General features: G+C 37.1%; 3 protein-coding genes across 3 annotated transcripts; 2 read left to right on the forward strand and 1 right to left on the reverse strand.

The window, feature by feature from the left end:
* Positions 1 to 13,481: 13,481 nt before the first annotated feature.
* LOC132546363 (uncharacterized) lies at positions 13,482 to 93,763 on the reverse strand. Its single transcript, XM_060210076.1, has 21 exons — positions 93,522 to 93,763; positions 92,208 to 93,127; positions 91,895 to 92,091; positions 91,389 to 91,495; positions 90,497 to 90,593; positions 90,191 to 90,257; positions 87,918 to 88,052; positions 87,620 to 87,664; positions 83,093 to 83,185; positions 80,625 to 80,801; positions 79,955 to 80,129; positions 79,188 to 79,296; positions 78,681 to 78,839; positions 73,080 to 73,208; positions 72,430 to 72,498; positions 70,500 to 70,588; positions 69,903 to 70,043; positions 53,309 to 53,390; positions 42,603 to 42,754; positions 40,909 to 40,996; positions 13,482 to 13,589 (listed from the first exon to the last, which is right to left on the reverse strand). The coding sequence occupies exons 1-21, from the start codon at positions 93,761 to 93,763 to the stop codon at positions 13,482 to 13,484; spliced, it is 3,381 nt and encodes a 1,126-aa protein (XP_060066059.1).
* LOC132546359 (uncharacterized) lies at positions 50,060 to 53,291 on the forward strand (the record flags this gene model as incomplete). Its single annotated transcript, XM_060210073.1, has 4 exons — positions 50,060 to 50,122; positions 52,699 to 52,863; positions 52,985 to 53,065; positions 53,271 to 53,291. Coding segments are annotated over 4 exons (330 nt in total), but the record flags the coding sequence as incomplete, so codon positions are not given.
* Positions 93,764 to 95,059: 1,296 nt separating the features above from the next.
* LOC132546362 (cyclin-dependent kinase inhibitor 3-like) lies at positions 95,060 to 100,195 on the forward strand. The gene is made up of 7 exons (XM_060210075.1): positions 95,060 to 95,157; positions 96,583 to 96,638; positions 97,098 to 97,142; positions 97,362 to 97,584; positions 98,245 to 98,276; positions 98,909 to 99,012; positions 99,796 to 100,195. Exons 1-7 carry the CDS (start codon positions 95,060 to 95,062, stop codon positions 99,880 to 99,882), a joined length of 645 nt encoding a protein of 214 aa, XP_060066058.1. The 3' UTR covers positions 99,883 to 100,195.
* Positions 100,196 to 144,179: the final 43,984 nt, after the last annotated feature.

Consider the following 144,179-nt stretch of genomic DNA (forward strand, 5'->3'; position numbering starts at 1 on the left):
TACCCGTCACTGTTAACACATCGGGGTGTGTTACCCGTCACTGTTAACACATCGGGGTGTGTTACCCTTCACTGTTAACACATCTGTTAACACGTTACCCGTCACTGTTAACACATCAGGGTGTGTTACCCTTCACTGTTAACACATCTGTTAACACGTTACCCGTCACTGTTAACACATCGGGGTGTGTTACCCGTCACTGTTAACACATTGGGGTGTGTTACCCTTCACTGTTAACACATCTGATAACACGTTACCCTGTGATAAACAATGTGACATGTGTTGATTTTGATTACTCCTGCTATAACTTCCTTAGTATGACGTTTTTTTCTATTTTCGGTAGGGATGATCTACCTGTAGAAAATACTAAGGTTACTTTGGTGAGAGTTAATGTTTTCAGTGAATAATGAATAAATGTTTTGTTTGACTTCAGTCAACAAAATTGCTATTGACCAGTAAATGTCATACGTTGGTAAAAAGTGTTTGTTTCCAGTGTTTTTTATGGAGAAAATGCTCGTAACATAAGGAAAGAAGGACAAAGTATTCGTCTATGTAGTCATGCAATAACTATGAAAAAGTAATGAGATGGCTGATGACAAACCCAGCACGACACCATACTTATACTTCATAATATACCGGGAAAGTGGCCCTTACTGGTGCCACAAGGGGGAGAACACATCAGTCAGCCAACAGGACAAAGCTATTCTTATATCACTGTTGGGTTTATTCAGGATGAATGTGTAAATCAAATACAAAGTACAGCAGAGGACGTACGTCGACCTGTTTTCCCCTGTTTTTTATGATACCGTTTCGCACTCAAACTTATGACCAACGTCAAAATGACGGACCCAACGTTATAACGCCGAGAACAACCTTAGAGTTCAGTAGCGCTCATAACAATATTTGTTGTAAAAATACGGACTTCCAATAAATGTGTACGTATTTTAAACACGTAAGAAAGTGATGGAACCAGATAAAACAAAGATGGCGTAGATTATAACGTCATTATCACATGGTACACTGTAATTATAGCGAGTTCCGATAAGGCTGATACAACATGGGGATTTTTTTTATAATAAGTATAACGTTAAATTATGTTTTTTTGGTGAATTATGAATAAAACAGTTTATCATCATTAGCCAAATATTTGGCGGAGATAAAAGTTAATCAATTGATTTATTAAAAAAAATGAACAAACACAATTTCACTGACGTTATCTTTGAAAACAAATGCACGAGGGAATGAGAGAAACCAATACACGTTGCGGAAGCTGTTTACGTTTATCTTATTTTAAATACTTTACTTGTCGATGGAGATAGATCCATGTGCTTTCTGTGGTCTTATTTATTTATTTGATTCTTGTTTATTTCTTTTGTTTGTTTCTTTGGATTTGATTTTTTTGGCGAGGAGTGTTTTTTTTCTCTTGAAGAATGTGGCCAATTACATTTCTCTTTGAGAGCACGTGTAGCTAATGTTCCCTTCATTAACACGATTTATTTCATAATAAAGCCTTCTTTTCACATAAAAACATTTTATAAGAATAAACAATAATGGTCCTAATGTGCATTCAAGTGTGTTAATAATTTATCATTGAAAAATAAAAGCGAGTTCACACAGCAGTATGATGGTAAGATATATAGTATGAAACACATCAAGGTCAGCAATTCGCTGGTATATGTTAGGGTGAAGGATAATCTTCTCTACATTTGAAATAGTGATGTATTTGACTGATCTACAAAGAAAAGAAATAATTTAGGATATCGTCGAAATGATATAATTACCAATAAGACGTTGTTATGGACTGGTAGAAAGAATGACATTTTAATAGTAGCAACTATCTAGTGTTTTATGATGATGCATCGGTAAAATTATTCTCACTTAAATGATGGACATATTGAGTTATGGTATTGGAGAGTACACAGGCCCTTGTTTTGGTACGGGCACATTCTCTGAACCTCTCGCTCGTACCATTATACACCACATCATTAGGAGTTCGTTTTTCTGTTGAATATTTTCTGATATTTAATTATAAATTTGCTTGAGTTGTAAATGTACTTCTGATGTGGTACTTTGCTGGTTCTCCAAACCTTTTCAACTTACCATCCTACAAAATATACAATAATATATTCACTTTTGATGTTAAAATACGAGGATATACTGTTCATCTTGGATAAAATACAAGCTTAAGGAACTTCTAGATTTATCAGAATGTAAAGAGTGTCTTACAAACAGCTAGTATTTTTTGAAGTTAAGCTGGTAATACATGACAGTGTGGGAGACCATCACTAGTGTGAGAGTTGTGTGACGGACTGTTCCCTCCCACAGGAATGTCGTCAGCGGTGCGCTCCAATAATGTCGGCGTCGTCACACATCTTAATTGGCGATTAATTAAAACTGAAAAGGGAAGTTTATTTGTGTTTGCTTTTTTAATCTGTCGCATTAGTGCCCTTTAATAGATTAACGATGATTTTATTGGACGGCGGAGACTCGGCTGGATAAGGGAGACGGCCTGTCCTGTAGCGTCATGTGATGGTAGATGTCCGCCATCAGGTAAATAACCGAACGGTTGGTGTGGGAAATTGCACTAAAATGGGGCAACTAAACCAACGTAAGATATCGCGTTGCTATTTCTGAAATTAACTGACGTAGGTACATTTTTTTATGAATAGAAAACAATAACAAGGAAAACGGTAAATAAAACAAAAACACAAACATACAAACAAAACCAAACAATAATCAAGGGAAAAAAGGTAATAATAAAGAAACCCAAAGAAACAAACAATAAACGCAATTTTATTCATGAGACGATAAAAATCTTGAAACTTCTACCAATTTTCATTTTTCATGTTTTAGTTGCAGATATTGATATTGAAGATAGAAATCATTTAATTCGTTCGCATACTCTTGACTGAATCAATGCTGACTTGACTAGACAAAGACAAAAAGAAGCGTGTCCCATGTTCCTACTTTAAGCCACCAAACTGCTGTATAAACTTACTAAAATTCAGTTGTTTATAGGTAGCCTACAAGGTATATAAATTGCTTACTTCATCATTGTCAGCATTACTGCCACGGATGTAAAAATAAGATGCACAAACTAAATGCTATTTTTGGTGAATAATGCGGAAGCATCTGACCAATAACTGTCCAGCTTTGGCGCGGAAACGTCATGTGAGTTTCCGTGACGATGTATCACTGCGCAGGTACACGATCTGCGCGTGTCTGAAAGCGTTAGGTCGATCTGGGACATGCCAAACTGTGTGTGTCTGACAACTCTAGCAGGAAAGTGAGCACGACTGATCACAATTAGGCGGACATGTCACTTGTCATCAGGTGATGGCTTAATAACATATACCAGCATCGAAATGTTATCAATTCATTTGTCACGTATTTACTGTTATCTGTCAAAAATGTGAAGGCGAAATTTCAAGAATCCACGTTTATGTTTTGCATCTTTTTATTTTGTGAAAAAAATATAGATGTAGCTAATATGTCACTGTTGTCAATTCGTTACGCACTATGTAGATTGTGCTGTATCATGAAAACTCACCCTATTGAAACATCATTTTCCGTGTTTGATTCACAGAAAGAGATCATCGAGAACATGGACATGTATTTCGTTTATTGTTCGCCTGTCAGAAATATCGGGAAACCCATGAATTGATTTTTATTGCAACAATAGTTTGACGTGTTCCGGTGTTAACCTCGACTGCCGAGGGGTCAGCGATGACGGCTGACGTTGTAGCGCCCTCTTCAGTTTTTCGTCGAGTGATCTGATATCCCTTCAACCATGATTAAAGACATTGGTCATATTGACAGAATACAAAACTTTCCTACAATGTCATGCAAAATTCAAACTCTTCAGGCTTTCTAGAGTTACTTCAGCATCTACATGACCACATTCACATGCATGTTGTTGATTTTGTTTGAGACACAGTAAGACATCCCATTTACCAGTTATTAACATGATGAACGTACCGAACAAGACATCTCCACTCATTACCCTGTGTACAGTCGTTAACAGGTGAGACTTGGTACCCTTATGAATGTGATTCAAGTTTCCAAACGATAATTCCTCTAATAAAGATGGCGTTACCCTAGTAAGTAGAATATAACACCAGTATGACTTTCCAACGTACTAGTAACAATATTTCAGGGTTCCTTGCCCATTGACAACATGGTATCTGCTAGACGATGGTCCTTAGTATACCGTTTCAAGGATATAGCTGTTTTTCTGCACATTTCGTCGAGCTTTTCGTTGTTTCTTATTCCCAATTGTTTCTCAATAAAATTTTTGATAACAAAATTTTCTTTAACAGGATCATCGACTTTTTACTAGATGATAAATGTTTAGAAGTATTTGACACTCTACCTATTCCTGAGTACTATATCTCTTACAAGACGAATATTGCTTCCTTTCATCTCGGCAATCATTTCTATCTTATAGAATTTTACTTGGTTCTATATAAAAACACATTTCTTAAATAAATAAATAAATAAATAAATATTTGGATTTAGAATTGAGTGATTTGGTGAAAACCTCTAACCCTGCCGAAACTCTGAAACATTAAGTAGAGCAGACGTTTACTATTCCGAAACACAGGGTACAGGAGACGCTTTCTATTCCGAAACACAAGGTACAGGAGACGCTTACTATTCCGAAACACAAGGTACAGGAGACGCTTACTTTTCCAAAACACAAGGTACAGAAGACGCTTACTGTTCCGAAAAATTTGAATTAGGTTCATATTTTTCCTTTAACAATGTTGTTTTTAGATTGGAGCTGTGTTCTTGGAAACTCGTTTACTGAATGACGTAGGCAAGTTGAGAATTGCACAAACAGTCTGCTGTGTAATCATAGTGCAATTATAGAGTTTGTGTTCTACGCATTGCCGTGTAACCATATAACAGGAGTACAATGATATGGGTTTGTGTTGTGCTGATTGCCTTGTAACCATATAACAGGAGTAAAATGATATAGGTTTGTGTTGTGCTGATTGCCGTGTAACCATATAACAGGAGTACAATGATATGGGTTTGTGTTGTGCTGATTGCCGTGTTTTCATAGAACAGGAGTATAATGATATGGGTTTGTGTTGTGCTGATTGGCGTGTTACCATATAACAGGAGTACAATGATATGGGTTTATGTTGTGCTGATTGCCGTGTTTCCATAGAACAGGAGTATAATGATATGGGTTTGTGTTGTGCTGATTGGCGTGTTACCATACAACAGGAGTACAATGATATGGGTTTGTGTTGTGCTGATTGGCGTGTTACCATATAACAGGAGTACAATGATATGGGTTTGTGTTGTGCTGATTGGCGTGTTACCATACAACAGGAGTACAATGATATGGGTTTGTGTTGTGCTGATTGCCGTGTTACCATATAACAGGAGTACAATGATATGGGTTTGTGTTGTGCTGATTGCCGTGTTACCATATAACAGGAGTACAATGATATGGGTTTGTGTTGTGCTGATTGCCGTGTTACCATATAACAGGAGTACAATGATATGGGTTTGTGTTGTGCTGATTGCCGTGTTACCATATAACAGGAGTACAATGATATGGGTTTGTGTTGTGCTGATTGCCGTGTTACCATATAACAGGAGTACAATGATATGGGTTTGTGTTGTGCTGATTGCCGTGTTTCCATATAACAGGAGTACAATGATATAGGTTTGTGTTGTGCTGATTGGCGTGTAACCATATAACAGGAGTACAATGATATGGGTTTGTGTTGTGCTGATTGGCGTGTTACCATATAACAGGAGTACAATGATATGGGTTTGTGTTGTGCTGATTGGCGTGTTACCATATAACAGGGGTACAATGGTATGGGTTTGTGTTGTGCTGATTCAACATAGACGTCTTTTTTTTTCTTTCGAAGACATTATAATTAACAAAAACACATTTCTTAATTAACAGAATGGAGGGGACGGAACCAAATGATATGTGATTTGCACGTGCTGTAGGGCGGAAGAATGACGCAAAAATGTGTTAACAAGATACAGAAACGACGGGACATGCATACGTGAGGACCTAGCACGCACAGACCGCTGATGTCGCGTGCGTATGTATGTTTGTGTTGTAGTAAAGCTAGTGTTTATGTACTACGACACCATGTGTTGAGTGATGAAGTAGTTACTACCACCGATACTCAAGCACGTGCTTTGGCACGTACTACTGTCAACTACGGCCTACTGATAGCATTCTTGTATTGGCCTCCCAAAGACAATCCTCTTGATTCCCAAAGCACGTGTAAAAGATCGCCATCTTTTGTTTTCTCGCCATCAATAAAACTATCAATGGATACTTTGGAATCTCGTTTGTAGCACCGTGCTGACACACCAGTATCGTACAGATGATACTATCAATTTATGTAGCCCACGTGCATTCTCGCATCCTCTGAAAACTCACGCGGCTAACTTAATACACGTCAGACAGCAGCACAAGTAGGTTACTGGTGGGTGTTCCCTACTCATCATCAGCACGTGCAACTAGCAAAATATAGTTAATTTATTAATATCTACACATTTTATTTCCTGAGGCATTTTTCGTTTCTTTTTCAGATATTTATACATACCAAAGTTATATTTAGGGATACATATATTAATGTACTAAGTAATACTAGGCGCGTCATTGACATATAATAAGAAAATAAGAAAGCAACTTCTTGACTCGCCGCCTATAAATCTCGTCTTCAGAACCAGCAACACTAATGGTACCCTGACATAATTATTATTTCTTTAGCATGTCAGTCAATCAGCCACAACCCGAAAACAAATCCAGAACACAAGTTGTTTGCAACACTTTCATTCTAATTGTATGTTGACCAAAGAAAATAGCTATAAAAATGATATATAGATGTGCAGAATTTAAAAAATTCCAAGTGAAACCTATGTGTATTTAGGAGGTAGTCAGAACAGCCATTGCTCCGTCAACTCCATTGGCTCTGCAAGTCTAGGTAGATTTTCAGTTAAGTACCTCCTTGCACCGAAATCGTCGATCTTCAAACTGTTCATCATATTTACCAAATATGGCAACAACCTTAAGAGACCATCCGCTGTCTTTTTCTATCATCTATGCATTTGGAACAACCAAAACATTCGTTGGTTGGCGAAACGAGGTGTTGCCAAGAAGAAATTGGTAGTCGCTAGTAAAAAGATTAACAAAGTTACGATTGTTATACATGTAAGATATAGATTGTGTTTATTGTCAGTAATGTCACTTTGTAAGTAAATATCTGGGCATGTTTCGGATTTAGACAAGACGCTAGCCTTTGAGTGTTTTTGTGTATAGGGGTATAAACGATCGATTATTTTTTTTTTATATTTGTACTAATTTTCGATATTGTACTTGATTTATCACTCAATATGAAAGAAAGTGTCGATAGACTTCGAATTTTTTATCGGCTGTCTACCCTTACTGTCCAACAGTTTTATCCGTGGGTTGTCTACCCTTACTGTCCCACAGATTAAGCCGTAGGTTATCTACCCTCATTGTCCCAAAGTTTTATCCATAGTTTGTCTACCCTTACTGTCTCAAAGTGTAAGCTGCGGGTTATCTACCCTTACTGTCCCAAAGTTTTATCCATGGTTAGTGAACCCTTACTGTCTCAAAGTTTTAACTTTGGGTTATCTACCCTTACTGTCCCAAAGTTTCATCCATGGTTTGTGTATCCTTACTGTCTGAAAGTTTAAGCTGCGAGTTGTTTACCCTTACTGTCCCAAAGTTTTATCCATGGTTAGTGAACCCTTACTGTCTCAAAGTTTTAACTTTGGGTTATCTACCCTTACTGTCCCAAAGTTTCATCCATGGTTTGTGTACCCTTACTGTCTGAAAGTTTAAGCTGCGAGTTGTTTACCCTTACTGTCCCAAAGTTTTATCCATGCGTTGTCTACCCTTACTGTATCAAATGTTTATCCATGGGTTGTCTACCCTTACTGTCTCAAAGTCTTAGTTGTGGGCTATCTACCCTTACTGTCTCAAAGTTTTAACTGTCAGTTATCTACCTTTACTGTCCCAAAGTTTCATCCATGGTTAGTGTACCCTTATTGTCCCAAAGTTTTATCCATGGGTTGTCTACATTTACTGTCTCAAAGTTTTAGCTATGGGCTATCTACCCTTACTGTCCCAAAGTTTTATCCATGGATTGTGTCCCCTCACGTCCCAATGTTTTATCCATGGGTTGTTTACTCTCACGTCCCAAAGTTTTATCCATGGGTTGTTTACCCTCACGTCCCAAAGTATTTTCATAGGTTGTCTGCCCTCACTGTCCCAAAGTTTTATCCATGGGTTGTTTACCCTCACGTCCCAAAGTATTTTCATAGGTTGTCTGCCCTCATTGTCCCAAAGTTTTATCCATGGGTTGTTTACCCTCATGTCCCAAAGTTTTATGCACGGGTTGTTTACCCTCACGTCCCAAAGTTTTATCAATGGGTTGTCTACCCTCACTTCCCAAAGTTTAAGCCATGGGTTGTCTACCCTCACTTCCCAAAGTTTAAGCCATGGGTTGTCTACCCTCACTTCCCAAAGTTTAAGCCATGGGTTGTCTACCCTCACGTCTTACCCTTGGTATCGTTAGGTATGAACATTTGTTTGGTACCCGCCTAGGTCGTCTCTTCTCGATATCCGATGACATAAACACACTCGATCAGACCGGTCGATTTGTTTACTCACTTTTGTATGCTTCCTATTGAGTAAATAATCTCTATAAATCACAACAAAATGGTTGGTATGTAGTTTTAATTTTTATTCAGGTTTAATAGATACTATAGTCATTTTAATATGATCCGTGCATCATTTCTGTGTTAATAAGAATATTACCCTAGAAAGTCTTTCCATGCATCACAGAAATATTTGCTAGAAAAAAAATCTATACCAGTTCAACATCGCTATCTTTCACAAACTTTTAACAGCAGCCCTTGAACGTGATTTACATATCTGTAACAATATCGACATTCTTCGCCAGAGATATGCTTTCACAGTTACATAAAACCTTACAAGTTTCGTTTATCTCTTTAAAGGGCAAGAAAAATGTGGAGATTAAAAAAAAAATTTAAACACGATTTTGATTTTATTTATCTCAGTTGGCAATTGACGTCTTTTTTATTTTAGGTTTGTAATAACAAAACAATTTTCATTAATTTTTTGTAATAATATAGACATGATCTACCGTTAATAGACTATAGATAAAGTGTCAACAGAATAATACCTTTTCAGCAGAGGTATTTGTGTAAACAACAAAACACACACGAGATGTTCGGATAAATACAGTGGAGATTCCGTAAACAGCAACACCAAAAACTGTAATGACAAACCAACAGCAACACTCAAAACACGCCTAATATAAGTTTAATATCAGAGCAGGATACGATGGTCTTCAAAAGTAATACTGGTGACGAGCGATATAATCATTCATCCGTGACAATATTAAGCAATAAACCAATAGTGTCTTCACCAAATGAAACCTATGCAAACTTGTCATACTGCGAATGCCAATAAATAAGAGAAAGGATTTCGAGTCGACGACTTGTGAAGTGAAACTTAAGTCTGGTGCCAAATGACATTCGTATCCAGTGGGAGTATGGAATCATTTGAAATCACAACTTTAAAGTACTTTCATATACACGGTATAATATTTACGGTTACGGATAGTATCGTAGAAAATAATGATGTTTATCAATCAAATGTATCAATATTACCCTCTTAATGCAGTATCACATATATTGAATTGGAATATTAAACGGAATTTAATGAACTCAAATCCATGACCATAGATAAGCATTCAATGAATTTCGTCCCTGGAAGCTTATACTTTTGAGCAGGCCTCAATGAATCCTATGACTTCTCCTGACCATTCGAACGCATGCATAACATGAAACACAGCTAGCGATACAGACTCCAAAGTACAGGTACCTGGACATATTGTAGAGGCAGCTATAAGGCGTTTTAGTCAGTAGCGTTTGTATACCCGTACTGTTGTGAGGTGGAAGTTAGAACTTAACACTGCTGACTAACACAAGTCCTACACAATTTAAACAAACCATACGTTAACACAAGGACAGGACTGAGATAGTTCTTAATTAGGACAGAACGAGCAGAAATTGACATCTTGAATTTCTTAATCAAGTTATGCACAAATAAACTGATTATAAATAGGCTAGATCACAGTATAATTCGTGACGAGTTTTCAAGTCGATCAAGCACTGAATCCAATTGGGTGTTTACGAAAACGCGGCAAAAAGTAACCAAGGGAAACGAGTCTTTAGATAAGCAGGGTCATACACTTTTAGAATCTCAGTTAATCAACTACAAAGGTTTGGCTACAGATATTACAGCTCACAGGATTACATGTCCCGTTGTTCGCACACAGCCATCACTTCAAAACAAAACACACAAACAAAACTGTTCTATGTAATTCAAATTTGTAGATGTAGAATATAAATAAATGATGCGAGACGTGTGTCCTAAATATAAAATTGTGTGATTCAGATTGACATAACAACTTTCAAAAGACATCAGATTCCATGAGTCAATTTACAATAAAGTTGATACAAAATAGATCAATACTTGACGTGTCACAGAGAGATGTTTAAAAACAAAATTTTCCTTACGTCATATATAATTCAATGACGGTATATCACAGGCAAACGAGTGACCTTAACTTATAAAAATGACAAAATACAATATATATGTATATATACACACAGTCTAGTCGCTATAAGACATACCTCGAAAAATATCACAGTTCAAGTAAACACGAATGAAAGATATAAAACACGAGGAAAAAAAATAAAAAAAATATCTGAATTGATAGAGTTAATCATATCACAATATCACAATACATTATATCACAGATAGGACAAGACATGCAGTGATAATAAAACAATAGTTTTACTTCTCATTACAATGTCTTAGCACGTGCAACTAAACTCTAACTACGTATAAACCAACCTTTAACACGTGAAAATATTTGATTTCTTCTTAATGTTTATACGAGAATAAAATACCGTGGAGAACGGTTTAGAAAATAGAGAAATCTCGCTAGAACATTCAAAACATGGTCAAAAGGCACCTGTATGTATTAATATTGATAAATGGTGCGACATCCAGCCATTTATAGATATAATAGGTCACCAAGGCATTCGTACAATGTACTATATTGTATTACACTGTATTAAAAAGTTAAATAAATTATATATGAACAGGATGTCTATACAATGTATTTACTTGCATTACATTGTATGACAAGGCACATACAATGTATTCCGTGTATTAAAGTGTATTTCACTATGTATGAAATAGACAATGTAATAAATTAAACACATTATACATGTATGAGCGAAACAACAATATAATGCACTAATCTGTGTTACAATCTTCAACCTTTCATAATCGTAAGTGTAGAATGTCTGTCTACTGACGTAAAGCACTGCATTCAGAAAATAATGTGTTACTTGTAGTGTAGACACTAAAATACTTTTTTTCAAATTGTCTTTACATTTATTGGAAATAGTAGTGCCTTTCTGTAATCTTATTATGAGTATGCTTTTGGCAGCATGAAATTCTGTAAATTTTAATATCAAACAATCAATGAATTCTAAACATCAGGACTAAACATAATGTTACAAATTTATTATTCAATACGTCATAATGTAACGTACGTGAATGCTTTAGTTAGCTGACTGCTATCTACCTGTAATCAACGCACCTGTGCTACATTATCATAAGTCATATATGTATGTCGATGTGAAAAGTTTAATAATTAAAGCTACATATTTTGAGCGAGACAAGCGTCCATTTCATTGGCAAGGAAACCCTTTAAGAGTTTACAACAATTGGAAATAGATTGAAACAAAACTGAATAATAACAAAAATCACAAGTTAAAATATATAAACCCTTTTAATGGGTTTTAGATTAAAAGTATCCCGATTTGAGATATAGAACAAATTACAAACGAATTTGCCTCCCACAGTAAATTGTTTGAACTAAAAACTAACATTGAAAGCGACAAGTTTTGGAGATGAAACTCTCTACTGATAAGATATGACTAGATAAAATGGAAATGACTTGCGGATACAGTCGTAAATAAGTTCTACAAAGAGACAACAAGCAATGGAAAATATCTTCATGGATTCTTTAACCTGTCAAGAATTAAAATAAAGTGTGCTGGATGCCCGGAGTCGCACTACATTCAAGCGGCAAAATATGTTCCTAATTCCAGAATCCGCGAAAATTGCATTGAAAGGAATTTCTGAGTTAGTTGTTGTCCAATGCACGCAACTGGATTGTAATATACACAGAGCCTTATAGACAAGAGCCGATAGCCTTATCTTTCTGCTCTTCTTCGCAGGTACATCTCAAGTACCCCTGCTAAATGAACGAATTCAAAATTGATAAAAAGTTTAATGCTATCATTGATAATATAAAAAAACTATAATAAAACCAATAGTATGAAGGTAAAATGCTGTTCCAGGAGATAAGAGAACGACGCAGAGGCAGAACATGTTTAAATGGAATTATCATAGCAGACACAATATTACATTGTAATCAACAGGCTTCGAATGAAACATCGACAGGCTAGAAAACAACGTACTGGTGTACATTTCTAATATTGTAAGGCAACGTTCTGATAGGTATTATTGCAGCTATTAACATTTAGGGAGGTGTATGTAGAATTTATAATGTATACAGTTTATCAAAAGATCGCTTTTCTTACACATAACTTCAACAAAACATACACACGTCGGTGTATCCCGTTCTCCAGTACACGATATGCTCATATACAAATATATTCATTATTCCCTTCTTATCCTCACAGACTTGTGTGATAGAGAGGGAACTGTTCATAAACAATACAGGACTAACACTAATGTCAAAGTTATATGGACTGATTCCTAATCACTATCATTGTCTGGGTAAAATGACAATTCAACACCAAACGAACCGTTTATCATGTGTAACATTCATATATAAATATCATATATTGAAGCAAAAATCTATTGCGATTCTGTTGTTATTTCATATCTAACAGAACAGGTAATATCCGCGATATAATTCGCTGAAAAAAAATACGAGATCAAATACACTATTATCTTTAAAATGTTTAAACTATATATAATTTAATCTTTCAGCGTTTGAGTAGTTAGTGAAGAAATGTGTGGAGAGAATTTCTTTCATAAGAATGAATTAAATAAAAGTCCAAGGAAGTTTATCCTGATCGATCTACAGACCAAAGACAAAATCTGTGTATATATGAGACTGTATATAGGTGAGCCAGGTGTGTAGGAGTAAATCCTGGTTAGGGTCCCTATATTGGCAATGATACTATATCGCACCTCAGATCAAAAGAATGGAGAACTATTGCAGAGGCACTTTAGCCCTCAGCACCGCTACTCGGCCAGATTTCAATCTGCTATTGAACACCTGTGCCGATCATGGTTCGTGTGATACAATAGCAGTATTGGTCTGTCAACCATCGCCCATATATCCACCGCCGTTTTGTTTCCGACTGTCGTACAGATCCCAGATCCGAATTGTCCCATCGTCACTGCAGCTGACAATCCGGTCCGAGGATACCTGCAACAATTAAACGTTAAAAATACATTTAATTGAATTTCACATAGATGTGTTTTGAATAATGACTATATCAATGAAATTCAATCAAATTGGATTTAGCCTCTAATCACTACTGTCAATTTCCAAAACAAATTACAAGATCGAATTTCATTTTATTCATTATCAAACAAACTAAACATTTGGAATAAAAATATGAATTTCAATTAACAATGTATAGCTGTCAGCAGAAAAAAAACCTTCTATTTATTGGAGACTATGCAAACCAAAGACGAAACAGTGCATTTTCGTTCAAACACCGCTTTTAGGGAACATTACCCGCCGTGGATTTAGAAGTTTTTAACCCACTTTTATATTATTATAATAAATCATAAAGAAAAGTACAAAGCTGGCAATGACTTGAATGTTTTCTGAGAGACATGAAATGGGACGGGCTTTGGTACGTCTGTTGTCGTGAGTCGGGTTTAAATCTATCAATCATCTTGAAACTCTAGCCGCACCTGTTTCTGTAGGTACACGGCCAGTATTGTGTACGGGGCACCTGATAATCACAAACATGGCCGTATTGTCCCCACCAGATGCAAGGCACCGAGGAATCAAACAGATTTAACACCTGAACATGATTATACCTTGACAACGGTGTCGGCCCAGGTAGAACCCAATGTAATGTCAAACTGTCTTACATCTTGTCATACAGCAATCAACAGGTGTTAGACTACAACATCCTCACCTATCGCCAACAGGTGTAACAACACAAACCACAATCGTTTGATATCTTCTAAGATTAAAACATAAAACCTGAACAAATCATCGAAATAGAAAATTGGTCCACACTAAAATGTTAAGCATCCTTTCGATATTATCACAGTGAATGTAAGCATTTAACAAGCAACCAAGCACAAGTTGCCCTTCAGCCTTCCCATTAAAGTTTGAAGCTGTAAATGTCATTCGGATTGATAAATGCATATCAATACTGGGACAATGTTATCCGATTTTCATTAGTTAATATAGTCTAATTGGGTATCAACTGAATAAGGATACCATCTGCAGCACAACGTCAGTACGCGGATGTGTGAGCACTCCATTCCCACACTTGTCTCATTGAACCTGTCAAACACACATTACACATTGCAATCCACCCTGTCATCAGTTTTCCAAGATGGGCGCTGGTATGTTAAAAATTACACAATCACGTTATAATACATTGGTTTATACAATGACTGAAGTTGTACGTTTAACTAAAAAAGTAAGACCGACTTGCCATACACAGATTACCTTATACATGTAATTAAGATACGAACCATCTTCACAAATAATACGTCATATCATAAATATGTATAATTATAAATGAAATCAGTATTACTACATTTTGTACGTAATGTAATGCCAATTGACGATCATACACATTCGGCCATCGAGTGACTAAATATACAAGTTGCGACTTTTAATTCAAATAAATGACTTATGGTATGTCACGAAATGCGACTAGCGTTCACAATTTTGTATACCGTGTATATGGTACGTGGCGAATTGTAAGAATTGTTTTAATCGTATACACAGCCGTCTGACTGATGGCATGTGACGAATTGTGACAATTGTTTAATCTTATACACAGCCGTCTGACTGATGGCATGTGACGAATTGTGACAATTGTTTAATCTTATACACAGCCGTCTGACTGATGGCATGTGACGAATTGTGACAATTGTTTAATCTTATACACAGCCGTCTGACTGATGGCATGTGACGAATTGTGACAATTGTTTAATCTTATACACAGCCGTCTGACTGATGGCATGTGACGAATTGTGACAATTGTTTAATCTTATACACAGCCGTCTGACTGATGGCATGTGACGAATTGTGACAATTGTTTAATCTTATACACAGCCGTCTGACTGATGGCATGGGACGAATTGTGACAATTGTTTAATCTTATACACAGCCGTCTGGCTGATGGCATGTGACGAATTGTGACAATTGTTTAATCTTATACACAGCCGTCTGACTGATGGCATGTGACGAATTGTGACAATTGTTTAATCTTATACACAGCCGTCTGACTGATGGCATGTGACGAATTGTGACAATTGTTTAATCTTATACACAGCCGTCTGACTGATGGCATGTGACGAATTGTGACAATTGTTTAATCTTATACACAGCCGTCTGACTGATGGCATGGGACGAATTGTGACAATTGTTTAATCTTATACACAGCCGTCTGACTGATGGCATGGGACGAATTGTGACAATTGTTTAATCTTATACACAGCCGTCTGACTGATGGCATGGGACGAATTGTGACAATTGTTTAATCTTATACACAGCCGTCTGACTGATGGCATGGGACGAATTGTGACAATTGTTTAATCTTATACACAGCCGTCTGACTGATGGCATGTGACGAATTGTGACAATTGTTTAATCTTATACACAGCCGTCTGACTGATGGCATGGGACGAATTGTGACAATTGTTTAATCTTATACACAGCTGTCTCGCTGATGGCATGTGACGAATTGTGACAATCTTGCAATCGTTCTTAACTTTATACACAGGTAGCTGCTTTACGGTATGTGCGAATAGCTAAAATCACTTTACTTTATATACAACTAGCTGGCTTATGACTTGTGACGAATTGTGACAATCATTCTTTAAATACAAATTCCTGAATTACGGCATATGACGACATGAGTCAATCGTTCTTAACTTTGTACAAAAATTCCTGGCTTACGACCTGAGGAACTTCGTCAATCGTTCCTAACTTTGTACAGAAATGTCTAGCTTACGAACTGTGGAACTGCGTCAATCGTTCCTAACTTTGTACAGAAATGTCTGGCTTACGACCTGTGGAACTGCGTCAATCGTTCCTAACTTTGTACAGAAATGTCTAGCTTACGACCTGTGGAACTGCGTCAATCGTTCCTAACTTTGTACAGAAATGTCTAGCTTACGACCTGTGGAACAGCGTCAATCGTTCCTAACTTTGTACAGAAATGTCTAGCTTACGACCTAAGGAACTGCGTCAATCGTTCCTAACTTTGTACAGAAATGTCTAGCTTACGACCTGTGGAACTGCGTCAATCGTACTTAACTTTGTACAGAAATGTCTGGCTTACAACCTAAAGGAACTTCGTCAATCGTTCTTAACTTTGTAAAGAAATGGCTGTTTACTACTTGGGGAACTGCTTCAATCGTACTTAACTTTGTGAAGAAATGACTGGCTTATGAGCTGTGATGAAATGCGTCAATCGTTCCTAACTTTGTACAGAAATGTCTAGCTTACAACTTTGTACAGAAATTCCTGGCTTACGACCTGAGGAACTGAGTCAATCGTACTTAACTTTATGAAGAAATGACTAGCTTACAACCTAAAGGAACTTCGTCAATCTTAACTTTGTACAGAAACGTCTGGCTTACAACTTTGTACAGAAATTCCTGGCTTACGACCTGAGGAACTGAGTCAATCGTACTTAACTTTGTGAAGAAATGACTGGCTTATGACATGTGATGAAATGCGTCAATCGTTCTTACTTTTCACATCTATGATATATAACGACAATTATTTACAATTACATAGCAATAGAGTACATGAATTTTTATTAACTTTATTTACAATATATTCTCTATATTACCTCAACTATTAATGCATAATGCATTTTCCTTCCTTGATCTATGTACAATTTCTGACAGTGACTTTACTTTACAATAATGATTTCGAGCGTGTGGTATCGGAGGAATGTCAGACATGACACTTCACGACCTTTAAAGTTGTCCGTAAACTGATTTATGGCTCGATCGGAAATATTAATTAAGACATCATCTGATCAATTACCTCATGTAACAGGTAATTCTCGTCATCTTTAAAGTTTAACCCATGTTTTACAACGGATAACACCGGCATTTAGACTGTAACGAAAGGAAAGTCAATGACAGTGAGCTGGCCTACAGGTATATAGCAGGAATGACAAGAATGTCTTTAATAAATGTTAAAATAGTTAGAACATGAATATAATTGTTTAAGTCTTTTGACTATTAATTTCATGAACAATTAGGTCTAAATTAAGACTGTTTCAGTAGTACTAAGGCCTGATTATCTCTGTAATCAACCACGACTTCAAACCCATAATGACTGTTCGCAATGTCACCGTCCATTTGACAAGCATTCTTAAAAACTACCCGGTAAAGGTGAAAACAGTCACTCCCGTCCTCATACACCTGTATTTCCTTGCTCGAATGATTGACAGCTCTATGTATGTCATATAGAGAATGGTTTCTTGCCAGCATTTATCAGCAGAGTTCAATAGTGTAAACAGTTTCGATCGGCCAGATATACACTAACAATAGCCAGAACACGCCGGTGTCAAAAGCACCACACTGGAAGGTCAAAATTTTGGCAGAGGTCAAATTTCACAACCATCCAAAACATACTTTACATGTGAAGATAGGATCAAGAAATTTCTAGCCTGTCGTAAGCCCTGCCAATTGCAACGCATTCTTAAACATGAAATATGTTAAAGGCGGAAGAAAAAACAGATATTTTCTCCTTATAATGCCCAGCCACTCCTCTCAGTAATTAGTTTAATATCTGTTTAAAGCATGTTTAATAGGCAGTACCACTGCAAGAGCACCATGAATGTACATTAATTAAACACCTTGTTGACAGGTTAAAATAATAGCACCTGTTCCTTTGGTTTTTTTAACTGAATTCAGTTATGCTAATATTGTCGAACCTTCTAAAATCACCAGACCATAAAATATGTCAATCTGCCGCTTTTATATACATATGCAATTTTACAAATTCCCTTGAATGTTTAATCTTTCAACAACTTTTTTCTTAATATTCTATAATGACGTATAAACAATGACTCCCACAAATATTCAAACAAATATCAAATTTACGGCGATTTTTTTTTTTTTTGGGGGGGGGGGGGTGCAAGTTATTTATGACGAATCAGGACTGATGATATAAAACGCAGTGAGAAAAGTCACCCATTATGATCATGAAGTTTTTCATCCATAAAAATGACTTGGCGACGGCATATATACTTATTGTGACATTCTGTGATATAAGTTGAGAAAGAGGCGTGTATTTTGAGAAAATTACCATTTTTTTTCAGAACTTATTTGTTGCATTTCAATCATAAAACACAAGGTAAAACTTAATGTCTTTCGAATGAAAACTGAAGGAAATTACGAAAAAATAATATTAAGCAAATGTCATTTGCTTGAAAGACTTCATATTTTCTACTTTCCTTATACCATTTGTCTTTACGTGAATCAGTACTTCTGATACCTCTTTCACTATTTAGTGCCGTTGAGATTTAACATCATTCCGATGACAAACCTTACAATAGTTTCGTAACAGCTTTAAATTGATGCGTAATCTTAGACATAAATACATCCTTATCAATCTACACTAGAATGAACACAGTGGTCATGTCCACCTGATGACCATCGAATTCGTAATTTCGCAAGACGTTCACACAAAATATGAATGCCAGCAGAAAGCAGTTCAAAGCTTATATACTTCGCATTTCAACCTATCCGTCGTTTCATTTTATAGCTCCACAGTTAGTGGAAATTCCATCCCTGTGTATCATACAATATTCTTCGATCTTTGATGCAATAGTCAACGTACTAAGTATGATTTCGCATTGAATTATGTAATTCTTATTTCATAATGTTTGACTTGCAGGCAGGCGATTCATAGAAAAAGGTAGAAAAATATTAGGTTCAGAAATTGTTTAGCCTATTCAATAGAAATGAAAAATATAGAGTCTTTTAATAGGCTTTGTCTGTTGCTAAATTCCATTTGTTTATCTTTGAAATAATCTAACATGAAAACGACAAACCTTTGTGAAAATATTTCTAGCTAATGAAGGAGGACGTAACTGGTTAGGGTTTGAGCGGTCATTACTTAATAGTGGGGTATCTATATTAAGAGATCTATGACTAATCAATAATTTTACACTGGGGCGGTCAGAGATATACCATCGTACTAAAATATGTCTTAATTACAAGTGCCATGGCCAAATTTGGTAGTGAACAATAATTTCAGATTTTTTAGAAAGTGGAACTTGCATCACAGAGAGTATCATGTTATTAACAAAAAAAATCTGGAAGGACAAAATGTGTCAGCACTGCGGGGGTTATCATTTGTGTTACTGTTGAATGGGCATATACAAAACACGAATCCAAACAGCAGCCGTGTGGGCCGGAACTGGGGTAGCTAGAATACAGGGTTTAACTTTCTTTATCAAAGATAATATCTGTAAGTCTTATCTGTACACATAATTACAAAACGAGTGTATATTTGAGGTCTGTCAGAGATTGTGTTGATTGGGAGCAGGTAAGTCTATGATAAGTCCTGTTTTTTTCTGTCCCTTGTCAATTGACTGCATATTAAATCCAAGTATCTACTCGAAATATCTCGCTCGTGTAGGGACAATCAGACCATACTGCTAGCATTGACTAGAAGTACGATTTTTTCGTGTGCCAAGAGCTGGAGTCAAGGTGAACCATTCCTTGTCAAAGATTCAATTAGCATGGGTCTGAGGGAATGCTATGCACCTGTTTAATGATTAGACCTCTTCTAGGCTTGGCAAAACATATTTACTTAATTGACATGAACTTTTGCAAAGGTAATCAGAATTAATCTATCAAAATATGTGCTGATGCATAAACTAGTTAAGTCTCTACGATAAATATTACAGGTAAGTATACAAACAACAGGTGTCAGGAGGAATCCCATTGCTCACATGTCTTAAGAACGTTTTACCGGGATTTCTGGCAATGTTCAGTTGGCTTTGGTGGCACAAGTTTACATATATTTTATACTTTTTACACCATGGCTAAGAACGTCGTAGCACTGAATAATCTGCTATCCAAAACGTAAATTAGAAATCAGAAACACAAACAACAATGAAAATACCAAAACGTCAAATGAATCTTGATTCAAACTCAAATTCAAAGATAAAGTGGCAAAACATGATCAAAAGAAAGATTTACACGGAGACTCCCGAAAAAGCAAAGGGAGAACAGACCAGAGCTTACTCCAAGTGATTGCTATGAACCATAGCATATACAAATCTACTTATAAAATCATTATCTTTTGTTTACAGAAAATATCAGAAATTCATCTTCTTGCTCGTTGGTCATGCGAAAGTGAGTATTTGGAATGCCCAAATCAGGATACTTTTGATAGCTTTTATAGTGGTACAACAGAACTCTTGTCATGATTTACTGTAAACACTAAATACTGGATACTAATCAAACACCTGACAAATAGGTTTTGGTGGGGATCTTTTAAATACCCCAACAAAGACTTTACTTACCTGTGCACATAAACCCTCCTATCCTATACAAAACAAGTGTATTTACCTGCAATTGTGATACAATCTGCAAAGGAGACAGTAGTATCTTAACATGAAAAACATTGTACATCAGATCAGGTTTTTAAGATGCACATTATAAAACTTGACAAATCTAGACACATCTAAATTGAGATACCTTTCAATTCAAAATGAGCCCAGAAAAGATCCCAATAAAGATAGCACTTTGACAAACATCAATCTACACAACCCGTTTATCATATTTCTAGCTAAAAGGGAAAAGCTGTCCATATTTCTCATAACGAAAAAAATATACAGTTAGCTGTCGTTAACAATGCTAGGTGTGTGATTTGATGTCTGAGGTGCACAGCTATCTCGCTGTAAGTCTATCTGTGAACAATGCTAGGTGTGTGATTTGATGTCTGAGGTGCACAGCTATCTCGCTATAAGTCTATCTGTGGTATCAGGGTATATACTTATTGCTGATTCTGTGAACTTATCCAACAAGACTCCCAAAGAAGTAGAAATATATTTTAGCATCTTAAGACAGTTAGGAGGTGGTTATGGGTATTTGGACTGTTATAAAGATAGATGTTTTGTGTAAGACTTTTTATGCATATACACGTAGGGTTGATAGAAGACTCTATACATAGCTATATGTCTGTAAGACTGTTGTAAGGGTAGAAGGAGACATCTGTGCAAGACTAGAAAGAGTAGATAGAAATTTCTGTGTAAGAATCTGAAAATAGTTATATGCCTGTGAGACTGTTATCAAGGATAGATAGATATGTAAGATTTTAGACACAACTATATATCTGAAAGACAGTTATAAGGGTATATTGAAATCTGTATAACACTAGACACAACTATATGTTTACGAGAATGTTATAAGGGAAGATGTTTATAACTGTGTAAGAATCTGAATGTAGGTGTATTTCTGTAAGACTGTTATCAAGGATAGATAGATATGCAAGACCTTAGACACAACAGTAAGACAGTAAGGGTAGGCAGAAAAACAACTTTAGACACAATTATATGTCTGTGAGACTACTGAGGGAAGACAGATATATTTGTCTAAGACACACAGAAGTAGACAGATCTGACATCCCACAGAATTAACCCTTTATGGGTAACCAGGTTTTATAGGGAAAACTAAATGGCTTGATGAGATGAAATTTGAGATGTTATGGAAGTGTCTATCGTGATCTGACAATGTTATCAATGTGATCGTTATCATCTATCGGTGCAGTTAACTTAGCCATATCCCTCTAACTGATACACAAGATAAAGTACGACTTAAAAGCATTCAAACTGTATAGAGAAGTGAGGAGTTGCACGGTTTTCTATCAAAGGCAACCAAAACGCTGATATGATTTCAACATTCGGGCTTTGATCTTCCCTTTCAGGTAGCTTGGAAAAACTCTTAAATTTCAAACCATTATTGTAATATATAATCAAAGCTGTAAAAATTTACAAGCGCATTTGGCTTCAATATAGAATCACATCAAAGTCGAAGGTGGATCTGATTGGGCCCCAAGTGAACCTAATGACGTATAACCCATAAAGGCCATACACACCTGGCGTGTAGAGGAAGACTGGACGGGGTGAGTGACATAATGACCCAGCCAAGGACAAAACACCCTCATCAAATGAAGCAAACATATATACAATCATGTTGAATCGTTTTGATGCTAGCTCCAGAATCAAGATAAGAAAATGGCGTTTAAATAATCACACAGCTAAGCGTTTAATTAAACGTTTTGATCGATTCTGTCAAACAGTCAAAGAAAGCATTCATACTAACACACGGGACTACTACCCAACTCATTTGTGTTTACTAAGAAACATCAAAGTCTCCATCCAACCACAAGTCCACCACAGATTGGGTTAAATCACAATGTGTGAAAATGTGAAAGCAGTATTTTTACAACGTCAATATCAGCTATCAGAGGAATCACGTTGCTGCCGTGTTATCCGTCAAATGGATCTCAAATCATCAGTAGCAAACTTTCTAGATTTTCTCACTTTCAGCAGAGGGGTTACCAGGTTCCAGTGGATGACAGTTTCAGACATTTTGGATAGCTAGCGTTATCAAGCACGTGTTTGAGTGCAATGTCTTTAATGTGATAGTTTGTGTTCACGATACTAGACACAAAAACATGGTTCTGTTAAACACTTTGACACTTAAAAACGCTTTTTTGATAAAGTAATGATTTCAAATCATTTTCAAAATATGGTTTATTACAGACTTATGGAAAAAACGTTATTGTTCTAGACATTTTTCATTGGTAACATAATATCTCTTTCGTCTGATTGTGTTTGTATGTAAATAACGCACCATTCTTTTGCAAATAACATCACCATGGCGAAATAGTTCTTATCAAAACTAAATGCAAAATGAATGGAACTTTTTAGGTTTAAAATTCTATTCATGTAAGATTTCTATTTTTATTCATTTTCCAGGTCTGAGAATGCTAGGGGGAGGAGAATGGTTCCAACAGAACCATTAGAATGAGCCGACACCACACGCCTCTGAGGCGCTGCCAAACGGACATCTGTGTTGGCATCACACCTGCATGGGATATGTAGGTATTACATACCCGCCTTTAATATCTACGGTAAACCTCCCCAGCACATCTTCAAATATCTCGTCCCTGACCACTGTTGAACATATCACACATCTCCAAGTTAAAGATCTAATGACTTTTTAATGAGATAGAAAATGAGAACCCAGGGTTAGTGGTTAGCAGCCACTAACATTGAGTTTATGGGTACATTATGAACTAAATTATTAAACATATTCAAATCATTGCTAAGTAAAGCTTTGATGAGGCCACTGAGGGAGCGAGTACTTGTAGCGCTGAGGTATGTTTCTGAGGCACTCCACCCTTGCACTCGTCCCCCTGCCACTAATGGGAGAAAAAAAAACCTGGCAGTTGCCCACACAAATGAGTTTGGTGATTAGGGTACCCAGGTTAACACGTGATCCTCACCTGGCCACTTAACTTATCCTAACAAACAGTGTCATTAACCAACATTAGGCCGTAACACCTGTAGCTAGTACATACCGTCCAGCTCAACCCAGATAACGTCCGTCCTAACACACAAACAACGCTGCATGATTAACTTTATATAACCACACCGATTTAGAGTGAATTACTCTAAAGCTGTAGAGAGCTAACACTCTGTAGAACTTTATATCGTAGGAACATCTTCGTCCGTATATATATCACTACATACTATACAAGAATTCATTCTTGGTAAATTATGATACAAAACTCGGTTTTTTAACAGTTGAAATCATGATTCTAGAATGTCAGAAAAGGATGCCAGGCTAGAGGTTAATTGTATCATAAGTATGTGGGGCTAAGGGAGTTAACTCTAGCAATATGTAATGCTAAGGGAGCAGTTTGTAGGTAGGGGAGTTACGATTAGCAGTATGTAGGGCTAGGGGGTAAAACTAACAGCACGTAGGATTATGAGATGAACACTGGCCATATATAGAGCTATGTGATTAGCACTACCAGTATGTAGGGATATGAGGTTACATTTAGCAATATGCAGAGCTTGTGAGTTAACACTAGCAGTAAGCAAACTAGGGAGTTTACACCAGTCGTATAGAGGGCTAGGGGGTTAACACTACCATGACTAAAGCTAAGGAATTAACACGGTCGGTACGTAGGTATGGCTAGGGAGTTAAGAATAGCACCACGTGCCATTATTATATTAACACTAGCAGTATGTTGGGCTAAGGGGGTTTAACACTAGCAATATTTAGGATTAGGGGGTTTAATACTAGCAGTATTTAGGATTAGGGGGTTTAATACTAGCAGTATTTAGGGTTACGGGGTATAACACTAGCAGTATATTGAGCTGGAGAGCAGGAGGGTTAACACTAGAAGTATGTAGGGTTATGTGGTTAACTCTAGTGGTACGAAGCGTTAGGAGGTTGACTGTTGTGGTAGTAGGGTTAGGAGATTAACTCTAGTCATATGTAGCGTTAGTTATTTAAATCTAGTGGTATATAGCGTTAGGAGGTTGACTGATGTGGTAGTAGGGTTAGGAGATTAACTCTAGATATATGTAGCGTTAGGTATTTAAATCTAGTGGTATATAGCGTTAGGAGGTTGACTGATGTGGTAGTAGGGTTAGGAGAATAACTGTAGTCATATGTAGCGTTAGGTATTTAAATCTAGTGGTATATAGCGTTAGGAGGTTCACTTTGGTGGTAGGAGGGTTGGGAGATTGACTCTAGTCATGTGTAGCGTAAGGTATTTAAATCTAGTGGTGGAGGGTTAGGAGATTGACTCTAGTCATGTGTAGCGTAAGGTATTTAAATCTAGTGGTGGAGGGTTAGGAGATTGACTCTAGTCATGTGTAGCGTAAGGTATTTAAATCTAGTGGTATATATGGTTAGCAGGTTGACTTTTGTGGTAGGAGGGTTAGGAGATTAACTCTAGTCATATGTAGCGTAAGGTATTTAAATCTAGTGGTATATAGCGTTAGCAGGTTCACTTTTTTGGTCTGTAGGGTAAGTATGATAACTCTTGTGATAGAAGGGTTTGGAGGTTAACTATAGTGATATGTAGCAGTTAGGAGGTGAGGCTAATGGTATGCAGCATTAGGAGCTTAATTCTGGTGGTTTGTAGCGTTAGGAAGTAATTTTTTGTAGTCTGTTGGGTAAGGTATCAACTTTTGTGGTCTGCAGTTTTAGGAGATCGACTTTTGTATTCTGTAGGGTTAGAAGGTCAACTTTTGTGGCCTATAGGGTTAAGAGGTCAACTTTTGTGGTCTGTAGGGTTAGGAGGTCAACTTTTGTTGCCTATAGCGTTAGTAAAGATAAATCTAGTGGTATGAAGGGTAAGGAGGATATATCTAGCGATATGTAGAATCAGGAGGATAAATCTAGTGGTATGTAACATTAGGATTATTAATCTAGTGGTATGTAGCATTAGGATTATTAATCTAGTGGTATGTAGCATTAGGATTATTAATCTAGTGGTATGTAGCATTAGGAGGATAAATCTAGTGGTATGTAGAGTTAGGAGGATAAATCTAGTGGTATGCAGAGTTAGGAGGATAAATCTAGCGATATGTAGAATCAGGAGGATAAATCTAGTGGTATGTAGCATTAGTATTATTAATCTAGTGGTATGTAGCATTAGGATTATTAATCTAGTGGAATGTAGCATTAGGAGGATAAATCTAGTGGTATGTAGCATTAGGAGGATAAATCTAGTGGTATGCAGAGTTAGGAGGATAAATCTAGCGATATGTAGAATCAGGAGGATAAATCTAGTGGTATGTAGAGTTAGGAGTGTAAATCTAGTGGTATATAGAGTTAGGAGGATAAATCTAGTGGTATGTAGCGTTAGGAGGATAAATCTAGTGATATGCAGAGTCAGGAGGATACATCTAGTGGTATGTAGAGTTAGGAGGATAAATCTAGTGGTATGTAGAGTTAGGAGGATAAATCTAGTGGTATGTAGAGTCAGGAGGATACATCTAGTGGTATGTAGAGTTAGGAGGATAAATCTAGTGGTATGCAGAGTCAGGAGGATACATCTAGTGGTATGTAGAGTTAGGAGGATAAATCTAGTGGTATGTAGAGTTAGGAGGATAAATCTAGTGGTATGTAGAGTTAGGAGGATAAATCTAGTGGTATGTAGAGTTAGGAGGATAAATCTAGTGGTATGTAGAGTTAGGAGGATAAATCTAGTGGTATGTAGCATTAGGATTATTAATCTAGTGGTATGTAGAGTTAGGAGGTTATATCTAGTGGTATGCAGAGTTAGGAGGATATATCTAGTGGTATGCAGAGTTAGGAGGATAAATCTAGCGATATGTAGAATCAGGAGGATAAATCTAGTGGTATGTAGAGTAAGGAGGATAAATCTAGTGATATGTAGAGTTAGGAGGATAAATCTAGTGGTATGTAGAGTTAGGAGGATAAATCTAGTGGTATGTAGAGTTAGGAGGATAAATCTAGTGGTATGTAGCGTTAGGAGGATAAATCTAGTGATATGCAGAGTCAGGAGGATACATCTAGTGGTATGTAGAGTTAGGAGGATAAATCTAGTGGTATGTAGCGTTAGGAGGATAAATCTAGTGATATGCAGAATCAGGAGGATAAATCTAGTGGTATGTAGAGTTAGGAGTGTAAATCTAGTGGTATATAGAGTTAGGAGGATAAATCTAGTGGTATGTAGCGTTAGGAGGATAAATCTAGTGATATGCAGAGTCAGGAGGATACATCTAGTGGTATGTAGAGTTAGGAGGATAAATCTAGTGGTATGTAGAGTTAGGAGGATAAATCTAGTGGTATGTAGAGTTAGGAGGTTAACTTTTGTGGTCTATAGCATTAGGAGGATTACCTCTTGTCGTTATACAATTACTGACCATACCTGACTTTTACTTAACAGTTGGCATATAGGGAAAGTGATCAACTGTTGACTGACAGTAAACTAAGGCCTATATGGTTACAACCTGCTTTAGACAACAAAGATGTACCTATCACAAGATACCATCAATCTTGTGCACAAGTCCAACCTGTTCATATACCTAGGCCGTATGTTTTGTTGCAAATTGGCCAATTCATTTTAAAAGTTTCAAATTTAAAAAATAGAGTTTTCTGTAAGAAATGAAAAAGACACAAAATGACGATTACAGTCATGTGTTTATGTGGTGTACAGTATTATCTAGTGTTACACAGTAAATTGAGCGTGGAATTGTCGTTGGACTTGTGACAAATCTCACCCCTTCTTCAACACTTCATTTGCATTAATCGCTTCCTACCCGGTCCATTCAGCACGGGAAGACTCATTACAACCATATTTCAACTTGTCTAGATGTACAGAAAAATGTTATTGCCAAGTTTACACGAGTTTTATAACTGCTGTCTTGTTTAACAAAGCCTCTGCCTTGCCTATATCTATACATATTCTAGTGTATTCTCATTACATAGGCTGAACATGGCATTCATATAACCACATAATTACAAAGGAAACAATAAAAATTGCCATCACAAAGCTCAAATTAATATTTAATGAAGGGTAAGAAACGTTTCAGATATGTCCAATACAACATCATTATAGACATTTTAACCAATTTGAAGCTGGAAAATGCATCATTCATATGTATATTTGTCAGCAAACTATCTCTATTACAATGTTCAAAATCCTCAATTTATCTTACTTCAAATTGTACAATTTAAACTTAACTGAAAACTTTTGAGTACATTATACTCTACACATGATGTATTACAACACTCTCCAAAACATATGAAGTTTACATTACAGTAGGTTAAGCTGACAGTAGGGTAAAAAGTCAAACACATGTTTTATAACTAACTGCACTGGAAACTGTTCTGCCTCGATTCAACAACATTCAAGTCTATATTTCCTAAATCAAAACAGAAGTAAAACTTTTGATGAATTACTTTCAATTTGCAAAATGCATATCTGGAGTACTAATCATAGCTTGAAATACATGGAACATGTTTCTCAGGGTTTAATTCTAGAAATATAGGATATCATGAAAGCAATGAACAGATGGCCATTAGACCAGTACAAGTTTCAAAAAAACATTAGACCATACAATCATATCCAATCCTAAGGGTGCAGACAGACAAATGGAGAAAATAGTGTGTGATGTATACAGGCAGTAGTGTATACAGTCAGTAGTGTGTGGTGTATACCGTCAGTAGAATGTGGTGTATACAGTCAGTAGTGTGTGATATATACAGTCAGTCGTGTGTAATGTATACAGTCAGTAGTGTGTGATGTATACAGTCTACAGCGTGTCATGTATACAGTCAGTAGTGTGTGGTGTATACAGTCAGTAGTGTGTGATGTATACAGTCAGTAGTGTGTGATGTATACAGTAAATAGTGTGTGATGTATAAAGTCAGTAGTGTGTGATGTACACAGTCAGTAGTGTGTGATGTATACAGTCAGTAGTGTGTGATGTACACAGTCAATAGTGTGTGATGTATACAGTCAGTAGTGTGTGATGTATACAGTCAGTAGTTTGTGGTGTATACAGTCAATAGTGTGTACAGTTAGTAGTGTGTGGTGTATAGTCAGTAGTGTGTGGTGTATACAATCAGTAGTGTGTGATGTATACAGTCAGTAGTGTGTGGTGTATACAGTCAGTAGTGTGTGATGTATACAGTCAGTAGTGTGTGGTGTATACAGTCAGTAGTGTGTGGTGTATACAGTCAGTAGTGTGTGGTGGTGTGTGGTGTATACAGTCAGTAGTGTGTGGTGTATACAGTCAGTAGTTTGTGATGTATACAGTCAGTAGTGAGTGATGTATACCGTCAGTAGTGTGTGATGTACACAGTCAATAGTGTGTGGTGTATATAGTTAGTAGTGTGTGATCTATACAGTCAATGGTGTGTGATGTATACAGTCAGTAGTGTATACAGTTAGCAGTGTGTGATGTATACAGTCAGTAGTGTGTGATGTATACAATCAATAGTGTGTGATGTATACAGTAAGTAATGTGTGATGTATACCGTCAGTAGTGTGTACAGTCAGTATTGTGTGATGTATACAGTCAATAGTGTGTGATGTATACAGTCAGTAGTGTGTGATGTATACAGTCTACAGGGTGTCATCTATACAGTTAGTAGTGTGTGACGTATATAGTCAGTAGTGTGTGATGTATACAGTCAGTAGTGTGTGATGTATACAGTCAGTAGTGTATACAGTTAGCAGTGTGTGATGTATACAGTCAGTAGTGTGTGATGCATACAGTCAGCAGTGTGTACAGTCAGTAGTGTGTGATGTATACATTCAGTAGTGTGTGATGTATACAGTCAGTAGTGTATATAGTCAGTAGTGTGTGATGTATACAGTCAGTAGTGTGTGATGTATACAGTCAGAAGTGTGTGATGTATACAATCAGTAGTGTGTGATGTATACAATCAGTAGTGTGTGATGTATACAGTCAGTAGTGTGTGATTTATACAGTCAGTAGTGTGTGATGTATACAGTCAATAGTGTGTGATGTATGCAGTCAGCAGTGTGTATAGTCAGTAGTGTGTGATGTATACATTCAGTAGTGTGTGATGTATACAGTCAGAAGTGTATACAGTCAGTAGTGTGTGATGTATACAGTCAGTAGTGTGTGACATGTACAGTGAGTAGTGTGTCATGTATACAGTCAGTAGTGTGTGATGTATACAGTTAATAGTGTGTGAAGTATACAGTCAGTAGTGTGTGATGTATACAGTCAGTAGTGTGTGATGTATACAGTCAGTAGTGTGTGGTGTATACAGTCAGTAGTGTGTGGTGTATACAGGCAGTAGTGTGTGGTGTATACAGTGAATAGTGTGTGATGTATACAGTCAGTAGTGTGTGATGTATACAGTCAGTAGTGTGTGATGTATACAGTCAATAGTGTGTGATGTATGCAGTCAGCAGTGTGTATAGTCAGTAGTGTGTGATGTATACATTCAGTAGTGTGTGATGTATACAGTCAGTAGTGTGTGATGTATACAGTCAGTAGTGTGTGATGTATACAGTCAGTAGTGTGTGATGTATACAGTCGGTAGTGTGTGATGTATACAGTCAGAAGTGTGTACAGTCAGTAGTGTGTGATGTATACAGTCAGTAGTGTGTGGTGTATACAGTCAGTAGTATGTGGTGTATACAGTCAGTAATGTGTGATGTATACAGTCAATAGTGTGTGGTGTATACAGTCAGTAGTATGTGGTGTATACAGTCAGTAGTGTGTAATGTATACAGTCAGTAGTGTGTGATGTATACAGTCAATAGTGTGTGATGTATACAGTCAGTAGTGTGTGACATGTACAGTCAGTAGTGTGTAATGTATACAGTCAGTAGTGTGTGATGTATACAGTCAGTAGTGTGTGATGTATACAGTCAGTAGTGTGTGATGTATACAGTCAGTAGTGTGTGATTTATACAGTCAGCAGTGTGTGATGTATACAGTCAATAGTGTGTGATGTATGCAGTCAGTAGTGTGTACAGTCAGTAGTGTGTGATGTATACTGTCAGCAGTGTGTACAGTCAGTAGTGTGTGATGTATACAGTCAGTAGTGTGTGATGTATACATTCAGGAGTGTGTGATGTATACAGTCAGTGTGTACAGTCAGTAGTGTGTGATGTATACAGTCAGTAGTGTGTGATGTATACAGTCAGTAGTGTGTGATGTATACAGTCAGTAGTGTGTGATTTATACAGTCAGTCAGTGTGTGATGTATACAGTCAGTAGTGTGTGATATATACATTCAGGAGTGTGTGATGTATACAGTCAGTAGTGTGTGATGTATACATTCAGTAGTGTGTGACCTATACAGTCAGTAGTGTGTGATGTATACAGTCAGTAGTGTGTGATGTATACAGTCAGTAGTGTGTGGTGTATACAGTCAGTAGTGTGTGATGTATACAGTCTGTAGTGTGTGATGTATACAGTCAGTAGTGTGTGGTGTATACAGTCAGTAGTGTGTGATGTATACAGTCAATAGTGTGTGATGTATACAGTCTGTAGTGGGTGGTGTACAGTCAGTAGTGTGTGAGTGTACAGTCAGTAGTGTGTGATGTATACAGTCAGTAGTGTGTGATGTATACATTCAGTAGTGTGTGACGTATACAGTCAGTAGTGTGTGATGTATACAGTCAGTAGTGTGTGATTTATACAGTCAGCAGTGTGTGATGTATACAGTCAATAGTGTGTGATGTATGCAGTCAGTAGTGTGTACAGTCAGTAGTGTGTGATGTATACTGTCAGTAGTGTGTGATGTATACAGTCAGTAGTGTGTGGTGTATACAGTCAGTAGGGTGTGATGTATACAGTCAGTAGTGTGTGATATGTACAGTCAGTAGTGTGTTATGTATACAGTCATGTATACAGTCAGTAGTGTGTGACATGTACAGTCAGTAGTGTGTAATGTATACAGTCAGTAGTGTGTGATGTATTCAGTCAGTAGTGTGTGATATGTACTGTCAGTAGTGTGTAATGTATACATTCAGTAGTGTGTGATGTATACATTCAGTAGTGTGTGATGTATACAGTCAGTAGTGTGTGATGTATACAGTCAGTAGTGTGTGATGTATACAGTCAGTAGGGTGTGATGTATACAGTTAGTAGTGTGTGATGAATACATTCAATAGTGTGTGATGTATACAGTCAGTAGTGTGTGATGTATACAGTCAGTAGTGTGTGATGTATACAGTCTACAGCGTGTCATGTATACAGTCAGTAGTGTGTGGTGTATACAGTCAGTAGTGTGTGATGTATACAGTCTACAGCGTGTCATGTATACAGTCAGTAGTGTGTGATGTATACAGTCAGTAGTGTGTGATGTATACAGTCAGTAGTGTGTGATGTATACAGTCAGTAGTGTGTGGTGTATACAGTCAGTAGTGTGTGATGTACACAGTCAGTAGTGTGTGATGTATACAGTCAGTAGTGTGTGATGTATACAGTCAGTAGTGTATGATGTATACATTCAGGAGTGTGTGATGTATACAGTCAGTAGTGTGTGATTTATACAGTCAGTAGTGTGTGATGTATACAGTCAGTAGTGTGTGATGTATACAGTCAGTAGTGTGTGATGTATACAGTCAGTAGTGTGTGATGTATACAGTCAGTAGTGTGTGATGTATACAGTCAGTAGTGTGTGATGTATACAGTCAGTAGTGTGTGATGTATACATTCTGTAGTGTGTGATGTATACAGTCAGCAGTCTGTACAGTCAGTAGTGTGTGATGTATACAGTCAATAGTGTGTGATGTATACAGTGAATAGTGTGTGATGTATACAGTCAGTAGTGTGTGATGTATACAGTCAGTAGTATGTGGTGTATACAGTCAGTAATGTGTGATGTATACAGTCAATAGTGTGGGATGTATACAGTCTACAGCGTGTCATGTATACAGTCTACAGCGTGTCATGTATACAGTCAGTAGTGCGTAATGTATACAGTCAGTAGTGTGTGGTGTATACAGTCAGTAGTGTGTGATGTATACAGTCAGTAGTGTGTGATGTATACAGTCAGTAGTGTGTGATGTATACAATCAGTAGTGTGTGGTGTATTCAGTCAATAGTGTGTGATGTATACAGTCAGTAATGTGTGATGTACACAGTCAGTAGTGTGTGATGTATACAGTCAGAAGTGTGTGATGTATACAATCAGTAGTGTGTGATGTATACAATCAGTAGTGTGTGATGTATACAGTCAGTAGTGTGATGTATACATTATGTGTGATATACAGTCAGTAGTGTATGAAGTATACAGTCAGTAGTGTGTGATGTATACAGTCAGTAGTGTGTGATGTATACAGTCAATAGTGTGTGATGTATACAGTCAGTAGTGTGTAATGTATACAGTCAGTAGTGTGTGGTGTATACAGTCAGTAGTGTGTGGTGTATACTGTCAGTAGTGTGTGATGTATACAGTGAGTAGTGTGTGATATGTACAGTCAGTAGTGTGTAATGTATACAGTCAGTAGTGTGTGATGTATACAGTCAGTAGTGTGTTATGTATACAGTCAGTAGTGTGTGATGTATACAGTCAGTAGGGTGTGATGTATACAGTTAGTAGTGTGTGATGAATACATTCAATAGTGTGTGATGTATACAGTCAGTAGTGTGTGATGTATACAGTCAGTAGTGTGTGATTTATACAGTCAGTAGTGTGTGATGTATACAGTCAGTAGTGTGTGATGTATACAGTCAATAGTTTGTGATGTATACAGTCACTAGTGTGTGATGTATACTGTCAGCAGTGTGTACAGTCAGTAGTGTGTGATGTATACAGTCAGTAGTGTGTGATATATACATTCAGGAGTGTGTGATGTATACAGTCAGTAGTGTGTGATTTATACAGTCAGTAGTGTGTGATGTATACAGTCAATCAGCGTGTGATGTATACAGTCAAGTAGTGTGTTGTGTGTGTATACAGTCAGTAGTGTGTGATGTATACAGTCAGTAGTGTGTGATGTATACATTCAGTAGTGTGTGACCTATACAGTCAGTAGTTTGTGATGTATACAGTCAGTAGTGTGTGATTTATACAGTCAGCAGTGTGTGATGTATACAGTCAGTAGTGTGTGGTGTATACAGTCAGTAGTGTGTGATGTACACAGTCAGTAGTGTGTGATGTATACAGTCAGCAGTCTGTACAGTCAGTAGTGTGTGATGTATACAGTCAGTAGTGTGTGATGTATACAGTCAGTAGTGTGTGATGTATACAGTCAGTAGTGTGTGATGTATACAGTCAGTAGTGTGTGATGTATACAGTCAGTAGTGTGTGATGTATACAGTCAGTAGTGTGTGATGTATACAGTCAGTAGTGTGTGATGTATACAGTCAGTAGTGTGTGATGTATACAGTCAGTAGTGTGTGATGTATACAGTCAGTAGTGTGTGATGTATACAGTCAGTAGTGTGTGATGTATACAGTCAGTAGTGTGTGATGTATACAGTCAATAGTGTGTGATGTATACAGTCAGTAGTGTGTGATGTATACAGTCAGTAGTGTGTGATGTAGTAGTAGTGTGTGATGTATACAGTCAGTAGTGTGTGATGTATACAGTCAGTAGTGTGTGATGTATACAGTCAGTAGTGTGTGATGTATACATTCAGTAGTGTGTGACGTATACAGTCAGTAGTGTGTGATGTATACAGTCAGTAGTGTGTGATTTATACAGTCAGTAGTGTGTGATGTATACAGTCAGCAGTCTGTACAGTCAGTAGTGTGTGATGTATACAGTCAGTAGTGTGTGGTGTATACAGTCAGTAGTGTGTGATGTATACAGTCAGTAATGTGTGATGTATACCTTCAGTAGTGTGTGATGTATACATTCAGTAGTGTGTGATGTATATAGTCAGTAGTCTGTACAGTCAGTAGTGTGTGATGTATACAGTCTACAGCGTGTCATGTATACAGTCAGTAGTGTGTGGTGTATACAGTCAGTAGTGTGTGATGTATACAGTCAGTAGTGTGTGATGTATACAGTCAGTAGTGTGTGATGTATACAGTCAGTAGTGTGTGATGTATACAGTCAATAGTGTGTGATGTATACAGTCTGTAGTGTGTAATGTATACAGTCAGTAGTGTGTGGTGTATACAGTCAGTAGTGTGTGGTGTATATAGTCAGTAATGCTTGATGTATACAGTCAATAGTGTGTGATGTATACAGTCAGTAATGTGTGACATGTACAGTCAGTAGTGTGTAATGTATACAGTCAGTAGTGTGTGATGTATTCAGTCAGTAGTGTGTGATGTATACATTCTGTAGTGTGTGATGTATACATTCAGTAGTGTGTGATGTATACAGTCAGTAGTGTATACAGTTAGTAGTGTGTGACGTATACAGTCAGTAGTGTGTGATGTATATGGTCAGCAGTGTGTACAGTCAGTAGTGTGTGATGTATACAGTCAGTAGTGTGTGATGTATACAGTCAGTAGGGTGTGATGTATACAGTCAGTAGTGTGTGATGTATACAGTCATTAGAATGTGGTGTATACAGTCAGTAGTGTGTGGTGTATACCGTCAGTAGTGTGTGATGTATACAGTCAGTAGTGTGTGATGTATACAGTAAATAGTGTGTGATGTATAAAGTCAGTAGTGTGTGTATAGTGTGTCAGTAGTGTGTGTGATGTATACAGTCAGTAGTGTGTGATATGTACAGTCAGTAGTGTGTGGTGTATACAGTCAGTAGTGTGTGGTGTATACAGTCAGTAGTGTGTGAAGTATACAGTCAGTAGTGTGTGATATGTACAGTCAGTAGTGTGTGGTGTATACAGTCAGTAGTGTGTGATGTATACAGTCAATAGTGTGTGATGTATACAGTCAATAGTGTGTGATGTATACAGTCAGTAGTGTGTGGTGTATACTGTCAGAAGTTTGTGATGTATACAGTGAGTAGTGTGTGATGTATACAGTCAGTAGTGTGTGATGTATACAGTCAGTAGTGTGCGATGTATACCTTCAGTAGTGTGTGATGTATACATTCAGTAGTGTGTGATGTATACAATCAGTAGTGTATACAGTTAGTAGTGTGTGATGTATACAGTCAGTAGTGTGTGATGTATACGGTCAGCAATGTGTACAGTCAGTAGTGTGTGATGTATACAGTCAGTAGTGTGTGATGTATACATTCAGTAGTGTGTGACGTATACAGTCAGTAGTGTGTGATGTATACAGTCAGTTTTGTTTGATGTATGCAGTCAGTATTGTGTACAGTCAGTAGTGTGTGATGTATACAGTCAGTCAGTAGTGTGTGATGTATACAGTCAGTAGTGTGTGATGTATACAGTCAGTAGTGTGTGTGTATACAGTCAGTAGTGTGTGATGTATACAGTCAGTAGTGTGTGATGTATACAGTCAGTAGGGTGTGATGTATACAGTCAGTAGTGTGTGATGTATACAGTCAATAGTGTGTGATGTATACAGTCTACAGCGTGTCATGTATACAGTCAGTAGTGTGTGGTATATACAGTCAGTAATATGTGGTGTATACAGTCAGTAGTGTGTAATGTATACAGTTAGTAGTGTGTGGTTTATACAGTCAGTAGTATGTGGTGTAAACAGTCAGTAGTGTGTAATGTATACAGTCAGTAGTGTGTGATGTATACAGTCAGTAGTGTGTGATGTATACAGTCAGTAGTGTGTGATGTATACAGTCAGTAGTGTGTGATGTATACAGTCAGTAGTGTGTGATATGTACTGTCAGTAGTGTGTAATGTATACAGTCAGTAGTGTGTGATATGTACTGTCAGTAGTGTGTAATGTATACAGTCAGTAGTGTGTGATGTATACAGTCAATAGTGTGTGATCTATACATTCAGTAGTGTGTGATGTATACATTCAGTAGTGTATGGTATATACAGTCAGTAGTGTATGAAGTATACAGTCAGTAGTGTGTGATATGTACAGTCAGTAGTGTTTGGTGTATACAGTCAGTAGTGTGTGATGTATACAGTCAGTAGTGTGTGATGTATACAGTCAGTAGTGTGTGTGTGTGAGTGTGTGATGTATACAGTCAGTAGTGTGTGATGTATACAGTCAGTAGTGTGTGATGTATACAGTCAGTAGTGTGTGATGTATACAGTCAGTAGTGTGTGATGTATACAGTCAGTAGTGTGTGATGTATACAGTCAGTAGTGTGTGATGTATACAGTCAGTAGTGTGTGGTGTATACAGTCAGTAGTGTGTGATGTATACAGTCTACAGCGTGTCATGTATACAGTCAGTAGTGTGTGATGTATACAGTCTACAGCGTGTCATGTATACAGTCAGTAGTGTGTGGTGTATACAGTCAGTAGTGTGTGATGTATACAGTCAGTAGTGTGTGATGTATACAGTCAGTAGTATGTGGTGTATACAGTCAGTAATGTGTGATGTATACAGTCAATAGTGTGGGATGTATACAGTCAGTAGGGTGTGATGTATATAGTCAATAGTGTGGGATGTATACAGTCAGTAGTGTGTGATGTATACAGTCAGTAGTGTGTGTGTATACAGTCAGTAGTGTGTGATGTATACAGTCAGTGTGTGTGATGTCAGTAGTAGTGTGTGATGTATACAGTCAGTAGTGTGTGATGTATACAGTCAGTAGTGTGTGATGTATACAGTCAGTAGTGTGTGATGTATACAGTCAGTAGTGTGTGATTACAGTCAGTAGTGTGTGATGTATACAGTCAGTGTGTGATGTATACAGTCAGTAGTGTGTGATGTATACAGTCAGTAGTGTGTGATGTATACAGTCAGTAGTGTGTGTGAGTGTGTGTATACAGTCAGTAGTGTGTGATGTATACAGTCAGTAGTGTGTGATGTATACAGTCAGTAGTGTGTGTGAGTGTATGTATACAGTCAGTAGTGTGTGATGTATACAGTCATTAGTGTGTGATGTATACATTCAGTTGTGTGTGATGTATACAGTCAGTAGTGTGTGATGTATACAGTCAGTAGTGTGTGGTGTATACAGTCAGTAGTGTGTGATGTATACAGTCAGAAGTGTGTGATGTATACAGTCAGTAGTGTGTGATGTATACAATCAATAGTGTGTGATGTATACAGTCAGTAGTGTGTGATGTATACAGTCAGCAGTCTGTACAGTCAGTAGTGTGTGAAGTATACAGTCAGTAGTGTGTGATATGTACAGTCAGTAGTGTGTGGTGTATACAGTCAGTAGTGTGTGATGTATACAGTCAGTAGTGTGTGATGTATACAGTCAGTAGTGTGTGATGTATACAGTCAGTAGTGTGTGATGTATACAGTCAGTAGTGTGTGATGTATACAGTCAGTAGTGTGTGATGTATACAGTCAGTAGTGTGTGATGTATACAGTCAGTATACAGTCAGTAGTGTGTGATATGTACAGTCAGTAGTGTGTGGTGTATACAGTCAGTAGTGTGTGGTGTATACAGTCAGTAGTGTGTGAAGTATACAGTCAGTAGTGTGTGATGTATACAGTCAGGAGTGTGTGATGTATACAGTCAGGAGTGAGTGATGTATACAGTCAGTACTGTGTGTGAATGTCAGTAGTTTGTACAGTCAGTAGTGTGTGATGTATACAGTCAGTAGTGTGTGATATATACATTCAGGAGTGTGTGATGTATACAGTCAGTAGTGTGTGATTTATACAGTCAGTAGTGTGTGATGTATACAGTCAGTAGTGTGTGATGTATACAGTCAGTAGTGTGTAATGTATACAGTCAGTAGTGTGTGATGTATACAGTCAGTAGTGTGTGATGTATACAGTCAGTAGTGTGTCTGATGTAAACAGTCAGTAGGGTGTGATGTATACAGTCAGTAGTGTGCGATGTATACAGTCAGTAGTGTGTGATGTATACAGTCAGTAGTGTGTGATGTATACATTCAGTAGTGTGTGATGTATACAGTCAGTAGTGTGTGATGTATACAGTCAGTAGTGTGTGATGTATACAGTCAGTAGTGTGTGATGTATACAGTCAGAAGTGTGTGATGCATACAATCAGTAGTGTGTGATGTATACAGTCAGTAGTGTGTGATGTATACAGTCAGTAGGGTGTGATGTATACAGTTAGTAGTGTGTGATGTATACAATCAGTAGTGTGTGATGTATACAGTCAGTAGGGTGTGATGTATACAGTCAGTAGTGTGTGATGTATACAGTCAGTAGTTTGTGATGTATACAGTCAGTAGTGTGTGATGTATACAGTGAGTAGTGTGTCATGTATACAGTCAGTAGTGTGTGATGTATACAGTTAATAGTGTGTGAAGTATACAGTCAGTAGTGTGTGATGTATACAATCAATATTGTCTGATGTAAACAGTCAGTAGGGTGTGATGTATACAGTCAGTAGTGTGCGATGTATACAGTCAGTAGTGTGTGATGTATACATTCAGTAGTGTGTGATGTATACAGTCAGTAGTGTGTGATGTATACAGTCAGTAGTGTGTGATGTATAGAGTCAGTAGTGTGTGATGTATACAGTCAGTAGTGTGTGATGTATACAGTCAGTAGTGTGTGATGTATACAGTCAGTAGTGTGTGATGTATACAGTCAGTAGTGTGTGATATGTACAGTCAGTAGTGTTTGGTGTATACAGTCAGTAGTGTGTGATGTATACAGTCAGCAGTCTGTACAGTCAGTAGTGTGTGATGTATACAGTCAGTAGTGTGTGGTGTATACAGTCAGTAGTGTGTGATGTATACAGTCAATAGTGTGTGATCTATACATTCAGTAGTGTGATGTATACATTCAGTAGTGTATGGTATATACAGTCAGTAGTGTTTGGTGTATACAGTCAGTAGTGTGTGATGTATACAGTCAGCAGTCTGTACAGTCAGTAGTGTGTGATGTATACAGTCAGTAGTGTGTGATGTATACAGTCAGTAGTGTGTGATATGTACAGTCAGTAGTGTGTAATGTATACAGTCAGTAGTGTGTGTTGTATACATTCAGTCGTGTATGGTATATACAGTCAGTAGTGTGTGAAGTATACAGTCAGTAGTGTGTGATGTATACAGTCAGTAGTGTGTGATGTATACAGTCAGTAGTGTGTGATTTATACAGTCAGTAGTGTGTGATGTATACAGTCAATAGTGTGTGATGTATGCAGTCAGCAGTGTGTATAGTCAGTAGTGTGTGATGTATACGGTCAGCAGTGGCTACAGTCAGTAGTGTGTGATGTATACAGTCAGTAGTGTGTGATGTATACAGTCAGTAGGGTGTGATGTATACAGTCAGTAGTGTGTGATGTATACAGTCAATAGTGTGTGATGTATACAATCACTAGTGTGTTATGTATACTGTCACTAATGTGTGATGTATACAGTCAGTGGTGTGTGATGTATACATTCAGCAATGTGTGATGTATACAGTCATTAGTGTGTTATGTATACTGTCACTAGTGTGTGATGTATACAGTCAGTAGTGTGTTGTGTATACAGTCAGTAGTGTGTGAAGTATACAGTCAGTAGTGTGTGATGTATACATTCAGCAGTGTGTGGTGTATACAGTCAGTAGTGTGTGAAGTATACAGTCAGTAGTGTGTGATGTATATAATCAGTATTGTGTTATGTATACAGTCAATAGTGTGTGATGTATACAGTCTGTAGCGTGTGATGTATACAGTAAGTAGTGTGTTGTGTATACAGTCAGTAGTGTGTGATGTATACAATCAGTAGTGTGTGATGTATACATTCAATAGTGTGTGATATATACAGTCAGTAGAATGTGGTGTATACAGTCAGTAGTGTGCGGTGTATACAATCAGTAGTGTGTGGTGTATTCAGTCAATAGTGTGTGATGTATACAGTCAGTAATGTGTGATGTACACAGTCAGTAGTGTGTGATGTATACAGTCAATAGTGTGTGATTCATACAGTCAGTACAGTATATAGTCTATAGTGGTATGTGTCTAGTGGTGAAAAGTGTGTGGTTTGTAGAATAAGTGCAATCAATAAACATGCCATTGATGGCATCAAAATGTATGCATATGTCATTTAATAGAGTTGTCTCACCCTGGCATCTCGGACTGGTCCTTGATGGCCTTGGAGAAGTCGAACACTGGTCATTGTCATCATGTCCCACTCACGGATTGTTCCATCTCTACAAAATAAATGTAATTGGATGAATCAATATAAGCTTTCATCCAATGAAATTATCATTGAGTTAGGTAATCAATCAGTAACATCAGATCAAATGTGGGTCAAGTTCACATTACCTGCAAATTCTACATAGGAGTAATTTGGATAGTATTTAATATCAGATCTCATTCAGGGGGACAGTAATCAATGTCAGATCTCATTCAGGGGGACAGTAATCAATATCAGATCTCATTCAGGGGGACAGTAATCAATGTCAGATCTCATTCAGAGGGACAGTAATCAATATCAGATCTCATTCAGGGGGACAGTAATCAATATCAGATCTCATTCAGGGGGACAGTAATCAATGTCAGATCTCATTCAGGGGGACAGTAATCTATATCAGATCTCATTCAGGGGGACAGTAATCAATATCAGATCTCATTCAGGGGGACAGTAATCAATGTCAGATCTCATTCAGGGGGACAGTAATCAATATCAGATCTCTTTCAGAGGAACAGTAATCAATGTCAGATCTCATTCAGGGGGACAGTAATCAATGTCAGATCTCATTCAGAGGGACAGTAATCAATATCAGATCTCTTTCAGAGGAACAGTAATCAATGTCAGATCTCATTCAGAGGGACAGTAATCAATATCAGATCTCTTTCAGAGGAACAGTAATCAATGTCAGATCTCATTCAGAGGGACAGTAATCAATATCAGATCTCTTTCAGAGGAACAGTAATCAATGTCAGATCTCATTCAGGGAGACAGTAATCAATGTCAGATCTCATTCAGGGGGACAGTAATCTATATCAGATCTCATTCAGGGGGACAGTAATCAATGTCAGATCTCATTCAGGGGGACAGTAATCAATATCAGATCTCATTCAGGGGGACAGTAATCAATATCAGATCTCATTCAGGGGGACAGTAATCTATATCAGATCTCATTCAGGGGGACAGTAATCAATGTCAGATCTCATCCAGAGGGACAGTAATCGATGTCAGATCTCATTCAGGGGGACAGTAATCAATATCAGATCTCATTCAGGGGGGACAGTAATCAATGTCAGATCTCATTCAGAGGGACAGTAATCGATGTCAGATCTCATTCAGGGGGACAGTAATCAATATCAGATCTCATTCAGGGGGACAGTAATCAATATCAGATCTCATTCAGGGGGACAGTAATCAATGTCAGATCTCGTTCAGAGGGACAGTAATCGATGTCAGATCTCATTCAGGGGGACAGTAATCAATGTCAGATCTCATTCAGAGGTACAGTAATCAATATCAGATCTCATTCAGAGGTACAGTAATCAATATCAGATCTCATTCAGGGGGACAGTAATCAATGTCAGATCTCATTCAGAGGGACAGTAATCGATGTCAGATCTCATCCAGAGGGACAGTAATCAATATCAGATCTCATTCAGGGGGATAGGAATCAATCCATTCAGAGGGATTGTAGTCTAGTTCTTGAGTAGAGGTAGTTAGAATCAGATCTCATATTTAGCATTTGTTCCAAGGAAAAAGTCATCTATGTCAGATCTATCATCTTTATATTTGAAAATTCAGACATTTCTGTTTATACAAAACACAAGCGCAGACAAAATTCTCACCCTGAAGCTGTGAGGAAACGACCTTGATGGTAATGGACCTTGTAGATAGGTTTGTCATGGGCCTGTATAGCAGCTTCACTTTCACCCGAAGTCTTGTTCCAGAAATAAACTCGGCCCTGGAGGTCCCCACTCAAGATTAACTCCCCTTGAATCTTTTAAATTAAAACAAAACCAGGTGTTAAAACCTTATTCTCATCAGAAAAACATACAAGTAATGTGATCAAGTATGGATATGATTGCCTTATCTGTAGAACTATGTGTTCCACAAAATATATGTATAATCAATCATTATTATAAAGCCTTACATGCTGAGATATGACATAGTCTTATAACAAAAACAAGTAGAACCCTAGCACGGCATACAACTGATGTAAGTATATAAAACATCTCCAATAAACTAGGAGACTTTATGAAGTACATATACCATACAACTGTCTAAAACCAGACAAACACTATAAAGGTCGACCAGATTTAAAGTTTAAGTTGAAAGCATGTCCAACCATTTAACGGTTGTTCTGTTTTTTTAGTCTGGATGGGATTTTAAGTGTTTCGGAATTTATTTTTGCCTGTTTGATTAATGGGGGTTGGGTATTGCTACCAGATAAGATGTCTGCCTGAAACATTGCTTGACTGTATAATCTTTTCATCACTACTGAAGTGTCTAATGATAAATTTAATCATAATAAATTACTTTCTGAAAACAGACACAATTTATCTATCAATTCAATTAATTATGATGTCTCTTTTTTTCTCCTTAACACTTTAAAATCTTTTAAATTTGTTTTTATGTCTGAAAAATGTTCTCTGTAAACTCTATTTTACAACATGTTTTATCAATAACCACATTCCACTTGATTTCAAATTTAGGAGAAATGAAAATAGACTTTCAGACCAATTAAGAAGTAGATCACTGGGTACATGCTTCCACCACTATTGGTCCACCTCCTCCTTCTTTCTATCCTGCCCTCTCCCCTCATTTCAACCAACATCTCCCAATGCTCCTCCCCTAAATATCTCCCTCCCTCTCTCTGTCTGCCCTCTAACTCCTTATCTCCCCTATGTTGATGCTGAACACCAAATCTGTGCTCACTTTCTGCCTTCACCCCCCCCCTGCTCACTTTCTGCCTTCACCCCCCCCCCCCCCCACACCCCCACACCCCCAGTTGACCCCTGTCCATCACATCACTCTCTCCCATTCTCTGCTTGCCTAACTATCCGCTCTCCCCAAACTTATCCCTGTTACTAACATCACTCTCCCCATCTCTGACTGCTCTATCCTCCCAATCTTGATTACTGTCCACCACATCCCCCTCCCACTCTCTGCCTACTCTCTCCCCCTAATCTTGATTCCAGTCCACCACATCCCTCTCCCACTCTCTGCCTTCTCTCTCCCCCTAATAGTGATTCCTGTCCATCACATCCCCCTCCCACACTCTGCCTGCTCTCTCCCCCCAATCTTGATTCCTGTCCATCACACCCCTCCCACATTCTGCCTGCTCTCTCCCCCCAATCTTGATTCTTGTCCACCACATCCCTCTCCCACACTCTGCCTGCTCTCTCCCACAATCTTGATTCCTGTCCATCACACCCCTCCCACTCTCTGCCTACTCTCTCCCCCTAATCTTGATTCCTGTCCACCACATCCCCCCCCACGCTCTGCCTTCTCTCTCCCCCTAATCTTGATTCCTGTCCACCACATCCCTCTTCCACTCTCTGCCTTCTCTCTCCCCCTAATCTTGATTCCTGTCCACCACATCCCTCTTCCACTCTCTGCCTTCACTCTCCCCCTAATCTTGATTCCTGTCCACCACATCCCTCTCCCACTCTCTGCCTTCTCTCTCCCCCTAATCGTGAATCCTGTCCACCACATCCCTCTCCCACACTCTGCCTGCTCTCTCCTCAATCTTGATTCCTGTCCATCACACCCTCTTCCACGCTCTGCCTTCTCTCTCCCCCTAATCGTGATTCCTGTCCACCACATCCCTCTCCCACTCTCTGCCTTCTCTCTCCCCTAATCTTGATTCCTGTCCACCACATCCCTCTCCCACATTCTGCCTGCTCTTTCCCCCTAATCGTGATTCCTGTCCACCACATCCCTCTCCCACTCTCTGCCTGCTCTTTCCCCCTAATCTTGATTCCTGTCCATCACACCCACTTCCATTCTCTGCCTTCTCTCTCCCCCTAATCGTGATTCCTGTCCACCACATCCCTCTCCCACACTCTGCCTGCTCTCTCCTCAATCTTGATTCCTGTCCATCACACCCTCTTCCACGCTCTGCCTTCTCTCTCCCGCTAATCGTGATTCCTGTCCACCACATCCCTCTCCCACTCTCTGCCTACTCTCTCCCCCTAATCGTGATTCCTGTCCACCACATCCCTCTCCCACACTCTGCCTGCTCTCTCCTCAATCTTGATTCCTGTCCACCTCATCCCTCTCCCACTCTCTGCCTACTCTCTCCCCCTAATCTTGATTCCTGTCCACCACATCCCTCTCCCACTCTCTGCCTACTCTCTCCCCCTAATCTTGATTCCTGTCCACCCCATCCCTCTCCCACTCTCTGCCTTCTCTCTCCCCCTAATCTTGATTCCTGTCCATCACACCCCTCTCCCACACTCTGCCTGCTCTCTCCCCAATCTTGATTCCTGTCCACCACATCCCTCTCCCACACTCTGCCTGCTCTCTCCCCAATCTTGATTCCTGTCCATCACATCCCTCTCCCACTCTCTGCCTGCTCTCTCCCCCCAATCTTGATTCCTGTCCATCACACCCTCTTCCACATTCTGCCTGCTCTCTCCCCCTAATCTTGATTCCTGTCCATCACACCCTCTTCCACATTCTGCCTGCTCTCTCCCCCCAATCTTGATTCCTGTCCACCACATCCCCCTCCCATTCTCTGTCTTCTCTCTCCCCTAATCTTGATTCCTGTCCATCACACCCTCTTCCACATTCTGCCTGCTCTCTCCCCCTAATCTTGATTCCTGTCCACCACATCCCTCTACCACTCTCTGCCTTCTCTCTCCCCCTAATCGTGATTCCTGTCCACCACATCCCTCTCCCACACTCTGCCTGCTCTCTCCCCAATCTTGATTCCTGTCCATCACATCCCTCTCCCACTCTCTGCCTGCTCTCTCCCCCCAATCTTGATTCCTGTCCATCACACCCTCTTCCACATTCTGCCTGCTCTCTCCCCCTAATCTTGATTCCTGTCCATCACACCCTCTTCCACATTCTGCCTGCTCTCTCCCCCCAATCTTGATTCCTGTCCACCACATCCCTCTCCCATTCTCTGTCTTCTCTCTCCCCCTAATCTTGATTCCTGTCCATCACACCCTCTTCCACATTCTGCCTGCGCTCTCCCCCTAATCTTGATTCCTGTCCACCACATCCCCCTCCCACGCTCTGCCTTCTCTCTCCCCCTAATCTTGATTCCTGTCCACCACATCCCTCTTCCACTCTCTGCCTTCACTCTCCCCCTAATCTTGATTCCTGTCCACCACTACCCTCTCCCACATTCTGCCTGCTCTCTCCCCAATCTTGATTCCTGTCCACCACATCCCTCTCCCACTCTCTGCCTTCTCTCTCCCCCTAATCGTGATTCCTGTCCACCACATCCCTCTCCCACGCTCTGCCTGCTCTCTCCCCAATCTTTATTCCTGTCCATCACATCCCTCTCCCACTCTCTGCTTGCTCTCTACCCCTAATCTTGATTCCTGTCCATCACATCCCTCTCCCACTCTCTTGCCTGCTCTCTCTCCCCAATCTTGATTTCTGTCCATCACACCCCTCTCCCACTCTCTTGCCTGCTCTCTCTCCCCAATCTTGATTCCTGTCCACCACATCCCTCTCCCACTCTCTGCCTTCTCTCTCCCCCTAATCGTGATTCCTGTCCACCACATCCCTCTCCCACGCTCTGCCTGCTCTCTCCCCAATCTTTATTCCTGTCCATCACATCCCTCTCCCACTCTCTGCTTGCTCTCTACCCCTAATCTTGATTCCTGTCCATCACATCCCTCTCCCACTCTCTTGCCTGCTCTCTCTCCCCAATCTTGATTTCTGTCCATCACACCCCTCTCCCACTCTCTTGCCTGCTCTCTCTCCCCAATCTTGATTCCTGTCCATCACACCCCTCTCCCCCTCTCTGTCTGCCCTGCCCCCTCATTTTGTCCTTCATAGCCTTATTTCTTTCCTCCTCTAATAACATTGATCACTGTACATCATTTTTAATTGCTTAATTTTGATTTAATAGTTAGGTCCTTAAAGTATCATTTCTATGTATAATTTTGATAGACAAGCATTGAAGATTTATTACTTCAGGGTCGGACCAATATATTTTACAGAACTGTTATCATATCAGATGTAACACTCGTGCTTGGTACCAGATTTAAAAATCAATTACTTTTATTCTTGTCTATATTAGGAAAGCTCGTTGTCGTTACTAAAATGAGATATATTTTGAAGAAAAATGCCCAGAGATGATAGGATAGCATTGATAATACAGTGATTACTATATACAGAATGTTAAAAGCCAAACTATTTTGCAAACATTTTAAATGATCTTTAGAAAAAACTTTGTCCATTTAACCTCATGTACGTCATGACGATTTGACAAGGAAACCTTATCTACTTGAGGTTTTACACATTAACGTAAATCTTGACTGCCTAATTGGGACATCCCTGTCTACGAGAGTGGCAGCATTGTGTGAACAATAGGTAGTATAATATACTCTCACAATGAAAACTTTGTCACGCCAACTCCTGTAATATACTATAATCACTTAATCGACAGATGAATGAAATTCCAGCCAAAATGACCAAATTGTACCAATATGAATAAACAGCAATGTCTATAGAGGTTAAGGTTATTTATATTAAATGAGTTTGGGCGTGGTAGAGAAGTGCAGGTGCTGTGTAGATAATGCACACTACAGAACTAACTAATGCTCCAATTCTACTTAATTCCCTTCCCCAGTTCTGAATTGATTCTATCAAATGACAGTGGTAATGAATAGGCGCCATAACATGGAAGGCCGTGTGTACAGTTTTTGTACTTTCTACTGAAATGTGTTTATACCTCACTCTATACTTAACAAAAGACGTTCTTGAATTCATTTAGATAAAAAAAGTGTTAGGCTCACAGCTGTGAAGATAAACTATTAGGGTGACAGTATATGGTTGACAGAGAAGGTAGGACCAAGTAGATATTAACACTAAAGAGCTCTTTTCTATCTAGGTAGGTCCTATAGATAGCAACACCAGGTGGCCTGTCAGAGGTGAATCGCAACAAGTTCTATCTTATCAGCCAATCAACATTTCCTCTCATCATCTCAAAACACTGACCATAAACGTCAATCAAACAAAAAAATTTAAATAAAGTTTTGTAGAAGATCATACACATTTTAATAACATTGCCCAACGACCTGAACTACCTTGAATTTCCATCATTCTCAGCTAACATATTCAGTTAATCAACATGAGCAGTGGTGTTTATCTCAACAATTATGCTGTAGGAAACATTTTGTTGTTTTCCTTGTTGTAGAACGTATATTGACAGGGGTAATTTAGAACTTATCAATCCCTTTGCCAAGTGATACCTCAGATTATTCTTTAGTCATAATCTATTCCATATCTCATCATTGAGATTCTAAAGATCACAAATTCCTGAGAAATTAAGTAGAAAACGACAAGTAGAAACTTGGATGTTAAACTTTCAGTGCTGACACAAACTGGGTGACATCATCAATTCATGATGTCCTTTTACTATTAAGATAGTTATGTTGTATGATATAGATGACATTTTGTGTGGCATTGCAGGTCAGTCATGTGAAAAATAATTTGGTATTATACCTAGTTGTTTTTACAAATTAGTGGATAGTTAAGTAACTAACGTCCCTTATAAATTTAATCTTCACACACAATTTCAATGTCTAAAAATATATTTTACTTGAATTAGCTTGTGATAAAAGCCATTCCTGTGGAATGGTAGCAGAGAGAAGAGGTTTCATTAAGATACCTATTTCTGTATGGAAGGATAAGTGAGTTTCAGGAGAAGATCTATCTACAATTAATTTGAAAGTGAACATGTTACCTTGTGTATGACTTGAGAGGCTATATATACACAAACCTAATGAACCCCTGGCAAGTCTGTCATTTACAAACTTAGAATCAACATGTGTTTGTAAGCATATTACTAAAACATAAACACTTCCTTGGAGTTGAAGCCATTCCTAATGACTAGTGCAGGCCTGTAATGAAACGATAGTGGGCATCATCTTGTGATGCAGATTTACAGCCTAAATATAAGTCCCAACTTCAGAGACATCTCAACCATTTTATAAAATCAATTATATAAAACTGATTATTCAAGTGTTTATCAAGATTCTTGGTTCAGAAGATGAATAAAAATGATAATTTTGTTATTTACCAAGGGCTATTATTAATCATTTCCAATGATTTTAAATAAAGTCTCATAATTAATGTTTTAATAAATATATTACCATTTCACATCATGGACATTCATTCCATGAACCTACCACCCAAAAATCATGATTCAGTCTAGGCCTTTTGGTTAACCAGAAGTTGTTTGAAGTTTTTAACAAATCTGACCCTTGTGACCTTGAATATTGGTCATGGTTTATTTCTTTTAGAAAACTTTTTCAGGCCTCTTTCTAGAAACCTACCAGCTTAAATATCATGACCGAGTTTGTTTTCATTAATCAGCAGATGTAATTTAAAGGTTTCCATGAATTCTACCCCTGTTCACTTGAATATAGGTCAAGGTCATTTCTTTTTGCAAATGTTCTTTGGCTTTATCCTATGTATGTATCATCGTTGTAGGCTTCTTGGTAATGGGATTTGTCGTTTAAAACTTTTAACAAATTTGACCTATGACCGACAAAGGAAGCTACCAGCCTAATAAAAAGTCTCCAGATCTTTTATTATTTCATAAGTGACTTCAAGGTTTTGGCATATTAGACCCAAGTAATTTTGAAAATGAAAGCATTTTTTATTTTCAAACTTTGTCTCCTTCCAACAAATCTACTACTTGAATATTATATCTTTAGGTCTTTTGGTATTTCATACATGCAGAGTGCAATCACATTAAGACACTTTGTATTACACAAACATATCAGATAATGAAAGGATGGTATAACATTCAGACAGGATGGTACCACATCCAGTTCAGGGATGGTTTCATACATAGACTGGGCAGTATCACACACAGATATGGTGGTATCACACACACACACACACAGATAGGATGGTATCACACACAGATAGATGGTATCACACACACACACAGATAGGATGGAATCACACACAGATAGGATGGTATCACACAGATGGGATGGTATCACACACACACACACAGATAGGATGGAATCACACACAGATAGGATGGTATCACACAGATGGGATGGTATCACACACACACACAGATAGGATGGAATCACACACAGATAGGATGGTATCACACACAGATAGGATGGTATCACACACAGATAGGATGGTATCACACACAGACAGGATGGTATCACACACATAGGATGGTATCACACAGATTGGATGGTATCACACACAGATAGGATGGTATCACACACTGATAGATGGTATCACACAGATAGGATGGTATCACACACAGATAGGATGGTATCACACACAGATAGGATGGTATCACACAGATGGGATGGTATCACACCCTGATAGGATGGTATCACATCCAGACAGGATGGTATCACACACAAATAGATGGTATCACACAGATAGGATGGTATCACACAGATAGGATGGTATCACACACAGATAGGATGGTATCACACACAGATAGGATGGTATCACACAGACAGGATGGTATCACACAGACAGGATGGTATCACACACAGATAGGATGGTATCACACAGATAGGAGTATCACACAGACAGGATGGTATCACACAGACAGGATGGTATCACACAGATAGGATGGTATCACACACAGATAGATGGTATCACACAGATAGGATGGTATCACACAGATAGGATGGTATCACACAGATATGATGGTATCACACAGACAGGATGGTATCACACAGATAGATGGTATCACACAGACAGGATGGTATCACACAGATAGGATGGTATCACACAGACAGGATGGTATCACACAGACAGGATGGTATCACACACAAATAGATGGTATCACACAGATAGATGGTATCACACAGATAGGATGGTATCACACAGATAGGATGGTATCAAACACAGATAGATGGTATCACACAGATAGGATGGTATCACACACACAGGATGGTATCACACAGACAGGATGGTATCACACAGATAGGATGGTATCACACACAGATAGGATGGTATCACACAGATAGGATGGTATCACACAGATAGGATGGTATCACACAGATAGGATGGTATCACACACAGATAGGATGGTATCACACAGATAGGATGGTATCACACACAGATAGATGGTATCACACAGATAGGATGGTATCACACAGACAGGATGGTATCACACAGACAGGATGGTATCACACAGACAGGATGGTATCACACACAGATAGGATGGTATCACACAGATAGGATGGTATCACACAGATAGGATGGTATCACACAGATAGGATGGTATCACACAGATAGATGGTATCACACAGACAGGATGGTATCACACACAGATAGGATGGTATCACACACAGATAGGATGGTATCACACAGATAGGATGGTATCACACAGATAGGATGGTATCACACAGATAGGATGGTATCACACACAGATAGGATGGTATCACACACAGATAGGATGGTATCACACAGATAGGATGGTATCACACCCTGATAGATGGTATCACACAGACAGGATGGTATCACACAAAGATAGATGGTATCACACACAGATAGGATGGTATCACATAGATAGGATGGTATCACACAGATAGGATGGTATCACACACAGATAGGATGGTATCACACACACAGATAGGATGGTATCACACACACAGATGGGATGGTATCACACAGATGGGATGGTATCACACACAGACCGGATGGTATCACACACAGATAGGATGGTATCACACACAGAAAGGATGGCATCAAACAGATAGGATGGTATCACACACAGATAGGATGGTATCACACAGATAGGATGGTATCACACAGATAGGATGGTATCACACACAGATAGGATGGTATCACACACACAGATAGGATGGTATCACACACACAGATGGGATGGTATCACACAGATAGGATGGTATCACACAGATAGGATGGTATCACACACAGACAGGATGGTATCACACACAGGTAGGATAGTATCACACAGATAGGATGGTATCACACACAGATAGGATGGTATCACACACAGATAGGATGGTATCACACAGATAGATGGTATCACACAGACAGGATGGTATCACACACACAGATAGGATGGTATCACACACAGATAGGATGGTATCACACAGATGGGATGGTATCACACAGATGGGATGGTATCACACACAGATAGGATGGTATCACACACTGATAGATGGTATCACACAGATAGGATGGTATCACACAGATAGGATGATGTCACACAGATAGGATGTTATCACACACAGATAGGATGGTATCATAAAGACAAGGTAGTATCACACACAGACAGGATGGTATCACACACATAGGATGGTATCACACACAGATAGGATGGTATCACACACAGATAGGATGGTATCACACACACAGATAGGATGGTATCACACATAGATAGAATGGTATCACACACACAGATAGGATGGTATCACACACACCTACAGGATGGTATCACACAGATCAGGTGGTATCACACACCAATAGGATGGTATCACACAGATAGGATGGTATCACACAGATAGGATGGTATCACACACAGATAGGATGGTATCACACAAATAGGATGGTATCACACACAGATAGGATGGTATCACATAGATAGGATGGTATCACACAGATAGGATGGTATCACACAGATAGGATGATGTCACACAGATAGGATGTTATCACACACAGATAGGATGGTATCACACACAGATAGGATGGTATCACACACAGATAGGATGGTATCACACACAGATAGGATAGTATCACACAAATAGGATGGTATCACACACAGATAGGATGGTATCACACACAGATAGGATGGTATCACACACAGACAGGATGATATCACACACAGATAGGATGGTATCACACACAGATAGGATGGTATCACACACAGATAGGATGGTATCACACACAGATAGGATGGTATCACATAGATAGGATGGTATCACACAGATAGGATGGTATCACACACAGATAGGATGGTGTCACACAGATAGGATGTTATCACACACAGATAGGATGGTATAACACACAGACAGGATAGTATCACACAGATAGGATGGTATCACACACAGATAGGATGGTATCACACACAGACAGTATGATATCACACACAGATAGGAAGGTATCACACACAGTCAGGATGATATCACACACAGATAGGATGGTATCACACACAGATAGGACGGTATCACACACAGACAGGATGGTATCACGTGCAGTTATTTCAGAATAAGATTAAGGTCCTCCACCATTCTGGTCATGATAATAACCCCTTGCTCTCATCATCTAGTGAGGCAGTATTTTTTTTAAATGAGATATGAATGTAGAAGTGTATGTCTGTGGACTAATTACATAGGGAACTTACCGACACTGTTAATACTTGGTCCTGGCTTCCATCAAATACATATAAACATTGTTCAGTGTGGATGTTCACCAATCGCAGAGTCCTGAAATAGATACCTATACATTGACACAACATCACAAGTAATCTTCATTCATTATACCAATAATTTAATGTGGTTTCTCTGTGTCTATACTAGTTCTAACTGTTTCCAAACAAGATAATCAGTGCTGACAGCTTCCCACTGAACTGGAGATGCCCTGAGGAAAGTTTACAAACAACACAAATAGATTTATTATCAGTCACTACAACCCATTACTGTAGCCTTCAGAATTGTTGCATGTATCAATGTCCTACGTTTTCCTGTCTGTGTAGCTTCATTCAGTAGAGAAAATTTGGTACTTACACAAACCCAACTTAACAAGTACTTAGTGCATTCTTGAAGCAGTTTTATATATCAGCACAAACTTATTGTTTATGTAAGAAATCCCTTATAATTGATTGTTATTAGACGAGAGTATGTATCTGTGGATGCAGTTTATGTATGTTAAGATGTCCAGTATTTTAGTCTCTCTGACAGGACTAGTTTCTGTGTTAGAACCATTCCCTTCTCCAGGTGTTGTACCCTAGCCTAGCCAAACAACATCCTTTACAAGAGGAAAGCACTTAAAAATTAATTGACCAAAAGGAAATGTATGTGGAATTGTTGACTGTTGATTGTGGGAGGTCAGAAACTGCGTTGTATTTCACTGTTTGACCCTTACTTTGAATTGCCATGTAAAAACAGGAGTGTAAACATTCCTTTGAATTACAGACTGATGATTAGGTTTTAGAAGGAATGGAAATGTAACATGTCAAAATTATTTTAAATCCACCACTTGGAATCCCTAATGGATTCCGAAGTTTCACTGCACTTTAGAAGGCAACAAATAAAACTTAACATGTAGGGAAAATGCACAAGTATATTAAACTAAAGTTCTTCTTATCAACTTTGATGTTGGCATCAAATAAGAATCATCAATTCAACCAATCCAGGGAGGAATTAAAAATCAATGTTCACCAATCGCAGAAAATAGATACCTATACATTGACACAACATCACAAGGTATTTCATCTGGCACAAAAAAAAAAAAAAAAAGAAGAAAAACATCATCTGGCACAGTTACAACATTGATATAGAAATAATGGCTGGGTTTTTTTCGTCTGTACTGTAAATCCTTTCCTAATTCTTAGTGCTGATATTTATTGCTTCCGTTCTCTGAGGTCACATTATACATACAGTAAACAAGGCATATGGAAAGTAGACTAGGGATATTGACAGTAGACTGGGTATACTGACAGTAGACTGGGGATATTGACAGTAGACTCAGTATACAAAGAGCAGACAGGGGATATTGACAGTAGACTGGGGATATTGACAGTAGACTGGGGATATTGACAGTAGACTCAGTATACAAAGAGCAGACAGGGGATATAGACAGTAGACTGGGGATATTGACAGTAGACTTGGGATATTGACAGTAGACTGGGGATATTGACAGTAGACTTGGGATATTGACAGTAGACTTGGGATATTGACAGTAGACTAGGGATATTGACAGTAGACTGGGGATATAGACAGTAGACTGGGGATATTGACAGTAGACTTGGGATATTGACAGTAGACTGGGGATATTGACAGTAGACTTGGGATATTGACAGTAGACTGGGGATATAGACAGTAGACTGGGGATAAAGACAGACAGACTGGGGATATTGACAGACTAGACTGGGGATATAGACAGTAGACTGGGGATATCAATAGTAGACTGTTGACAGTAGACTGGGGATATTGACAGTAGACTCAGTATACAAAGAGCAGACAGGGGATATAGACAGTAGACTGGGGATATCAATAGTAGACTGTTGACAGTAGACTGGGGATATTGACAGTAGACTGTTGACAGTAGACAGGGCATATGGAGAGTAGAGTGGGAATGTGAACAATAGACTTGGGATATTGACAGTAGACTTGGTATACAAAGAAGATGGGAGTTAAGGACAGAATATTAAGGATATGAACAGTACACAGGGAAAATGAACAGAAACTGAGTATATGAATAGGGTAAGGGAAAAAGATATGAGCAGTAGAAAAGGAAAATGGACAGGAAGTTGAGGATATGAAAAGACAGGAGAAATGGACAGGAAGTTAAGGATATGAACAGTAAACAGGGGAAATGGACAGGAAGTTGAGGATATGAACAGTACACAGGCGAAATGAACAGGAAGTTAAGGATATGAACAATAGACAGGCGAAATGAACAGGAAGTTAAGGATATGAACAATAGACAGGGGAAATGGACAGGAAGTTGAAGATATGAACAGTAGACAAGACAGGAAGTTGAGGATATGAACAGTAGACAGGAGAAATGGACAGGAAGTTGAGGATATGAACAGTAAACAGGGAAAATGGACAGGAAGTTGAGGATATGAAATGAAGACAGGAGAAACGGACAGGAAGTTAAGGATATGAACAGTAAACAGGCAAAATGAACAGAAGGTTAAGGATATGAACAGGAGAAGGGGAAATGGACAGAGAATTGAAGATATGAGCAGTTGAAAAATAAATGGACAGGAAGTTAAGGATATGAAAAGAAGACAGGAGAAATGGAGAAAAAGCAGGAATTAGATTTAAAGTAAACAGGCGAAATGGGCAGGAATTTGAGGATATGAAATGGACAGGAAGTTGAGGATATGAAAAGAAGACAGGAGAAATGAATAGGAAGTTGAGGATATGAAAAGAAGACAGGGGAAATGGACAGGAAGTTAAGTATATGAACAGTAGACAGGGGAAATGGACAGGAAACAGGATTTAGATTTACAGTAGACAGGGGATATCATACATGATTTACACTTCATCTGATCATAAGGAGGATTGAGTGATTAAACTTCAAAACATCTCAACATGCAACATTACTGAACATTAGATAGATGTTTCCGAGGAGTTCTCTGTAGGATAACCAAAGTGGTTGCTTGATTCTGGGACAAGCACCTATTTGAGTGGTATACTTGTAGAGACAACATGTACACTTGTAGGTCAGAGCAAGATGAAAGAAGCGGGTAAGCTTGTATAACATATCATATATAAAGCCTGGTAATTCCTACACATTTTGTTGGTATAAGATTTACTTCCCTTGTCTAAATGAACTATGAAAAGGTAAGAAACCTTCCAATTACAAAGCTTCTAGAGTGAGCAATCACATCCAACAACATGTTGAATAAAATGTCTTTAAGTGGGGCATACAAAAAAGGATGATTCTTGTCATGTACCAAAAATTCCTTAAATCCATAAAGCATTCTCCTACAGTGTAACAAGGAAGAAAACCTCAACACCCAGTACAAAACAATCTAACCCGTACACTTCAGCAACTTTGCAGCAAAAACCTGGACAAGCATTTTAAAAATTATATTAAGGTTTAAATATAGTTTATTTCCCAGGTCAATTGATACCTGCCAAAATTGGTGTTTTGGGTTCGGCAGCTGTACAATCAAGTGTCCTATCAGGGTTATAGGAAAACTGATAGATTTACCAAGTGTCTTGTGAAAATGGACAAGGCTAGAAGGACCCTATCATAGTGCAGTTAGTATCCTCTAGTTCAGATTTTGCAGTTTCCTTGTCCTCATTTGACCTTTTCTCTTTTTTCAAATTTCAGCCTCTAAACTAATGAAATGACATATGAGAAAATGGGAGAGGAGCATTGTCATTCTAAATCTTTATCTACTTATCTGATAGGAGTCAACATCTATTTCTACAATTCTTCTTTGACGAAGAATATGGACATATAATAAGAATGAGTCAATTCTAGTGCCAACAAATGTCTGTAAAAAGCACTGGGCAAACTGTTGCATTATCATAGACATGGTAAGTGATGAGTAGAACTCGCAGAAAACGTACAATCAGGTGTAATGAGATATCTAGATATTGTATCTGGAACCAGCACAAAATTCAATATAAAACATGGCGGAATTCTGGTTGGATCGGTGGGGAATGATAAAGTAGAAATGTAAAAAAGAGCTAACTAATATCACTTACTGTTATTGTAGAATTCAGCAATGGTTTATCTAGATAGAAACTCAGCTAGATGTTAAAGTCTAACCACTGTCAGACAAATATCTGCCCACCAGCTTGATCACAAAGAGAAATAACTCCAAAATCAAAAAGATGTTAATAACAAAGTCAAAACTACTCTAGTTACTGGTCAAATATCTGCCCACCAGCTTGATCACAAAGAGAAATAACTCCAAAATCAAAAAGATGTTAATAACAAAGTCAAAACTACTCTAGTTACTGATCATGTGCACAGAGTATAAGAAATACATGTACTGGTAGCTAAGATTGGCAACAATACCCCACACAAAACTGATACAAGAGATTCTAGAGGGATCTTGACAACACCAATTAAATACTCTTAATTTGGTCTTCATCAGTTTGATTCTTTCCTCTTCCTTTCTGTCCTCTTATTTACTCTGATCATTAAACAAGGACAATAAAGGAAACCTACACATGTGGACATAAATAAAACAATTATAGTGTCTTTCAGTACTTCTACAGATACAAACATTAATTATCTGCTGCTGTTAGCGTTTTTGTTTTAATCAGTTCCAAAACAATAATTAGGGACCATGGTGAACATACATGAAAATGATCCATCTGGTATTTCTTTAGACAGAATGATAACAAAATATTACTTTCAAAATTCAAATTAGCTATATGTCAGCCATTTTCTTTTTCCAATCCATCCTATAAAGAACAATGATCTACAGACAGATGGACAAACCTTCTGATAAAAGAGGATCTGTCTACAGACAGATTGACAAACATTCTGACAGAAAAGGATCTGTCTACAGACAGATTGACAAACATTCTGACAGAAAAGGATCTGTCTACAGACAGATGGACAAACCTTCTGACAGAAGAAGATCTGTCTACAGACAGATTGACAAACATTCTGATAGAAGAAGATCTGTCTACAGACAGATGAAAAAAACATCTGAGAGAAAAGGATCTGTCTACAGAAAGATGGACAAACCTTCTGACAGAAAAGGATCTGTCTACAGACAGATTGACAAACATTCTGATAGAAGAAGATCTGTCTACAGACAGATGAAAAAACATCTGATAGAAAAGGATCTGTCTACAGAAAGATGGACAAACCTTCTGACAGAAAAGGATCTGTCTACAGACAGATGAAAAAAAATCTGATAGAAAAGGATCTGTCTACAGAAAGATGGACAAACCTTCTGAAAGGCAAGATTCTGTCTACAGACAGATGGACAAACTATCTGACAGACAAGGATCTGTCTACAGACAGATTGACAAACATTCTGATAGAAGAAGATCTGTCTACAGACAGATGAACAAACTTTCTGACAGACATGGATATGTCTACAGACAGATGGACAAACCTTCTGATAGAAAAGGATCTGTCTACAGACAGATGGACAGACTTTTGGATGGACAAGATTTTGTCTACAGACAGATGGACAAACCATCTGATAGAAAAGGATCTGTCTACAGACAGATGAACAAACCTTTTGATAGACAAGGATCTGTCTACAGAAAGATGGACAAACCTTCTGAAAGGCAAGATTCTGTCTACAGACAGATGGACAAACTTTTGGATAGACAAGATTCTGTCTACAGACAGATGGACAAACTTTTGGATAGACAAGATTCTGTCTACAGACAGATGGACAAACTTTTGGATAGACAAGATTCTATCTACAGACAGATGGACAAACCTTCTGAAAGGTAAGATTCTGTCTACAGACAGATGGACAAACTTTTGGATAGACAAGGTTCTGTCTACACTACATCAGACCAGACCTTTATAGTGGCCTTATCCATTCCCACAAAAATGGGTGGACCCTGTACTTCTCTACACACAGCTATTAATACTGAGATTCCACTTAAATTTCCTATTATACAAAAACCGCATCATCGTTACAGAAATGGTTTACGAGGGGAAAGCTATTTGTCCACCTGATTACTATCTAGATTTGAAATGTACGCTTTACACTTAAGTTCATTAAAAAGACCACAGGATTCCCTCCCAGCTCAAGGTGCTTGCGATGTATTCTCTTACATCATTTTATTCAATAGGAAATTGGCACATAATTCAGATGTTTTGGGGAATTTATTCATTTACAATGGTGCCCACATCTGATTCATCTACTGCGGTATGCCATAGACCTCAATCCCAGCTTATCACTCCACTTGATCACTTATTTGTGATTGCATTGCTGACATTGTGGTACCTAAACCTCCAGGAACCTCAGCAGACACCCCAGTGTCCTGGGCTGCTTCAGTTTTCTCAACACTACACAGATGAAATACACTAGAACAAGCCAGACTCACACTAGTGAACTTCAAACATCTCCCAGGCTTAATGTACACCTATTTTTATTTGGCAATTCTAAGTCTGCTGCAGGTGTGTTGAGGATTAAAGTGTACCAAGATACACTCTGGGTGTAAGATAGATGCAGGGTGACTGATGGATGACATTACTCACACAGTTCTAGCTGGTCTGGATTTGTGCTTCATACATAACGCATTTCTCTACTAATAGAAAACAGGGCACATTTCTCTACCAACAGCCAACATGATACATTTCTCTACCAACAGCCAACATGATACATTTCTCTACCAACAGCCAACATGATATATTTCTCTACCAACAGCCAACATGATACATTTCTCTACCAACAGCCAACATAATACATTTCTCTACCAACAGCCAACATGATACATTTCTCTACCAACATGATACATTTCTCTACCAACAGCCAACATGATACATTTCTCTACCAACAGCCAACATGATACACTTCTCTACCAACAGCCAACATGATACATTTCTCTACCAACAGCCAACATGATACACTTCTCTACCAACAGCCAACATGATACATTTCTCTACCAACAGCCAACATGATACACTTCTCTACCAACAGCCAACATGATACATTTCTCTACCAACTACCAACAGCCAACATGATACACTTCTCTACCAACAGCCAACATGATACATTTCTCTACCAACAGCCAACATTATATATTTCTCTACCAGCAGCCAACATGATACATTTGTCTACCAACATGATACATTTCTCTACCAACAGCCAACATGATACATTTCTCTACCAACAGCCAACATGATACATTTCTCTACCAACATGATACATTTCTCTACCAACAGCCAACATGATACATTTCTCTACCAACAGACAACATGATACATTTCTCTACCAACAGCCAACATGATACATTTCTCTACCAACAGACAACATGATACATTTCTCTACCAACATGATACATTTCTCTACCAACAGCCAACATGATACATTTCTCTACCAACAGCCAACATGATACATTTCTCTACCAACATGATACATTTCTCTACCAACAGCCAACATGATACATTTTTCTACCAACATGATACATTTCTCTACCAACAGTCAACATGATACATTTCTCTACCAACATGATACATTTCTCTACCAACAGCCAACATGATACATTTCTCTACCAACAGCCAACATGATACATTTCTCTACCAACATGATACATTTCTCTACCAACAGCCAACATGATACATTTCTCTACCAACAGCCAACATGATACATTTCTCTACCAACATGATACATTTCTCTACCAGCAGCCAACATGATACATTTCTCTACCAACAGCCAACATGATACATTTCTCTACCAACATGATACATTTCTCTACCAACAGCCAACATGATACATTTCTCTACCAACATCATACATTTCTCTACCAACAGCCAACATGATACATTTCTCTACCAACATGATTCATTTCTCTACCAACATGATACATTTCTCTACCAACAGCCAACATGATACATTTCTCTACCAACAGTCAACATGATACATTTCTCTACCAACAGCCAACATGATACATTTCTCTACCAACAGTCAACATGATACATTTCTCTACCAGCAGCCAACATGATACATTTCTCTACCAACATGATACATTTCTCTACCAACAGTCAACATGATACATTTCTCTACCAACAGCCAACATGATACATTTCTCTACCAACAGCCAACATGATACATTTCTCTACCAACAGACAACATGATACATTTCTCTACCAACAGCCAACATGATACATTTCTCTACCAACAGACAACATGGTACATTTCTCTACCAACATGATACATTTCTCTACCAACAGCCAACATGATACATTTCTCTACCAACAGCCAACATGATACATTTCTCTTCCAACAACCAACATGATACATTTCTCTACCAACAGCCAACATGATACATTTCTCTACCAACATGATACATTTCTCTACCAACAGTCAACATGATACATTTCTCTACCAACATGATACATTTCTCTACCAACAGCCAACATGATACATTTCTCTACCAACAGCCAACATGATACATTTCTCTACCAACATGATACATTTCTCTACCAACAGCCAACATGATACATTTCTCTACCAACAGCCAACATGATACATTTCTCTACCAACATGATACATTTCTCTACCAGCAGCCAACATGATACATTTCTCTACCAACATGATACATTTCTCTACCAACAGCCAACATGATACATTTCTCTACCAACATGATACATTTCTCTACCAACAGTCAACATGATACATTTCTCTACCAACATGATACATTTCTCTACCAACAGTCAACATGATACATTTCTCTACCAACAGCCAACATGATACATTTCTCTACCAACATGATACATTTCTCTACCAACAGCCAACATGATACATTTCTCTACCAACAGTCAACATGATACATTTCTCTACCAACATGATACATTTCTCTACCAACAGCCAACATGATACATTTCTCTACCAACAGTCAACATGATACATTTCTCTACCAACAGTCAACATGATACATTTCTCTACCAACATGATACATTTCTCTACCAACAGCCAACATGATACATTTCTCTACCAACAGCCAACATGATACATTTCTCTACCAACAGCCAACATGATACATTTCTCTTCCAACAACCAACATGATACATTTCTCTTCCAACAACCAACATGATACATTTCTCTACCAACATGATACATTTCTCTACCAACAGTCAACATGATACATTTCTCTACCAGCATGATACATTTCTCTACCAACAGTCAACATGATACATTTCTCTACCAACAGCCAACATGATACATTTCTCTACCAACAGTCAACATGATACATTTCTCTACCAGCAGCCAACATGATACATTTCTCTACCAACATGATACATTTCTCTACCAACAGTCAACATGATACATTTCTCTACCAACAGCCAACATGATACATTTCTCTACCAACATGATACATTTCTCTACCAACAGCCAACATGATACATTTCTCTACCAACAGACAACATGATTCATTTCTCTACCAACAGCCAACATGATACATTTCTCTACCAACAGACAACATGATACATTTCTCTACAACATGATACATTTCTCTACCAACAGCCAACATGATACATTTCTCTACCAACAGCCAACATGATACATTTCTCTACCAACATGATACATTTCTCTACCAACAGCCAACATGATACATTTCTCTACCAACATGATACATTTCTCTACCAACAGTCAACATGATACATTTCTCTACCAACATGATACATTTCTCTACCAACAGCCAACATGATACATTTCTCTACCAACAGCCAACATGATACATTTCTCTACCAACATGATACATTTCTCTACCAACAGACAACATGATACATTTCTCTACCAACATGATACATTTCTCTACCAACAGACAACATGATACATTTCTCTACCAACAGCCAACATGATACATTTCTCTACCAACATGATACATTTCTCTACCAACATGATACATTACTCTACTAACATGATACATTTCTCTACCAACTGCCAACATGATACATTTCTCTACCTACATGATACATTTCTCTACCAACAGCCAACATGATACATTTCTCTACCAACATGATACATTTCTCTACCAACAGCCAACATGATACATTTCTCTACCAACATGATACATTTCTCTACCAACAGCCAACATGATACATTTCTCTTCCAACAACCAACATGATACATTTCTCTACCAACAGCTAACATGATACATTTCTCTACCAACATGATACATTTCTCTACCAACAGCCAACATGATACATTTCTCTACCAACATGATTCATTTCTCTACCAACAGCCAACATGGTACATTTCTCTACCAATAGTCAACATGATACATTTCTCTACCAACATGATACATTTCTCTACCAACATGATACATTTCTCTACCAACAGTCAACATGTTTCATTTCTCTACCAACAGTAAATATGACACATTTCTCTACCAACAGTCAACATGTTTCATTTCTCTACCAACAGACAACATGATACATTTCTCTACCAACATGATACATTTCTCTACCAACAGCCAACATGATACATTTCTCTACCAACATGATACATTTCTCTACCAACAGACAACATGATACATTTCTCTACCAACATGATACATTTCTCTACCAACATGATACATTTCTCTACCAACAGTCAACATGTTTCATTTCTCTACCAACAGTAAATATGACACATTTCTCTACCAACAGCCAACAACATACATTTCTCCACAGATAGGGACTCTAATTACAATCACCACATGATCATACCTGGATTTAGAAAACATCTATCAAATTAGATGTCTCTGGTTATTTTTAGAAGATTTGTCTGGTTTTTAGTTATAGAATTATATAAAATTTGCCATACCACAGGCTTAAATACATGGAATATGTTTGCCCTGACAGGAGCCTTCCATCCCAGCAGTGCTAACACATTACAGGCATAATTATACCATCTTCTAAAACCTATTTATCATATTTTGTATGACAGATGCACAATTAATGCTGATCAAAATATTTTGAGGGTAAGTCTGACTTGGAAGCTTCTGTGGGACATGCAGGACAAAGTTCATCATCTGGAAATATTGAGATAATTGTTTGTGCACGGCACAATTTACCCTTTAAATCTGACACCTGAACTTTGCATTTTAACAATTACAGTTAGAACTGTCTCCATGTCCTAGTGATTACAGGATCTCAGGCCTTTCAAACCGGGCCATATGACCTAATAATGGCAGAGAATTTGGAAATGGATAAAAGTATTTAGAGAACTGTGTCAACAACATGATGCATTTCACACTAATTCAAGGAGAAACATATTACTGGTGGGAATATCTACATTTAACATAAATTGTTGGTGCTCATATCAATCTGTACCATGACCAAGTAAATAACCAATCAGATGGCTCTTTTTTATCAATGAAGTGTATTGTAAAAAGTTGAACCAACAATCTCTCAAAACCCCCACAGTTTTTAGATATATCAGTAGATAAAATCTATAATTTTGACTTATCGGGGAATTTCATTTCAGGTTCTGTATCAACAGAATTTGTCAATGTCCAGAGTAGTCTTATATGCCATATACTATTATGTTCACATACTAATAATAGAATAAATTGGTTGGATATCTGACTAATCAGGGGTCCCTGAATTAGAGATACACACTTGTTTGGCCCATCCACTTCCCTGAGAATAATATTTGTCTGATCTTAAAATAAAACATCACAGGCTAAAATAGTTTTACCAGACTGAAACCTCAGTTTCAGTATCTATGAATTTATATGTAAAAAATAGTGAGATATGCAGCTAGATGATGCAGTGAGCATTAATATCATTTTCTGTTAAACTGACAAAGTGGCTGATGAGGAGCTTTCAAGACATTCAGATGTTGTGGACCACTAACCCAGTTATGGTAACCATGATAAATGATGACACAATCCATTTTCTAAAAAAAAAAAAATAGAAAATGCCTGTAAGGCATCAATGATCCTGCTCCAAAATAGAATATAAGTATGTATATCAATATTTGATCACTTGCTAAAAATAACACTTGTGACCTTGAACTTTGGACCCTGAAATACACATTTAGTACTATTCATAATCTGCTGTAGTAATTAAGGATGTATGGAGCTCAGGTTTGGCCGGAAGTTGGCATAATTCAATATTAAACACATTCCAAAGTAATGTCATAGACTTTCACATTTTGATATGGTTTGTTAACAATAAGTGTACTTTTCAATAAGAGGAGTGCTTAGTACAACATTCTATAGATTTTTCCCCCTGTGGACCTTATTTCATGATGGTGTAGTTGATGTTGTGATTTGGTTTTAAGCATTAACAATTTGTTCCTACCTCTATGTCCATCCATCCTACCTCATTGTCCATCCATCCTATCTACCTGCCTATCCATCCTACCTCTCTGTTCATCCAGATGGATAGACAGGTAGATAGGATGGATGGACAATGAGGTAGAATGGATGGACAGAGAGGTAGAATGGATAGACAGGTAGATAGGATGGATGGACAATGAGGTAGGAAAGTTTGGGGCAGAGTTAAAAATTTTGCATGAATTAAAACTTTGAATCACAGATATGAAATACATAAATACTGATTTTGTGGATAATTTTTCTTGAATTTCAGGACCCAAAATGAAATAGGTAGGATGGACAGGTAGATAGGATGGATGGACAGATAGGTAGGATGGACAGGTAGATAGGATCAATCAAATGAAAGGTAGAATCACCTAGCAGGTAGGATCAATCAACACATAGGTAGGATCTGTGGAGATATAGGAAGGATTGATGGACAGAGAGGTAGGATGGATAGACAGGTAGAAAGGATGTATGGACAGATAGGTATGATGGATGGACAAAGAGGTAGGGTGGATAGACAGGTAGATAGGATGGATGGACAATGAGGTAGGATGGATGAACAGAGAGGTAGGATGGATAGGCAGGTAGATAGGATGGATGGACAATGAGGTAGAATGGATGGACAGAGAGGTAGAATGGATAGACAGGTAGATAGGATGGATGGACAATGAGGTAGGATGGATGGACAGAGAGGTAGAATGGATAGACAGGTAGATAGGATGGATGGACAATGAGGTAGGATGGATGGACAAAGAGGTAGAATGGATAGACAGGTAGATAGGATGGATGGACAATGAGGTAGGATGGATGGACAGGTAAATAGGGTCAATTTACAGGTATGATGGATGAACAGATAGGTATGATCAATTTACAGACAGGTAGGATCAATGGACAGATAATTAGGAGCAATGGAGAGATAAGTAGGATGGATAGACAGATAGTTATGATCAGTGGAAAAATAGGTAGGAGAGATGGACAGATATATCAGATGGACGGACAGATAAGAAGGATCAATGGACAAACAGTTAGTATCAATGGATAGATAGGTAGGAGGGATGGACAGATTGGTAAGATCAATGGACAAATTAATAGGATCAATGAACAAATTAATAGGATCAATGGACAAATTAGTAGGATCAATGGACAAATCGGTAGGATTAACAGGTAAAATATTTGTATGGAGATTGATGCTACCATTTTTACAGTGTAAGGAAGATAACTCCAGAAGTTTCCAGTACAATGCCTCTAGCTACTGATTTGGCTTTATAACTGTGATGATCATCTTCATGTTTCTTCCAATATCCCAAAACTACATATTTTAATGCAATGTAAGGTTAGATTAAGTTATTATATCATCTTATGTATATTGTAGGGTTATTATAACATTTAACATTCTATATATGTCTGTATCAATACACTAACTTGGATATTGTAGGGTCTGTATCATTACACTAACTTGTATATTGTAGGGTCTGTATCATTACACTAACTTGTATATTGTAGGGTCTGTATCATTACACTAACTTGTATATTGTAGGGTCTGTATCATTACACTAACTTGTATATTGTAGGGTCTGTATCATTACACTAACTTGTATATTGTAGGGTCTGTATCATTACACTAACTTGTATATTGTAGGGTCTGTATCATTACACTAACTTGTATATTGTAGGGTCTGGTCTGTATCATTACACTAACTTGGATATTGTAGGGTCTGTATCATTACACTAACTTGTATATTGTAGGGTCTGTATCATTACACTAACTTGTATATTGTAGGGTCTGTATCATTACACTAACTTGTATATTGTAGGGTCTGTATCATTACACTAACTTGTATATTGTAGGGTCTGGTCTGTATCATTACACTAATTTGCATATTGTAGGGTCTGTATCAATTCACTAACTTGTATATTGTCAGGTCTGGTCTGTATCATTACACTAACTTGTATATTGTAGGGTCTGTATCATTACACTAACTTGTATATTGTAGGGTCTGTATCATTACACTAACTTGTATATTGTAGGGTCTGTATCATTACACTAACTTGTATATTGTAGGGTCTGGTCTGTATCATTACACTAACTTGTATATTGTAGGGTCTGTATCATTACACTAACTTGTATATTGTAGGGTCTGGTCAGTATCATTACACTAACTTGTATATTGTAGGGTCTGTATCATTACACTAACTTGCATATTGTAGGGTCTGTATCATTACACAACTTGTATATTGTAGGGTCTGGTCTGTATCATTACACTAATTTGCATATTGTAGGGTCTGTATCAATTCACTAACTTGTATATTGTCAGGTCTGGTCTGTATCATTACACTAACTTGTATATTGTAGGGTCTGTATCATTACACTAACTTGTATATTGTAGGGTCTGGTCTGTATCATTACACTAACTTGTATATTGTAGGGTCTGTATCATTACACTAACTTGTATATTGTAGGGTCTGTATCATTACACTAACTTGTATATTGTAGGGTCTGTATCATTACACTAACTTGTATATTGTAGGGTCTGTATCATTTACACTACTTGTATATTGTAGGGTCTGGTCTGTATCAATACACTAACTTGTATATTGTAGGGTCTGTATCATTACACTAACTTGTATATTGTAGGGTCTGTATCATTACACTAACTTGTATATTGTAGGGTCTGTATCATTACACTAACTTGTATATTGTAGGGTCTGTATCATTACACTAACTTGTATATTGTAGGGTCTGGTCTGTATCATTACACTAACTTGTATATTGTAGGGTCTGTATCATTACACTAACTTGTATATTGTAGGGTCTGGTCTGTATCATTACACTAACTTGTATATTGTAGGGTCTGTATCATTACACTAACTTGTATATTGTAGGGTCTGTATCATTACACTAACTTGTATATTGTAGGGTCTGCATCACTACACTAACTTGTATATTGTAGGGTCTGGTTTGTATCATTACACTAACTTGTATATTGTATAGTCTGTATCATTACACTAACTTGTATATTGTAGGGTCTGTATCATTACACTAACTTGTATATTGTAGGGTCTGGTCTGTATCATTACACTAACTTGTATATTGTAGGGTCTGTATCATTACACTAACTTGTATATTGTAGGGTCTGGTCTGTATCATTACACTAACTTGTATATTGTAGGGTCTGTATCATTACACTAACTTGTATATTGTAGGGTCTGTATCATTACACTAACTTGTATATTGTAGGGTCTGGTCTGTATCATTACACTAATTTGCATATTGTAGGGTCTGTATCAATTCACTAACTTGTATATTGTCAGGTCTGGTCTGTATCATTACACTAACTTGTATATTGTAGGGTCTGTATCATTACACTAACTTGTATATTGTAGGGTCTGTATCATTACACTAACTTGTATATTGTAGGGTCTGTATCATTACACTAACTTGTATATTGTAGGGTCTGTATCATTACACTAACTTGTATATTGTAGGGTCTGGTTTGTATCATTACACTAACTTGTATATTGTATAGTCTGTATCATTACACTAACTTGTATATTGTAGGGTCTGTATCATTACACTAACTTGTATATTGTAGGGTCTGGTCTGTATCATTACACTAACTTGTATATTGTAGGGTCTGTATCATTACACTAACTTGTATATTGTAGGGTCTGGTCTGTATCATTACACTAACTTGTATATTGTAGGGTCTGGTCTGTATCATTACACTAACTTGTATATTGTCAGGTCTGGTCTTTACCATTACAGCTACCCCAGAAACAACCAAGCCTTTCACTGACCAGTGTTCAAAGAGAGACAACTCCAGCTGATATCCACGGGCATTTTATGCTTTATTCTAGAGATTAATAGTATTAAACTCTTCAAGGTTTCTGAGATACTAACTGTCAAACACCATGTACAAGTATTTTATATAGCCAGATATAACACGTTATACATATAATGTTTGATTAAGCTGTTGAGAATTAATGCAGTTATACAAAGCTTATGTCTACAATAAACATATAGTTACTACATTTCATAGCTTTGTTTTACAGATAGAATGAAGCCATTTAGTTTGTCTGCAGAATGAAGAGAGTTTCATAAATGAAGTCAGCCAAAATTTGTCTATAAATCAACAAACTGACAAGCAATTTTTCATGTTAGCTCCTCTTTCAATATTTTGATATATTTTTACCAATTTTTACGTAAAATCTGCAATTTGAAAAATCATTCCATTCCATTTTGCTTCCATATATACATGTGGATATGTTAGAAGTAAAGGATCTACTTACATGTCACTTGAACCTGAAACAACATTCTGTCCATCAAATGCGACACAGTTAATCAGTCCTTTGTGTCCACGTAGAACCTTGTACTGTTGGTATGTGGGACGATACCATACCCTTAGAGACAGATCATGGGAGCCTGACACACTGCACACAAAACAAGATATGATTAAATTGATTTGATTGGATAACATTTCTCACAGTCATGTACATCACAACATTACATTTAGATTTCCAGACTACAATATAAAACTGATCATATAATAATGTAGTAGATAATGACTTGGGGCTTGAAGACTTTGTGAAGAAAGGGGAAGTGTAGAAGTTATAAGCTTACTAGCCTTGGCTAGTGGGAATTCCCCTTTAGCCAAGTGGTAGGGAGTCTGATTTGAGAGAGAAAGGTTGCTAGTTCGAACCCCAGTGGGGCAGAACATGTTTGTCAATTTACTCCTTCACATTACACATGTAATAAAAACCATTCTATACACTGCCTGTTCAGGCGATACAAAATCCACCTACAATAAAAGGTACACACGGCCATTGTCTATAAAAATAACACTCATTAATTAATTACTGGTATTGTCAACAACCTGGATTACTTACACGTATTCATGGTTCATTGTTACACAGGAAACACAGCCAGTGTGCTGGTCCATTATAGCTCTCTTCTCAAAGGTGCGTAGGTCCCAAACCTTGTTTGTAATAATAGGCAGATTATATCACTATAACTCACTATAAAGTAGATCTGACAATATGTAACAGAGAGTCTATCATATGCTTCAGCTTATTTAATTACCGACACACAATAAACATCTGAAGCCTACACCTACAAACAATAAACATCTGGAGTCTATACCTACAAATAATAAACATCTGTAATCTACACCTACAAATAATAAACATCTGTAACCTACACCTACAAATAATAAACATCTGTAACCTACACCTACAAATAATAAACATCTGCAGCCTACACCTACAAACAATAAACATCTGAAGCCTACACCTACAAACAATAAGCATCTGTAACCTACACCTACAAACAGTAAACATCTGTAACTTACACCTACAAACAATAAACATCTGTAACCTACACCTACAAACAATAAGCATCTGTAACCTACACCTACAAACAATAAACATCTGTAATCTACACCTACAAACAATAAACATCTGAAGCCTACACCTACAAACAATAAACATCTGAAGCCTACACCTACAAACAATAAACATCTGAAGCCTACACCTACAAACAATAAGCATCTGTAACCTACACCTACAAACAATAAACATCTGTAACCTACACCTACAAATAATAAACATCTGCAGCCTACACCTACAAACAATAAACATCTGTAACCTACACCTACAAATAATAAACATCTGCAGCCTACACCTACAAACAATAAGCATCTGTAACCTACACCTACAAATAATAAACATCTGCAGCCTACACCTACAAATAATAAACATCGAAAGTCTACACCTACAAACATTAAACATCTGGAGCCTACACCTACAAACAGTAAACATCTGTAACCTACACCTACAAATGTTAAACAACTACACCTACAAACATTAAACATCTGTAACCTACACCTACAAATGATAAACAACTACACCTACAAACATTAAACATCTGTAACCTACACCTACAAATGATAAACAACTACACCTACAAACATTAAACATCTGGAGCCTACACCTACAAATAATAAACATCGAAAGTCTACACCTACAAATAATAAACATCGAAAGTCTACACCTACACACAATAAACATCTGGAGCCTACACCTACAAACATTAAACATCTGGAGCCTACACCTACAAACAGTAAACATCTGTAACCTACACCTACAAATGATAAACAACTACACCTACAAACATTAAACATCTGGAGCCTACACCTACAAACAGTAAACATCTGTAACCTTCACCTACAAATGATAAACAACTACACCTACAAACATTAAACATCTGGAGCCTACACCTACAAATAATAAACATCGAAAGTCTACACCTACAAACATTAAACATCTGTAACCTACACCTACAAACAATAAACATCTGTAACCTACACCTACAAATATTAAACATCTGAAGCCTACACCTACAAACAATAAACATCTGTAAACTACACCTACAAATATTAAACATCTGAAGCCTACACCTACAAACATTAAACATCTGCAGCCTACACTTACAAACTAATACCACATCGAGTTTGTTGCCACATAGTAAGGGGAACAACCCAACAGCTCATGTTGGAATCCTATATATTTGTGACCTCACACGTGAAAAAAACACTAGTTGATATTGTTTAATATTACAAAATTCTTTTAAAATTACCCAGAAAGGATTATATATTCACAGTGTCTACGTTTGGTTCTTCATGACTGTCTATGAGCAAGCTTAATGACTGTAGGCAAGGCACATCTGTAACTCTCTCGTTAATTCTTCATTTGTGTGTTAGAAAATTTGCCAAAGATTAGAATATCTAAAATTATGTATCTGGGATTAAGTTTTACTTACGATGAGGGTAGTGTCCCAGGAGCCTGAGATCAGCGTGTTCTCTTCAAAGTGTAAACATCTGATCCCTCCCTGTATATAATACAACTTATATCAACAACACAATCATAACACAACATGGCTTTGATGTAGACAACACAACACAATCATAACACAACATAACTTTGATGTAGACAACACAACACAATCATAACACAACATAACTTTGATGTAGACAACACAACACAATCATAACACAACATAACTTTGATGTAGACAACACAACACAATCATAACACAACATAACTTTGATGTAGACAACACAACACAATCATAACACAACATAACTTTGATGTAGACAACACAACACAATCATAACACAACATAACTTTGATGTAGACAACACAACACAATCATAACACAACATAACTTTGATGTAGACAACACAACACAATCATAACACAACATAACTTTGATGTAGACAATACAACACAATGTAGATAAATTTTTTACAATCATGTGTTTTTTTATTCTAAAAGTTCAAATTTACTGTCAAAATTATTTTCTGTCAAAGTTGTCCTCGTAAAAAATCTTCTCAAAGGGTGATTACATGTATAACCACGAACACATTACTCCTACAGAGGACAAGTGTAAAACTGGTAAACAACACTAACCTTATGGCCGTACAACTTATGTATACTGCGACCACTTCGAATATCCCACACACGGACGGTTCGGTCAAGTCCGGCCGATATCAATCGTCTTTTGTCAAACTGGACACACAACACACCATTCATGTGACCCTATGACAAAATAAAAGGTATATATATTTTTTATCGTCTAGAGTATATCATCTCATGGTCACCTGTTATCAGGCCAAAGTCATTTTCTTACTATACCAAGTGCAACATTAAACTGGTTTTTAGAAATACAAAAGAAAAACATCTTTTTACAATTTATGTCAGACTCATATGGTACAACATGGCATAGAAAGGAAAGATTTTGGCTGTATAACAGGTTTAAATGTGTGCTGTGCCTTCAGGTGTCTCATCACATAAACCAGAATATACATTAATGTTCATTACAATCAGAAACACTTCTGATGAAAACATGTTATCAATGAAAGCAATATGATTGTCATGCATATTATTATATGTTCATGCAATAAATGAATACTATTTGATTAAACGATTTCATGAAGTTACATATGGGAGCATGCATCATTATAACATTACAAAAACACCCTTAATTTCATAGTAATTAAATATTGGTAAGGTTTTATAAATTGCTAGTTAATATCATGTGAGACTTGTCATTCTCACTGTTCTACGCCCACTATCTCGGTTCTGTCATGCCTACCATTCTACGCCCACTATCGCAGTTCTGTCATAACCATTGTTCTACACCCACTATCTCAGTTCTGTCAAGCCTGCTGTTCTACACCCACTATCTCAGTTCTGTCATGCCTACTGTTCTACACCCACTATCTCGGTTCTGTCATGCCCACTGTTCTACGCCCACTATCGCAGTTCTGTCATAACCATCGTTCTACGCCCACTATCTCAGTTCTGTCAAGCCTACTGTTCTACCCCCACTATCTCAGTTCTGTCATGCCCATCGTTCTACGCCCACTATCTCGGTTCTGTCATGCCCATCATTCTACACCAACTATCTCAGTTCTGTCATAACCACCGTTCTATGCCCTCTATCTCGTTTCTGTCATGCCCATCGTTCTACGCCCACTATCTCAGTTCTGTCATGCCCTCGTTCTACACCCACTATCTCGGTTCTGTCATGCCCATCGTTCTACGCCCTCTATCTCGGTTCTGTCATGGCTATCGTTCTACGCCCTCTATCTTGGTTCTGTCATGCCCATCGTTCTACGCCCACTATCTCGGTTCTGTCATGCCCACCGTTCTATTGTTGTGGTATATTCCCATCATTTGGGATTTGTTTTGGTGTATTCCCATCACTTGGGATTTGTTGTGCCACTTGTTCCACTTCCACTATTTGGAATTTGTTAGATCTATTGTCATTCTCCCAATCATTCTTGATACTCCAGGGGCTACAATCACTTTCTCTGGAACGTGGTAATAGCAAAATTGAAGGTTTCATGTGTGACACCTTGTGGACAATACAAAAAGACCAGTGTGATCCTTTGATGTACATCAAACGAATCTCAAGGTCACATTACATATATGTTGTACTGGCTTTAGAGTTGGGTGATGTTCCTTTGTAATCTTCAAAAGGAGCATATCAGCCTGTGATTGGTCAGTTTATTCAGGAACCAATCAAATTACTTTGCTTGAACCTTCAATTTTGCCATGACACCTTACAGGGGTTCTGAGAGTGAAACTGATCATAACCCGTGAAGTACTGATGATGACTCCCAATTCAAATGAACATAATGTATTGTCTGACTTCATGAAATTGCATTCAATGAAATCTTCTAACAGTGGCCATGACCTTTTGACCTATGACCCATGTGAATGTAAAATAATCCTATGCAAGCAATTAAATACACACACTTTATCTCATTGATTGTGGTTAAAAGTATTTACATGTGATGGTCAGTTCATTTTGAAAACCCCTCATTTTGAATCTATAGCTTTCCAAACCTTTTAGAATTTTAGAATAATTTTCCTTTCTTTTTCACCTTTTGTCACTTAAAATGTCCAAAATCGCCACTTCTCATACTCAATCATATACAATAAGTTAGGAGCAATGCATATAGAGAAAATAGAAGTAATGAATTACACCTCTTTGGGTGTTTTTTTTAATTATAAGTATACAATAGTGCATTGTAAACTGCACGGATCACTTACACCAAACAATTCAAGTAACAATGAAAATATGAATACTGAAATCTTCTGGTTTAATTAGCGCTATCCACTATGTTAGCGTAACAATGCATATTAATCATCATCATATCAGTTAGCCAATCACAACAGCTATTACCAAAATATAACTGCAACAGAACTCAGCATTAACACCTTGTGTAAGTGGCAAGTCCATAAGGCCTGGTCTACACAGTGGGTGTACACAGTGAGTGAGTGAAAGCAACATTCAGGGTTTAATTTTTCTACATTAAAGTAAATCACTACCTGTAGTCCTACCAGGGCACCATATTGTAACAAGTCCATGTCTGGTGAAGCTTTCAACAACTTATACTTGATAAAACACAAACATTTATGATGCAAGGTTATAATTTGAAGATAAAACTCTGCTAACTACTTTCCTATTTTTTTTAATGGAAATACTTTTTTAAAGTTTTCAGATTCCAACCAAACATGGATCTCCAAATGATGCCCTACAATAAAACATATCAATATAGATATAAACTTTAATGGCTGCCATATCAAACCCCCTACCCCAGTTAATGGTAGAAAAATGTTACCTAGTAAACAAGCAGCCTGCGAGTGGGAAATAAAACAAAACAATTTACACAGCAGTCATAATACCTGTAGAATCTTCACCATAATAGACATCTGAGTCTTGTATCACACTAGACATGTAACCTTGTATCACACACACTAGACAAGTAACCTTGTATCACACTAGACATGTAACCTTTGTATTACACTAGACATGTAACTTTGTATCACACTAGACATGTAACCTTGTGTCACACTTGTATCACACACATGTTAACCTTGTATCACACTAGACATATAACCTTGTATCACACTAGACATGTAACCTTGTATCACACTAGACATATAACCTTGTATCACACTAGACATGTAACCCTGTATCACACTAGACATATAACCTTGTATCACACTAGACATGTAACTTTGTATCACACTAGACATGTAACCTTGTATCACACACACTAGACATGTAACCTTGTATCACACTAGACATATACCCTTGTATCACACTAGACATGTAACCTTGTATTACACACTAGACATGTACCCTTGTATCACACTAGACATGTAACCTTTGTATTACACTAGACATGTAACTTTGTATCACACTAGACATGTAACCCTGTATTACACTAGACATGTAACCTTGTATCACACACACTAGACATGTAACCTTGTATCACACTAGACATATAACCTTGTATCACACTAGACATGTAACCCTGTATCACACTAGACATATAACCTTGTATCACACTAGACATGTAACCCTGTATTACACTAGACATGTAACCCTGTATCACACTAGACATGTAACCTTTGTATTACACTAGACATGTAACTTTGTATCACACTAGACATGTAACCCTGTATTACACTAGACATGTAACCTTGTATCACACACACTAGACATGTAACCTTGTATCACACTAGACATATAACCTTGTATCACACTAGACATGTAACCCTGTATTACACTAGACATGTAACCCTGTATCACACTAGACATGTAACCTTGTATCACACACACTAGACATGTACCCTTGTATCACACTAGACATGTAACTTGTATCACACTAGACATGTAACCTTGTATCACACTAGACATGTAACCCTTGTATCACACTAGACATGTACCCTTGTATCACACTAGACATGTACCCTTGTATCATACTAGACATGTAACCTTGTATCACACTAGACATGTAACCCTTGTATCACACTAGACATGTACCCTTGTATCATAGACATGTAACCTTTGTATCACACTAGACATGTAACCTTGTATCATAGACATGTAACCCTTGTATCACACTAGACATGTAACCTTGTATCACACTAGACATGTAACCCTTGTATCACACTAGACATGTTACCTTGTATCACACTAGACATGTAACCTTGTATCACACTAGACATGTAACCTTGTATCACACTAGACATGTAACCCTTGTATCACACTAGACATGTAACCTTGTATCATAGACATGTAACCTTTGTATCACACTAGACATGTAACCTTGTATCATAGACATGTAACCCTTGTATCACACTAGACATGTACCCTTGTATCACACTAGACATGTACACTTGTATCACACTAGACATGTACCCTTGTATCACACTAGACATGTAACCTTGTATCATACTAGACATGTACCCTTGTATCACACTAGACATGTACCCTTGTATCACACTAGACATGTAACCTTGTATCACACTAGACAAGTAACCTTGTATCACACTAGACATGTAACCTTGTATCACACTAGACATGTAACCCTTGTATCACACTAGACATGTAACCTTGTATCACACTAGACATGTAACCTTGTATCACACTAGACATGTAACCTTGTATCACACTAGACATGTAACCCTTGTATCACACTAGACATGTAATCTTGTATCACACACACTAGACAAGTAACCTTGTATCATACTAGACATGTAACCTTGTATCACACTAGACATGTAACCTTGTATCACACTAGACATGTAACCTTGTATCACACTAGACATGTAACCTTGTATCACACTAGACATGTAACCTTGTATCACACACACTAGACATGTAACCTTGTATCACACTAGACATGTAACCTTGTATCACACTAGACAAGTACCCTTGTATCACACTAGACATGTAACCTTGTATCACACTAGACATGTAACCTTGTATCACACTAGACATGTAACCCTTGTATCACACTAGACATGTAACCTTGTATCACACTAGACATGTTACCTTGTATCACACTAGACATGTAACCCTTGTATCACACTAGACATGTAACCTTGTATCACACTAGACATGTAACCTTGTATCACACTAGACATGTAACCCTTGTATTACACTAGACATGTAACCTTGTATCACACTAGACATGTAACCTTGTATCACACTAGACATGTAACCCTTGTATTAACCTTTGTATCACACCGGGTTCAATTTCTTCAATTGAAAAAGTACTCATGACTTTTTCAGATATGAATTTCCCTTGAAAAGTGTCAACGATGTTTCAGTGTTTTGGTTTCATTGTGGTCAAACTGAATATTTTTTTTATTTTTTTTTTTTAGCTTTGTCATAAAATGAGAATAGCACATTCGGAAGGTGAGGAAATGAATAAGCAAAGTGAAAAACAAGAGCTAATTCATTTTGATTACAATTAGGTATCATTATAAAATACATAAAGATGAAGAGACTAAAGCTTTAGCAGAATGATTCTGACTCAATATGAGGACAAGTCTGAAAAAATCAGCATAAAATTTTATCACTTTACTAGGTATGATCAATTTCAGAGAATATTATGCTCTGATACGTATAAATGAGATTGAAAGGTGAAATGAAATAGAATACATACAAGTGTCATGACAGAATGGCTCTAATCTAGTACTTACCTGTAGTTTTCTCACCCTTCGTACACTCTTCACCACGCCGATGTAACGACCAGTCATGGATGATGATTTAGTCATGGTGGATTTCATGGACTTGAGGGAACCCTTATCATCCTGATTGGGCTTCTGCCACTCCAACTGCATACTGGGAAAAGTCTTCCCCTAAAAATGTAACACTGCATATTAACTCCAACTTTCTTAAACCAAATATTTTTATTTTTGTACATCATGGTGGTTTCAACATCACTTTGAAATTGTCAGCTCTGAGAAATTCTTCAAGCTTTAACAAGTCAATGGTTCTGAAGACAAAAGAAACATAGGTAGCAAAGTCTGTCTTCTCCAGTAGATGGCTAGATTATACACATCACACAGTATCCCATTAAAATCTTTCTAAATTTCTAAGAACACCTTTAAACTCTAGAAACATATTATGACTAAATCCCCAAGGTATATATAAAAGGATAATAAGAAAAAATTGAAAGAATTGCTGTAAGAATTATCTCCCCTTACCAGGAGGTCACTAGCTTGTCGAAGTTCTGTCCTTATGTCATATGCTTTCTCTTTGACCTCAAACTTTTTCTTTGTCGGATTTTTCTCTTTCACTTTTGCTGTCAAAAATCTAAAATACATAAAAGGTACAATAGTTTAAATTCAAGATACAACAAAGACTGTTAGTGTTAATGTTTTTGGATGGCATCATATTACTTGTAGAGAGCTAACAAACCAAAACAGATCTGTACACATCTATGTTCCAAAACAGTTCTGTACACATCTATTGTCCAAAACAGTTCTGTACACATCTATGTTCCAAAACAGATCTGTACACATCTATGTTCCAAAACAGATCTGTACACATCTATGTTCCAAAACAGATCTGTACACATCTATGTTCCAAAACAGATCTGTACACATCTATGTTCCAAAACAGATCTGTACACATCTATGTTCCAAAACAGATCTGTACACAACTGTATTCCAATGCTTTTTTGATGACAGGTATGGAAATAATATGTGTTATAACAGATGCCAAGTTGGACCTTTCACCATCAAAATATGACAAATAGCTTTTCATTCAAACAGAAAAATAATGTACGAGGCACAGTATGAAAATCTACATATTATATAACTAGAAAAACATGACAGAGTTTATTCCTAACTTTTTACTGAATCTAAATGATATCCTAAGGAAACACAATACTTATTTTTCAAAAAAAAAAAACTGAAATTTTTAAGTTAAACAGATTTGTCTTTCTAGTACATATATTTTGTGTACTCACTTCACACCAGTGTCAGCACGCATGATCTGAAACTGCATGTCCTCAGATCTAACTCTCTCTTTCTTCAGCTCTAAAGGTTGAGAAGGCAATGAGTTGCCGTCCTCATCTACTACACCTCCTAAACTGTTGGTCTGCTGCTTCCGTCGCCAGTCATAAGGTAACTTGTTCCTCCGGACTGAATCACAAAGGCAATCATATATATTAGTAAGTAATATATAATCATATGTTCAAGGAAGTAATAATGACAGTAAAGACAAGTGAGTTATCAAATTATTGGTGGACAGGGTGTGCGTGCAATACTTACTAACAAGCTGATCCCCAGTGGACAGGACAGGGAGTGCATTACTCACTGACAAGCTGATCCTCCATAAACAGGGTGGGCGTGCAATACTTACTAACAAGCTGATCCTCAGTTGACAAGGTGAGGAGTGTATTACTTACTGACAAGCTGATCCTTAGTTGACAAGGTGAGGAGTGCATTACTTACTGACAGGCTGATCCTCCATAAACAGGGAGGGGAGTACAATATTTACAGACAGGCTAATCCACGGTGGACAGGGCGGGAACCCATTACTTACTGACGGGCTGATCCTCCATAAATAGGGAGGGGAGTACAATATTTACAGACAGGCTAATCCACGGTGGACAGAGCGAGGAACCCATTACTTACTGACAGGCTGATCTTCAGTAGACTGGAATACATAGTCCCTGTATTGTGACAGGTCCTCCGATATTACACTGCTACACAGGTCACTTGTTTCTCTCTCAATCTTCTTCCACTGGACCATCTTATTCTGGTCATCCAGTTTGATACTGGACATTGTTCCACACTTGATCTCTAGTTCCTCTGTCAACACCAACAAACAAGTTTTACTTCACCAGACCATCAGATGTAAAAGGGGAGACAATAATTGGTTGTACAATGTACTGCAAAACACCAGGACATCAAAATAAAAAACAATGTTCAGTGTTTTATCTAGAAAACTACACAGAAACATGTTATAAACATTTTATGATAATGAACAATGAGACAGAAATGAAAAGATAAAAATGACTTGTACACTTGTTATATTGGATACAGCCATGATATATGATGTTCTATATGTTGATATATATTTTTTTAATACACATTTCTTTAAGTGTACATTACCACAGAAGTGGGCAGAAACATTTTAATCAATAATGATAGTGTACTCGATTCCAATATGAAATCTTTAAGCAGCATATATCTATTGTAAAGTTTGGTGATCGAGAAAAAGCAGTGAAGGGAATGACGTGTGAAAGCATGTCATACCTATCTTCATGGAAATAGACAAGGGCAGTGTAATGGGTTGGCAGAGGTCAATAGGTCAAACCCTTGGTGTTACAAATCATACATGTAATGTATGTGGCTATAGATCTACAGAAATATCATTATCAATAGTTCATGCATTCTACAGTGGTAATGAAAGTATTGTTGGCATGCAGTTACCATATAATGGTCCAATCAGAAGTGAAGTGATAAAGGTCAGGGGTCAGAGTTTAAAATAAAATAAAAACAGAGACACTGGTCTTGACAGGATGGATCTTTACACATAGAACTAGGTCAGTTTGAATGTTTGCCCAAAAAAAGGTACAGGATCCTGAAATGTCAAACATTAAAAATACCCCAAATATTTTTCTTTGTGAAAATAAATGAAAGTCAAAATCATTCTTTATGAAATAGTAAAAATTTGAAAAATAAAAACATTTCACAGTGAATGTTAACTTATATTCCATATGGGAAAATCTTCGCTATGAACAACGGTGACAGAATTCTCCACATCTAAAAAGTTTAAAATCAATTCTTTATGTAAAACAATTACTTTGGTATCAATTTTTAAAATCAAACTTTATTTTGATGTCTATTTTTGAAATCAAACACAATGTTATTTACCATTTTTCAATGTGAACTAAATGGTACCCTGCATCATGAATTACCCGTTGGCTGTTACATACTATATACCCACAGGTATGTTGCCTGTAAGCACATGATCTTTCCTCTAAAGCTACCAGGTGATTTATATATAGATGTGATCTAGACCCTTTTTCAGATCATTGAACACTGAAACAGATACACCTGTCACAGAGTTTATATACCAGATTATGGTTACTTGGTCCACATTCCATTAATTAGGTTATATATAGATACCTGAAACAGTCATCTGTTAAAGGTAAAAAATTTTAAAAGGCATTCAAATCAATTAATCAATAATAGTCTTAAATGGTCTCAGATTACTAATTAATAGTATAAATGTATTACACAGAGTACAGAAAAAACTCATCAGATTATATTCAACCACCATAACAGAGATAGAAAATATATGAAATTTCAGTATACAAATTATGTACACAACCTTTATAGATCTACTGACTATTTGTATGTCAATGCTGAAATTACTCTCTTTTCAAATTTTGAATTAGGTTTGAAATGGCAGAAATGAATCATTTGTATTAACTATATTTTTTTCTGATGATTTTTATTTAGTTTTGGTAATGGATAATTAACCGTTGAATACTAGACCTAATGTCCAGGGTAGAATTGTGGCTGTAGTGTTACAAGCGTGTAATGATATCAGGACAAGATTTCAGTTCTGTAAGGTTGTTTTGTTTCGTTTTTCACTTTTTTTCAAACAGAATCATCAAAAATTAAAAACATTGACAAATAAAATGAGTACAGAAATCTCTTGTCCTTATTATAACTTTTGTGTAAAATACACCCTATTTATTTTAAGTTTATGATAAAACTGCAATGGTTTGAATTACAGAATATAGCAGTGCTTACAATAACTTAATTATACTGTTGTCTATTATATAGCTAGTTGACACATCCACCTTAGCTTTGTCTTATACTTTGACTTTTCTGAAATATCAACCTATCTTTTTATCAAGTCCCCAAATTTTGCATTTACATTCAATAATAAGAAGATTTAATAATAGCTCATTTGCATGCAGCCTTTCTAGCCACACAGACTTAGACAAGTTAATGGTAGTCATCCTGATAGGTCCACAGTGTTGTACCTGTTCACCAATAGAATAAAGCTTAGAAGACAAGCACTAGTGTCAGATATAATATACATTGAAGCATGCAGAGTGTGTTAAGCCATGCACACTATATACCTATCCCTGCTCCTGGAGCCCCCTCCATGGGGGGCAGTGATGTTGATAGGGACGGGGAGACTGGAACACTCCCCGATTCACTGGGCGTCGCTGCTACAAACAGGGCATAACATCAACACAAAGTTATACAAATCTACATCATCATCAGTGTAAACAAATCTATACCAGTATAGGGATGCTTTAATGACAGGATGTAATGACAGGAATACAAATCTACATCATGTAGTTATAATGTAATGACAGGAATATAAATCTACATCATGTAGTTATGATGTAATGACAGGAACACAAATCTACATCATGTAGTTATGATGTAATGACAGGAATACAAATCTACATCATGTAGTTATGATGTAATGACAGGAACACAAATCTACATCATGTAGTTATGATGTAATGACAGGAATACAAATCTACATCATGTAGTTATGATGTAATGACAGGAATACAAATCTACATCATGTAGTTATGATGTAATGACAGGAATACAAATCTACATCATGTAGTTATGATGTAATGACAGGAATATAAATCTACATCATGTAGTTATGATGTAATGACAGGAATACAAATCTACATCATGTAGTTATGTAATGACAGGAATACAAATCTACATCATGTAGTTATGATGTAATGACAGGAATATAAATCTACATCATGTAGTTATGATGTAATGACAGGAATACAAATCTACATCATGTAGTTATGATGTAATGACAGGAATACAAATCTACATCATGTAGTTACGATGTAATGACAGGAATACAAATCTACATCATGTAGTTATGATGTAATGACAGGAATACAAATCTACATCATGTAGTTATGATGTAATGACAGGAATACAAATCGACATCATGTAGTTATGATGTAATGACAGGAATACAAATCTACATAAGTGTTATTATGATGTAATGACAGAAATACAAGTCCCTAGTGGTCAAATAAAACTTCTGAATTTAAGAAATAATTGCCTATCCTAACTGATGAATCAGGCGAAAGCTTGCTGAAATCCACCCAGGCAGAAAGGAGGAGTAGGGTTTTAAATCTAAATTCAGCACCTCATTTCTGGCCCGTCAAGGAGTCTGATCAAAACTCTGAATTTAAGAAATGATAACCCTCATCCAATGAAACATCAAACCAAAGTTGGTTGAAATTCACTGAGGTATGAAAGAGGAGTAGAGTTTTAAAGAAAAGTTTATGCATGATGGATGGTGCATGATGATGGATGAAGCATGATGACTATAGGTCATATGGCCCTCAGGGTCAGATGACTTAATAAAACAGCAAATGAAAATTGTAATAATGATATACCATATTGTAAAAATTACTACTAATAGATAGAATTATATACATGTACTTTACTATATCTCTAAGTGTTTTGTACGAAGTTTTCTCTCAGACATGGTAATAAATGCTACCATCGATATCTTTCAAAGTCGTGGCGATCAATCCACTTCTCGATAGACATATAACTGATCAAAGTATCAATGTATGTGACATATAGATATGTACAGGGGTATACCAGGTATGTAATGCACTATATATAGACATATGTACATAACATCAGTGCCTTAACATTTCTGCACTGTATAGAATTAAGCTCATATCTTGACATTATTAGAAAGAAAATATGAAGCATTAGTAAAAGGAGTGCCGCAGGTCATAGCAATATACACCCATCCCATATCAAAGAGAAATACATTACTGCATTTATAGTGAATATAAACACATGTATGGAAATTAAACAATAATTTTCTAATCCAAATGACACTAAGAAAGCACAGTCTCCTGTCATAATAATAAAGTCTACGAACTGGTCATGGTGATTGAGCATACCAAGTTTGAAGAGGAGATTGGTCAAAGAATGTGGCAAGAGATCAGGGACTAACTAGTGTCAATGTTTTATATACTGTCAGGGACTAGCTAGTGTCACTATTTACTGTCAGGGACTAGCTAGTGTCACCATATACTGTCAGGGACTAGCTAGTGTCACTATATACTGTCAGGGACTAGCTAGTGTCACTATATACTGTCAGGGACTAGCTAGTGTCATTATATACTGTCAGGAGCTAGCTAGTGTCAGTGTCACTATATACTATCATGGACTAGTTAGTGTTACTGTTTTATATACTGTCAGAGACTAGCTAGCGTCACTGTTTTATATACTGTCAGGGACTAGCTAGTGCCACTGTTTTATATACTGTCAGGGACTAGCTAGCGTCACTATATACTGTCAGGGACTAGCTAGCGTCACTGTTTTATATACTGTCAGGGACTAGCTAGCGTCACTGTTTTATATACTTTCAGGGATTAGCTAGCGTCACTGTTTTATATACTGTCAGGGACTAGTTAGTGTCACTGTTTTATATACTGTCAGGGACTAGCTAGTGTCACTATATACTGTCAGAGACTAGCTAGTGTCACTGTTTTATATGCTGTCAGTGACTAGCTAGTGTCACTGTTTTATATACTGTCAGTGACTAGCTAGCGTCACTGTTTTATATGCTGTCAGGGACTAACTAGTCAACCAGGCTATGTGCAGGGGTATGTCTTTAGAAGCTGTGATGATACTATTCTAGGAGGCTGTGTTTTGCGTGATGCTGTTGGTGAAGCAGCAGTCAGAGGCTGGTAAGGGTTGTACCTGTATGAATATGAAACATTTTGTTGTATGCCTGTAGTAGGGCCACACCCTGTGCTATCTCCATTAGGGGTGAATGTTCTAGTCTACTCTCTGAAGGTGTCTTTTCTGAAAATCCAAAATTATTCTAATCTACAGAATCTAAATCCAAGTCTTTAAATATTCACATCTGAAAGGAAATTTATTTTCTTTGTGTTGTAATAACAAATATTGTTGGTTATTTAAACCAAGTACACAGCACACTACATCTGGAACCATAATACTGTTAATAGTCAAAGTTTCTCAATAAAAACACATCTACCACACACAAAACTCCTTCACCAAGACATACATTTGATTCATTCTTAAAATAAGCAGACATTTCCATTTGAAGCAGTTAAAAGACAAAGAGTTAACCTATTCCAAATCCCATTGGACAGTAAACAAGAATATCCAAAAGTATCCATAAAAAGACAAGCAGAGTTTTAAAGACAAGTCAAAGAGTCATGTGATTCCAGAGTTTTGTACTTATATATGTCACATGACTGCAGTCTGTCCATACAGACAGAGTTTTGTAGTTGAATATGTCACATGACTGCAGCCTGTCCATACAGGTAGACTTTTGTACTTACCGGGGTATATATGTCACATGATCGTAGTCAGTCCATACAAACAGAGCTTTGTACTTATATATGTCACATGACTGCAGCCTGTCCATACAGACAGAGTTTTGTAGTTGAATATGTCACATGACTACAGTCTGTCCATACAGACAGAGTTTTGTAGTTGAATATGTCACATGACTGCAGTCTGTCCATACAGGCAGACTTTTGTACTTATATATGTCACATGATCGTAGTCAGTCCATACAGACAGAGCTTTGTACTTATATATGTCACATAATTGCAGTCTGTCCATACAAGCAGAGTTTTGTACTGAAATATGTTACATGACTGCAGTCTGTCCATTTAGGTAGAGTTTTTAAGACAAATTAGCAAAGATTTGTGTTTTTCAACATGTCAGATGATTCCAGTATGTAACAGTAAACAGAGTTGTGTATTTAGAAGTGTTACATGATTTTATTCTGTCCATTGAAGAAGAGTCAAGTATAAAGAGGTGTCACATGATTCAGATCTGTCCTTATAAACAGTGTCATATAAGAAAAAGTCACATAATTCCAGACTGTCCTTATATGCAGAGTCATATATCTAGAAGTCACATGATTCCAGTATGTCCATACAAGCAATTTAAGAGAGAATCTGTATGATTTTAGCCTGACCATAAAAGCAGAAATGTAAAAGATAAGTAAAATTACCTGAGAATTCACACTAAGTTTATACAATGTATTACCTACACTTATGGACTGGACAGTTTCTCTTGTTAATCTGAGCAACAAAACATAACAGTGTTTTTTTTTCAAAATTTAAGATTCTACATTAAGTTGGAATATTGTACAGTTCATGTAAAACAAGTTGTTCATGATATTATTTCTTTTATATTTAGATAAACCAAGACAACAAATGATTTTATGAATGTAAAATCCACTCTTAAGTTTTATATTAATCCAGTAAAACCAAGTCATACTCAAACTCCAAACTCAGACATCAATCCGTTCTAGTGTTACTCACTGATCAGAGTGGGTTGGCGGTGCATGATGTGTCGCTTCCTCTCTAACATCAAGTATAAACCATTGTCAAGCAATTGCCAAAATTAGAGTACAAATATATCACTTCCTTTTAACAGTTCTTTTATCAATTTCTATTAACTTCAAATCAAGATTTTAAAACCATAACCTGAAAAGGAATGCAATACTTGACATATATTTGTGCATTGATGTGTACACATAAAAAAATACACAAATATGTGTTTAGGTGTAGTGTACACATAGATATATACAGGGACTTTACCTTCTTCCCTTCGTCGCTGTCTCTCTGCTTCATATTCAGCAGCAGCTGTAACACCAGGAAACATGCTACCATTACAGTACATCACTAATCAGTGTACATCTGGTCATGGTATCTATTCTCCTATGAGGTATCTAATTTTTTATAACAAGCTTAATTTTTGGTTATTTTGTTTTTAATTATATGGTCTTGGCAATTATAATTAGCAACTGCCCTTATCTACTGAGTTCATCGGGTACACACCCTCCTGTTACATGTAAAAGCTGCCTTCTACCTCATTGTACATAGTGTTGTCCCCTACCTCGTTCCTTAGCTTTGCGAGTGACAGTTGTGATGCGTCTTAGTTCTATGTATGCAAGTCGCCAGTCGATACCCATCTTGTTGATGTTAGCATTCACAACAATTTCTTCCATGTTCTCTATACCTTCCTCCACACCTAGATAAACATTGGTACAAATTAACACTTACTTTACTGTTGTATTATAAGATTGTGTATGATAGATCATATGGAAATCACATGATAAAAATCATCAATAACAACACTAACTCACAACAGTCGACCTTGGTCAGTATTCATCTAACATCTAACTCACAACAGTCGACCTTGGTCAGTATTCATCTAACTCACAACAGTCGACCTTGGTCAGTATTCATCTAACTCACAACAGTCGACCTTGGTCAGTATTCATCTAACTCACAACAGTCGACCTTGGTCAGTATTCATCTAACTCACAACAGTCGACCTTGGTCAGTATTCATCTAACTCACAACAGTCGACCTTGGTCAGTATTCATCTAACTCACAACAGTCGACCTTGGTCAGTATTCATCTAACTCACAACAGTCGACCTTGGTCAGTATTCATCTAACTCACAACAGTCGACCTTGGTCAGTATTCATCTAACTCACAACAGTCGACCTTGGTCAGTATTCATCTAACTCACAACAGTCGACCTTGGTCAGTATTCATCTAACTCACAACAGTCGACCTTGGTCAGTATTCATCTAACTCACAACAGTCGACCTTGGTCAGTATTCATCTAACATCTAACTCACAACCGTCGACCTTGGTCAGTATTCATCTAACTCACAACAGTCGACCTTGGTCAGTATTCATCTAACTCACAACAGTCGACCTTGGTCAGTATTCATCTAACTCACAACAGTCGACCTTGGTCAGTATTCATCTAACTCACAACAGTCGACCTTGGTCATTATTCATCTAACTCACAACAGTCGACCTTGGTCAGTATTCATCTAACTCACAACAGTCGACCTTGGTCAGTATTCATCTAACTCACAACAGTCGACCTTGGTCAGTATTCATCTAACTCACAACAGTCGACCTTGGTCAGTATTCATCTAACTCACAACAGTCGACCTTGGTCAGTATTCATCTAACTCACAACAGTCGACCTTGGTCAGTATTCATCTAACTCACAACAGTCGACCTTGGTCAGTATTCATCTAACTCACAACAGTCGACCTTGGTCAGTATTCATCTAACTCACAACAGTCGACCTTGGTCAGTATTCATCTAACTCACAACAGTCGACCTTGGTCAGTATTCATCTAACTCACAACAGTCGACCTTGGTCAGTATTCATCTAACTCACAACAGTCGACCTTGGTCAGTATTCATCTAACTCACAACAGTCGACCTTGGTCAGTATTCATCTAACTCACAACAGTCGACCTTGGTCAGTAACTCACAACAGTAACATCTAACTCACAACAGTCGACCTTGGTCAGTATTCCTAACTCACAACAGTCGACCTTGGTCAGTATTCATCTAACTCACAACAGTCGACCTTGGTCAGTATTCATCTAACTCACAACAGTCGACCTTGGTCAGTATTCATCTAACTCACAACAGTCGACCTTGGTCAGTATTCATCTAACTCACAACAGTCGACCTTGGTCAGTATTCATCTAACTCACAACAGTCGACCTTGGTCAGTATTCATCTAACTCACAACAGTCGACCTTGGTCAGTATTCATCTAACTCACAACAGTCGACCTTGGTCAGTATTCATCTAACATCTAACTCACAACAGTCGACCTTGGTCAGTATTCATCTAACTCACAACAGTCGACCTTGGTCAGTATTCATCTAACTCACAACAGTCGACCTTGGTCAGTATTCATCTATCATCTAACTCACAACAGTCGACCTTGGTCAGTATTCATCTAACTCACAACAGTCGACCTTGGTCAGTATTCATCTAACTCACAACAGTCGACCTTGGTCAGTATTCATCTAACTCACAACAGTCGACCTTGGTCAGTATTCATCTAACTCACAACAGTCGACCTTGGTCAGTATTCATCTAACTCACAACAGTCGATCTTGGTCAGTATTCATCTAACTCACAAAACTTGACCTTGGTCAGTATTTATCTTGGTAAGTATTTTATCTAACTAACATATCTATCATATAAGCCTAGGAGAGGCAATACAATGAGAGCATTGGTTTGTATGTGTTACTGAATGGTACAAACATTTCTGGAATTCTTACCTGGCATGGGCTTAAAATCAGTTCTGAAACAACACCTCACTTCAATAAATACTTACCTAACTCATGACACTTAACCATCCACAGTGAATCTGTAGCACACAAGTATCGCCATCTTCTGCACACCTACAAATAAGCAATGTAGAATCTCATCAACATTGTCATACCAGTAAAACATGTAGAACTATGTGTACTATGGTCCCAATTTCACCTGTTACAGTTTGAAGTTTCCTTAACCTGCAAATATCTAGATACCATCATTGAAAAAATTTATCAAACACCATGAAACAACACAATATTTGGAATGAACTGCAAGTGTATACGGACACAGGCAATTCATTACAAGTCCTTCTAAATATACTTACTTGTGCAGCCAAACAGATATCTCTTGGTTGGAGATAGGAGAATGTGAAAAGCAGTAACTTGTCTGACAGGCGGTTAATATCACGGGCATCTCGTAATCTAGAACAACAATAAATACATATTGTGTTATAACCAAGAATTAAAGTATACATAGTATTGTAACCAAGATTTACAACATACACAGTATTGTAACCAGGATTTACAACATACACAGCATTGTAACCAAGATTTACAACATACACAGTATTGTAACCAAGAATTACAACATACACAGCATTGTAACCAAGATTTACAACATACACAGTATTGTAACCAAGATTTACAACATACACAGTATTGTAACCAAGAATTACAACATACACAGTATTGTAACCAAGAATTACAACATACACTGTATTGTAACCAAGAATACCAAGAATTACAACATACACAGTATTGTAACCAAGAATTACAACATACACAGTATTGTAACCAAGAATACCAAGAATTACAACATACACAGTATTGTTACCAAGACTTACAACATACACTGTATTGTAACCCAGATTTACAGCATACACAATAATGTAACCAAGGATTGCAGCATACAGAATGCATAAATATTGAATTTAACACCAATGTACTTCCATATGATCTGAATATATCATGGCAATGGATGTTTCCAGATGTAGAGAAGATATTAGACAACTTCTACAGGAAACCATGGCTGGTATCTATGTATGTAACTATTTCATTCTTATTTGATAATGAGAAGGTGCACAAAAATAGCAGGTGTAAGTAAAATGTCTTACAACACAATAACATGAAATGACTAATACTACAAAATGACTAATACTACAAATGTTTGACAATTTCTTTATGAAAGCATGACAATATGGCAATAGTGTGTCTTACTTCTGTTTGATGTAGCTCATCAGAAAGTTCAAGGCATCTGGGCTTGATATTTTGAGGATAACATTGAGAAGATTAATTTTCTCATAATCTTCCCACTCTCCCAACCACTGTAATAATAAATAAAGAGTGCTAGTTTAGATTAGTTAAGATGTGTTTGATACATTTTTCCTCCTAGTTTAAGTATTTCACTTTTGATTCAACAAGAAATCCACTTCAGTTATTTACTACCCTGTGTATATTTACCACTATTACTTTTTACTTCAAAACATATCTTTTTTTACTTGATTCTTAACAAAGAAATCAAGAGAATACACAATTTGTAAGCTCATTCAGCAAAGTGATGGTAATGTAAAAAAAATATATTTCAACCAAGTTCAAAAACATAACCTAATAAATCAATAATACCAAGCTAATGAATCTCATTCCAAATACTCCACCATGATATTGTCCCAATCTATGTGATGTGATATTTCTATGAATTCCACACTTTATCAGTGGACACTTACTGAGTATATTTCTGTCAGTTGTTGTTTGTAGTTGGCCAGGAGATCCCTCTTTGAAGGTTTTCGGTAATGCATGCCCTCATGCGGTTGTGCAGGCCACCATTTATATCCTTTGTACATACTCTGTAGAGGAACAGGGAGGGAACCCACCACTGCTGTATTGGAGTTAGCACTAAACCGCACCCCTCTTTGCATTTCACCTAGAGTTAAAATAATGTCACCATAGTACATTATCTTGTTTTCCCATAAACTTGATTTTTTCTCAATTTACATTTAACTATTGACTAAACAAATCAATGTAAGACAGCTTACATACCTGACTTCTCTACACCTTCTGTACTGAAGAAGTCTGGAGTGCTGACGGTGGTCCTGCCAAACATCTGATGTCTTACAAAACTAACACTTCTTTTAGAAATCTGAGAAATGTCTGAAAATCGTGTATGCTCCCTCCAAATAAAATCACTGCGAGACATTGGTGCCAGAGTCACATTTCGTCCCTTTGAAACTTGTGGTACACCCCCATTCTTCATTCTTTTCACCTTCACTTTCGAATTTTTACCTGCTTGAGATTTAAACTTTGATGTTTGTGGAAAGGACTCTGAAACATTAGACAGCTTTAGGTTTGGCATTGAATGTACCTTTCTTCCTTTTTGAAAAGAAAATCCTCCTTGATACTGAATCATAGTTTTGCTTTTGGCTTTTTGTCGCATCTTTTTAATCAGCTGTTCTTCAGCTACTCGTTGTTTTCTCAAATCTCCCATGACACTGTCTAGGATAGCAGTAGAAAGTTTGTCTGCATAGTTTTCAACATCAGGTAAAACAGGTTGTGGCTTTAGGGGGTTATTAAAGACAGCATGTTCGTGAACAACCTCCAGACGGGGGTACCGACCTCCGGTCTTCTTAGGAGCAATTTCCGAGTCCAGAGAAGGAGACAGTGATGGTGTGTAGTTAGTGATGCCATCATCAGAGCTGGCTGATCCTGTGTCATCATACTGCTTCAGTGGACTCAGTGTCTGGTACTCAGGTGTCCCCAGCTCACTGAATTCATCAGTGTACAAATCAGATATTTCTGACAGGCTGTCATTCAGAGTCTCTTTTGAAGTGCCTTTACCCTGTCTCAATTTAAGTGTCCTAAATGGAGTTGATGGATATCTTAGTAGATGAGCTGTAGTGAAGTCCCTATGCTTGACAGGTTCTAGTGAGGTTGCTAACATGTCTAATTGTCGAACTGTGCACCTGAAAATGACAATTTTGATGATTAGTCACTGGAGTTGTTGGCAGCCTTGCTTGATGTTAATTTATACCAGGGATTGGATGTGGATGCAAAATGTCCATCTATTTCTAAATTGTTGCAATCTTGATCAAACAACCATGGATAATAATGTATACAAGAGACTTCAATGGAGTAATCCGTGTACATCAGCTATGATAGGTAACTACAATGTATATATATTTTGGGATGGATTTATTAGCTGCATATTGATGCATTGGTGCATAACCTTTTGTATCTTATGAAATAGAAAATGATATACAAAACTGCAATCAGAGATGTCATGATTCTGCACAACTCTTCACCACTAGCTAAAAACACTAAAACTGAAGATGAAAATTTACATTTTCAGTGTATTACCTGTCTGCTATTCCACAAAGGAGAACACACTGCTGCCATGGTCGCCATGTTTGAAACCATTCAGTCACCTTCCTGTAGATCTGTTGGTTGTTGATCAGGGAGAAATTTTGCATACCCACCCTGGGACCTTGAACCAATGGTGGCAAGTGAACCACACCCTCAAAGTTGCCATATCTCAGACCTGTCACTGGCTTCAAGGAGTAATCCCTTGTTCGAATAATTGGCACAATGGGAGCTGGCATTTTTTCATTCCATGGCTGAAACAAACAAAAATGTTAATTATTAGGTCAACAATATATGATAACAGATCTATAAATCATTTGAAATTGATAGATCAGTGTGATCTAGCACTGTAAGCTAGCACTGCACTGATAAGGAACTAAAATGTTGTCTTCTGTATATCGTACCTATTTAAGAAATATAAATTCTATCCATATGCTAATATATATGCATGATACTAAAGTCACTGTTAATATGTTTTATAATTATGAAATCAAAAGATTATGATGTAAGTTGCATTTCAATAAAGCTATCAATAACATTGAAATATTAGGAAATAAATAACCATATTTACCTTAACATTTAATACTGGCATTTGGCCTGCTTTCATTTTGGGGGATTGGTAGTAAAAACATTTTAGGAAAATAATGAAAAGCTATCCCCAACTATTTTGACTAGTAGTCAAAATTTATGTTAACAAAGTTTGAACACTTAACTTCTTAAGAACAAAAGAAATATGTCTGTCATGAAAATCAGAGCTTTTATGGGTCAATAATTAGTTTACTGACAATATACAGTACAGTCTAGTCTTGACAATATCAGCCAAACATCTGTGATGTGATAATGTCACAACAGTTAACCAAGACCTTGATTCGAGGAGCAATACAAGTCTTCACGTTAAGCACACAATACGAGATAGACCTAATGACATATCTGATTTTGATCAATGGAGATAGAAGTTTTTAACAGTTTAACGTGTTATCTTTTTATTGTCTCTTTTACACTACACGAAATCAGTCTCTGTTATCCGGCATCAAAACATTATCTATGACAATTTTAATCTGCATTGATTATGAAGGTTCTATATGGTCGAAACAATGGCATACAGCCAGTCCTGGCCAACCAAGCATTTCTGTGGCGTACGACTCATTGGCGGTTAGCCATAGAGTCCCAAGTCTAATGTTATCTGCTGTAATAATGAAACATTTTAAAACACTTCACCAAAAAATAAACGGTACATAAGTGAAACGAGATAAATGCTGTCGATTTTCTGTTAGTTTACCAACCAATACAGCGAAAAACGGTTCCTCATCTCTGCAACAGGTGAATGTTTACTATCATTGCCGCCATCTTGTCAAGGTTTCTACGGAAGTTACTTTTTAGAAACATTCCGAATCGAAATCGATGATAAAATCCAAGGAACACGAAAGCTCGCACTCGGTTGCTGTAACCAATCAGAAGGCAGTTTACATAAGCGGGAGAATCAAACGTAAACAAATTCAGACTTGTTCAAAAATGTTAAACGTTATTAGGTAACAATGAAAACACCAGAAAAACAACAAGCGGTATTATCAAGTTTCGATTCATCAGACGAAGAAAGTGGAGAGTTTGATTTATCTCCACTTAAGATATCATGGTGAGATTTTATAGATATTTCTGTTATGTTATAACAGAGACGTATATATGTGTTATATAACAAGGGGTGATGGACTGCCGGTCACTTGCCACTGTTTGTGAAATAGGCGAAATCAAGTTTTTCGAGGATGGAGTGCCGATATCAAGGGTTTTTTTTTCAAAATTCCCCGATATTAACTCATTCTGAGTTGTCAAAGAATCTGTTGGGCAAACCGAAGGGAAGAATGTCGGACGCTTCGCCCCCAATAAAACTGTTTCGTACTAGTTTACAACAGGGATGTAAATACCGTTATCTACGTCCCTGTTTACAACTATTCCGCCAATGTCATCTTTTCAAAATTACAATGAGATGTCAGAAGTCTTTGATATTTTATTTAGTATTATTTTATAATATAATTATTATATTTCTAACTGTTTTCAGTCAATATCTACAGGACGTTAATATATACGTCCCTGATATCAATGGCTTCTTTAAGGAATGGATTTTGCCAATATTTGGTCATTTTATAAAATAATTTCTTCTCACAATAGTTTCTTCTCATAATATTCATTTAATTTTCAGTTGTTTATTTCAGAAAATAATACAAAATGATCTACACTAATATCCATGACACCATTTTCCTATATACGTTTACCAAAATGTCATCAAATGCCATCACAAAAATTGCTTACTGTAATTATGTAAATAAATTACTAATTCCCTGCAGGTCATACATGACAGAAAACAATAGAAATAATATGACAAATAAAATTTCATTAAACATGATTCATGAATGAATTCAGAAAAATGCATTGAAAATTGGATAGAAATACAAAGAGCATACTAGTAAAACAAAATAAAAACAGTGAAAAACTATTTCATTGTATATTTTGCCCCACCTCCAAAGTTAATGTAATAAACAAAATTGACAAACATTTCAAATAAAACAAAAAATTATATGCTTAACTATACATATTCTTATCAATCATAATTGATATATTACCTGTAAGTTTAAAGATTCTTTCTCTGCATTTATGTAAAAGGAATGGCTTGTACATAGTATTAAACAGTTTCTGTCACTTGGCTGACAGAGTATGCTTCTTTGACTAACATGGTATATGGTGCAAAGCAGAGGATACCATTATGAAAGAATTTGAAGACACCTGAACTTGTTTGAGGGAAACTCTATCTCTGAGTATATTTTCTCAATAAAATAGCTATATTCTGCCATCATTTTGCTTTGTGAATTGATGCTTACATATCATTCTGTTTGTGATTAATATAAACATAGTTTCATTTGTTTCAAAATATGAAAAAGGATTTATGCACACATTATCACATCTTAGGAATGCCTTCTCTCATGTGATATCAAAAAAAGTGAACCTGCTAGACTGCTGATCATAATCAAAATATGCTCTCTTACAATTTCTATCATTTTTTCCACAGGCTGGATTTGTCTTTCTTAAACTGCAGTGCAAAATTTGGTGTATGTGCTCTTCCCGGTAAGTGCTAAATCTTAGGATTCTGTAATATTTGGGATTCTGATATGTTTTTAAGTACACGCTTCATGCTTTTCCTTTGAGACTAATATAAATTTTAAGAACTAATGGGACTCATCAAAATTTTGGAAAAGATGTTGAATGTTCTCATTATGCTTACAGTGTTGCTACTGGTGTAGGTCAGTGCTAAGTTGTTTTGTGTACTTTATATAAGTTTTCAGTACATTACTTGTTTTTCTCAGTTCAAGTTCTCAATAATTCTACCTTTCCTTAAAATAATAATTCTCACAGTAATAGTTCTTCTCAATTCTCCTTGTAAGTAGTTTTGTTCATATACCTTATATATATTTTTTTTCTCCTGCTTCACAGTCATGACCTTTTTGTATATTTAGTCCTGTCAATGAAGCAGAACTGGTATTCACTGTAAGTGCTTGTATATAATCTTAAACACTAATTTTACAGGTTGCAGATTTAAAGACACCTGGAGAAGTTTGGAGAATGACATAAGTAAGAAAAATAGTTTAAAAATGTAAAATGAGGTGTTAACTTAGTGTTTGAACAAACCAGTAAAGTTCATCACAAATTCCTTTTCAAAAGTACTAACTCTCATGTAAAGAATTTCCGTTGCATGCATGAAGAGTGAATGAAGAATGACATGGTCGTAATACATTTACAGTAAAAGTTCTTTGTTATCAATGATTAGTATTAACAATGTCTATCTTCTAGAGGGCATAACACGAGAGGAGGTGACTGACATATTCTGTCTGTGCAGTAAGGGTGAGCTCAACAAATACCGTGTGCCATGGCTCCTACACGAGATGTCTGCAGCTGAAGTTACTGTTCACCATCACCCATTCCCTGATGGACAGGTCCCCAGCTTTCCCCTTCTCATGAAGATTGTTGATGAAATTCATTCCAACCTCATGAACAACAAGACATCACTTATACAGTTAGTCTTTCTCTACATATGATTGACATGTTATTAAAGTGTTTATCAGACATCAAAGTTAAGATTCATTTTGCATCAGGTCAAACCAAGCACCAAGTTGAGTCTACATATGAATTCAACATGTTTTCCTCTTGGCCATTTTGTTTTTGTGATCAGTCCAAAAATTTAACACAAACAAATACACAACAAGATATCAAGGGTAATGTTTATATCAGATTTGAGATACATTCAATATTTCTCAAGAAAAAGTGATCACAAAATTTAACTTTCAAAATTCAATATGGCTATCTGTCAGCCATTTCTTCATTAGTTCTCAAACATGAACAAACGCGAACTATATTTTTCATTGTGTCCTTCTAAAGATACATCTCATACTTCTCCAGAAATACCAGTAATGATTTTGAACTTTCAAAACTACAAAATTGGGGACCATGAGGAATTGATATTCATGTATCAAAGTTGATATAAATCTATGTAATGGTTCTCTAGAAATAATAAGAAGAAGAATTGATTAGGACAGGCCACATACTAGGTACAAAGGGCGATTTTCACAACCTACCACCTGATGATGATGATGGCAAAAACACAGTAGTATAAATATATATAGTGTCTTTTTATATCCTGACTAAGTGAAAATTATGTATGAATTGTATATTACAGTTGCTACGGAGGACTTGGACGATCATGTCTTGGTAAGTATCAACTAATACATCTGTACCAGCAGCTGACAACTGTGATTTTTGGCCAAAATTTACACTTACCTGTAATGATTTATTGTAAACTATTCATGTAACAGTTTATACATGTATTACTGAGGAAATTTAGGCATATTTACTTTCTGTATAACTCTTAGTTACTATTTCATGTAACAAATCACTCTGATGCAAGATATTTGTATTTACACTTTCATGCTTGTGTAAATTATAAAATGCTTTGTTATTCCTAGCAAAAACATTCATTGGGATTTATCCCTATTAGGAATTGAACTAATCTCTCTAAAACTTTACACACATGTAAGGGCAACGCCTAGTTATGTCTTTTGCTATTGGCATGATTTAATTTTTTTGTTTTAATTTTTTCTTCATGAAAACAAAGAAAGTACAAAGTGTTCCAGGCTACAACTCCAAAATTGTTTAACTGATCTCTACAAAACTTATACATATCAGACTACAGCGCAAGTTATGCTTTCTTACATTTTGTAATTTAACATAAGATTCCTGTTTTTTTTTTTTTTTTTAAAGAGAGAAAGGGTTTTCTAAAATGGTAATTGACCAAATAAGATAAGTTTACAATAGTATTAGTGAATGCGTTCCTTGTAATGCAGTGGCAGCCTGTCTATTGATGGTGATGGACCCAGGTATGGAGCCTGATGTGGCCATACAGAAGGTACGCGACCTGCGGGGACATGCTGCTGTCCAGTCTGTCAAGGTAATAGTACCACTGATATATAATCTGTAGTATCCTGTTGTTTTTTACTATAATTAAATCCCCCAAACCATGTGGGGGTCTTACTGTTTCTAGTTATTATAATCATTACAAGATAATTGTTAATAAGTATTTTTATATTAGTGTATTCAGAATGTTTTGTCAAGAAAGTAGGTCAGGGGGTCCAGAAGTACTTGACTCAGTGGTCATGGTTAAACAAAAGAAATGTGTGCTGAGAAATGATTTTGGTACTGTAAATGATTTGTTTCATAGTAAAAAATATTAAGACTCAAGGAAAAAATTTGTAAATAGAAATGAAGCAAAAGAAAAAAAAGTGAAGTAACTAAAAAGTGCCCCAGCTGAGTTTGAACCCTCAGCCATAAGTAAGTTCCTTGTTTAAAGGTACTTAGCTACAGTATTGTGAATGGTTACAGATATGGTATCATAAGTGGTATCATATGTGGTATGTAACAGAGTCTTCTAGATCCATGTGCAATCATACAAGATGGTTTTTCTGTAAACAAAATTGTGTTATTTTTACAACCTTTACAATATGGAGGTTGGATTAATACCGCAATATCAACATAATCAAATATTAAGTTTGAATATCAAAGTTGAGACAAATGTGTGTCAGGTTTGAAGCTGTGTTGAATATATCAAATACCAGCATTCTGATCAAATTTAACTAATTTTTTTAACAAGAAAACAATCTTTAACACACGGAAGTGATAATAGCTAGTGACTCACTGCTATATTTTTCTTATGAGTGTTTCTGTCTTATTTCAGCAATACAACTTTATACATGAGTTCCGGAAATCTTTAGAAGAATACAATAAAGAATCAGAGGAAAGAAGACGGTCCTTATCAAGATAAACAAATTGTACAACATTGTTTCTGTTCCTGTAAATACAATAGGGTGCATCATTAATAACTGTTGTACTAGTGGCCTGGGCTTTTGGTTCCAAGAAGGTCACTACGTTTAAAACCTTGTACCAGTGACTTGGTTTTATGTTCCATTAAAAAAAATTCAGTGATAAATGCTGTGCCAGTAGCTTGGTCTTCTGGTTCCATTAAAGGCACTACATTTAAAATCTGGTACCGGTGTAGTATGATAAAATTAAACCCATGGTAAAGTGAACTGCGGTGCATTTCACAATTATTGTGAAATTAATCAAAACCCAGCCCCACCCCCCTCATGGTAAAATGAAGCCAGTTTATACTATTTCAATTGATGATTCTTCACTAAACTTTTTATCAGTTCACTTAATTATGTTCCTCAGTACATAATAATGCACATGGCCATTGTAAAGTGAAGCATTACACTATTTTCTTACTTTTTTCACCATTTTTTTTCTTATCACCCTAATTCAATCACATAAACACATAAATAACAAAAAATATATCTGGGGTGGGGAAATGAAGGGTGGGGCAGGAGGGGTTCACTTCACCATGGCCATTGTAAAGTGAAGCATTACACAAGAAAGAATGCAAAGTGTTCACCGTGAAATAGAATAAACCATGCATTACAGTCATCTTGACAACTTTTTAAAACTTTCATCAGGAGATTTGAGATGCTCAAAAATGAACATAAGTAAAATGTGTGCATATGCCTTCCAGTAAAAAAACAACACTTGTTAATGACATTTTTGGAATTGTCCATTCAAACGAAATCATTAGATCATAAAGTAGAGATCATCATATTGTGTTGCTTGTTCTCAGTAATACCAAATATGTAATAGACCCTCATCATTTCCCATTGGCTTGTAGTAACCAAATGTTCATTGTATACAAATCACAGTCAATGCACTAATTAATTTCTTTATAGTGAAATCGTAGTTATGAATTATTTGGTTGTCTTTTCCTAATTTGGTGTCTTTTTCACCTTAAAAAGGAAAATAAAAAGGATGTCCTTCTATAATATCCTTTATAATGTTTATTAAAACGAAGTTTTAATGGATTTTCTTAAATTTCTCTAGAATTAATTTAAGCATTATCTGATATGATCTTGTTCTTATCAAGTGTGAACGTAATTACAACAACTATTTACATTTTGTGTTAGTATGTTGTCATCATGACAACAACACTGTCATTTTATCTTAGTATGTTGTCATTATGACATTAATGTGTGAAGATACAAAGCAATACAATGGATGTCAGGTGAATTTTTATTTTACACAAGATATTATGTAATACTGAAGTATTAGGGTATACATATAATCATTAATTATATGGGGCATTGCAATAACTGAAAGCTTTTCATGTTGATGAAAATGTTATTAAAATCATATATATGCATGCATATATCTGTGTTTATTATATTCGTAATAAACAGAGCAAAACAGATTTTGTTTTTGTCATTTTTGTTTGTTGCATACAGCTGAATCAACCATTTCATGTACACATAAATGATATTCATGAATTTTACATTTATCTTTCGTGATCATACCCAAACTGCCATACTGTCCATTTAATGGTTGACAGAAAATGATCATTTAGTAATGTTCAGGATATGGATTAGTCGGTCAAGGAAGCTAGGGTGTCCATGGATCCATGTATCAAATCAGTTTCTGAGTTTTAACAAATTACATTCTTTCCACAGAGCACCAAAAAGCTACCTTAGCAAATGCATTTCAAACGTTGATTGAAATCTTGAGGACTTCCCTGCATAAACATTCATACCTTTTTTGTTACATTAGGAAATAAAGGTCCAGAACATACATTTATGTTGAAAGTTCAATAGGCAAAAAATTGAACAATGAAAATAATTAACATTGTACCTAATAACCGCCGTGGCGAATAACTTTTGTGTACATAAAAACAAACCGATAAATGTTCCTGCTGAACGTCGAACAGCAAGTCATTCTAAATCAAGGGACGATAATTTGGGGGTTATGTCCCTTATCAAAGATGGTGGCAGAGTGTAGTTGACGGTTGAGGTTGCTATAGCCCCATTCAGTTACAGAAATTATGTCGAATAGTGTACAGCACAAGTTGGCACGGGCTTTGTTTGGTGTGTCGATGGCATTTTGTGTAACTATGGGAGGATATGTCGTCTGGTACTACCAATATGCCGAGAGAGCGGTACTATGAACTTAATGCCATAGATCCGTGATTAAGTAATCATGGGATTACGCTATAGAAGGCCTTACTGATTGTTTTACATAATTGATATGTTTCAGTGACCTATGTACTAAATAAATAAAAACAACCTCAAACATAGTTAACAAATTAATAAAGTATATGCGAGAGCGTGTGAATTTAACGACTAATAAATTACAGGTCTTTGTATCTGATATTAATTCAAGCCTCTTTCATATAGTACAATACATACCCGCATACTTGCAAACTATCTTTTAGCATGCTGGGTACAACTTAACCTCGTATACAGGTAACAGTACTGCATTTGAGGGATATACCAAGTTATTGCTTTGAGTAATAAACTAATGACCTGAATGTAGGATCTTTCCAAAAAAGAAACGCATGCAGTTCTCTCAGGAATTTGCAACAAAATAAAAGGCGACATTTTTATAAATGACTCAATTGCCAATGCTAAATTATATTTTTACACAAAAAAGGATTAATTTGGTTGCCTTGCATTTTGTAAGTATCACATATTTCAATACCTCCATTGCTTTTTATAGTGTGGCTTTTTAAAAACAAACGACGGGTAAACTCAAGCTCATCTATGATATTTGAAATAAAACTCTGTTTATGCAAATTGATCAGCCTGGGGCCACCTGAGGCCCACAAGTGGGTCCAAGGTAAAGTCCTTGAAAGGGTCCAGGGAACTCCTGCATTTTAGGAGTCGGCACACATATTAAGTTTTGGATAGGGTTGCTCCACTATGATGATTGTTATATAATTATTAGATGTGGAAATCTAAATGTAATGGCTAAAAAATTACCAAGTACATTTGACTAGATTTTATAAGCTTATCGAGACCACTATAATATAGGAATTTCCTGGTCTGTGTTGGAGTCTGAGCTACTATTTGTTTTGCTTTTTGTGTTGTTTTTAAATTGGTTTTAATTTTATTCAGTTTAAACTTCATTTTATGTTTCCAAATATGTTCTAGCACAAAGCAGATCAGACTAAAACATTCAGTAACACTTTCAATTATCTTGCTATTGATGTAATGGTTACTATCATTGTGGTATCGCTCCATTACATTCATTTATTCTCATGCTACTTCTACCAGATTGCATTATTTCTTATTATCAGTCTTCATCCAGTAACATAAATTGTATGTGGAAATTCTGATTCAAAAATAAAAATTCCCAAATAGTGACTATAACAGAGGTCAATATTTTAAACAAATCAAACAGGGATTACCAAAGACCTAATTAGCTTGCCTCAATCAACTTTCTGGGTTTATCCCAAAGTTAGATAACAGAAAGGAATATTTCTTATGTAAATATATACAGTGTCATATTGACTATTTGGTCATGTTAGAAATATGATGCTTAAATTGTTGCAAATGTTTTAAAGAATTTGATGTGTATTTATTTCAAATGATCCTGCATTTGGGTAACTAATTGATTACTCAAAGAAGTAACTAGTCTTTGAATGCAGAACTATTACACACTGCAGGTTTGCATCCAACATGTTTGGATTAGGCCATTGTGAATCCCATGATAACTTAACGATTCTAACAAGGATATATGTCTTGTTAATTAAGTATACTATATAAGAATGATACTGTTTACCGTGTTTATCTCGGATTTCGATACAATATTAGTCTGATACAAGATACAAGAAATTTTATTTTCTATCGTATACAATAAAACATGTAACATTAGCTCAGAAGAGCTATTATTAGGACAAACATGCTAAAACTGACCATAATCACAACCTACATCACTTGTGATAATGCAGTTCTTAAAAGATGGATATTAGTCATATATTCAGTTGGTGTACCAGTAGTACTTGGTCTGCTCTTGATAACAAGGAAAACAACATGGGTGGCTAGATTTTCATGTATGAACTATAAATCGCTATGACTCCCCTTGGTAACCTTCATCAGAGAAATGATCAGTGTAGCTTACATGCACATAGGTATGAAGTGTACAGAATGACAATCAAATTGCCAGAAACTTTCAGTTGAACTAGAATTTTATACACCAGGTGGGAAATCTATGTTCAAGATACATTCACTGATCTACCAATAGTGCATAGTATTGTTGATTCATACCTTCAGAAAAACAAACTTTCACTCAACAAGGATTCAGGAAAATTTTTGTAATAAATATTTTGTAATAATGATACTTTCAATTCAAGTAATGTGTTATAATTCTTTAATCAAAAAAAATTATTAGGTCAGGCTGTGAAGACCATAATATACTATCTCAATTTTCCACTGTTTTGAACAGAATATGAGGAAAACAGCGTATCGGGATGCAGAAAAAATCAGACTGAAGGAACACACAAAGAAGATGGCTGAATTAGAACAGGTTTATAGAAAGCAAGAAGAGGATATACTAAAGTGAGTAAAATCTCTACTTATGAATGAGATGTTCACCGTTCTGAAATGGAACCATCTCATACACTGTACACCTCACTGAGGGTACATACATTTGAACCATCTCATACACTGTACACCTCACTGAGGGTACATACAGTTGAACCATCTCATACACTGTACACCTCACTGAGGGTACATACAGTTGAACCATCTCATACACTGTACACCTCACTGAGGGTACATACATTTGAACCATCTCATACACTGTACACCTCACTGAGGGTACATACAGTTGAACCATCTCATACACTGTACACCTCACTGAGGGTACATACATTTGAACCATCTCATACACTGTACACCTCACTGAGGGTACATACAGTTGAACCATCTCATACACTGTACACCTCACTGAGGGTACATACAGTTGAATCATCTCATACACTGTACTTCTCACTGAGGGTACATACAGTTGAACTATCTCATACACTTTACACCTCACTGAGGGTACATACAGGGTAACTATCTCATACACTATACACCTCACTGAGGGTACATACAGTTGAACCATCTCATACACTGTACACCTCACTGAGGGTACATACAGTTGAACCATCTCATACACTGTACACCTCACTGAGGGTACATACAGTTGAATCATCTCATACACTGTACACCTCACTGAGGGTACATACAGTTGAATCATCTCATACACTGTACACCTCACTGAGGGTACATACAGTTGAATCATCTCATACACTGTACACCTCACTGAGGGTACATACAGTTGAACCATCTCATACACTGTACACCTCACTGAGGGTACATACAGTTGAACCATCTCATACACTGTACACCTCACTGAGGGTACATACATTTGAACCATCTCATACACTGTACACCTCACTGAGGGTACATACAGTTGAACCATCTCATACACTGTACACCTCACTGAGGGTACATACAGTTGAATCATCTCATACACTGTACACCTCACTGAGGGTACATACAGTTGAACCATCTCATACACTTTACACCTCACTGAGGATACATACAGTTGAATCATCTCATACACTGTACACCTCACTGAGGGTACATACAGTTGAACCATCTCATACACTGTACACCTCACTGAGGGTACATACAGTTGAACCATCTCATACACTGTACACCTCACTGAGGGTACATACAGTTGAATCATCTCATACACTGTACACCTCACTGAGGGTACATACAGTTGAACCATCTCATACACTATACACCTCACTGAGGGTACATACAGTTGAATCATCTCATACACTGTACACCTCACTGAGGGTACATACAGTTGAACCATCTCATACACTGTACACCTCACTGAGGGTACATACAGTTGAACCATCTCATACACTGTACACCTCACTGAGGGTACATACAGTTGAACCATCTCATACACTGTACACCTCACTGAGGGTACATACAGTTAAACCATCTCATACACTATACACCTCACTGAGGGTACATACAGTTAAACCATCTCATTCACTGCACCTCACTGAGGGTACATACAGTTGAACCATTTCATACACTGTACACCTCACTGAGGGTACATACAGTTGAACCATTTCATACACTGTACACCTCACTGAGGGTACATACATTTGAACCATCTCATACACTGTACACTTCACTAAGGGTGCAGTTGACTGGTGATTCATTGAAATGTCACATAAAATTTACCTTTCTCAACACAAATTGCTGTTAAAGCCTAAAAAAGGAATGATTATCATGAATTTCTTAATTTAAAAGAAATAATCTAAAAACTTTATTTGAAAATCATCTATTGTATAGTATCTCAGGTAACAGATAACACAGGTAAAACAAAACACAGGTAAATGAACTCAGGTGAAATATATGATAAGTATGGAATTGACAATAAATTTTCTTTGTCTTATAAAAAATTGGAAAATCAGGAATCTCCCACATAAGGAAACCTTGTACATACTAAAGTCAACTGAATGCTAAAAAGTGTTATACCTGTAAATGTTGACATCGTACATACGTTATACGTTACCAGGTATATCTCACAAGGTAGGACTTGGTTATACGTTACCAGGTATATCTCACAAGGTAGGACTTGGTTATACGTTACCAGGTATATCTCACAAGGTAGGACTTGGTTATACGTTACCAGGTATATCTCACAAGGTAGGACTTGGTTATACGACCATATATCTCACAAGGTAGGACTTGGTTATACATTACCAGGTATATCTCACAAGGTAGGACTTGGTTATACATTACCAGGTATATCTCACAAGGTAGGACTTGGTTATACATTACCAGGTTTATCTCACAAGGTAGGACTTGGTTATACATTACCAGGTATATCTCACAAGGTAGGACTTGGTTATACATTACCAGGTATATCTCACAAGGTAGGACTTGGTTATACATTACCAGGTATATCTCACAAGGTAGGACTTGGTTATACATTACCAGGTATATCTCACAAGGTAGGACTTGGTTATACATTACCAGGTATATCTCACAAGGTAGGACTTGGTTATACATTACCAGGTATATCTCACAAGGTAGGACTTGGTTATAAGGTATCAGGTGTATCTCACAAGGTAGGACTTGATTATAAGGTACCAGGTATATCTCACAAGGTAGGATTTGGTATGGTTATGATGTGTACCTTACAAAGTGAGGTGCTGTTCATACTTTATATCATTCATCAGTCTTGTTTACATCTTTTGACTTACCATTATGTTTTGTATTGTCAAACAACATGAGAAAAAGAAAAAATACATCATTATTGATAAAGATATTTAACTTTCAATATCAATTATAGTTGTGTAAACTGCTTGAAAAGAAAAGTTAAAAATTTCTTATCAACATTGAATGGTAAGAGTTATTCCCCTTCATATATAGAAACTACATAGCTTTAAAATGAAGACCAGTGTTATCATGTATGTCACTTAAATTTTGATTAAGAAGTCCCTGTTGAGGATTCATGCTAAAATCATCATCATGATTAAAGATCAGTTGAATTTTCCTTTGGAACTTTACTTAAGCACCTCATCAAAATTCTCATAACTTTTAAAATTAGACTTTCCATTTTTCAATTCTTGCTAATACTTATATCGCATAACTACATATATAGAGTTTCAATGCCTCTTGTTGGTTTTAACTTGAGATTTCCAGGAAAGTTGTGTCTTAGATTTCCAGAAAGTTGTTTTATATCAAAGCAACATTCTTTGTTTATAAATTCATAAAATACTAGTACTTTTTATCAGAATTTTTTTAAAAATAAAAATGGTGTACAAGTCTTTTTCATTTTCCTTTTTTTGATTAAGAAGTCCCTGGGGGGGGGGGGGGGGGGGAGTGTTGGGTTGGGGGGGGAGGAGGTGTTCTCATACTGTTCATTTTGTGATCATACATTAATAAAATTTCATAAATTCTGAGAGAAAAGCTGTTAGTTTGACATTCAAATCATTTTAGGTTGAAAACTCATTTCAAATTGGACAATTTGTAACAACATCCAAATGCACATATCTATGCAATGTATTTAGCAATTCTGTAAGGTAAATGCAACAGGCAGTTGTGTAGTACTTCAGGTGTTGATGACTCACAGGAACACAATGCTCCAGGTAATTATGTAACAGATGGAATGCTCTTTATACTGTAGTTAGAATCCCTATTGTGAGGTTATAAATGTATCACTGGCTGACACACATCCTAAATCTGGACCCAAGTAGCCTTTCAATGTCTGGTCAAATGAAAAGCAGACATATACCATGATAGAGAAAAGGGGAGTCTGTACAATGATTCCAGAATGCATGACATCACTGCATCCTACTGGTCCATCTACCTATCAGGCACTAACATCAGTACACAGAAAACAGAAGTATTTAGTAATTCATATTTTTTTTAAATTATGTGTCACAAACCACATGCATCCAAGATTTAAGTCACAGAAATGGGTCAAATTTGTTAAGGTAAGGTTCACATTCAGTAGATGTAAATGAATGTCACAAAAATGGATCAGATTTATCAGTATTAGAACCAACACCAAAGGTCAATGTCACAGAAATGAATAAGATTTATCACTAAAGGTCAAAAATAAATTGTCCATCTACTTACACCTTAAGGTCAGTGTCTCAGAAATGAATGAAATTGATCATATTGTGCTCCCATAGCAGTGGTCAGTGTCAAAGAAATGGATCAAATTGATCACATTGTGATCCCATACCAGTGGTCAGTGTCAAAGAAATGGATCAAAATTCAAAACAAAAGGTCAAGATCAAATGGATCAATGCTTAGCACTATAGAGCCAACATACGTCAAAGTTCAGAGTTGAGAAGTGGGTCAAATTTTTATCTTTACTAACCCATAACATTGTGGGAGTTTTGCACATTCCTTATTATGACAAATATTGAAGTTGATCGAGTCAACAAGGTTACTTTTTATTACATCATTCAGAGGCCTTTTTGTTATTTTAAGTTATTTCTATCTATGCTCATTTGTTCTTTATAAAACAATAAGCAATATGTACTTTTCTATTGCACATCTTGTACTTAAGGGACTAAATGGATAGATCTGTCTTTTTCATGGAGAATTTTACTTTAGACAAGAGTTGGAATATCTTAAATAAACCTATTATTACTATTTTTGAAAAATTTGCGAAGATTGCCTACATCAAAATTTTGCAAATCAACAATCAGTGTCAAGGTTATTCGTTGTTATGATCAGAGATGGTCATGTGTATAGTCATTTTTCAGTGAACTGCTAGTTCATACAGAACATATGTCCTGTGTACCATGACCATGTGCATATAGAACTGATAGCTTGACAGAGGGAAGGACTCAATATCATTGACAGTGAAAATAATCAATTTAATCAATCATAGAACTAGCAGATGATTACAACAATGTCACCAATATCACCGTGATTGATACAGATAAAGAAAATAAATGATATTAAAATTGAAGATTAAAATAATCAATACCAGTAAGGGGACAAAATCCTAAAAATAATGGAATGACATAATAACGAAATCTAGGAATTCCTAAAATTGATAGAAAATAAAATATGTATCAAAGTAGATAGATATAAGAAAAGTGAAATATATATAAGTATATGTATAAGTTATGAACCCATACTGCAATATCCGTTATAGATTATCATTGTTGTTTGTCATATTTCTGATATGGATACCTTTTTCTAAAATGTACCATAAAATCAATCTTTACCCCAGTCTGAGAATCAACCTGTCTCAAAGAAAGGTTAACATGACATTTTTCTCAAGGACATTGTTTACAGCCTCTTAGATAATAATATGAATTAGGTATAAAATAATTGTTATATAAACTTTAAAGTTTCATCATTAACAAATCGTTCACAACTTTATAACACTTTCTTGTTGTTAGTGACCTGGAAATCAAACCATTCAGTCCCTTTCATATAGGTACAAGGTAACATGCAAAGTTATGTACGTATGTTTTTAAGAGATAGTATATTTTATTCTGCCTGTAATCTTTCCCTGTAAGGTTAATGTCACATGTAGGTATAGATGTCTTCAATATTCATACACATGTACATATGTACATCTCTGTTTGATTGGTAGTACATCACTTGGCCTGTGTATGTCTCCGACTCCCTGGCACCCTATGCATGTACACACTATCACTGAGAGATTTTCAACACTTCAGCATTGATGACCTGTACCTAAACATCAGAGTCACAGGGGAGAAAGTTACATATACAGTGCTTACAATCACTTAGGACACATGTTACTGTCTGTTTGGCTTGTCATCATCATGCAGCAAAGTATAATTTTCTAAATTATTTGTAGAAACCAAAGCATTTGAGTTGAATGTCATTGTCAAAATTTGTGCGGCCATTCCTTTCATCTTATTTTAGTATTTGACCAATGGAAGATATATTGTAGAACTTAAAAAATAATGAATTATTCTTAGTCAGTTTACTAAATAAAGACAAAATTAATTCTGAAGTGAGCTGGTTTTACAAACCTTTTTTGACATTTTACAAATGAATCTGTCATGACCAAACCTACACAACATACAAGTCACATACCAATCTTACTTTTGTATCTTAGTGGTCAGAGGTCAAAGACATACCACTCATACAACTGTATCTTAAAGGTCACAAGATCAAAGTGATGCACCAGTCATATATAAGGTCACAGTGACATACTACTCATACAATTTTATTTTGAATGTCAAAGTGACATACACTCTAAAGTTGTACTCTAAAGTTCGAAAGTCATAGTAACTTGCCACTCATATAGTTTTATTTTAAAGGTCAAATGTTGAAATGGTACACAATAGTGAAAGTACAGGAAAAATACACATTCCTGTTGAGTATTCTAACCAGGAATCCAACCCAGATCTTCAACGTGATATCCAACCAGCTCTGCCAACTTAGCCAAAGAAGCATGCACCGTCAGCAAATTTTTGACAGGGACCATATTTCAGACCATGTACAAGCCACATATGGTTCCAACCGTTCTTTTTTCACAACCTACATAGTTGTATCTAAGGTTATAGGAACATTTTAAAACAATATCACAAATATCCCAGAGGTAAAATTTACAGCCAAGGTTTTCCACAATAAAAAATGATGGTATTCTTACTGATGGGCAGATAATGAAATTCATACCAGTCATTGATTGACTGTCTTGACCAGGAGCCAAGGTAAATTCAGATTATCAAAAGATGAGTTTGTAACTTTAAGATTATGATCACAGCATGTGTTAAAAGGGTCAGTATTCTCAAGTGTTTGAACAATAACTATTTGATGGTAACAAGTGTATATTCTTATAACATATGACCAGCTAAACCTATTTGATTGTGGTATTATAACTAAATATTGTGTATGTATTGCCCACAATCAAGGTTGCAAGATGTGTCAACTACTAGGTCTGTTAACTACATGTCAACATCAAGGACCTAGTCCACTATCAGGTCTATTTTCTCACATCCAAGGTCACTGGACAGTGTGAGCTGTCAGATCTGTCACCTCATATTCACTCAGGTCAGTTACACTACATTCAAAATCACAGGACAGGATGTGCTGCCAGGTCTGTTATGTCACAGTCAAGGTCACTGGACAGTGTGAGCTGTCAGGTCTGTTACGTCACAGGCAAGGTGACTGGACAGTGTGAGCTGTAAGGTCTGTTAGGTCACAGGCAAGGTCACTGGACAGTGTGAGCTGTAAGGTCTGTTATGTCACAGTCAAGGTCACTGGACAGTGTGAGATGTCAGGTCTGTTATGTCACAGGCAAGGTCACTGGACAGTGTGAGCTGTCAGGTCTGTTATGTCACAGGCAAGGTCACTGGACAGTGTGAGCTGTCAGGTCTGTCATGTCACAGTCAAGGTCACTGAACAGTGTGAGCTGTAAGGTCTGTTACGTTACAGACAAGGTCACTGGACAGTGTGAGATGTCAGGTCTGTCATGTCACAGTCAAGGTCACTGGACAGTGTGAGCTGTAAGGTCTGTCATGTCACAGTCAAGGTCACTGGACAGTGTGAGATGTCAGGTCTGTTATGTCACAGGCAAGGTCACTGGACAGTGTGAGCTGTCAGGTCTGTTATGTCACAGGCAAGGTCACTGGACAGTGTGAGCTGTCAGGTCTGTCATGTCACAGTCAAGGTCACTGAACAGTGTGAGCTGTAAGGTCTGTTACGTTACAGACAAGGTCACAAGATGGGCCAGATGTCAAGTCTGTTACACTCCAGTTACAAGTAGGTGACAAGGTCAGATCTTGGTGGTTTTTTTTTATCCCATTGTCAAAAACACAGGGCATAGTTAGTTGACAGGTCTTATTACCCTAAAGTCAAGGTCACAGGATAGGGTCAGGTCTTATTACCCTAATGTCAAGGTCACATTACACAGATGACAGGTCTGATAGCCTAAAGTCAAGGTCACAGGACATGGTCAGATGATAGATATTTTACCCTACAGTCAAAGTCAGTATGAACATTTCCAGGCATCAGGATGGTTGTATATATATTTGTTATGTTGATTTGCGTTTACAAAACTCATAAGACTTATGTATATCCTTAGTATCAATGATGATGATAACAAAAAATGATTCTTTATCTTTGTGTGAAACTACTCTTATTTAGGATTGACAACAGTGGTACTGCATGTACATTGTGTGTATCCTACAGGGGTGTTACAGACAGGACACATTACATGTTATACAGATGGAAGAGTCTGTTCACAGATGGGTGTCTCATAACTAGACATGTGTGTCTCATAATGATTTCGTACCTCAAGGTCACAGCCAAGTATCAAATACTAGGTGGCAACTGTAAATATGCTGTACCCAACACCTTTATATCGAAAATCATGATCAATTTAATTCATTAATTATAAAAAAGATATCAAAGATATTTTGTTTATAAGAGCTTCAATTCTATATATATATCAAAGATGTGTGCTGTGTAGCCAGATCAGGATACATCATATTCATTAGTTATAATCTAAGCATGTGGTCACACGTACTATTACACATGATACCCCAGGTTAGTGATTTTTATAACTCTTTTGACTTTATGGATATTATCCTCTGTTTCAATTAGCCTTAATTCATCAATGGACAGGGGTTACAAGTATAGGTCAGATAAGAAAAAGTGAATCTGTATCTTAACTTGAAGCAACTGAAGTGATTATTTTTGCTCATAGGATATTTTTCATGATCCAAGTACTATTTTGTAGTACTTTTATCATGGGTAGTCAAAGAGTCTTTTTATACCACAAATGCAAAATTTTCATAGCAGTTGTTGAAATGCTGATTCTTTACCATTAGTAAAGTTAATTTTATATAATCATATGGTATGTAACAAGACTTCACAGGGTGTCACTGAAATGCAAGATGGACAGAAAAATCCATTGATAACATACATCTGTGTGTATAGTACATATGCTGCACCCTGCAGAAGCCAGATAAACCATGATAATCACACCCGCCTGTGCTTTATAGCTGGTATAATTAGCGCCAGAGAATTACTGTTGGTTAACTCAGGTACATCTGATCAAGACAAGATGTCCTCTGATCTGCAGGTCAGCATCTCAGAAACACATTACTCAAAGATACCCAAAAGGTCTTCAAATTCCTTTCTTGTACACAGCTCATTTATATCAAAAAAACATCATGTCATTCCTACTGTTATCTAATAAATCTTAAAGATTATATTTGGTAAGTGTGGGCAGTTACAACAATGTTGCCAGCAACCTTTCTCCTCTGGTTTCCTGGGACACATTTGTACTCGATAGTACAATATAAAGCTAAATATTTGTATTATAGTGACTGCTACATGTGTACCAATTATTCAAACAAAAAACAGCAGAGAATCTGAAATATTTACCTATAGGTAATATCTATATATCTTAATAACGTGTGATGTACATGCAGGCTTCATACTAACACACATTAAACACAAATTACCAGTAAGTAAGTAATTTATTCTGATTTTCCTGTATTTTAAATGAGGCTAAGATGTTTATGGTATTTAACAGCAATACTATTTTTCAATTCAATGAATTATGAATCCAAACAGAGGGAGAAATGGTAAACAAATGGTAAACAAATGGTAAACAAGTAAACAAAATAAAGGATACAATGTACAAGGAAACAATTGGTGGATTTCTGTTACTGTAACTTGTAATGACAGTTAAAGTGTTTTTCTGTTTACAATACCCAGTAGTTGTCAGAATAGCTGAATCATTCACAGGTTGTCTAGGATTGAATGACAGGAAGCTAGGTGACAGTTGAGGTCAGGAAAAGGATGTGGCTGCATTTCCTTGAATAATATACATACCAGTGTTTATTGATACATAGAAAAATTAGAATTCTGAGGGCCAGACTATTTCAACTAACTTTGTATGCCAGTAGAAATCTGACTTATAAGATATCAGTTTTTAACCTACCAGACTGGCTTATCCCAAATTTGCTGCATATCTTTGAGATGGCCAGGGATGTTATGGAGTCAGATCCCAATCAAATAAAAGTAATAGAATAAACATTTAATGTAAACAGCTGTTTTTAACTGAGAGTACATGGAAACAATTTTATGTCGAAAAATGCCTGTTGTAAATCTCCAATATCAAAAGCTCTAGTGAAGGGAGATTATCCTACAATTTGTGTCTAAAGACGTCCCTGTCATTATTCTTTCAGAACTAGATATTCAAAATCGGTAAAGAGTCATCATGAATATCATGCAGTCAATGACAATGTAGTAATTGTTACTTCAGATAGGTAGATAAGCAAAAAATACAATAACTGGGTAAACCAAGTTAGCTTTCCTTAGACCTCATGATTGAATCGACTGACTTTTACCCTATCCTAGAGAGTCTGTACCTGTAGGTACTAAAGTGCTGATACTGCTATTCATCATGTAATTATGTGTGATGGTCAGTGGCGGCGGTGGTCATGTTTCAGCTCGTGTGACCTTGCCTATTTGGTGTTGACCTTGGCTTGGTCATTAATTACATTATGAGATTTAGTAATGACTTTGGCCCGTTTGGTAATAAGCTTGGCAAAGACCATAATGACTTGGCTAATAGGAGCTACAGAAGACATCATGACCACAGTATCACACATAGTATATGTATCAACATGCTTCATGTACTTGTTGAAACAATAGTATCTACATTTGGGTCCTGATAATACATATGTCCTTTATACAAATCCTGACAGTATTTCATTTAACTTTAATAGCAGAAACAACAACCAGAACAAATTTAACAGTAGAAATACCTGTAATGAGGTTATATAAAGAAACAGGGCTGTGACAAGTAACAGGTATTGAACAACTTGTCTCTTGAGATCCCCAACTCTTCAATAATCATCTCATGAGATACCCAACTGTAGGATAATCATCTCATGAGATACCCAACTGTAGGATAATCATCTCATGAGATACCCAACTGTAGGATAATCATCTCATGAGATACCCAACTGTAGGATAATCATCTCATGAGATACCCAACTGTAGGATAATCATCTCATGAGATACCCAACTGTAGGATAATCATCTCATGAGATACCCAACTCTACAATAATCATCTCATGAGATACCCAACTGTAGGATAATCATCTCAACTGTAGGATAATCATCTCATGAGATACCCAACTCTACAATAATCATCTCATGAGATACCCAACTGTAGGATAATCATCTCATGAGATACCCAATGAGATACCCAACTGTAGGATAATCATCTCATGAGATACCCAACTGTAGGATAATCATCTCATGAGATACCCAACTGTAGGATAATCATCTCATGAGATACCCAACTGTAGGATAATCATCTCATGAGATACCCAACTCTACAATAATCATCTCATGAGATACCCAACTGTAGGATAATCATCTCATGAGATACCCAACTGTAGGATAATCATCTCATGAGATACCCAACTGTAGGATAATCATCTCATGAGATACCCAACTGTAGGATAATCATCTCATGAGATACCCAACTGTAGGATAATCATCTCATGAGATACCCAACTGTAGGATAATCATCTCATGAGATACCCAACTGTAGGATAATCATCTCATGAGATACCCAACTGTAGGATAATCATCTCATGAGATACCCAACCCAATAATCATCTCATGAGATACCCAACTCTACAATAATCATCTCATGAGATACCCAACTGTAGGATAATCATCTCATGAGATACCCAACTGTAGGATAATCATCTCATGAGATACCCAACTGTAGGATAATCATCTCATGAGATACCCAACTGTAGGATAATCATCTCATGAGATACCCAACTGTAGGATAATCATCTCATGAGATACCCAACTGTAGGATAATCATCTCATGAGATACCCAACTGTAGGATAATCATCTCATGAGATACCCAACTGTAGGATAATCATCTCATGAGATACCCAACTGTAGGATAATCATCTCATGAGATACCCAACTGTAGGATAATCATCTCATGAGATACCCAACTGTAGGATAATCATCTCATGAGATACCCAACTGTAGGATAATCATCTCATGAGATACCCAACTGTAGGATAATCATCTCATGAGATACCCAACTGTAGGATAATCATCTCATGAGATACCCAACTGTAGGATAATCATCTCATGAGATACCCAACTCTACAATAATCATCTCATGAGATACCCAACTCTACAATAATCATCTCATGAGATACCCAACTGTAGGATAATCATCTCATGAGATACCCAACTCTACAATAATCATCTCATGAGATACCCAACTGTAGGATAATCATCTCATGAGATACCCAACTGTAGGATAATCATCTCATGAGATACCCAACTGTAGGATAATCATCTCATGAGATACCCAACTGTAGGATAATCATCTCATGAGATACCCAACTGTAGGATAATCATCTCATGAGATACCCAACTCTACAATAATCATCTCATGAGATACCCAACTGTAGGATAATCATCTCATGAGATACCCAACTGTAGGATAATCATCTCATGAGATACCCAACTGTAGGATAATCATCTCATGAGATACCCAACTGTAGGATAATCATCTCATGAGATACCCAACTGTAGGATAATCATCTCATGAGATACCCAACTGTAGGATAATCATCTCATGAGATACCCAACTGTAGGATAATCATCTCATGAGATACCCAACTGTAGGATAATCATCTCATGAGATACCCAACTGTAGGATAATCATCTCATGAGATACCCAACTGTAGGATAATCATCTCATGAGATACCCAACTGTAGGATAATCATCTCATGAGATACCCAACTGTAGGATAATCATCTCATGAGATACCCAACTGTAGGATAATCATCTCATGAGATACCCAACTGTAGGATAATCATCTCATGAGATACCCAACTGTAGGATAATCATCTCATGAGATACCCAACTCTACAATAATCATCTCATGAGATACCCAACTGTAGGATAATCATCTCATGAGATACCCAACTGTAGGATAATCATCTCATGAGATACCCAACTGTAGGATAATCATCTCATGAGATACCCAACTGTAGGATAACCATCTCATGAGATACCCAACTGTAGGATAATCATCTCATGAGATACCCAACTGTAGGATAATCATCTCATGAGATACCCAACTGTAGGATAATCATCTCATGAGATACCCAACTGTAGGATAATCATCTCATGAGATACCCAACTGTAGGATAATCATCTCATGAGATACCCAACTGTAGGATAATCATCTCATGAGATACCCAACTGTAGGATAATCATCTCATGAGATACCCAACTGTAGGATAATCATCTCATGAGATACCCAACTGTAGGATAATCATCTCATGAGATACCCAACTGTAGGATAATCATCTCATGAGATACCCAACTGTAGGATAATCATCAGATTACTAACTGTAAGATATTTATCTATGAATTAAAACTGTTTCAAATGGACTAGATCATGCAATTCAATTGTGTTCATTCTTACATAATTATTTTTCTCAATCAGCTTGATTTTTTTTTAGCTAGTAATCATAGATTTCATGGCCACATCATAATAATTATTTCAGAGTACTAATGTCAAATGTCCCTCACCTGTATGTGCTGAATGACAGGCTTAATATTAGAGGTCGTTTTGAGGTCAAGGTAATTGAGAAGGTGTAGAGGATTCAAACTGACAATTGATGTCTTGGGGGTATGTAACTGCCAGTGGGGATTCTCTTCATCACTACACACAACGAAGGCAGCTGTGGCAACTTTGTAACACAGTAGGTGATGCCAGTCTACCCAGCAGGGCTATATTTCAGCATATCTCCTGAGTCAGTGTTTATCACATACCATAACCAAAGTAACTTTAGTAGAGGTTACCCCCCAGATCTACTCTCAATATCTGGTCAGTTGATTGGTATCACACTGGTAGATAACATTAGGGAGACAAATAATGAAATTTGTCTGGTATCTTCTACATGATCTTGGTCGAGCTTGTAAGTCCTGATCACTAATTGTTTCTGTGTAATGATGTTAACATTCAATTTTAACCAAATTTGGTGCACAAATCTACAATGTACATACATTTTAACAAAGCTGTTATGGTGATCAATTGCCAATATTATGGCATTTTTGAAGATAATATGTTTAAAATTGAACTGCTTTCAGTTGGTATTTATGGGCAATATGAATGCCAACTAGATATCAGTAAATTCAGTAAGGCATGCTAGTAAAAGGAGAGGATATATTTACTCGGTGAAATCTTTTGGTTTTACTTTAGAATTCACCCTTCAATTTTGCTTTAGTATTCACCCTTCAATTTTACTTTAGTATTCACCCATGACAAATTGATTCAACTAGTTAATTTGATGCAGGCAAATTGTTCTGCATTTTGTGTTAAGTTTTCGGCCCACTGTCAGTGGTCTGTGGGTGAGTTTACATGCATTGAAAGCATATGTAATACAAAACAACATCCTTTTCTGTGATAATTCCCTGTTATAATACATACAGAAAGCTGACGTAATTCACCAAGTGGTCCTATCCTGTACAAGTGGTCATCTGTAGTATTTAAATGGGCTTCATCTTTTATCTCTTCACGCCATAGATTTCCTTAAGTAGAAGATTCACTGACCTTACACTCATAAGTGTCCATATGCATAACAATCATGAGCACCAATCGAAATAGAGATTAATATCTTCAAATCAGGTTTCCAAGAAAAATATTAAAAATTCTTACTGAATAAAGGAAAGTCTAGTGTTTTACTAACATTTCTGGTGTAAGTGCAGGATTCCATTTATTTCACCTTGTATTCAGGGATCTTGCTGCTCAAGCATATTTAATAGTTTTGTCACATGATAATGAAAATTTGAATGTTTTTGCATCAAGCATGCTATATCATCAGACTGTTCTTTCATATCCTCCATGATGACTAATAGTTCTGATGCTGCTTGTCCTCAAGGGTACATAATTAACCATCCGTATATTTCCTAATTTGATTTAGAACTCTTGGTCTGGAAAAGTAACCCATGACTTAACATATCTCTCTTTCACATTCATGATAACCTGCAAAAAGGACATCAACCATTCATTTTTTTATATTGTCATTGAGTTTGTGGACTCTGTAAATCTGTGAATTTAAATGTAACAGATAACATTAATGATAGTAATGGTGGATTTTGTGACCAGGATTTCAACACGAAATTAAGTGCAAGCAAACATGGATGTTTTGGAAAAATATGAAATTTGAACCCAAGAAATATTTGATTTTATAGTAACCTGATTATGTGACCAGAAATGAAACAATTGTCTGGTTTATACATGGCACCAGTTTCTACTGGGGTGTAATTTAACACCATATCCTATATGTAGTAGGGACAAGCAAATGACTATTTAGTTAATTTTCAATAGGTTACAACTTTATTAAAAAAAAAACTATTTAAAATTTTAGGTCACCTGAGAAAAAGGGGTAAATTTAAGTGTAGTTTATATTGGAAAATTACATATTGAGTATAATTTGTATATTTTCAATTGGAAATAGATAAAACTTGATTAGAATTGTTATTATAGGATAAAGGTTTGATGTTATATACATATGGATTATTCTCAGGATCTAACGGACTGGACCAAAACGGATCAAGATGACTGTTTATAAACTCTTCTCAATACAAAAGATACCCATGGATGGAAGAGTCTGAAAGTAAAACTGCTGTACCTGTACAAATAGCATTTCTTATTTTTCCCTTTCCCTACTACATATTCATTCCAATTGTTTCCTTTATAAGTTCACTCGAGTGACCGTTCAGGTTCATAGGCCTCTTTTTCATATTTACACCTCCAGGCCCCACTGGTATGAAATATCTCAATTTCAGATTTCCTCAAGCCCAGATTTTCCTCGGCTAATATCTCCTTGAAAATATCTTGTATGAAAATTCCACAAGGAATTTCAGGAAGTCCTAGCCAATGCCTTCCTCCTGTTCCTCGAGAAAATTTTATACAAGCCGTTTTTGAGGAGATATCAGCTTAGGAAAATCTCGACTTGAGGAAATCTCATAAGTGTTGAGTGTTGCAACAGAATGCCGATGTAGTGGTTCATTAGTGAATATCCAATGGTGTGAGTAATTGTGACAGACTCACTATCTACAGTTATGTTGTTGGACATACAGTGATGTGAGTAATTGTGAGAGACTCACTATCTACAGTTATGTTGTTGGACATACAGTGGTGTGAGTAATTGTGACAGACTCACTATCTAGAGTTATGTTGTTGGACAAACAGTGGTGTGAGTAATTGTGACAGACTCACTGTCTAGAGTTATGTTGTTGGACAAACAGTGGTGTGAGTAATTGTGACAGACTCACTGTCTAGAGTTATGTTGTTGGACAAACAGTGGTGTGAGTAATTGTGACAGACTCACTATCTAGAGTTATGTTGTTGGACAAACAGTGGTGTGAGTAATTGTGACAGACTCACTGTCTAGAGTTATGTTGTTGGACAACAGTGGTGTGAGTAATTGTGACCGACTCACTATTTAGAATTTTGTCAATGATCCCATGTTGTGAGTGATGTGACAGACTCACTGTATAGAATTGTTGCAGTGAATATCCCATGGTGTGGTGTTGTGACTCCTACTATTGGGAGCAGCTTGCTGACAGATGGAGTACATGAATCACACTGGCCTGATAATATATCAGTAATTATAACAAACCCCTGGGTCATCATCTAAATCAAGCTTGCTCTGAAGTCTTCATATTGTAGTACATTGTGAACATTTCAAGTTTTTTAAATTCATGCACAAACCATTGGAACAGAACAATTATGTTTGGGTTTCAAGCTAATTAAAATTTTAGAATTTCATGCATGAATTGTTCCTCTGTGTGTAATGAAAACCTGCATTTTGTAAGGGCTTACATATCCGAGGCGTATGAGTGAGCATTGTCTAAACTTTATACAGCCCGTAGGTCATAGTCATGTCAGTCAACGCACTGCTATAAAATAAACCAGATTCTATATTTACTTCTCTGTAGACCTAATCTAGCAAAACTTAATGTACACAACAACACATTCCCATTATCCTTCAGTAACTTCAAGTGGTTTAGCTCATAATTGATTTAAAACAGTGCATCAAGGAGGCTGCATTTTGAAGTTAGGCATTGTTATATAACTAGACAAGTGCATGGTTTTAAGTATGTACATATTTTCTATGGTGAAATATAATAATGCATTTAGTTGTCCTAATGTAATGTTTGTCATATGTTCTTCCAAATATTTCTATATTATGGCACTTTTAGTCTGTCATGTAATAATTCATGTTCTCACAGTTAAGTATAAAAAATGTATATTGCAAATATGCGTTAAAAGTGTGTTTAATGTATAAATGATGTCAAGTCCTCTGTTTGGACAGACAGTAAATACAACAATCATACTTTTGTATGTTAATTCAACTGAATGCAGACCTTTGCTTGCTTTAGATAGAAATAGATGTACAGATAAGTTATTAGCTTGTATGGTATAAATGGTGTCAAATTCTTAAAAGGAATGTCTGCCCTTGAAAAGTATCACACAAGATGTACTTACTGTTACCTGGCAGTAAGGAAATCTGTGTTAAAATTAACTCTACTTCCATTCTCTTAGTTAGATTTGTATTGAAGAATGAGTGTTCAGATTGCTGTGTCAGTGTTAATGTGAGTTTGGTGAGATTTGATCTATTTACAGTTTTTTGTGTGTTGGATAATTCTTATATCTGGATCAACAGACTGATCTGAGTTTAAATACACTAGGGTTAGTAGTCCTGATTATATTATGTTGTAGACTGTAAGGTATCATGTCTAAGTTCTGGTCACACATGACTAACCATGGCCTTGATAAGCATTACACAGTATTTCTGTCCACATCAGCTATTTGATTGAGCTGCCCTAGTAAATTGCTTATAGTTAAACACAAACAAAAAATCTGGTAGTATGGGGATCTTATCTCTGTTGTTTCTATTAATAAACAATATGCTGCTACACTTGGTTTATCTACATATACCACACAGCTGACCGAACACTGCCAGATACTGTGCCAGTACCAACCTGAGCCAGAAGGTTTTACTTAAGGCTGTATGCTATGTTACTGTTATACAAGATTGTATGTTATGTTACTGCAATAAGTATCTTCTTTCCAAGAGAACTCTACACTAACAAATCTCCATGGTAACAGTTACAAACCTGGACTTTGGTGTTTTACTTATGGCTGTATGCTACCTACCTTATTATGATTTTCATCTCCTTGACAAGAGCTCTCTACACTAACAAGTCTCCATGGTAACAGTTACAAACCTGGACCTTGGTGTTTTACTTACAGCTGTATGCTACCTACCTTATCATCATTTTCATCTCCTTGACAAGAGAATGCTACACTAAGGAACCATCCATATTATACAAGATCCTGTGTGTTTTATTTAAAGCTTCCTTACTATGATATGAATGTAACAGAGGTCATTATGTATATTTTGATATCCCTGTAGAATTCGAATCCATGACCTTTGGCTCACTAGTCTGATGTTCAACCAATAGAACTAAAGAGAAGTTCTCTATAGCTGAGCAGTTAATTGTGGCTAGTTTGACTAGTATTTTACCAGGGCTACATATTCCCTCTTCAAAAAAAACTCATCCTTGAGTCTCTAGGGATTACAGCGATGCTTGTGAAAGTATAGCTAAATATCATTCCCGAGTCTACATCGTTGTCAGTGTAACAGAGGTCATTATATTATTTTAAGGCCTCCACTAGATTCAAACCCAGACCTCTGACTCACTAATCTGATGCTCAGCTGATCAAGCTAACAAGACGTTCACTCTTGCCATGCAGTATTGTGGCAAGTATTTTACCAGGGATACATGAACATCCTATATCTGATATGGTCACTCCAATAAAAATCACAGACAAAATGTGTAGGGTAGATTGTTTTTTGGTTGAAAAATGGTTAACAACTTCACTGTTGTTAACTTGTACTTTGTGTAGAGTTTTAGAGCTTGTATCAGCCACTAGAACCTTGTTAATATGTTGAGCTGATGATGGTTTTTTACAGCCCAAGTTAATAATATTTAAGTGGGCTATGACAGGACTACACTTAAATAACAAAAGGACAGGATGATCAGTGATAAAATTGATAGTCACAGTCATACTTTGTTATTATACACAAGCTGTGCCCACTTCAGACATGACCATTTTTTGTAGAATTGGATGTGTATCCATAATGAGCCAATCTGAAGCTGCTTGATCTATCAACAACATATATGTTCTTGTAGGTTAAAAATGTACCTGTCATGCACAGATAATGTGGTATAGGTTCAGACTTGTTATGTTTAACAGATAATCTCTTGGTTGACTTTCATCTGGCAAGTTCTGAAAGTGTTAATCAAGGTAGAAATAACATCATAATTAAGTTACAAGAAGTGGACTTGTGTTTTTGCCTGAAGTACACTGATATTTCAGTCAGATCTTAATTGGTGCACAGCTACATCAAAACAAAATGTTTTCAAAGCTCCCAATATTATGTAATAAGAAAAAAAATAGAAGTTATAGAATTCATACTTGGAAGTGTGCTTCAAGATGAAATCTCATATTGAAACAGCCATCAAACAGGAATCCTAAGGACCTCCTGCTCTGTCAAAGTTGAACAAATGACAGATTCGTCATCAAAAATGTCTTGATGGATACTTTCATCTCTCACAACCTTATGTGTCTGTATTGGACTGTATTAATGTCATTATGACGAGTGCCTCTGTCATAATTTGATATTTTTTATTAACAGGTACAAATATCTAGATGATAAATAGCTCCACTTCATCGGTATTGAGAACTTTCATCTAATTTTATGCACCCGAGCTATGAACAGATGCAAAGTTAATGTTCCTCGGTATACTAACTAAGAAATGTTTTTCAGATTGTTTTTCTTCATTATTCACGGTGCAAAAAGAAACAACAAAACTCTGCTGCAACCAGTATTATATTTCCAATCTCATTGGAGGATGTGTGAAATCTCCTAGACCTTTACAAGGACTGGTGACCTAATGCCATGAGGTGATGCCTGTCACCTGACAATTTACTATTTTTTTTAAAGCTTCTTGCCAAGAAAGCATGATGTGATTTTTATTACTTTTTATTTGGTCCAGAGCATCCTTTGGTGAAGGGGACTGGTTTTGGTATCAATAAAGGTTCTCCCTCAGAGGAGAAGGGCAAGCCTCAGTATAATTGCCTGAATATCTGTAGAAAGTGCTTCATATTTTAAATTTGCTGGCTTTGTGTAATGCGTGGTTTTGAAAGGCAGATGCCAAGATAGGGGAAAATCTTTAAAGAATTTGATTACTAAAATAGCCAGATGAGTTATGCGGGCAACTATGAGGCATCTTGTGTATTGAAAAACATTTTACCTGTCTGTGTGTGTGGAAATGAGCTATGTAATTATGTCCTATGGACTGCAGGATAATGTACAGGACTGTGATATTTTTCCACTCATCTCCCTCAGGGGTGAGACCTAGTAATACCTGTACACCAGAAATAGTTCACCTTCAAAGAAAGGATAAGTTTGATAGATGTTGTTATGTCTACCTAGAGAGAATATTCATAGACCTTAGACCCCGAGTTCAGGATACCTGTCCTATCTCGGCTACATATGTACGTTACAAGAAGCTTATCCTGTTTTAATTGACAAATAAACCCATGCTTCGATTGAATAAAAATTCTCTAATGACGTCTGGTTTATAGTCCTCTGTGTTCACTACATGATGATGTATTCAGTACGAGATTAACTCTCATTACACAGTGGCAGAGACCAAGGGTTGATGAGTTTATAGGTAGATTTAAAAGGAGACACATTATTCTTCTTTACCTGCCAGTTATTGTAGTGCTCTAGATCATTAGGATAGATTAACAAATGCGTACACATTGGAAAGTTTTAAATCTGATCAAAAGTGTTGAAATTGGATAATTGTTGTCTATAAAGACATTTACACTTTAACATATAATCATGATATTGCCCAGATTTACTCACTCATGTCTAAAATATTCCAAGCCTTGCCCCTTCAATCTGTGAGTATAAAGATACCCTGTACTGATGAACTTTTAACCAGAGGTTTGTCCACTAGAGGACATTCTGTAATGTCTGGAGATTCTCCATATTATTTCAGGGCTTTGTGTCTCTTTTTTACCCCTTGTCCTATCCCTCAAGGCTTTTAAAGTCTACATCTTCCCCTCCCCTACAGCATACAAACTGTTCCCTATAGGGTTCTAGTAGCCATTCTGTCCTATACAGGATTCTTGTGTCAATCCCAAGCATCTCAGTGATTGTTATGTCTAGATGTAAAAGACTTCAGATTCAGCTGGTAAAGCCAGGCTGGAGGTTTTCCTCTTACCTTACAATACCAGTACATTTATTTCTATCATACTGCGTGAGTTATTACCTGTTTGGCTAAAGCTGATGGGGTGACATATTTGTTGTTGTTAAGATATGTAACACTCCAAACAAATCATCTTTTCCAACAATAACAGTAGAGATTTGTGGTCAAGGTGTACCAGACACACCTGTAATCAGTGTTACCTATGAAATATTGAGAGCTGATAATGACTCAGTGCTCTTTGTGAAACTGCTTCTGAGTGAGAGGGGATAGGGCTCTATTCAGAACCAACATAAATTAATTCTACTATTGCACCATTATAAATAGGGCTTTTGTAATTTTCATTTCATGCATTGTCCTGCTTTCCACAGTTAATGTCAGTCTAGTCAACTTCAGATATCCTCAATGAAATGTTCATTTGAATGGATTTTGAAATTATTCAAAATTATTTCTTTCAGCAGGAAATGACACAAAAAAAGTTTAAAGGAAATCACAAGGTCACATAATAGAAATAATCTTTTTATAGATGTTTGATGTAAGGTCTTCAGATGTCAGAACTGTGATTTCATATTGGCTGTCCTTAACCATCACATGAGAGAACAAATCTTATAGAAATTTGTCGTAGAATATCACACATTTCCCATCTGATTCCAAATTTGGAACCCAGTTTAGGTTGGTTGCCATGACAAGAAATCCATGGAGGACTGGAACAGTGTTGATATTGCATTTGTTAATTTGATAAAGGAATGTTTTATGTAGGTTGGGCCTGTAGAGGTGGTAAGGACTACTGGACTGGGGCAGTGACAGTTTGTGTAGCAGATGTCTCTGACATTTACAGTTGAGCTACACCCTCTGCTGGCAGGCTCTGTTAGTATCTAACAAACCTGGGCACTGTAACAGAAATCAACATCATACAAGTCAAGTGCTTTCTCTGTACTACAGTATCCCCACAATTAACAACTCATTAGGGAGAATTATGAGAATATTTGATTGGTATTTTTGCAGAACATTAATAATTGATTGACACAATAAATATTGGTATAATATTTCTTCCTCACATTTGTGATGATGCTCGTGATAACTAAGAGGCAGTAAGACCAGGGAGAGAGCCCATGCTTGGGGTAGGAGGTGTCAGTACTACATTGTACTTGAGGTAGATTACATGAAGGAGAAGGAATGTGTAACATTAATTCTTCAATCAGTAAATATGGTTACCAGATAGAGTTGTGTTCAGGTTACCATTTCCAGTCAACCTATAGTGACAATGGTACAAGGTCAGTGTTCTGATATGATAGTATTGAAGCACCATACAGTACTTATATTTCAGTACTGTATCACTATACAATGTGAATCAAGATAGGAGTGAGTCAGTGATCAGATATTTCAGAAGTGTAACACTATACAATGTGTGTCAAGGTAGGAATGAGTCAGTGATCAGATATTTCAGTAGTGTAACACTATACAAAGTGTATCAAGGTAGGAGTGAGTGAGTGATCATATATTTCAGTACTGTATCACTATACAATGTGTATCAAGGTAGGAGTGAGTCAGTGATCAGATATTTCAGAAGTGTAACACTATACAATGTGTGTCAAGGTAGGAATGAGTCAGTGATCAGATATTTCAGTAGTGTAACACTATACAAAGTGTATCAAGGTAGGAGTGAGTCAGTGATCATATATTTCAGTACTGTATCACTATACAATGTGTATCAAGGTAGGAGTGAGTCAGTGATCAGATATTTCAGAAGTGTAACACTGTACAATGTGTGTCAAAGTAGGAATGAGTCAGTGATCAGATATTTCAGTAGTGTAACACTATACAAAGTGTATCAAGGTAGGAGTGAGTCAGTGATAAGATATTTCAGTAGTGTAACACTATACAATGTGTATTAAGGTAGGGATAAGAAGTCAAGCTATAGTGACAAAGGTACAAGGTCAGTGTTCTGATATTTTAGTACTGAAGCACTATACAGTACTTTTCAAGGTAGGAGTGAGTCAGTTTCAGATATTTCAGTAGTGTAACACTATACAGTACTTATCAAGGTAGGAGTGAGTCACTGACTAGATATTTCAGTAGTGTATCACTATACAGTACTTATCAAGGTAAGGGTAAGTCAGTGACCAGATATTTCAGTAGTGTAACACTATACAGTACTTATCAAGGTAGGGGTAAGTCAGTGACCAGATATTTCAGTAGTGTATCACTATACAGTACTTATCAAGGTAGGGGTAAAAAGTGACCAGATACTTCAGTAGTGTATCACTATACAGTACTTATCAAGGTAGGGGTAAGTCAGTGACCAGATATTTCAGTAGTGTAACACTATACAATATGTATCAAGGTAGGAGTGAGTCAGTGACCAGATTTTTCAGTAGTGTATCACTATACAGTACTTATCAAGGTAGGGGTAAGTCAGTGACCAGATATTTCAGTAGTGTAACACTATACAGTACTTATCAAGGTAGGGGTAAGTCAGTGACCAGATATTTCAGTAGTGTAACACTATACAATATGTATCAAGGTAGGAGTGAGTCAGTGATCAGATATTTCAGTAGTGTATCACTATACAGTACTTATCAAGGTAGGGGTAAAAAGTGACCAGATATTTCAGTAGTGTATCACTATACAGTACTTATCAAGGTAGGGGTAAGTCAGTGACCAGATATTTCAGTAGTGCATCACTATACAGTACTTATCAAGGTAGGAGTGAGTCAGTGATCAGATATTTCAGTAGTGTAACACTATACAATATGTATCAAGGTAGGGGTAAGTCAGTGACCAGATATTTCAGTAGTGTATCACTATACAGTACTTATCAAGGTAGGGGTAAGTCAGTGACCAGATATTTCAGTAGTGCATCACTATACAGTACTTATCAAGGTAGGAGTGAGTCAGTGATCAGATATTTCAGTAGTGTAACACTATACAATATGTATCAAGGTAGGGGTAAGTCAGTGACCAGATATTTCAGTAGTGTATCACTATACAGTACTTATCAAGGTAGGGGTAAGTCAGTGACCAGATATTTCAGTAGTGTAACATTATACAATGTGTATCAAGGTAGGAGTGAGTCAGTGATCAGATATTTCAGTAGTGTAACACTATACAATATGTATCAAGGTAGGGGTAAGTCAGTGACCAGATATTTCAGTATTGTATCACTATACAGTACTTATCAAGGTAGGGGTAAGTCAGTGACCAGATATTTCAGTAGTGTAACATTATACAATGTGTATCAAGGTAGGAGTGAGTCAGTGATCAGATATTTCAGTAGTGTAACACTATACAATGTGTATCAAGGTAGGAGTGAGTCAGTGATAAGATATTTCAGTAGTGTAACACTATACAATGTGTATCAAGGTAGTAGTGAGTCAGTGATCAGATATTTCAGTAGTGTAACACTATACAATATGTATCAAGGTAGGAGTGAGTCAGTGACCAGATATTTCAGTAGTGTAGCATGTCATCAGTGTGTCAAGATGGAAATTGATATTTAATATATATTTACATAAGAGGAAAGTACTGTAGTTAATTATATAGGTGACTAGATAAAGGTAGACAAGGCTATAGTGCGAGGAGGTTCAGTGTATAGGTATTTACCAGGTAATTCTATGTTTTCAGATGTTAAGAGTATGTGGTAACCAGATGTTTTAATTGTATTAAACAACAACATATTTATCAGATGTAGCCTTTTAATTTACATGTATCAAAGTGGGGAAAAGTTGTGTATCATTGGCTAGATATCAACCATAACATTTCAGTGTAAGCATACCTAGGGTGTGATTTTAAACACAACTGATGAAGTTGTTGTGTTAATATAATATATGGATATGATTTTAACTCTAGCATGAAGAAATTTATATTAGCATTCATGTGTGTTGACAGGTACAGTGTCTGTGTTTTGTGACAGCTTTGTAGTGCACACTTGCACTTTCAATACAGAATTATTCAACTGATGGTAATAAGTCAGCATAATGACTTATTCTAATGTATACATTAGTGAGTTACTGGTAAACATCCTTGAGGAGGTCAAAACTGGTACAACTTTCCCATAAAGATACAGTACAATATATATATAACCTTATTTAGACTTAGAGGATGTCTTATGTATAGAAAACAAATTATTGACGTTTTCTGTATAAACATAATCTGATATTCAGTATACTTTTCTTTATGGTTAAAAAGAAATGTCATTGAAAATCCCAGTATCATTAAAACATTGACCTTCTCCTGTGTCTTATAATCAAATCACAAGCAAGCTCGTCTAGGATTGAGATATATATTCACAATTTTCAGCTCAAATTGCATATTACAAAGTGAACCACTTGACTTGCTTTAATTGTGTTACATATTACAATAGCCAAGAATTGTTTTATAATGAGCCACAAACACTTGTGTTGTAAAGTTTGGTGAAAATGTGATAAGAGTGTTAAATAATTTCTCAATGGATGTGTCTATAATAATGTATTGTCTAAATCTCAAAAAACTGACCCCCAACATTTCAGCAAAGAATGATCTTCACCTAGCCCCCTTAGTCAAGTTTCAACAGAGATTGGTCTACTCTTACAGTCTGAACTTCAACTCGCCCCCTTACCCAAGTTCAAGCAGAGGTTGAATTACTGTCTGCCTTACATTCACCTTGCCCTCTTACTGAGTTCCAGGACAGATTAACACTCTGAAAGTGCAACATTCGCCTTGCTCCTTAGCCCATGTCTCAATAGAAGTTGATCTCATATGACTCTCTAACCTTTTCCCTGCCCCCTTACCCGAGTTCCAGCTACAGTTGATCTACTCAGTCTTCTGACTTTCCCCTAACCCCCTTATAGAGTTCCAGCTAAGGTCTGAGTACTCAGTCTGACTTTCCCTGTGCCTATTTACCAGAATTTCAGCTAAGGTTGATCTACTCAGTATGACTTCCTGTGCCCTCTTATCCGTGGTCTAGCTAAGGTTTATTTACTCTGAAGGTCAGACTTTCACTTGCTCCCATACAAGAGTTCGAGAAGAGATTGATACACCGTCTCCTTGCCTGGTTTTATCAGCGTTTGATCTCTGACTGTCTGGCCTTCACCCTGCCCCTTACTGGAGTTTCAGCAGAGGTTGATCTCCTCTGACCTTCACCTTGCCTTTTGCCAGAGTTCAACCTGTTTATACATATTCACCTCTAAACTTGAGTTAAGTCTCAGTTTCTATGCTTCATCCATATTTAACCTTCCTGACAGTACCCTTCATCCTACTCCAAAGTCAATCTACCAGCTTCCCTCATCCTTACTAAACAGCTTTACCTAACTCCAACTCTCTACTTATTCTTCTGTTGCTGTGTTTTTCGTGTATCTTACTATATCAGCCTCTATTAATCCTGCATTTGATGTGTTTCAGAGAGAAGAACTCTAACAAGTAATGACGGCCCAGAACACAGTCTTGCGTGTTTGCTGTACAGAGCAAGACTGTTGGGGAACAGTACCTACGTCAGACATTCGGCCAGGGAATGTTAGATGAAAGCTGTGATACACAGACCTATTTATATACCTCCCCATCTTGATTGAACAAGATAAAAAAAAAATCTAGAAAATGTGAAACATGCAGGTTTATTTTCAAATATTTCTATCAACTGCATGATACCTGGTAAACAGAGATGCACTCAGCAGCTGACATGGGCGATATTGATAGCAGGCTATATCTGTTTGATGATTCATGTGAATATTTGATCGTGTTGCATGGAAGACTTCTTTAATCAAAGTTGGCTACATTTTACATACATAACTGCCATCATATATTTATTGAAATTGTTTTCTAGTGTGTGTAAAAATCATAATAAAGCAGGTAATTTGTATAATTGTTTATCTACTCTTGTCATTTATCTAATCTGAAATTGAAACCCAATGATATCTAGTTCTTTGGTTTAATTCATAGACTGGCAAACATACAAGGACACCTGTTGTGGGAAGCAAGCTTTCTTTTGGAGATTTTAACAAATTTAAGTGTGAATTGCCCGATGCCTTGATAAGATATCTTTTAATCAGTTTTAGACAGTTATCTGCACATTTGCAAATTGTGTGTGAAAGCATCCTGCCATGTGTTTTGTGGTAGTAATGTTGTAATGATGTGTAGTAAATCACAAGTAGTCTACATTTTCACAGGATGTTGTCCACTGCAGGAGTCCTGTAGGTGTGTGGTAAGACAGGAGTAGTTTACAGGATAGTGTCCACTGCAGGAGTCCTGTAGGTGTGTGGTAAGACAGGAGTAGTTTACAGGATAGTGTCCACTGCAGGAGTCCTGTAGGTGTGTGGTAAGACAGGAGTAGTTTACAGCTGTTTACAGGATAGTGTCCACTATAGGAGTCCTGTAGGTGTGTGGTAAGACAGGAGTAGTTTACAGCTGTTTACAGGATAGTGTCCACTATGGGAGTCCTATAGGTGTGTGGTAAGACACAAGTAGTCTACAGTTTCACAGGATGTTGTCCACTGCAGGAGTCCTGTAGGTGTGTGGTAAGACAGGAGTAGTTTACAGCTGTTTACAGGATAGTGTCCACTATAGGAGTCCTGTAGGTGTGTGGTAAGACAGGAGTAGTTTACAGCTGTTTACAGGATAGTGTCCACTATGGGAGTCCTATAGGTGTGTGGTAGGACAGGATTAGTCTACAGCTGTTTACAGGATAGTGTCCACTGTAGGAGTCCTATAGGTGTGGTAAGACAGGAGCAGCCTACAGCTGTTTACAGAATAGTGTCCACTTCAGGAGTCCTATAGGTGTGTGGTACGACAGGATTAGTTTACAGCTGTTTACAGGATAGTGTCCACTGTAGGAGTCCTATAGGTGTGTGGTAAGACAGGAGCAGCCTACAGATGGTTACACGATAGTGTCCAATGTAGGAGTCCTATAGGTGTGTGGTAAGACAGGAGTAGTTTACAGCTGTTTACAGAATAGTGTCCACTTCAGGAGTCCTATAGGTGTGTGGTACGACAGGATTAGTCTACAGCTGTTTACAGGATAGTGTCCACTGTAGGAGTCCTATAGGTGTGTGGTAGGGCAAGAGCAGCCTACAAATGGTTACAGGATAGTGCCCACTTCAGGAATCGTATAGGTGTGTGGTAGGACAGGATTAGTCTACAGCTGTTTACAGGATAGTGTCCACTGTAGGAGTCCTATAGGTGTGTGGTAGGACAGGAGTAGCCTACAGATGGTTATAGGATAGTGTCCACTGTAGGAGTCCTATAGGTGTGTGGTAGGACAGGAGTAGCCTACAGATGGTTATAGGATAGTGTCCACTTCAAGAGTCCTATAGGTGTGTGGTAGGACAGGATTAGTCTACAGCTGTTTACAGGATAGTGTCCAATGTAGGAGTCCTATAGGTGTGTGGTAGGACAGGAGTAGCCTACAGATGGTTATAGGATAGTGTCCACTTCAGGAGTCCTATAGGTGTGTGTTAGGACAGGGGCAGCCTACAGATGGTTACATGATAGTGTCCAATGTAGGAGTCCTATAGGTGTGTGGTAGGACAGGAGTAGTCTACAGCTGTTTACAGAATAGTGTCCACTTCAGGAGTCCTATAGGTGTGTGTTAGGACAGGAGTAGTCTACAGATGGTTATAGGATAGTGTCCACTTCAGGAGTCCTATAGGTGTGTGTTAGGACAGGAGCAGCCTACAGATGGTTACATGATAGTGTCCAATGTAGGAGTCCTATAGGTGTGTGGTAGGACAGGAGTAGTCTACAGCTGTTTACAGAATAGTGTCCACTTCAGGAGTCCTATAGGTGTGTGTTAGGACAGGAGTAGTCTACAGCTGTTTACAGGATCGTGTCCACTGTAGGAGTCCTATAGGTGTGTGTTAGGACAGGAGCAGCCTACAGCTGTTTACAGGATAGTGTCCACTGTAGGAGTCCTATAGGTGTGTGTTAGGACAGGAGCAGCCTACAGATGGTTACACGATAGTGTCCACTGTAGGAGTCCTATAGGTGTGTGTTAGGACAGGAGCAGCCTACAGATGGTTACACGATAGTGTCCACTGTAGGAGTCCTATAGGTGTGTGGTAAGACAGGAGCAGCCTACAGATGGTTACACGATAGTGTCCAATGTAGGAGTCCTATAGGTGTGTGTTAGGACAGGAGTAGTCTACAGCTGTTTACAGGATCGTGTCCACTGTAGGAGTCCTATAGGTGTGTGTTAGGACAGGAGCAGCCTACAGCTGTTTACAGGATAGTGTCCACTGTAGGAGTCCTATAGGTGTGTGGTACGACAGGAGCAGCCTACAGCTGTTTATAGGATAGTGTCCACTTCAGGAGTCCTATAGGTGTGTGTTAGGACAGGAGCAGCCTACAGATGGTTATAGGATAGTGTCCACTTCAGGAGTCCTATAGGTGTGTGGTAGGACAGGATTAGTCTACAGCTGTTTACAGGATAGTGTCCACTGTAGGAGTCTTATAGGTGTGTGGTAGGACAGGAGTAGCCTACAGATGGTTATAGGATAGTGTCCACTTCAGGAGTCCTATAGGTGTGTGTTAGGACAGGAGCAGCCTACAGATGGTTACACGATAGTGTCCACTGTAGGAGTCCTATAGGTGTGTGGTAGGACAGGAGTAGCCTACAGATGGTTATATGATAGTGTCCACTTCAGGAGTCCTATAGGTGTGTGTTAGGACAGGAGCAGCCTACAGATGGTTACATGATAGTGTCCAATGTAGGAGTCCTATAGGTGTGTGGTAGGACAGGAGTATACAGCTGTTTACAGAATAGTGTCCACTTCAGGAGTCCTATAGGTGTGTGTTAGGACAGGAGTAGTCTACAGCTGTTTACAGGATCGTGTCCACTGTAGGAGTCCTATAGGTGTGTGTTAGGACAGGAGCAGCCTACAGCTGTTTACAGGATAGTGTCCACTGTAGGAGTCCTATAGGTGTGTGGTAGGACAGGAGTAGTCTACAGCTGTTTACAGGATAGTGTCCACTGTAGGAGTCCTATAGGTGTGTGTTAGGACAGGATTAGTCTACAGCTGTTTACAGGATAGTGTCCACTGTAGGAGTCCTATAGGTGTGTGTTAGGACAGGAGTAGTCTACAGCTGTTTACAGGAAAGTGTCCACTTCAGGAGTCCTATAGGTGTGTGTTAGGACAGGATTAGTCTACAGCTGTTTACAGGATAGTGTCCACTGTAGGAGTCCTATAGGTGTGTGTTAGGACAGGAGCAGCCTACAGATAAAATTGATCCCTGCAATTTCTTCATAATTCTACAGATATTTATGGAAGCCTCCAATGCATAATGACATCCTCCACACAAACGTTTTTTCTTCGTACATATGTCAAAGTATATGTACAAGAACCTAGTTTTTGTAAGGAGAGGCAGAGTGATATGTGAGATATAGATTTATGTTTAGGAGACAATATGTGAGAAGGGGGCTTGGTATGTAACATTTATTGACAAACAGTAGATAATAAGTGTGATTCTGTACAACTGGAGATTTATCACTTCCATTTCATACCTCACAGACATAACACTGATATGCATGATTGAAGATAATTTGAAGAGTAATGTACAATACAGACACTAGACCATACTGTGTTCATTATGTAATACTGAGCAAGAAAAAATCAAAAATGTTGATATCATTTCTTCTTGCTGTTTTTGACTGTTACCACATTCTATAGATAAAAGGGACAGAATTCATTAGCAACACAGATTCCACTTTAGTTTCTGACATTTCATAATCCCCGAGTGAGAGATTCTGCAGCTACATCTAAGGGTGAAAGGTATTAATGTTGTATGTAAGAATGAGAGATCTTGTTATGTGTAACAGTGAGAGGTCTTTTATTACATATAAGGCTGTGGTATCTAGATGTTATGTGTAACAGTGAGAGGTCCTTTATTACATATAAGGCTGTGGTATCTAGATGTTATGTGTAACAGTGAGAGGTCCTTTATTACATATAAGGCTGTGGTATCTAGATGTTATGTGTAACAGTGAGAGGTCCTTTATTACATATAAGGCTGTGGTATCTAGATGTTATGTGTAACAGTGAGAGGTCCTTTATTACATATAAGGCTGTGGTATCTAGATGTTATGTGTAACAGTGAGAGGTCCTTTAATTTGTATGTTAAGAGTGAGAGGTGTTAATGTTTAATGTTTAGGGAGAGATCTTGATGTCAAATATTAGGTTAATAAGGCTTGATGTTACAAGGGCGAGCGATCTTGATCTTGTAAAAGTTCAGAAATATTAATATTACATATAAGGATGAGAGATCTTGATGTCACATGTTAGGGTGAGAGATCTCAATGTTACATGTGAGGTGAGAGATCTTAATGTTACATCTTAAGGTGAGAGATCTCAATGTTACATGTTAGGGTGAGAGATCTCAATGTTACATGTAAGGTGAGATATTTCAATGTTACATGTTAGGGTGAGAGATCTCAATGTTACATGTGAAGTGAGAGATCTTATTGTTACATGTTAGTGTGAGAGATCTTTTTTCTACATGTTAGTGTGAGGGATCTCAATGTTACATGTTAGTGTGAGAGATCTCAATGTTACATCTTAAGATGAGAGATCTCAATGTTACATGTTAGGGTGAGAGATCTCAATGTTACATGTTAGGGTGAGAGATCTCAATGTTACATGTTAGGGTGAGAGATCTCAATGTTACATGTAAGGTGAGAGATTTCAATTTTACATGTTAGGGTGAGAAATCTCAATGTTACATGTTAGGGTGAGAGATCTCAATGTTACATGTGAGAGATCTCAATGTTACATGTAAGGTGAGAGATTTCAATGTTACATATTAGGGTGAGAGATCTCAATGTTACATATTAGGGTGAGAGATCTCAATGTTACATGTAAGGTGAGAGATCTCAATGTTACATGTAAGGTAAGAGATTTCAATGTTACATGTTAGGGTGAGAGATCACAATGTTACATGTTAGAGATCTCAATGTTGAGAGACATCAATGTTACATGGTGAGAGATCTCAATGTTACATGTAAGATTTCAATGTTACATGTTAGGGTGAGATATCTCAATGTTACATGTTAGGGTGAGAGATCTCAATGTTACATGTAAGGTAAGAGATTTCAATGTTACATGTTAGGGTGAGAGATCACAATGTTACATGTTAGGGTGAGAGATCTCAATGTTACATGTAAGGTAAGAGATTTCAATGTTACATGTTAGGGTGAGATATCTCAATGTTACATGTTAGGGTGAGAGATCTCAATGTTACATGTTAGGGTGAGAGATCTCAATGTTACATGTTAGGGTGAGAGATCTCAATGTTACATGTTAAGTGAGAGATCTCTATATTATATGGAAGGTGAGAGATCACAGTGTTACATGTTAGTGTGAGAGATCTCAATATTACATGTTAGGGTGAGAGATCTCAATGTTACATGTTAGGGTGAGAGATTTCAATGTTACATGTAAGGTGAGATATCTCAATGTTACATATTAGGGTGAGAGATCTCAATGTTACATGTAAGGTGAGATATCTCAATATTACATGTTAGGGTGAGAGATCTCAATGTTACATGTAAGGTGAGAGATCTCAATGTTACATTTTAGGTCTTTTTTCGGTTTGTTAATATCATTTGTCTCTTTTCAACTGAAAATTTAAAGCTGTTGTATAGGTAAATAATAACATTTAAATACATGTACATAACACACTGCATGACGTCATAAATGAAGTTACGTCATGTTTTACAAAAACTATTGAGATAGATTATCCACAGATCGTTATGAGTGATGACGGTTCCTGGCCCCAGAGATAGAGAGAAGTAACCCTTGTGTTTGGAGTAGTAATGACTGAACATGGGGAGCTCATTAGCCTGGGAAAGGTGAGGAATTCAGGGTGTTAAGTAACAGTGGCGACGATGGCTGTAAGGATATCCATCACTTTGCCGTAGAAAGTGGTGGAACACTTGTGACCTCTGCGAGACCTCCACATAATCAGACACAAGGGTCTTTGAGTAATTACAAGAAATGTATTAAGGTCTGTATTACCCCCACAAAGCAAAGTCAACTTTATCGAGTTATGGAAATAAACATCCTTTCGTCTTGGCAAGCAATGTAGAATATCGTTATTCCGTAAATTTTAAATCCAAATTAAATAGTGCTTAACTCAATTCATTCCGGCATTGCAAAGTAACACCAGTGTTAGAAATCATGTTGCTAAACGGGTGACCAGAGTGATGATATGGACAGACCTTTCTGAGCAGTAGGGGTATACAGGGTTTTCGACCGGAGAGACTTTTTATACTCAATGTTACAGGAACATCGTCTGTACTGCATCTAGAGAGAAGTTGAGTAGTTTTACCTCCGTTTCACTGCCGAATGATTCTTTGATGCTAGAACACTTTGGGCTTTTGTCGATGTTAAGGCCTAGTTAAACGAGGACAGAACATGTGTTAGACCCAGTGATAAATTGTGTCGTAGGTGGACCATAGGGTCCGTGTGTCATATTATCATACTGGGTCATGTATCCGTACACATTTAGACCATGTTATTTAAGCTTGGGTGTGTTTTAAGTCCGGTCTACGTAAATGTTGTCTATATTTGGACCATGTCTATCTATATTTTTCTAAATATAACATGGTTTTAGGCCCTGTAATTCTACACCACGTGGTTGGAACCTGTTTACGTATTTTGCTTGGATTTAGGCCTTATGTGTTGTGTACCTGTATGGGTCACATACAAGGCAGTAACAAAATCTAACAAAGACTCCTGATGAACGAGTCAGCCTTGCTTTCATTAATAATTTGTTTGGTTTTAATCCAGACCAGGTGCACTATTAGCTGCTCGGCGATGCATGCTATTGAAGCAATCTTCTCGTTGTCTGCCATCACCATGTAACCATGTGGCCGACAAGTTCTTTTGATTAAAGGAATATTGTTAACTATTTTACCCATCAGTTAAAGCTATTAGACATGGTTTCATTACCCAAACTAAGTTGCTTAATAGCAATGATGCACAATTATTGCCGCTTGGCACATACCCTTTAGGTTCTATGTAATTCATGCTATCAGTAACCTACGCTACGATGCCGTAAATTGCCTGTGTTATCCAATATTGATACACAACACACGCTCTCTGGAAAGCCACAAAGTGAACATGGTATTTTAGAAATTTGACCCTCGTTTGTCCGTACTCTTCCTAGGTAACTATTTTTGTGTATGGTGGTGGGCGTATAACTTGCAATGTTTTTACCCCTTTTAAATATTAATAACTTTTTGAATGCTGGGAAATATTCATAGCAATCTGATTATTTTCAGACACGATTACAGAGTCTAATAAACAAAGGAGACTGAACATCTCTTACGTAACTCCTAACCCATTATAAACGGGAACAACGTGTAACGAGGAAGATAAACGTCTGCCCAAAATATTACCACTTCGCTCGTTGAAAGCAATCTAATAATAGAAATCTAATGATACATAACCGTCACTTACACAGAACCACCTTATCAGGATACATAATGACGTAAAGAGATCTCGGGGTGTATAACCGTCACTTACACAGAACCACCTTATCAGGATACATAATGACGTAAAGAGATCTCGGGGTGTATAACCGTCACTTACACAGAACCACCTTATCAGGATACATAACGACGTAAAGAGGTCTCGGGATGTATAACCGTCATTTACACAGAACCACCTTATCAGGATACATAACGACGTAAAGAGATCTCGGGATGTATAACCGTCTCTTACACAAAGTCACAAAACAAAGTATAGAGATCTCGGAATATATAACCGTCTCTGACACAGAACCATATAACGAAGTATAGAGATCTCGGGATATAAAACGGTCTCTGACACAGAACCATATAACGAAGTATAGAGATCTCGGGATATATGACTGTCTCTGACACAGAACCATATAACGAAGTATAGAGATCTCCGGATATATAACCGTCACTTACACAGAACCATATAACGAAGTATAGAGATCTCGGGATATATAACCGTCACTTACACAGAACCACATAACGAGGTAAAAAGAACTCGGGATATATAACCGTCTCTAACACTGAATCATAAAACGACGTATAGAGATGTCGGGATATATAACCGTCTCTGACACAGAACCATATAACGAAGTATAGAGATATCGGGATATATAACCGTCTCCGACACAGAACCACATAACAAAGTATAGAGATCTCGGGATATATAACCGTCTCTGACACAGAACCATATAACGAAGTATAGAGATCTCCGGATATATAACCGTCACTTACACAGAACCACATAACGAGGTAAAAAGAACTCGGGATATATAACCGTCTCTAACACTGAATCATAAAACGACGTATAGAGATCTCGGGATATATAACCGTCTCTAACACAGAACCATATAACGAAGTATAGAGATATCGGGATATATAACCGTCTCCGACACAGAACCATATAACGAAGTATAGAGATCTCGGGATATATAACCGTCACTTACACAGAACCACATAACGAGGTAAAAAGAACTCGGGATATATAACCGTCTCTAACACTGAATCATATAACGAAGTATAAAGATCTCGGGATATATAACCGTCTCTAACACAGAACCATATAACGAAGTATAGAGATCTCGGGATATATAACCGTCTCTGACACAGAACCACATAACGACGTAAAGAGATATCGGGGTGTATAACCGTCACTTACATAGAATCACCTTATTAGGCCACATAACGACGTGAAGAGATCCAGAGATATATAACCGTCTCTAAGACAGAGCCAAATAGCGGAATGTTGAGATCCCGAGAGATATAACCCGTTTCTTACACATAACTAAGCTAAAAATGTATATAATGAAGCATGGAGTGCGGATATTTTCAATTATTCATCTACAGTTGAGGTATAACATTTATGACGAAAAAAGACACGAGTCTCTTGTCAATATATGACTAATTGTGTTGAGGTCATTGGACGTAGATAATACCGACAAGTTAATGTACATGTATTTCCGGCTTTAACTCACTTCCTGTTATTCACAGTATCAGATATATGTATGTTCACGTCTTATGCTTTGTTACATTTTTATAGCCTAGAAAACGTTTTCAGCAGTCTTACTTGATTTTGACATAAAAGACAGAAATGGTGTGAATGACTGATGTTAGAAATCTTACTTCTTTACAAGAGGTACAGGTATATTATTGAATTGTTATTTTTTCCGAAATTCTTAATCAGCCAATGTTACCAAATATAACCCCTTAGCAAAAGAAGTCATACACACATTCATGGAACGAATGTAGAGGTCACAGAGCGATCAACGCTATAGAGGTCACACACATATCATCAATAATATATAGGTCAAACATACAGATTCAGTATTATAGAGGTCACACACATATCATCAATAATATATAGGTCAAACATACAGATTCAGTATTATAGAGGTCACACACATATCATCAATAATATATAGGTCAAACATACAGATTCAATATTATAGAGGTCACACACACTCAGTATTATAGAGGTCACATACACAGTCAGTATTAGAGAGGTCACACACACAGTCAGTATGATAGAGGTCACATACACAGTCAGTATGATAGAGGTCACATACACAGTCAGTATTAGAGAGGTCACATACACAGTCAGTATTATAGAGGTCACATACACAGTCAGTATCATAGAGGTCACATACACAGTCAGTATTATAGAGGTCACATACACAGTCAGTATGATAGAGGTCACATACACAGTATTATAGAGGCCACATACACAGTATTATAGAGGTCACATACACAGTCAATATTATAGAGGTCACATACACAGTCAGTATTAGAGAGGTCACACACACAGTCAGTATGATAGAGGTCACATACATAGTCAGTATGATAGAGGTCACATACACAGTATTATAGAGGTCACATACACAGTCAATATTATAAAGGTCACATACACAGTCAGTATTAGAGAGGTCACATACACAGTCAGTATTATAGAGGTCACATACACAGTCAATATTATAGAGGTCACACACACTGGTCTCTATGATAGAGGTCACACACGCTGGTCTCTGTTATAGAGGTCACACACACTGGTCTCTGTTATAGAGGTCACACACACTGGTCTCTGTTAAAGAGGTCACATTTACTGGTCTCTGTTATAGAGGTCACACACACTGGTCTCTGTTATAGAGGTCATATTTACTGGTCTCTGTTATACAGGTCACACACACAGGTCTCTGTAATAGAGGTCACATTTCATGGTCTCTGTTATAGAGGTCACACACGCTGGTCTCTGGTGTAGAGGTCACACACACAGGTCTCCGTTATAGAAGTCACACACGCTGGTCTCTGTTATAGTGGTCACATTTACTGGTCTCTGTTATTGAGGTCACATTTACTGGTCACTGTTATAGAGGTCACATTTAATGGTCTCTGTTATACAGGTCACATTTACTGGTCTCTGTTATAGAGGTCACACACACTGGTCACTGTTAAACAGGTCACACACACTGTATGCCTTATTTGTTTATATCTGTCGTTATCTTCGTCCTACAGTGAGGCTGACACAGAACGGGATGGTGTCGGTGGGTGGCGATGATATCGCCACTTCCGTGTGCTACCTTATTCTGTGTTATCAATGTTATTTTGTGTGTTATCCTTGACTCGCGTGATTTTATTTGTTTGTTAAAAAATAATTCCATGCGTTATTGGTCAGCACATATAGAAGTGCCCGAAAGTAGATCCTATTAGACTGGTCTCTGTCTAGAATTTTGAAGGTTGACACTGTAGCGTTCCCTAGCGTCGCTGCTTGGTTCTGCTAACTTCCAGGTAAATAGAGAAATGTGATTAGTGGATAATAAACAAAGATATAAGAAAATGTATATTAACGAAACTCAATTAAATCTGTTCACTGTAGTCATACAAGTTTAACAACAGTTAGTAAGATAGCATCGTTCTTAAAAAATGTCACACTGCTAAGCTGGACATGCTAACTGATTAAATATAAATAATCTGTTAGGTTGTCGGACTGATTACAATACCGGTCCTATCACTCAGAATCGGCACCTATAGATATATCGTTTCAGATTACGTAACGATTACAAAATGTATTGTTCCTAATTTCCCTCCAAATGGACAACGTCGCTTGTGTAAATTGGCACGTGTTAGTGTAAGACATGTCGGTTCAAGTACCTGGAGTTCCTCTCACAGGCACGTGTACCGCATAACTACCTAAGTGACGTCACACGAATACCGTGCATTTCTACCAAATCCCACCTGTTGCATCAAAGATTAAAAAAAAACTTCTCCTCACTCCCCTAAATTCAAAATGCAAAGCAGTTTTCGCATTTTTTTATTTGTTTTGTTTTTGTTTGTTTTTTTTTCTCTCTCTCTCTCTCTCTTTTGGAGGGATGGGTGGTAGGTGGAAGGATTACGGTTGGTTAAGTTCGTAGAATTGTGAATATATTTTGTACCACTCAAAGAGATGTCTTGTCCACTGGCAAACAAAAACACAAACTATACCGAGACATCCCGTCAGTGGACAGTCACACAAAGAATTCTTAGACATCCCGTCAGTGGACAGTCACAGTCACACCAACGATACTGAGACATCCCGTCAGTGGACAGACACAGTCACACAAATGATACTGAGACATCCCGTCAGTGGAGAGTCACACAAACGATACTGAGACACCCCGTCAGTGGACAGTAACAGTCACACAAACGATACTGAGACATCCCGTCAGTGGACAGTCACACAAACGATACCGAGACATACCGTCAGTGGACAGTCACAGTCACACAAACGATACTGAGACACCCCGTCAGTGGACAGTCACAGTCACACAAACGATACCGCGACATCCCGTCAATGGACAGTCACAGTCACACAAACGATACCGCGACATCCCGTCAATGGACAGTAACAGTCACACAAACGATACCGAGACACAGATAAACGATGCAGAAATCAGACGCGCCGTCAGTGGATAGGTAACAGATAAACGATGCTGAAATCATACGTCCCGTCAGTGGATAGGTAACAGATAAACGATGCTGAAATCAGACGCCCCGTCAATGGATAGTCACACAGATAAACGATGCTGATATCAGACCCCCAGTCAGTAGATAGGTAACAGATAAACGATGCTGAAATCAGACGCCCCGTCAGTGGATAGTCACACAGATAAACGATGCTGATATCAGACCCCCGTCAGTGGGTAGGTAACAGATAAACGATGATGAAAGCATATGTCCCGTCAATGGATAGTCACACAGATAAACGATGCTGAAATCAGACCCCCAGTCAGTAGATAGGTAACAGATAAACGATGCTGAAATCAGACGGCCCGTCAGTAGATAGGTAACAGATTAACTATACACGGAGAATTATTGAAGTAGTATATTC

This window comes from Ylistrum balloti, unplaced genomic scaffold (assembly GCF_031769215.1).
Source record: "Ylistrum balloti isolate Yb309-2 unplaced genomic scaffold, AGI_CSIRO_Ybal_v1 Utg369886, whole genome shotgun sequence".
Taxonomy (NCBI): Eukaryota; Metazoa; Mollusca; class Bivalvia; order Pectinida; family Pectinidae; genus Ylistrum; species Ylistrum balloti.

Bases quoted from the DNA above. Each gene is read 5' to 3' on its own strand.
- LOC132546363 (XM_060210076.1), bottom strand. From the start codon at position 93,763: ATGCCAGCTCCCATTGTGCCAATTATTCGAACAAGGGATTACTCCTTG. The intron at 91,496-91,894 runs GTAAGTGTCCAC...TTATTATTACAG, and splicing joins AACTGACAGAAATATACTCA to TGGTTGGGAGAGTGGGAAGA. The intron at 80,802-83,092 runs GTATATAGTGTG...TGGTGTTGACAG, and splicing joins GGCTCCAGGAGCAGGGATAG to AGGAACTAGAGATCAAGTGT.
- LOC132546362 (XM_060210075.1), top strand. From the start codon at position 95,060: ATGAAAACACCAGAAAAACAACAAGCGGTATTATCAAGTTTCGATTCA. The intron at 97,585-98,244 runs GTTAGTCTTTCT...TGTATATTACAG, and splicing joins AACAAGACATCACTTATACA to TTGCTACGGAGGACTTGGAC. The intron at 98,277-98,908 runs GTAAGTATCAAC...CTTGTAATGCAG, and splicing joins ACTTGGACGATCATGTCTTG to TGGCAGCCTGTCTATTGATG.